Source organism: Equus przewalskii, chromosome 1, assembly GCF_037783145.1.
Source record: "Equus przewalskii isolate Varuska chromosome 1, EquPr2, whole genome shotgun sequence".
NCBI classification, from domain to species: Eukaryota; Metazoa; Chordata; class Mammalia; order Perissodactyla; family Equidae; genus Equus; species Equus przewalskii.
This window is the reverse complement of record NC_091831.1, coordinates 122,635,840-122,780,018: the sequence shown is the minus strand read 5'-3', so window position 1 is coordinate 122,780,018 and position 144,179 is coordinate 122,635,840. Positions and strand designations below refer to the sequence as shown.

General features: G+C 40.2%; 1 protein-coding gene and 1 long non-coding RNA gene across 5 annotated transcripts; one reads left to right on the top strand and one right to left on the bottom strand.

Annotated features, from left to right (window-relative positions):
- The first annotated feature begins 6,515 nt into the window (after positions 1-6,515).
- LOC139083644 (uncharacterized) lies at positions 6,516-13,079 on the top strand. The gene is made up of 3 exons (XR_011540528.1): positions 6,516-6,763; positions 8,152-8,390; positions 12,792-13,079. It is a non-coding gene; the product is annotated as an uncharacterized lncRNA (long non-coding RNA).
- Positions 13,080-59,849: 46,770 nt separating this feature from the next.
- Positions 59,850-142,131, bottom strand: UACA (uveal autoantigen with coiled-coil domains and ankyrin repeats). 4 transcript variants are annotated; one of them, XM_070621937.1, is made up of 19 exons: positions 142,059-142,131; positions 98,178-98,311; positions 93,789-93,877; positions 90,355-90,419; positions 89,507-89,564; positions 85,016-85,086; positions 84,806-84,912; positions 83,944-84,125; positions 82,476-82,513; positions 79,356-79,424; positions 78,203-78,310; positions 77,628-77,660; positions 77,009-77,107; positions 73,134-73,170; positions 72,193-72,245; positions 68,303-71,041; positions 66,143-66,295; positions 63,966-64,031; positions 59,850-61,549 (listed from the first exon to the last, which is right to left on the bottom strand). In XM_070621937.1, exons 2-19 carry the CDS (start codon positions 98,273-98,275, stop codon positions 61,478-61,480), a joined length of 4,137 nt encoding a protein of 1,378 aa, XP_070478038.1. In that variant the 5' UTR covers positions 98,276-98,311; positions 142,059-142,131; the 3' UTR covers positions 59,850-61,477. The 4 variants fall into 4 exon arrangements, with proteins under 4 accessions (XP_070478038.1, XP_008522125.2, XP_070478027.1 ...); XM_008523903.2 differs by lacking the exon at positions 142,059-142,131 and adding an exon at positions 141,572-141,860; XM_070621926.1 differs by lacking the exon at positions 142,059-142,131 and adding an exon at positions 100,454-101,075.
- Between the last annotated feature and the right edge of the window lie 2,048 nt (positions 142,132-144,179).

Below are 144,179 nucleotides of genomic sequence, written 5' to 3'. Positions count from 1 at the left end.
TTGTGAGCAGTGGGAACACTCCTACATCAGAGTCTCCTGGAGAGAAGGAGCCAAGCGTGCTCACTCACATCTGAGACCCACCAGCTCCACTTTTCTCAAATCTGGGCACCAAATGTTTCAAACTTTTGATCCTGAGGGGATAACAGAACTGTGAGGCATGGAGAGCAGGGGAGGAAACCACAGAGAGGGGCTGAGTCCCTGGTCATGTTTTCCGGGGAGGGGTGGGGGGAGATTGAGGGAGTAGAGATGGCATCAGCTACCTCCAGTCCCTCCCCCATCACGGGCTGTGTAGTTAAAGAGCTGTTGAAGGCCATCAGAGAAGCCACTTGCACAACAACACTTACTCACTGGGCTCACCCGTTCCATTGTTCAGATCCAGGCTTCTGAACCTGGGCACTCACGACATTTGGGGCCTAATACTTCTCAGTTGGGGTTGGTCGGGGGGCCTGTCCTATGCATTGTAGGGTGTTTAGTGGCATCCCTGGTCTCTACCCACCAGATGCCATTAGCACTCCTCACTCCCAATTGTGACAACTAAAAATGTCTCCAGATATTGTCAAATGTTCCCTGAGGATCAAAATTATCCTGGTTGAAAAACCACTGATTTAAATCATCAGCAGAAACCCTACTTTGGACAGAATAAAATAAATTCAAGGCCCATGAGATTGTTTCTCTCCCCATCAATCTCCCTATGGTAAGTGCAGTTTTCAGGTCTCACTGGCTCTCTGCTAACCTGAAACTCCCAAGATGGCTCTTTCCAGACCTGGTCCTGGGGGCCTCCAGCCCTCCCCAGCCCCATCTTATCAAATCCCATGGGCCACGTGGCCCAGCCGAGCCCAGCAGACAGCCACAGTGGTGCTGCCTGGCTAGAGAGTCTTCAGATTGTCTTACTCGCGTATGCCAGTGGTTTCTGGTGTGGATCAATAGCATAGCTCTGCTTCCCCTCACTGCATTTAAAGGGAACTAATCCAAGCAGGGATTACATCTGCTGCCATTCACCGAACATCTCTTGATTTATGTATTCATTCAACAAATAGTTATTGAGTTCCTTCTAGATGACAGGCAATGTGTTAGGAGCTAACGACATAATCATGAGTCAGAGAGATACAGCCCTGCCATTCCTGGTGAGGGAAGGTACGGGCTCTGAACTCAGACTCCTGGGTTTGAATCCTGGTTCCACCATCGACCAGCTCTGTGACTTTGGCACCTTTTTGACCTCTCTAAGGCTCAATTCCTCATCTTAAGATGGAGATAAGGGGAGGTGAGAATTAGACGGTGGAAGGTGTAAAAATGCTTAGTGCGATGACTGGCATGTGTTGAGGTAAGAAAGAGCTCACCCTGTTGTGGAGGTTGTCATTATTATTATTCAAGACATTACAGTCTAGTGGGAGAGCCAGACAAATTTAACATGCAATTATATAAAGTATGACACGTGATCTGAGAGACGGACACACAGAACTCATCTGGGTGTGGGGGTGGAAGGATAAAGTTCAGGGATGCTTCTGCCAGGAAGAAATGCTGCCTAAATTAAGACCTGAAGCTTAAGTAGGAATTAGCCAGAAAAAATGAGGCAGTGGGGAGAGGGTTGCAGGTAGAGGGAATGGCACGTGTTAAGGCTCACAGAGCAGATCGTCGGGGTGGGGAAGCAGAGAGTGCTCAGTGTGGCTGGAGCACGGCTGCTGGAGATGAGAGCAGGGATCACACCAATCAGTCCTGTAAGCCATAGCATGGCGTCTGACCTGACCCTGGAGCAGTGGGAGGCCACTGAGAGTTTTCAGCAAAGGAGACTGTGTGATCAGATTTGATTTAGAAAGCTCGCTCCAGCTGGAGAGAGGAGAAATGATTGGAGGGACAAAGCTGGATGCTGCTGCAGCTCCCAGTGAGAGCTGACAGCTCCTGGCCTAAGGAGTGACAGCAGGACCCAGAAGAGGTAGGGGGGCTCCAAGTCCACAGAGCCATAGACATTGTGGTTAACATGGCTCCGAGCACACAGCAGACGACCCGTAGATATCCGAAGAACAAGAAAGTTGGTGCAACAATCAGGACTTTGGAGGGATCATTTAGAGACTCAGAAGGGCTCCCAGCAAATTCCTGTAGCATCCAGGCCAGGGGCAGCTTCAGGAAGCTGATTAGAAACAAAATAGAAAAAGCCTTCCTCCCTACCTCGTCCTCCCGCTTTGGCAGTCATGACCTGTGCTGACAGAGAGAATGAATGTCGGAGCAGTCAGAGAACAATCAAACACGCCGGGCTGGAGGGGCTGCCATCTGTGGAGAGGCTAAAGAAATTAGGTCCAGAGTCTGGAGGGGCACAAGCTGAGCGGGACCACATCAAAGGCTGCAAAGTCAGGCAGCAGGCACCTACGGCCGGCGGATGACAAATGAGCTCAGGCCTGAGTGCCTGGTCTGTAAGATGTTGTGCACATGTCTGGGTCTCCGGAGCACAGGCACATGCCCACAGTGCAGAATGCCAGCTCGGGGCTTCACACAGGTGGCCTGGGGCAACTACAAGGGAGAGCAAACTTGTCTAAATATTAATTTTTAATTAGACAACTAATTTTCATAAAACATTAAAACATTACAGATAAGGCTAAGGTCCCTCTGCACCAACCTCAGTTCTAGTTCCTTCCTCTCCTGTCCCCAGAGATGACTACTCTCCAGGTTCTCGGGGGTGCTTCCCAGCCGCTTTCTGTCTATTTACATGTGCATACAGTGTGCCCAAAGAAAGGGCATCACCTTGTTTTGTGGGGAGCTGTGCTTGCTTGCTTATTGCCGTGGCTGTGAAGAGCTGTGTCCTCCATCTACAATTTGCTTGTCTGATTCACAACATGTCTGGAGTTCTGCCCATGTGAGTCCACAGGGATCCGCCTCACCCTTCCTAACTGCAGCTCGGTAGATACATTTACGACAGTGAAGTCGGCCATTCCCCCATCATAGACACCTTATACAATGAGTAGAAAATCCGAAACACCTTACTCTTTAAGGATAGTATGGGCCAAAAAATAGAACTATCTTCAAAAGGCTCAGGATAAGGTCCAGAATGGTAGAGTCAGGAGGGATCTTAAAGTTTAGAGGGAACTGGGGCAAGTGTCCACCCTCAACAGTGAGGACCACATTTGGGGGACGGTAAATGGATGACTGAAAAGAGCGGTGATGGCCGAGAGTCTGGGCAGAGAAATTGCTTCCAGCTTTGTTCACACTTGGTCTAACCGACACCACACACAGCTGAGGTGGTAAAAGAGGATTCTCTTAGGCAAAAATATCCAAAACCAAGAGTGACAAATGTTGGAGAGGCTGTGGAGAAAAGGGAACCCTCATACACTGTTAGTGGGAATGCAAACTGGTGCAGCCACTATGGAAAACAGGATGGAGATTCCTCAAAAAGTTAAGAATAGAAATACCTTATGACCCAGCCATCCCACTACTGGGTATCTATCCTAAGAACCTGAAATCAGCAATTCCAAAAGTTCCATGCACCCCTATGTTCATCACAGCATTATTCACAATAGCCAAATCGTGGAACCAACCTAAGTGCCCAGCAACTGATGATTGGATAAAGAAGATGTGGTATATCTATACAACGGAATATTACTCAGCCATAAAAAAGGACAAAGTTGTCCCATTCACAACAACATGGATAGACCTTGAGGGTATTATGTTGAGTGAAATAAGCCAGACAGAGAAAGACGAACTCTGTATGACTCCACTCATAGGTGGTAGTTAACATATAGACAAAGAGAACTGATCGGTGGTTACCAGGGGAAAGGGGGGTGGGGGGAGGGCACTAGGGGTGAAGTGGTATACCTACAACATGACTAATAATGATGTACAACTGTAATTTCACAAGGATGTTAACTTTCATAACCTTAATTAAAAAAAAAAAAAAAAAAAGAGGATTCTCTTAGCCTTCCTGTGGGGTGGAATTTCAACCCTACACTGGGGCCCAACCTGATTTGTGAGCTCAAGCAGGGAGACCTCCTTCTAACATGCTGGCAGGAGGGAAGATGGAGTCAGTCGTCTCTGTAAACGTCTTCATCAAGACTCTGCTGATCTGTCTCCCCACCCATCAACACACATCCCACTCGCTTCTTGGAGAGAGAGGGGGCTTGTCCAATTGTTGTGGCCTCTATAGTGGGTCCTTTCAGCTCACATCTGAGTTTGGATGACTAAGCCCAGGCTAGATTCTTGCAGACATCCAGGTCAGAGGGTAAAAACCAATGCAAGGCCAAGAATGCTGGGGGAGTGGGGGCAGCCAGGGCTCTTGACTGGCCCTGTCCGTAGGTGGGGGAGTGGGTCACCACACTCTCACCCCTAATGATGCTGAAGTTCCACACTGCAGTTCCAGTGCTTGCTCAAGGCCCTCTCCTTCATCCTTTCAAAACTAAACTACCCTCCAACCCTGCTAGCCTGAAATTCAGCCACCTGGTAGGACTAAGCCATATAGTGCCCAACACCCCTGCATGGTTGAGCCAGACAGCACCACGGTTATTGCAGGGGAGGGTGAAGGCCCACAGAGGGAGGCCCAAGGAGATGCCTGGGCAGGGCTGCCACTCGTCTCCAGGTCAAGTCCTGGCTTTGATCCTCACAGTGGGTCGCAGGCAACTGCCCCACCCTCTCAGGACCACACTCTCCCCATTACATGAATGGGAGCCCAGCCGTGCCTTGTCTACTTCCCAGGGCTACTGTCAGCTCAACACGGCCAGGGGGTGCTGCTCAGATGGGCACAGGGCAGGGCAGCCAGTAAGGTAACTCTACACTAAGCCTCAGTTTACAAGATGGAATAACAACAGCCCCTGACTCATAGATTGTTATGAAGGTTGATGTAGACGCTGCAGGAAGGACCCAAAAAAAGCAGGTGCTGGGGCCAGCCCGGTGGCACAGTGGTGAAGTTTGCCCACTCTGCTTCCATGGCCCAGGGTTCGCAGGTTCAGATCCCAGGTGTGGACCTACACACCACTCCTCAAGCCATGCTGTGGCAGCATCCCACATACAAAATAGAAGAAGATTGGCACAGACGTTAGCTCAGGGACAACATTCCTCACCAAAAAAAAAAAGAGAGAGGTGCTAATAATCATAATTGCGATAATTACGTACAACGAAGACGCTGAGCGTTAGTCTGGGATCTGTCCCTAGGGTCTCAGTGAGGATTTAGCCTTCAGCAGACTGAAGCTCAGCTGACCCTCACCCAGACTCCAGGTTCCTGACTCAGCTTTTCTGATAAGAGGTATCCCCGCCTCCCCCAACACAGCTAGCTCTCCAAGCCATCACCCCAACTGTACCTCAGTCCTCCCAACTCTCCTGACCTTGTGTGACCTGGACGCTGCCATGACCAAGCTCGGCTGGTCCTCAGCAGAGGTGAGCAAGGAACCACAGGAAGGAGAGTGAGGGACAGGCTGGGCCACCTCACAGGTCACTCCTCAGGTTAGTGCCCACAACTGCATAACAACGGGGTGACACTCTGAGTGGCTCAGGGGCTGGCAGCTGGGAGTTCCAAGGAAACCTCAGGATGGTGGGCCAAGCAAGAGAGTGGAGCCCTTGTGGTCCCTCCTTTGGTGGTTTTAATTCTGCTGGTCCTGAGCCAGCACCCTGTGAGCCATAATCCCCCCTCCTCCCCCATGTGGCCTCACACCATATGGATGTCTGAATTTTGTGTTGCCCCCACGAAAGCCTGACATCAGAGCCTTCTCTACCCCCTTACACTAGACCGGAATAATCTCCAGAACAATTCAGAAGCGGCTCCAATCTCCTGCTGAAACAACTGGCCTCAGCTCAACGGTGTGGCGAGCAGGATTGTGATCAAGGCACTCCCAGAATGTCAGAAGGTCAGAGCTCAAAGGCTGGGCCCTAACGCCATCACTTCACTTAGATGAGGAAGCTGAGTCCCAAGAGAGGAGCAATGAGCCCAAGTCACAAGCTAGCAAGGGACTAAGAGCCTCTTGACCCTCGCTCCCCAAGCAAAATAAATAAACTCCACCTGGACACCTGCGCTCATGCTTTTCAGCAAAACATGGTAATAAACCCGTTCGCAATTCTTTCCTCAGTGGAACCCCTTGAGGCTGTGGCCTTTGATGAGAATCCTCCGGGCAGATTCCGTGTGAGACGCGGGCTTGACTAGCGAGGACTTGGGGGGCGGCTTGGGTCAAAGGGAGGCAGCGCTGGCAGAGCCCTGCGCCACCCCCCTCCCGCCCCCATCACAGACCCGGGGAAAGCCAGGGAAGAGCGCCCTGCAGGTCCCCATGTGTCTCCACTCGCCCACGCCGCACGCCCCGGGCTGCCCCTTTTCCTGCCGAGGCGCCCGGGCCCCTGCTCTGGCCCTGAAAACACACGCTCGCCGGTCCTGGCCCCTCCCGAAATTCTGGGAATTTCCTTTGAAGTCTGCAAGCTCCTTCGTTCCGGCACTTTCAGGGTAACTCCTGCCGCAGCGCCACGGCTCGGCGAGCGGGCGGGGGCCGAGCAGAGAGTCCGCCCCCAGCCCTGCGGCCCGTGCCGCCTTTGCTCGGGGGCGCAGCGCCACCTGCGGGCCGACCGTGGGCCCTGCTCCCGCGGAGGGTCGGGTCCATCAGCCGCACGGACGCAGGAGGCTCGATATGGCGATTGAAGACCCCGACAGCAGCAGGTCCGAAGAGCGCAGGGTTCAGCGTCAAGGAGTCCTGGGTTCCAGGCCAGCCTGGACTACTTGAACCTGGGTCACCTGTAAGCGCCACTCTGTCCACAGATGGAGGACCCTCAACATCCCTAGCTGCTGTGAGGACCACAGGCAATTGAGGTAACGTCTTTGGCAGTGCCTCCGCATCTCCCCGCATCTCTCCACTCTCCCTCTGATGCCTAGATGGCCCCTCCCCTTCCCCTCCGGAGCCTCCTCTGCCCGCCTCCCAGCACCCTGCCCCGAACCGTGACCTTTGCAACCAAGTTTAATTGCTAAGCCTCCAAGCCTCTCTGAATGCATCTCCCCAGGACAAGGACCCTTCTTCCTAAGGTGACAGTCGGCCAACACGACAGACAGAAAGGCACAATGAGCTGTATGATCACAGATCTGGGAGTCAGGAGAGTGGACTCCAGTCCGCTTAGCCAACAGTCTTGTGACTTTAGACAATTCCCTTGCCCCGCTCAGGGAAATTTCCTCAAGTTTAAAAAAGGAGAAGATCTGCTTAGATCTGACACTCCTTGATTAAAGTGCTCTTTCCAAAAGCAGTACATCCTGTGAGGAGCTCATCTCGATTCCCCCACCCCCAGGGATGGCTCCTCCTCCCTGCCCCTCCTCCTGAGTTGAATTAGTACAGAGCACCACCACAAACTCATCATCCAGACTACAGACTTCGGGAAGAGGCAGCACAGACTCTGCCCCATACATCTGAGAGTCTTCAGAGACCGCCTCTTCTCCATCCCTCCCCCACTGCAGCCTTCGCCTCCTCTGCATCCTCCCGCCCTGTCTCCTGCTTGAGCAAAGCCACTCCCCACGTGGCTGCCAGGATGGCCATCCAAAACACAGTTCTGATCAGGTCACACCCCTGCTTAACACTCTCCAGTGGCTCCCCAGAGCCTTTAAGATGAGGGCCAAGATCCATCCCCTAGGAGAGAGAGCCCTTGGCAATCTGTTCCTGCTGATGTCTCCAACATCACATCCTGTCCCTTCCCACCTTTGACCTGAGTGTCCCCATATATGAACCGTCTGGTGCCACCACACCGATTCGCATCCCTGCACGTCACTTACAGGGTCCCCTTTGCCAAGGAGGCCCCCACCTCACCACACCCTCAGACACATGGGACTCACTTCTGCTCTGGTGTCCCTTCCCCTCTCCAGCCAGGCTGTCTTCCCTCTGTGCTTCAGAGCCCCGGTGCTTACTTCTCTTGCCCCCCCCCCCCAACCACATTATATTAAAACATAATTCAGTGTTCTTCTTGTTCCAATTAGGTGTCTGTCTTCTCTAAATTGTGAACTCCTCGAGGGCTGTCTTATTCATCTCCACATAACTCAGATGGCTCCTGGGATCTCCCAGCCCACTTAGCTCTAGCTTAGATGAGCTTTGTAGCAGACACGGCTAATTGCCTACCCAATCACCATTCTCTGAGTCCTCCTTAATGATAGAACTGAGATTTTGTTCAGGGAAGCAATATGCTCAGCTAAAATTGTCTTCTTTCCCAACTCTCTTGCAGCTAAGTGTAACCATGTGATCCACACCTGGTAGAAGTCACTGGATGGAGCTTCTGGGAAAGCTTTTCAAAAGAGGATGGATTCATGCAGCTGGCCTTTTTTCTCCCCATTTTCCTTTCCTGGAACATGGGCAAGATGTCTGCAGGAGCAGTAGCTTTCATGCAACCATGAGGACAGAAGCCACACACTGAGAGCAGCAAGATAGAAGGAAGCTGGGTCCCCATGACAGCCTTGAGACACGGTACTAGCTCCTAGCTTATTTATCCCCCTCTGGGGTTTGCTCTTCCTGGCAGCTGAATGCAATCCTAACTGATACAAACACAATTTCCTCACCTCAATAAGGAGAAGTTCAGGGTCCTCCCCTACAAGATAGTCTGCCAATTCCCAGTGGGCTCACGTTCCCACAGTCACCACTGACATTAAGTTCCTTTCCATTTTTCTTTCTTCCTGGAGCCAGAAGTCACAGACCACTGACCTTCCATTTTCTCAATTTCACAGTGGGAAGTGGTTAACTGAAAATATTTTACAGTGAAGACATGGACATGCTACATTGCAGCATCTCACATTTAGTCAGACTAAAGAGTAGTAAGCCTCATTCTTAGAAGTCCTTCAGCCACTCCACCCGCCAGGAGAATATATTCTGACCACATCAATCCATGTGGTCCTGGCCTCACACCCTCTTGCCTCCTCTCTCCTCTTACCCTCTCCTCTGATCTTCCCTCCCCAGCCCTTGAAGGAGAAAAAAACAAATTCTTCTCATGTTCTCACTCATTGCAACTTAACCATCACTTGTGACTTGGACTCCCATGAGCACCCTCACCATCTGTCCCAGTGGCTTACCAAGCTATTATTCCAAAGCTATGATTCCTCTCTAACAGGAATTCTGTAATTAGAGGTTAAGATCATTAATTTTTCACTCTCACTGCATTCATCTTTCCACCATGTCCACACAACATACAGGCTCCGTGAAGGTGGGTTGAATTTACTGGGCTAAAAGGGAACCCTGAGATACACACATCCTCAGTACTCACCCACCTATTTTAAGAGGTACCATGGCCTCTGATTCAAAGGAAGAATTCTCTTGCAAGAGGTGTCAGGCCAAGTAAAAGGAAAGATTGGTGCTAAGGTCAGATGAGTGCAAGATGGGTGGCAGATAGGCCCTCAACTCTCTGTCTCTGTGCAAGCCACATTCAGTCTCCAGTCTCAGGTTTCCCATGAGGAACTCAGACTGAAGTTAGAAGGAATTTTAACTCTCATCTTAAAAAGCTAAGAATGACATGAGATCTCTTTGTAAATGGAAGATATTTTTGTATTTCTTACACCGTGCCTTTTTTTCTTCTCAAGCTGGCAAATGTTTATTTTATTAATCTTTTTAAAACACTGACTTTTGGGTGTTTTTATTACCTCTACTGTATGTTTCTTTTCTCTTTCTTCACTTATCTCTATTATCACTTTCCTTCATTTCTGCATTTATTCTAACTTCCTAAGTTTGATGCTTGGCTCATTAATTTTTAAGCTTTCTTCAAATATAAGTATTTAAGACTATACACTTGCCTATATATACTGCTTTGGCTGCATCATAATGTTTTGATGTATAATATTTTCATTAGGATTCAATTCTAAATATTTTCTAATTTCTGTTCTCATTTCTTTAACACAAGAGTTGTTGAGAAGTGGTTGTTTTTTAAATTTCCACAATAACTGAGGGTTTGTAGTTTCTTGCTGGTATGGTTGTTGATTTCTAACTTAAGTGCATTGAGATTACATCATGTAGTCTATGTGACAATAATGCTTTTGAAAATTTTGAGGCTTACTTCACAGCCTTTCTCATGATCAATTTTCGTAAATGTTCTCTGTGTGCTTGAAAAGAATATGTGTTCTATTTGAGTGCAAAAGTCAGTAAATTTCCATTAGGTCAAACTTTGTGTTGTTCAAATATTCTATATCTTTGTTAATTTTTTATCTCTTAGAAAAATCAGTTGAAAGATGAAGGTTAAAAATCTACTTTGGGGGCCGGCCCTGTGGCCAAGTGGTTAAGTTCATGTGCTCTGCTGTGGTGGCCCAGGTTTTTGCTGGTTTGGATCCTGGGTGCGGACATGGCACCACTCATCAGGCCACGCTGAGGTGGTGTCCCACACAGCACAACCAGAAGGACGTACAACTAGAATATACAGCTATGTACTGGGGGCATTTTGAGAGAAAAAGCAGAAAGCAAAAAAAAAAAAGAAGAAGATTGGCAACAGTTGTTAGCTCAGATGCCAATCTTTAAAAAAAGAAAATTTGCTTTGATTGTGAATTTGTTGATTTCTCCTCATAGTTCTGTCAATGTTTGCTTTATATATTTTAAGGCTTTTTCTTTTTAGGTTCATGTCACTTAGAATTGTTACATCTTTCTGGTAAAGAATGTTCTATCATGTAGATACTCTGCCTCTGTAGTTATGCTTTTTTCCTTAAATACTATTTTGTCTAATATTAATATCACCACACCATTTCTTTTCTTTGGCTTAGTATTTGCCTGGTATATATTTTTCCACAGTTTTACATTCAGCTTTTGTGTCATGTTTTAGGTATGTCTCTAGTAAACAGTGTATAAACTGAATTTTGCTTATTTAAAAAATAATCAACTCTGAAAATCTTAGTCTTTTACTGAGAGAGTTTAGCCACTTTATATTTTTTATGATTATTGGCATATTTTGCCTTATTTTTTCTATCTTATTTTGTACTATACTTTCATCCCACTTCTTTTCTTTCTCTTATTTAGTTTTTCTTTACTTGTCATTTTTAGGAGAGGGTTGATTTTTTTCTCATTCAGTTTTTTATCTTTATTATTTTAGTAGTTACTCCAGAAAGTTTAATGTGCATATTTAACAATCTCTAAAGCTAATCAATATCCTTACTCTTCCTCTGAATAATCTGTGGACTTTAAAATATTTAACTTGATTACTCCTCGTACTTGCAAATTATTGGGGTTTATTTTTTATCCTATTTTTCCTTTAATCAAAAAATAGGCATTATTCTTCTTTTATACAGTCAATATTTATTTATATATACACACATATTCACCACTTTCTTGGCTCCTAATTCCTTTTTGTGTGTCTTATCTGGAATCTGGGATCACAACTGAGATCACACTGCTTCTGTGGCAAGTATAGGATTTTAGAATTTCCCTTAATGAAGATTTGTTGGTTTCAACTCCCTCATTTTTTGTTTGTCTAAAAATGACTTTAATTTTCCCTTTAATTTAAAAGATACTTTTGTTGTGTGTATAATTTTAGGCTAATGATATTTTCTCTCAGCACATTTTTCTGTCTTCTGGCTTCTATTCTGCTCATAAATGTAATTACTTTGTAGGTAATCTACTTTCTGGCTGCTTTTGTAATCTTTTCTTTGTCTTTGGTGTTTTGTATTTTCACCATGATGTGTCTAGGAGTGAATTTCTTATACTGCTTGAAATTCAGAGCATCTTAGTTCTAAGGTTTGTATCTTTCAACAATTCTGGAATATTCTCAGGCACAATTTCTCTGTCTTCTCATCCTCAACTCTGAATAGAGACCACTCTCTCCTCCATGTTGCTTAACTTTTCTTTCATACTGTCCATTGCTTTTTCTCTCTGGTGTACATTCTAGTTAATTCCCTCATACCTATCTTCTAGTTCATGATTCTCTCTTCAACTGCTTCTAATCTGCTGAATCCCCCTCTGCTGAGATTTTAAGTTTCCATTGCTATCTTTCTTGTTCCTAGATGTTTTGTTTGGTTCTTTTATCATTCCTCTGGGTCTTTTTGTTTAAATCCTCTCCTTTTCCTTGCTATTTTCAAGTCTCTCTTTAATTTCTATAAATGTATTAAACATACTTTAATATTCTGTATTCATTCATTCTAATATTAAAGTCTTTTTGGGTCTGATTCTACTCTCTGTTGTTTTCTGCTGGTTCTTGCTCACCACATTTTTTCATGTCTATTTTGTGACTTCTAACTATGAGCACAAATAAAATTTTATCCATGGGAATTTTTTGAGTCTAAGGATGAAATTGTGCTTCTCCAAATAATTTATGTTTGTTTCTGTCATTGTCTGAGGTACTATAAACCTAAGACTACTTTAAACTAAATTCTCTATTTAAAAATTTTAGAGTATATAAGCAGAATGATTTTGGGCTGGAGACCTACATTAGGGCAAGCCAGTAATTATGATTTCTCAAAGAATGTTTTTTCTCTCCACTCAGTGACAAGTCTTGTCAGGCAAGGTCAAGTTTACTTATTGTCCCCTCCTGCCTGGTGGGTTTATTTCTCACTCACCTTTTCACTAGAGTCCCAGCTCTATATAAGAGTCTCTATTACACTTACCAGGCTAGGTGGGCACGAGATTTTATCTCCCACACCACATCTAGCTTTCAAAAACTGAAGCTCAAGGCTGTCTGTTCTTGGCAAATACTTTTAGGGTGAACTGGCATCTGTGGTAGCTTAACTACCTGGCTTCCCTGTTATTGTTATCATCGTTGTTATTCCTCCTTTTTCTTTTTTTTTTTTTTTTTTTTTTTTTTGGTTTCTTGATATTCCTTATTTTCTTTTCAGCTCAGGTCTTCATTTAAAAATTTTTTTTTTCAAAATTATTTATCCAGGTTTTTTTTTCATTGTTTTCTTCTAGAACCAAATTCAGGGTGTCCAGCCCACCAGAATCCCTGAAACAAAGTCTAAAAACATTTTTGGATTGTGATGGTTACCCCTAAATGAATCTGTGGTTCGTGTTATCTTCACCATCTGGATCCCACGAATACTGCAGTGATTTCATTGTCTTGCATTCATGCGCCCTTCACCTTTACCAACACAAGACCTTGTGGATGACAACAAATGACTTTTGTTTTGTCTATGTGGATCCAAGAACAGGACTAAGCTTACGGAAATAAAGGATGTTCTTCAGGTCTTCTTCTAATAGTAATAACAATGACAGCTAACTTCTACTGGGCACGTAGAACGTGCAGGCCATTATGCTAAATGCTTTTTGTGCATTCTCCCATTTAATCCCCACAACAGCCCTATGAAGTAACACAGTCATTATCATACCCATTTAAAACATAAAGAAGTCCAAGTGGTTAGGTGCATTACCCAAAGCTACCAGCCAGGCGAGGCTGAAGTTTGACCCCAGATTGTATCTAACTCAGGACCAGAGCTCTTCACCACTGTGCTGCACTATACAAGTAATGGCTCTTTGGCCGTGATGACCAACAGCCACAGAGAGCATGACAATGGTACAGGCAGGGAGGGGTGGCTGAAGGGGCCCAAAGCCTGTCCATCACAGAGCACTTTCAGTCTTCAGAAGCCCTTAAAACTAGAGATTCATGCCTGTAGGTGAAGGCATTGTATCTTTAACCCTTTACTTCTAGGAATAGCAGTGCATAATGGCTGATAATGGAAGAAGGAAAGAAAACAGTCGGGTGTTTAGCATTTACTATGTGCCAAACACTAGCCAGGTACTTCCACATCAACCCTGTGAAATGGATATTCTCACCTCATTTTGCAGATGGAGCAACTGAAGATCTAAGAGGTTAAGTGACTTACCCTGAGTGGGCCTGGGGTTCAGACCCAGAACTGTCTGATTTCAATCTCATGATCTGTCTTCTACATAGTACTGAAGATGGTCAGGCAGTGGAGTGAGGCATTAGCCCTGAAGTTGTGTGGCAGAAGAGAGAATCAGAGAGCAGGCAACTCAGTCAGAGAAGGCCAGCCGATGCCCCCAGTGCACAGATTAATGGGGAAAAGAAAGGTACTTTTGCAAAGACTGGCCTCACCTGGTCCAGTCTGTTCAACCCTGCTGTCCCTGGTGCTAAGACAGTTGGCACTCAGACCCCAGAATGGGGTTTTAGAGCTGGATCCCTTGCCAGTCCTACAGCAATAGGGACTCAGTGCTAGTGGTAAGCGGTGTGTCGATAACCCCTGGGAAGCAGCTATTTCACAGTTTCTAAGGCTCTCACTGAAGTGGACAGTAAAGTGCTGGGTTATGTAGTAGCTCTGGCACTTGAACAGTACGGGAACAGTGGTAATTATCAAGATTGTGTTAGTTGTATGGCTTTTGTTAACTGCTTTGGAAGCTTTAAAGACAATGATCTACAAAACTCTAGTTAAAGATATCAAAGAACTAAATAAATGGAGAGATATTCCATATTCATGGATAGGAAGATTCAATATTCTCAAGATGTCAGTTCTTCCCAATTTGATCTATAGATTCAATGCATTCCTAACCAAAATCCCAGCAACTTATTTTGTGCATGTCAACAAACTGATTCTAAAGTTTATATGGAGAGGCAAAGACCCATAATAGCCAATTCAATATCAAAGGATAAAAACAAAATCAGAGGACTGACATTATCTGACTTTAAAACATAATATAAAGCTGTAATAATCAATAATGGACAAATAAACCAATGGAACAGAAAAGAAAGCCCAGAAATAGACCCACATGAAGATAGTCAAATGATCCTTGACAATGGAGCCAAGATAGTCTTTTCAACAAATGGTGCCAGAACAACTTGACATCCACATGTAAAAAACCAAATCTAGATACAGACCTTACACCTTTAACAAAAATTAATTCAAAATGAATCATAAGCCTAAATGTAAAATGTAAGACTCTCAAACTCCTAGAAGACAACATAGGGGAAAACCTAGATGACCTTGGGTACAGTGATGACCTTTTAGATACAACACCAAAGATACAATCCTTGAAAGAATTGATAAGCTGCACTTCATTAAAATTAATTTCTATTCTGCAAAAGACACTGTCAAGAAAATGAGGAGACAAGCCATAGACTGGGAGAAAATATTTCCAAAAGACATATCTGATAAAAGACTGTTTTCCAAAATATGCAAACAACTTTTAAAACTCCACAATAAGAAAAGGAACAACTCAATTAAAATATAGAACAAAGACCTTAACAGACACCTCACCAGAGAAGATATACAGATGGCAAATAAGCACATGAAAAGATGCTCCACGTCAAATGTCATCAGGGAAATGCACCTTGAAACAATGAGGTCCTACTACACACCTAGTAGAATGGCCAAAATCCGGAACACTGACAACACGAAATGCTGGTGAGGATGTGGAGCGACAGGAGGTCTCATTCACTGCTGGTGGGGATGCAAAACGGGACAGCCACTGTGGAAGGCAGTTTGGTGGTTTCTTATAAAACTAAACATACTTTTACCATATGATCTATTAATCATACTTCTTGGTATTTTCCCAAAGAAGTTGAAAACTTATGTCCACACAAAAACCTGCCCATGGATGTTTATAGCAGCTTTATTCACAATTGCCAAACTTGGACGCAGCCAAGATGTCCTTCGGTAGGTGAATGGATAAATAAACTGCGGTACATCCAGACAATGGGATATTATTCAGCACTAAAAAGAAATGAGCTACCAAGCCGTGAAAAGGCATGGAGGAACCTTAAATATATATTACTCAGTGGAAGAAGCCAACCTGAAAAGGCTATGTATTGTATGACTCCAACTAATATGACATTCTTGAAAAGGCAAAACTATGGAGACAGTAAAAATGATTGTTGATTGCCAGGGGTTAGAGAAGAGAGAGGGGTGAACAGGCTGAGCACAGATGATTTTGGGGCAGGAAAACTACTCTGTATGATGTTAAAATGGTAGACACTTGACATTATGCATTGGACAACACTAAGAGTGAACACTAATGTAAACTGTGGACTTTGGGTGACAACAATGTGTCAACGTGGATTCATTGATTATACCAAATGTACCTCTCTGGTGCTGTATGTTGATGGTGACGGAGACTGTGGGAGGGGGCGGGGGAGATGTAGAGTGTCTCTGGGAACTCTCCATACTTTCTGCTCAATTTTGTTGTAACTCTAAAACTGCTCTAAAAATTTAAAGTCTATTTGAAAAAAAGGAAAGGAAAGGAAATGACAGGCCTAGATGAGGTAGTGATAACTCAAGGTTCACTGTGAAAGCCAGAAGGCCTCTGTGGAGACTCTCATCTCTTGTACCCACAGGCACTCCTGGGGTAAAACTCAGGCCCCAGACCTAATTGTAAAGGTGGCAATGCTAATAAGAGGACAAGTCTCCCATGTCAAAGTCAAAGTCTTCACAGGAAGAGTGGGGCCCTGAGATATGGAACAGGGACATTGAGTGAAAAAACCTGAGAATTTTGAATCCCTGGATGCCCTGAGTTCTCAGAGCTAGAAGAAGCTCCCTCCTCTTTGCCAGAGAAGTGTGGCCTCCCCAGCCCTGGAGATCATGCATAAACTTCACCTATGACAAGCACATCCCAAAATGATTCTTGACCTTCTCGAGATCTTCCCCCACCATTGCTTGTTGTCTTGGGCCAATAATCAGGGCCAGGATTCAACACCACCCAAGCAGAGAAACTTAGTTCCTCCTTGGCGGGGAAGCAGCTTACACATCAAAGGCACGGCAGCACTTGGCTGGTGAACACCTGCAAGAACCATGGGAACATGTGTGGGAGTGGATCTTGAGAGTTTGGGCTCACTATAGTTTGTTAAAGATAAAGTTGAATATCTTTTATATTTATTGACATGGGAGCACGTCATAACTCAGGCTCCAGTGTCTCGTCAAGGACCTCTGGAACCAGCCCTGAGACACTGCTGATGCCTTCTTCAAGGCTGGACTCAGTGATGGCTTATGGCCCAGGAGGTGGAGATACTGGAATATTTGTCATGATATTGAGGAAGCGGTAGAATGTTCAAGAAGGTGGGAATGTTAGAATGGATGGATTATATGAAAGCACAGAACTCACTGTTTCCTCAAAGCAACCAGAACCTACACATTATAAGGCAGTAAGGATGGCACTGGAAAGGGGGCCGCGAGCATCTTTTAGAAGCTCAGTGGCGGCGGTAGCTGTTCTCTGCAGGACAGGGTTGAAAGTAGTAGACGCTGCCATGGAACTGGGGTCCCCAGAATCCTAGTGGGGATGATGAGCTTCCAGAGAGCCTGATGCCAAGGAGAGAATTTAATCAGCAGCAGCAAGGTGGACATAATTCCTGTAAGAGGCAGCAAGACTGGAGTGGCAGTCAGGCTGCCCTGACCTGCAGGGACCTTGGTGATTGCTAACTGATCGTGCTGTTCTGAGAGGCTTGATAGATAGCTGACTAGAGTGTCATTCAACTTGTATAACAGAAAGAAAAAGCAAAGCCATTGAGAGCTAGCAAGCAGAAGCTGCCATCAGCTGCCACACTAGAATGCAATGGTTCTGCATGCAGTTTCCAGATCCAAGTCCGTTCACAGACCTGGGGCCCATGATTGAAGAGGAGGCCAGATCTCCTTGAGAAAGGACCTGTAAGGCCATCACAAGTACACATGATTAACCATTTCCTGGTCCCTTCCCAAAGAGTCATGCTGCCAGTTACTATGGCAACTGTGTGCTGGGAAAGGAGAATGCAGACTTTTCAGGCGATTCTGGACACGGGTATGAGCTGACACTGATACCAAGCGAGCTGAAATGCCACTGTGTCATCCAGGTAGAGTTGGGGCTTATGGAGGGCAGGAATGGGCGGAAGTAGGAGTGGACCCTCTCAGATCTCGCCCTTGGTCTCCTGCAAAGTGACGATCGTGATGGCACCAGCCTCAGGATTGTGAGAACTAAATGCCATGAGCATGAGAAAAGACCACATAACCACCTTGGCCAGCTTTATAAGATTTTATAAATTTATATAACTTACAAATTTATAAATGTATAATTTTATAAAAAGCTTTATAAAATTAAGCTTTATTTTATAGCTTAATAATAATAAAAGTGATCCCTAAACCAGTAATTGAAAAGCTAGAAAAATAAAACTAAAATATTTTATAAAAAATCTAGTCATCTCACCTGACTAGTCTTGGGCAACCACCCCCACATGCCAAGTTCCCCTGGGACCTTCTCCTCAGCCTTTCCCAGCATCTCCCTGCTTCTTCCCAGCCAGCTACGTGGCCTTGGGCAAGTTCTTCACCCTGTCCAGGTTCCTAGTGTAAAATAAGCAGGTGGATTGGATGCCCAGCATCATCTCCAGGACCCAGAGACTTACCAAGACCAAACCCCAGTGATTATATCTTTGGGGCCTCAGCAGTTCGGAGAAACTAAACCTAGTTAGAATTGTCTCCTCACAGAGACCTTCAGAGTGACTGTATCTAACACAAATGGTCAACTTGTTTCCGCTGGTAGGTACCCTTCCAGGTTCCCAGGTACACACAGCGCAGAGCTAAGGGCCCTACATGACTTCGCCTTGGGACTATCCATGGACAATCATTTTCCCCCAGGCAGACTACCTTTCTCGGTGGTGTCCCCAAACGTGCCCTCAGTGCCCTGTTTGTGATGTGGGCCGTCAGGAGGAGAGATGGGAGGGAATCAGGAAGCAGGTGGAGGCCCCTCAAGTTAGGTTTTCAGTCCAGGCGGGGGCTCCATTTACTCAGACCAGGACCCCGTTAGCCCAAGAACACACGCCTTAGGTGGATGGCTGCTGCCTGGAAACTTCTGCAGCAGCCACTTCCTCCCCTCAGACTTTTGGCAGAGCCTTCACCATTTCTTCATATTAATAATGAAAAGAGAAAAACCCTCAATGAATGTGCAGTGAAATGAATCTGCAATTAATTTTAAATAAGCTTAAAATCCCATCGAAATGCCCTCCCTTGGTATTTTTATGGGAAATGGTTTTCACTAGATATGCACACCATAAAGATCCTGAAACCTACGATAGACGAAATCCTCTTAGGCATGCTAAAGGATAATTTGGTTTTTCTCAAAGCTACATTAAAAAAAATAATAAGGGATAGAAATAAGCCAGCTTTTAAGGAAATATTAACTGCTAACCTATAAACTATCCCGAAAAGCAATCTCCCTGCTCAGGAAATTCAGTATATGGTTCTCCGAGCTTAACCCTTTTGCTTTTTCACATCTGCATGCATCTCTCACTCAAGCCAAATCACTTAACATCCCTTATCACAAGGGGCCTAGGAAGGCCTCTTCTCATGGGTCTAAAATCAGCAACGACCCCAAGGCCAGAGGCTCCATCCTTCACCATAGGCCTGGCTGCATGTCAGCCCCGCGCCAGCCAGGAGGGGCAGCCATTCCAAGGCTCCGGGAAGCCTTTCTCTTCCCCGGCCTCTGGGACGGTTTCCAGCTCCAGTTCCCAGTCACTCCCCCCTCACAGCCCCCGCCTCCCCGACTGATCCCAGGCCAAACCTTGGCTCCAATAATAACAAAGAGGCCCAGAAGATGAAAAGCTGATGTCCTTTCCCTTCCAGCTGAAACCAGGTGTGATGTCAGCTGGGGAGAGGCTCCAAGCTCCAGCCAGCCAGATGAAGGCCCAAAAGCAATAACCCTCAGACGAGCCCCACGCGGGGCCAGATGCCCAGACCTTTCGCTTATTTTGCTATAAATGAATTTCCTGGGGCAAAATAATTTCTTCCTTCAAAGAAAATCACAAAGGCCAGAGAAGAGAAGGATGGGGAGAGGGAGGAAGAGCAAGGGGAGGGGAGAGAGGTACCGAGGAAGGGTCTCTTGGTGGATATTCCAGGGCTTCCCAGAGAGTTCAGCCTGGCCCAGAAGGAACTCGCTGCTTATAAACTGCCACTTTGATGTTCATGATGGGGAGCAGCCCCAGAGGCTTTGCCCAGCCTTTGGGCTGATGCTGCATTCCTCAGCAGGGAGACAAGCCATTGGGGTGGTTTGCTGGCCTCCCAGAAGGCTGGACCTTCTGGTGCGCTGGCGACTGCAGACTCCCAAGGGAGGTGTCCAATCCCAGAGTAAGGCCTGGGGGGCCGGTGCAGGCTGCAGGCTGAATTAGAAGGGTGCTCCTACTTCCTTCTGCCTTAGTGGGCACACAGATGCAGGAGTGTAAGCAGGCAGCCTTCAGCCCTGCCTACCAGGAAACCCTTAATCCCATATATTCGGAGCTTCTGGACTCAACCTCAAAATGAAAGCCAGACATGCTGCCAAGCTGCTTCTGCCTGGTCATTTAGAGTGGACGGCGCTACAGATCAAGCCAGAGCTGGTGGCCTTCAGCCCGGAAAAGGGTGTTTTCTGCAGTAACCAGAAATGGAGAAACGGAAGATGGCAAAGGATTTTTCTTCCTTGCCTTTGGTAACAGCTCATTCAGGTAGGGAAAGGTGGTCTGGCTGGTGGCTGCCACGCTTCCCAAGGCCTCAGCAGTCTCCCGCATCTTGAGTCACTGTCGGGAACCCAGCACGTGCAGCACCAGGCCAACCACCCTGTCTCTCTGGTCAGTGTTTCCTTTAACTGCAACTTGGAGAAGCCTGAATTCTCAATCCATCACATCCACTATACCAAGATGAAGGTGGGGTTGAGGGATTCATTTGCTCAACCGGTATTTATTAGGCACCTACTGTGTGCCTAGAACTGTTGCAAGTACTGGGGAGACAGCCGAGAAAGAAGAGGTTCTTTTCTCCAAGGAGCTGCTGCTTGGAGTCCCAGGGTGTAAATCTGCAGATCTGCAGAAATCAGCCAACCCGACAGCCCCTTTGACCAGGGGCCCCAGAGAGCGGCGGTGTCGGCCGAGAGCTGCCCGAGGCGTGAACTGGTCCCCTGCCCTCTGGACCAGTGTTCTTTCTGCCACGCCACCCTCTCACTCATCAGTCTCACGAGACTTTCTTGATCGTCTGCTGTGTACCCAACCTGGAGCATCCAGAAGATCCAAAGATAAGGCAGGAGACGGGCTTCAGAGCTCGAATCTCAGACCTGCCATTTAATGTGTGACCCTGGGTCAATCATTTCACTTCCTGAGCCACCTCTGTCAAGTGGGGTCTGAAATAAACTAGCAGGTACTAATGAAATTACTTTGAGAATTTTTGTAGGGAGAATGCTGTCTAGTTCCTGTTGCTCAACAGCAGGTCTGTAAACGCTGGCTGCTGTCCCTAAATTGCGGCAACTGCCCTGTGCTCAAGGAGTAGACTCTGGCTGAAAAGATTAGACGTGGGCAAAGTGGTTCGAATTCTGACACCCAAACATGTGACATGTGTGAAATGATTGGTGCAGAGGAGGGAAAGAGCGTCCTGTCCTTGACTTCTGAAGGTGGTGGGGCCTTGGCCTGAGCACTGATAAACAGGTAGGATTTGGATAATTCTGAGCAGGCTGAGATTTTCAGACTGGAAGGGGCCTTAGTGACCATGTAGTCAATCATTTATTCTTTCATTTGTTCCTTCAACAAATACTTTTTGAGTATCAATTGTGTGCCAGGCCCTGCCCTAAGCTTTGGAGAGACAATGGGGAACAAGATAGATGATGTCCCTGCCTCCATGAAGCTTATATTCTAGAAAGGGAGACAGTCAACAAATTAGTGAACATAAGTTAACAAGAGAACTTAAGAAGCAGGTTGATATGACAGAGAAAAATGCGTAGGGACGGAACCTTCCTTAGATAGTGAGGCCAGGGGAAGTCTCTCTGATGCAGTGATTTTTTTGAAGGATGGAATGACAGCACTTGCTCAGGATCAGCCACAGAGAGGAACAGAAAACAAGGAATCAGGACGTCTCCTGGATTTTTGATTGAAGCAGTCGGACGATGATACTGCCTTTTACTGAGGTGGCGAAGATTTGTGGTGAAATGGTGGGTTCTGTTTGGGGCATGCTGCACGCTTCATAGACATTCAGATAAGCAGTTGAGCTTGCAGTCTAGAGCCCAAGAGAGAAACAGGGCTGGAGACACAAAATGGGACTCATCAAAATGGAGATTAAAAGCCCAGGGACTGGGAGAGAGCACTAGGGAGAGGAGAGAGAAGGAGCAGAGGACCCAGCATCAAGCTCTGGGCCCTTTGACATTTAGAGGTCAGTTGAGCAGAGAGACTGAGAAGAACTGGACTCTGAGGAAGGACAAAGATCAGAAGGTGGTATCAGAGAAGCTGTGGCTCACTCAGTTCCGTTCCCACCTCCCTGCAGTGAGCCGTGCTGCCCACTAGAGACTGGGAAACTGAAGAATATCTTACCCATGCTCCCCTCCAGCTGGGGTCTGCATGTGACCTAGCTTTCCCCAAGCAGGTGCGCTAACTCAGGATTTGGAAGATGGGGCATAGCATCATCTGGGGCACCTCCTGGCAAGCACAGCCATGGAGGCATTTGGTTGGGGGCAGCAGTTGTAACAGAGGGTCCCAGGACTTCCTAGCTTTGTGAGTGTTGAGAAGCAGGCATGGAACATTCCTTCAGTCAGTGTGGACTGCAGCAAGGGCAGCGCAAACAGGTGCAGCATCCCGGCCATGGCAGAGGCAGCCACTCCTGTGGCAGGCCAGTTCTTCTGTGTTGTCCTAGGAGGTGTTTCTGCTGGATCAGATGTGGGGGGCTGACAGCCTCCCGCTGCCACTCTGACCTTTCCAATGCTTTTATAAGCACTGGACTCCCTCTGTTAAATCTCTTTCTGTCTAAGCTAGCTAGCGTGGATTCTGTCATTTGCAATTGATCCTCAGATGAATCAGAAATGAAGAGAAGAATTTAATAAGGAAGGGAGTAGTCCACTATGTCAAACACTGCAGAGAGTTTAAAATGAGAATAGGAAAGCATCTGGATTTGGCAGCATGAAAGTTACAGGTGACCTTGATGCGAGCAATTCCAGTAGGAGGCAGGAGAATGAATGGGAAGTGAGCGGGATGAGACAGCTATGGGAGAAAACTCTTTTGAGAAGTTTGGCTGATATGAGGAATAGAGACATGATGCAATGTCTGGAGGGAAATGCAGGCTCAAGGAGACGTCTTTTAAGTTGGGAGACTTTAGAGCATTTCATCTGCTGAAAGGATGCTGTAGAAAGAGAGGGAGAGTAATCATACAGAGAAAGAAGACGTTAAGTGAGGGAGAAAAGTCCTTGAATATAAGGAAATAGGATCCAGAGTGGGTGGAGGGCTGGCCTTGGAAAGGGTGAAAGAGACCTCCTCCATTATGACAATGTCCTTGCATTCAAAAGATAGAGGGCAGACCACTCGGGCCCCAGGGGAGCTGTGAGGGATAAAATAAGAGGAAGGCAAACTACGAAGAGCCTCGAATGCCAACCCAAAGAATTTAAACCTCCTCCTGCAGGCTCTGGTTTTTGGGGCCAAATGCCTCCAGCCAGAGAATTACACAAGAGTAAATATCTGAGAGAGACCCAAATTGGGTCCTCAGGAAGGAAAACCATTACCAGGATAACTAACCCCATGTGTCGCCAGTTGTTGGGCTGGTGTCAGGACTGTGGCGGAGTTTTGGACTAAGGAAAGAGCAGTATGATAGAGAGAGCACCAGCTCCGGATTCAGATGGATCTGGGTTAGAATCTTACAGCTTAATGGCTGTGAGTCTCGAGGGGATTATTCAACTTTTTTGAGCCTCCTCTGCAAAGTGGGAAGAATAATCGTCCCCTTGGAATGGATGGTGCAGAGATTAAATGATTTCCTAGTATACAGTAAATTCTTCATGAATAGTAGCTACTGATTCAGAATTCCTGGAAGAGGAGCCTGGGATCCACGTTTTCAATAAGTCCTGGGAGGTGATTCAAGGCTTGGTTCCTAAGTCCTGCAAAAAGGCTTGTCCTGGGCTTTTCCCATGAGCTGGCAGAGAGTAGGTGTTCAATAACTATTTGTTGAATGATAGATTGGCAGATAGATAGATAGATAGATAAAGTAGGAGACAGAGGAGTGAGGGGAAAAAGGAAAAGAAGAAGATAGTGTCTGACAAATAAAAACGGCAAGCAGTAGGATATATTGGAGTATGAGGAAGCCATTTGGTATAAACCTAATTCCGCCTGACTTTGTTTTTCCAAAAGGGCCCGACTGTGGCATTGAGCATGCATTGCATATCTGCTTAGACATTTTGAGATAAAGGTGCAACTTCCCTCCCCCTCCCAATGCTGGCATCTCCTTAAAGATTAAGCATCTTTCTTTAGGCTGGGAACTGATTGCAGTGCCTCATCTGTGACCGCCCAGCTCAAGGCAATGGACCTGCCACCCTGCAGGGTTCACTGAGACAGCAGGCCTATCTGCTGTTTCCATCAGTCGCTGTGCTGACAGAGCAGCCTCGTGACTATTGTAAAAGGGATATTTCAATCATATATGAAACATACTCTTTGAGGGTATATAACCATCCTGTATACCCCCACTTCTTTGGAGTGCTCTGTTCCTTTGTGGAAAGACTCTCCCGGGTTATAATCCTCAGATTTAAGCTCAGAATAAACTCACCCAAATTTTCATTTATGGATTGGTTATGGATTATTTTCATCGACATGTCCTAGTCGGCTTGGGCCACCATATCAAAATACCACAGACTGAGTAGCTTATAAACAACAGAAATTTAGTTCTCACAGTTCTGGAGGCTAGGAAGTCCAAGATCAAGGTGCCAGCGTGGTCAGGTGAGGGCCCTCTTGGTTCAGAGCCCTTACCTTTCACTGTGTCCTCCCATGGTGAAAGGGGCTAGGGAGCTCTCTGGAGCCTCCTTTATAAGGCACTGATTCCTTTCATGAGAGCTCCACTCTCATGAGTTGAGCACCCCCCCAAAAGCCCCCCCTCCTAATACCTTTGGGGGCTCAGGATTTCAACAGAGGAATTTGGTGGGACACAAACATTTAGACCATGATAGATAGACAGACAGACAGACAGATAGATAGATAGATACACAGACAGATAGATAGATAGATAGATAAACAGAACTGGCTATAAAAATTTACAGTCAATTTGGAACATTAAAATTTAGAACTTCTTTATGAGCCCTCGCCACCCTCCTGTAAATAACAAGGCCGTAGCACATGAGTCATTTCCCTCTCTGGAGAAAAAACCCCGGGAAGGGCCCCTTAATCACACAGATTCTACCACCAGGCAAAGCCAAATGAGCCACAGTTTAACTGCATACAGACTTGTTATTTCCTAATAGAACAGTCGGGGTTTTCAGCAATGTCCTTGCAAAGCTGATCTGTCTGAAACAAACATTTCATCTGGAAGCAAAACAATTCTTTTGGCCCTAATTACCTTGAATTCACGTCAGGATCAAATTTCGCCTCCCTGACCTAAGATATGCCAGAACTCAGAGCACATCCCCCAAGAGATTTTCTACCCCCATCCCAAACCCCACCGAAGGCAGTGCATGCTGACGCAGACAGAAGAATCACTTTAAAATTGGCCCCTAGCAGGTTTTCACCAGTGCCTTATCATCCACTAATTTATTAGTGTCTGAAAACCAAGGCTGTGGAACTGTCCTAATTTCACTTCTTCCTGCCTGGTTGGCAACTCTTCTGAAGTTTAAATAAGCCAAAATTTAAGTGTGTGTGGGTGGATGGGGAGATGATGAGGGAAGAAAGTCCAAGAAAAAAAAAATAGCCTGCCTGACATTTTCTTTCAGGAGAATCGTTTGTTATGCTATTAAAGGTCCCTCCCTCCTCATTCTTGGTGAATGTCAGTTTGAATATTCAACTTTTCATCAACTGTGATCTCCAGTTGACGCCTCTTCCTCCCTGCAGAGCAGGAATTTTGAAAGGTTAGAAACAAACAGCCTTAAAATCCCAGCCTCTTAAGGGCTCGGCAGCCAGACTGCCTCTCATCTCGCTTCACCCCCTCTCTGGGTAGTCGGTAAGCGTCTGTCCCCTGGCAGCTGAGCCCGCTCGCTGAGGGCCCCAATGCCTACAGGGGACTTTTTTTTCCCCATTTTTCAGTGAACATGACATTTTGAACCCAAAGCTGGAGTATTAATAAAGTCTGCATACGGAATGGAGATCTTGAATGACCTGGAATCTACAGACTCAATTTGCAGCAGTAATTGTTCCTGTTGCTATTTTCTGCTGACATCAGGGTGCAAGGCATCTTAAGAAGGCCGGGGGCCGCCTTGAAGATGAGTTCAGACAGACTAGCTTGAGCCCTATGGAGGCCTGGTCTAAAGCTGCAAAATATTTTTCAGGTTTTGTTTGAGTGAGGCAGCCCCGTGTGGCAGCGATTCCACCTGGGGCTTCAGTCCCAGCATGCCCACGAACTAGCTGTGTGACCTTGAGCCAGCTGCCTTAACCCCTCTGGACCTCGGTGTTCTCGTCTGTGAGCTGGGTGGAGGATGCCTGCTTCATGAAGGGCAGCGCAGGAAATACAAACCAGACCATTTCGGCTGCCTAGCCCGGCCCCCCACACGCGGTAGCCCCTCCGTCCGGGTTCCTGCCTCCCGCTCTTCTAGGAGCCTAGAGGGGTCAGAACAGGTTCTTCTCAGAAGCCACTCACTGCTCAGAATTCTCTTCCCAAGGTTTTGTCCCTGCATGAATTCTTCAAGCAGAGACAGCTCTGATGCTCAACAGAGAGAACTCTGCATCCCCACCCTTGGTTATAGCAAGTTCAATATCAGCCCCTTGCTTTCCATCAAGAGAGACAAAGGCTTTGGAATTTAAGTTCCTTTGAGAAATAAACGATAACAATCTACACCTGCAAAAAGAAGAACTGATACATTAATCTTTAAAAAACTTGAGGGATTATTTTCTATACAGTAAATGAACACAGATTTATTTTTTCTTCCCTGAAAAGACTTCCACACACACTGCTCAGACCTTGCTTGCATCTATCTAAACAGTGGGAATTTATTTTTAGGGCACGGTTAAACTTTTCTCTTAAGAAAAAGAAGTTCCAGGATTTCTGAAAATCTTTTTCAGGCCATGCATAAAATCTCATATATGCCACACCATGGCCTTCCCACCTGCCACCCTTCGCTAAAATTCCTTCATTATGGATCCAATCCTTTGGGCTAAGCATTATCTTTCATTTGCCTCCTGGGGAGTTAGGAAGCCTAACAGCTGCTAATGACAATACAGCAGGAGTAAATCTCTACTCATAAATTCAAACACACAATACATATAATTGGATTTATTTTCTTCAACTCAAACTAATTTCAGATCCCCGAGTCCTCAATCTGGAGGTTCTCCCCGCTCTGTGGGGCCTTGCGGGAGCCCTGGCTTCTTATTCTCATAAGGCTTTCGTAGGAGGTTGACCACACCCGGGAGGGCTCTACCTCATTTGCCTGATTCAATCCACTGGCAACAGGCCCAAGGTGGCCTCACGTCCTCCCTGAGACGACCATTTCAGTACGTGCCCCAGGGAGGCTTTCTGGCATTTAACTGTGGATGGCCAGGTCCTAGAGTACAAGTCTGTCCACTTTCACCCTGCCCAGCCAGATGGCTTCCTAAGACCTATGGACTAGCATAATCATGGGTCCCGGGTCCCCACGGACTCCCTAACACTTGGCATTATCCGGCTTTCCCATTCTTGTCAACCTGATGGGTGGAATATGTATCTCATTTGCCTTTAGTTTTTCCTTTCTACGATTCCCAGTGACGTGGAGCATTTCTTCATGGACTTATTACAATCAGGTTCCGCTTTCTGTGAATTGCCTGTTCCTGTCCTTTGCCCATTTTTCTAAATTGCTCTTGATCTCTTTGTTGTTAATTTTCAAGAGTTCCTTGTAAATTCTGAATGTTACTTTAGTGCTATTTTCTCCAACTTTTTGTTTTGAAAAATTTCAAACTGACAAGTTCCCTGAATATCATAATAGATTGACCAATTGTTGATATTATTCCACATCTGTTTTATTTATCTCTCTCTTCCTATCATATACGTATAGATATAAATACGTAATTATATTTTGATGAAACATTTGAAAGTAAGTTGCTGAAATTCAGACACTTCAACACTAAATATTTCAGTGTAGATCCCTTAAGAACAAGGACATTCTCCTACATAAACCATAATATAATTCCCCCACTCAATAAACTTAACATTTATACATCACTAATGTCTAATTTAGGGCTCATGTTCAATATTCCCCATTTGTCCCAATAATTTTTGATGTTATGAAAAACACCTCCCAATCTGTCATCTATTTATTAGCATCACCTGTGAAGATCATTTAACAAAATCTTTAATTTTGATATCACCAAATGCACTAATTTTTCTCCCTAAGGAAAGAGGTCATGAGGGTCCCATTTAAGAAGTTTTTGGCTATCCCCAAATAGTAAATATATCTTCCAACAATTTATCTTGTTACCTTTATAGTTCCAACTTTCAAATTTAGGTCTTAAATCTAAGTGGGGTTCACCTTTGTACAGGGTAAAAAGTAGGGATTCACCATTTTTTCCTGGAGTGAGCGAGTTTCTCCAGTGCCGCCTAATGAACCATCTGCTCTTTCCCCAGCTGTTTGCAGCTCTGTTACAGCCCAGGTCCCCAGGCACAGGGGTCTGTTTGCAGCTCTGTTACAGCCCAGGTCCCCAGGCACAGGGGTCTGTTTGCAGGCTCCCTCCTCTTCCCGTGCACCGATTCGCCCATTCCTGCACAGGAACCACTAGTGGCTTTGCCACATGTTTCCATATCTTTTTGTCTGATAAATCAAGTTCTCTCTTTTTGCTCTTATTTTTAAAACTTGATAGCTATTTGGGGACTTTTATTCTTCTATATCAATTTTAGATTATATTTTTTAAGTTCCTCAAACATTGTGTCCGTAGCTAGCCACTGGCACAACAAGAGACTTTAATATAGGGAATTGGCTGGACAGGTGTCAAAGGACTGAAAAGGCAGAAAAGGACCCCAGATGCCATGTTAACATGTAACTGCAGGACCCAGCTCCCACTCCCAGGACAAGAGGGACAGGGGAAGAAGCTGGGATCATCAGAACCCAGGACCTGGAGGAGGGGTCTCAAAGCGCAGGAATTCACATCTCTGAGGGGGGCGTGGCTAAGTGCTCTGGTACCGCAGCAGCTGACGGGGAAGTTCTCTCTGTTACCTCCGACGGCGTGATGGGCCGATTGTGGGAATGCAGAGAAATGCCAGAAACTGGAGCCAAGGCTGCTGCCAGGGTGGTGCTGACAGCAACAGCAAGCACACAGGAGTGAGGATGACCCTTCTCCATCCTCCTGTCTTCCGGTCTCCTTTTAGCACCCCCTGCTGGCAGGACCTAATGGGCAACCACTGGCAAAGAGGACGTTGAGTTGCAAAGTTACAGCCTCCCCATGGTGGAGCGGAGTAGGCAAGAGTTGTTAGGAGCTGAGAGATGATAGCCTTATAACACCACATCTCCCAGCTCTCTCTGCTTAAACCCAGCCCAGGGGGAAAAATCCTTATCTGGAGGTTGGGAGACAGGGATGGCAGTAGTCTTGCTCTTACCCATGATGCTTTCTTCCAAATCATTTGTCTCTGTTGCAAGTACTTTTGTAATGTGTTCTCTGCCTGCTCCTAGGGTCTGTTAGCGTGATTCCCAGAGACCCCCGGGCGTGGAGATGGGGCTGTTGTGGTGTAGGGAGGCACAGGATGGCTAAAGAGGATTTGTTTGTGCCTGAGTGGACTGAATTGTGCTGTATGCCCTTTGGTCCACATTACATATAGTGCAAGCTTGAGACTGATGAGGGCCTCTGGCTCAGATGACATGGCCCCTGTTGCATCATCACACTCACATGCAGAACTGCCCAGTTTAAACCTGGAAGTACCTTCCTCCATTAAGTAGATAAAGACAACAGCACCAGTCTTAGTAGACAGAACTGCGTTCATCTTCAGTACATAAAGCTGGCACAAATGGGGGCAGTCAAGCTTTAAAGGTCTGGTGTGACCCTCGCTCAGACATTATCACTCAGAAGTGTGAGCCAATTGCGTGGGCCCCTCTACTTGGCCCAGATAATGTTGCTCATCTCTCCGCCCTGTGTCCTGACAGCATGGCCTCCATCTGTTTACTTTAGATAAGTAAACAGTGTTTGATTTACCCAGGTAATGTCTGTGCCTGGGTTTTCCTTTAATCCGAGTCCACTATTGACATTTGTTTATACACTATAATGGTCATACAATTTTCCATTACCTGAGGGCTTAAGTTTTGAAATGCAGAAAGCCAGGGGGGAAATCCTTATTTTCTTTTCATTTTTGCTATCATCTCCTCCCCAGAAAGAATCAGCACAGAATGGCCTAGTGGCTTCAACATAGAAGGTAGAGTGGGGAAGAGAAAAGTCACAGTTGCCTGTTTTAAAAAACATTTTGATTTGTAATATTACATACATTCAGTTCACAAAGCAAAGATGTGCAGCTGCAAAGTGAGCATCCACGTAGCCAGGACCCAGGGCAAGAAGCAGAATGTCGCCAGCCCCCCAGAATCCCTGTGTGCCCCCTCGATGTCACTAATGTCACCCTGCTCTGCAGATGTCACTGCTCTGCTGACTGTGGGTTTTGGACTCTGCCAACTTGGCTAAGCAGGAATTAGCCTTCCCAGGATCCTCGAGTTAGCTATATGTAGAGTAACTGAGAGTTGTCCCTTCCAAATTTCTTTTTCTTGTGCAAGATTTGGAAGGTAGAAGCGAAGGAGAAGCCACTACTTTCTGAAGGTCGTCATGGTTAGATGTGGTGGCAGACAGATGCAGAGGTCCCTCTGGATCCCAGCTTGTCCTCATTTTCCCCTGCCTGCTGATCCACCAGCGACCCCAGCTCACAACCAGACCCTCAGCTGCAGACTCTCAGATATGGCGGCTATGCAGAGGCACCAGGCTTCTAGAGACTTCTTCCCTCCACCAGTTCAAGTCCAGCAGCTGCTGGTGATGGGTTTCTGGATCCCCTGGAAAGCTCTGAGTGTCCACCCTGTGCCAAACAGTGCTTCAGGGGGTTGGTTAGTAGCTTTTCTCTTTCCTTCAACTCCGCTGTCCGAGCCTCTACTCTGCCAGCTTCTCCCACAACTTAGACAACATAGGATCTAGTTCCTCTAGTCGATCCTGCGTTCCCCAATATTCATAGAGTTCCACTTCCCTCACGGAGTTCTGACTGACACGCAGACTTCCGTGGTAATCACTTCCTTGCTTTTCTTTACTGTGTTAGTACCACTGAGCTGCATCCCTGAACACTGCTAATATATGAGTGGGATCATTCAGTGTTTTATTTTGTGTCCAGCTTTATTTACTCAGCATTATGTCTGCAAGACCCATCCACATTGTTGTGTCAAGCTGTACCTTATTCGTTTTCTTTAATGTGAGAATTTCTTTGTATGGATAGTTCACACTTAATTTATTTGTTCTGTTTTTGATGAACATTCGGGTTGTCCGTTTGGACTATTATGAATAATGCTGCTGTAAACATTCTTACATATGTCTCGTGGTGCACATGTGTATGCGTTTTTGTTGTGTACATATCTAAGAGCAGAATTGCTGAGTCATTGAGTATGTGTGTCTTCAAGTTTAGCAAATAAAATAAAATTATTTTTCAAAGTGGTTTACCAGTTTACATTCCCACGAACATCACACTTGGTATTATCAATCTTTTCATTTTAGCCATTCTAGTGGAAGTGTAAGGGAAGCTGATTTGGGTTTTAAACCTCATTTCCCTGATAATAAGGTTGAGCACATCTGCATATATTTATTAGCCATTTTTTAAGTGTCTGTTCTAGTCTCCTGCTCATTTTTCCATTAGGTGCTATTTTTTTGTTTATTTTTTCTCATTGCTTTGTAAGAATTTTTTGACTATAAGAACTCACTTTAAGTATATTGTTTGGTGAATGTATACAGCAGTTGTTGAAAAGACTACCCTTCCTCTATTCAATGATCTTCGTAGCTTTGTCGAAAAGCAATTACTCATAATGTGTGGGTCCATTTCTAGACTCTTCTGTCCCTCTGATCTGCATCTATAGACCACACTGTCTCATTTCTTGTAGCTTTATAGTAAGTCTTGAAGTCAGATAGTTTAAGTCCTCCAACTTTTTTCTTCTTTTTGAAAATTGTATTAGCTATTCACGGTTCTTTGCAATTTCAAATTTAAAAATCACTTTGTCAATTCCTGGTTTTAAAAAGTCTGCTTGGATTTAGATTGACCTATAGATGCAATATCCCAATTTGGAGCGAACTGACATCTTAACAATGTTGAGTCTTATTATCCACGAACATGGTATATATGTCTATTTATTCTATGTTAAATTTCTCTCAGCAATGTTCTTTAATTTTCATGTACAAGTTTTTTATTATATTTATTTCTAAGTGTTTCATGTCTTTGACATGGTATTAAATGGATCTTTGTATTTCATTTTCCAATTGCTTGCTGCTAGTATATAAAATTACAATCAATTTTTGTGTGTTATACTTGTATCCTGCAGCTTTGCTAAATTCACTTTTTAGTTCTAGTAGCTCATTTGTGTATTCCTTGGAATTTTCTATATAAACAATCAGGTTACCTGCAAATAGAAACAGCTTACTTCTTACTTTTCAAATTGCATACTTTTTATTTCTCTTCCTTACCTTATTGCAATGGCTAGGACCTCCAGTACAACGTTGAATAGTAGCAGTGGGAGTTGCATCCTTACCTCGTTCTCAGTCTTAGGGGTAAAGCATTCACTATTTCACCATTAAGGATGATGTTAGCTGTAGGTTTTTCATAGATGCCCTATAGCCGTTTGAGGTTCTTTTCTTTCCTAGTTGCTAAGAGATTTTACTATAAATGGATAGTAAAGTTTTTCAAATGCATTTTCTGCATCTGTTGAAATTATATTTTTTTTCTCCTTTATTCTGTTTATGTGATGGATCACATTGATTCTCATATGTTAAACCAGCCTCGCATTTCTGGGTAAATCCTATGTGGTTGTAGTGTATTATCTTTTTAATACACTGTTGGATTCAATTTGCTAAAATTTCGTTAAGAACTCTTGTGTCTATGTTTATGAGGGATATTGATCTGTAATTTTATTTTATTTTGTTTTCGGAATATCTTGCACAGATTTTGGTATTAGTGCTATGCTGACTTCAGAAAATTAGCTTAATAGTGGTGCCACCTTTATTTTCTAACAGATTTTATATATAAGATTGGTATTATTTTATTTCATCCTTAAATTTTTTGTGGAATTTACTAATAAAGCTGTTAGAGCTTGGAGTTTTCTTTGTGGGAAGTTTTGTGTATGTGTTTGTCTTTTTCAAGTAACAAGGTAAATTTATGTAATAGATATCAGGCTGTTCTGAGTTTCTGTTCCATTTTGTGACAGTTTTTATAAATTATATTTTTTATGTGTCCATTTCATCTTTGGTGTTGAATTTGTTGGTATTAGGTTATTTACAATACTCTCTTACTAAACTTTTAATGTCTGTAGTATCTGTAGTAATAATCCTTCATTTATTCTTTTTTTTCCCTGCTTTTTTCTCCCCAAATCCCCGCAGTATATAGTTGCATATTTTAGTTGTGGGTCCTTCTAGTTGTGGCATGTGGGACGCCGCCTCAGCGTGGCCTGATGAGCAGTGCCATGTCCGCGCCCAGGATTTCAACCAGCGAAACCCTGGGCCGCAGAAGCAGAGCGTGTGAACTTAACCACTCGGCCACGGGGCCGGCCCTCATTTATTCTTGATATTGGTCATTTGTCTTCTCTCTGTATTTTCATGATCAGTCTAGCTGGGGATTGACCAATTTTGTTCATCTTTTTAAGGAAGCGATTTTTGACCTTGCTATTTTTTTGTATTATTTTATCTTTTCTATATTGATTTGTGCTTTTTCTTTATTATTTTTTTCATTCTACTTACTTTGGGTTTACTTTGCTTTCTCTCTTTTTGTTTTCCTCTAGCTTTTTTTCTTTTCTCTTTAGTTCCCCTAGCTTTTTGAAGGTTAACCTTGGGCATTTATTTTGGACTTTTCATCTTTTCTAATATAAGCATTTAAAGCTATACATTCCCCTAGAAACACTGGTTTGGCTAAATCCACAAATTTAGATATTGTATTTTCATTATCATGCAGTCTGAAACATTTTCTAATTTCTTTTGGATTTCTTCTTTGACCCATGGATTATATAGAACTGTATTGTTTAATTTTGAATATATAGGTTTTTTCTCAATGTCCTATTTTTGATTTCTCATTTAATTCAATTTTGGTCAGAGAACATACTCAGAAAGCCTCAAATTCTGAATTTACCTCTCTGGGTTTCTGTTCTCCAATGCTCTTCACTATTATATCACCTGACTAGAATCTTCAAACAGATTTTTTAAAATAATATTTTATCTGGTTTTTCTTACAAGTGGGAGAGTTACTCCAAACTACTAAGTCCTTCATTTTCAGAAGTCACTATATTTGCTTTTACAAACCTGTAATATTCAGAGAAAATCAATCATTTAACATAAAAGCTATGCCATAAATGCTTTCGCTGGAATTTTTCTGTATGGAATGCACTGGCTCACTTCTTGAAACATGAGTCAAATGAAGTTTGGGCCAAAGGTGTTTTCTCCCTCTCCTAATACAACCTTCGGAATCAAGCCTAGGCATTCTTTTTACAAGGGCTTCCAAGAGGTGCTCAAAATTGGGATCCTCTGTCTCAACCATTTCTCATTGCCTATTCAGTTGCAAGGATGTCTTTGACGTTGGTAATTTCTGAGGAAGGAGAAATTTCATTTCTTCCTCTTCTCCTATTCCTTGATCTTTGATTTATCAACCTGAAAGATTCATTTTGGACTGTCTTCCTCTTCAACAATTAAATATAATATTTTCTAGAAAATTCTACAATGCTTTAGCTAGCTTACAGTTTTCCTCAAACTCCAACATCATTTTTCAGAGAGAAAGCTTATTCCCTACTCTTGTCTTACTCTATGTGGAGGGGCACATTCTTTGTTACACTTTGGCCTCACTCAGATTGGTGAGTTAGAAAAGAGAAACTGGGCATGTGCAGTCCAGCCTCTTCTGCCCTTTCTCTTGTGAACAGGTTGTCCTGCGGCAGCACACCTTCTGTTATGCTCCTCCAAGAGCAAAAATTCCCAAGTCAATTCTTCTGGGTGGGCACATCTATCAAAATCTGAAGTTCATGATTAGAAAGCCCAAATATCAAGTTCACCATTAAGAAAGGAGATATTTTTGTGTTTATCTGCCTTATTCTTTTGTCTTATTTCTCAGTACGTTCAGAAACTAGGATAGGCTAGGAGGGTGCTACTTGCTAGGTTCCCCTGAATCCAGCAGATATGGCAACCAATTCTCTTCCTGAAGTGATCAATCCATTTGATACTGGCCCTGATATCAGTTTCCTTACATTAAACCCAGCATATATATGGGGTTAAAACCAAAACACTCATTCCCTGCTTACTCCCTGGCTTCCTGGCTCCAGAATCCACTATCCTCCATGGAGACAGACACGCCAAGGACAAGCACCTGAATTCATTGTCTCCTCCCAGCAAGGAGATATAGGCTGGTGGGACAGCTGCTGACCAGCAAGGTCATGGGCTCTCTCCTCTCTGCAAGCAGTCTCAAGGCCAAAGACAGGCTGGTGGGAAAGCTCCAACTAGCAAGGCCATATGCTCCCCCTCTCCTATCTAAAACCCCAAATAAAAACCCTTCCTTTTAGCTTTTTGGGGAGTTTGAGATTTCAGTGTTAGCTGCCCTCTCTCCTTGTTCAGTGCTGTGTAATAATAAAATTCCTACTTCCACTGTGCCTGGTGTCAGAGATTGGCTTGCTGTGCGACGGGTGAGCAAACTCACTTCAGGTTCAATATCACATTCTTTGTTTAAAAAGAAAAATTCTCATGTTCTCAGACATTCCCTAGAGAGACTGTGTCTCTGCTGAAGTGATTCCTTAGTGTAGAGGCACACGGATATAATGCATTCATCAGAAAGCTTTTCCACCTCATTAATCAGCTCATTTTTTTTTTTGTCACCATTGATTGCTTGGACCATCAACAAGTTCATATGATACTTGACTCCATAAATGAATTTTAACTAAAGAAGTCTTAATTGTGATAGGAAAGGTCAAAAATGAGGAGAGGCAGTGAAAACGTGGGTAAGTTGAAGGCACCCATAATGAAAGATAAGCAGAGGTCTGGAGTCCGCCGTGTGGTGTAATAGGACAGAACTGAGCTCACATCCAGCTCTGTGACTTTAAGCAGAGAGGCCATGTGTCTTGTGAAAACAGAAACAATTGACGTCCGTCTTCAAGGGTTGTTCAATGAAGTAACATATTGGAAAGCCTGAAATATAGTCAGGACTCAATAATGGTCATTTCTTTTTCCTTCCAAGAAAACTAACTGGCCCAAATTTTCTTGATTATCTTAGGAAGTCTTGGGAAAGACTCTCAATAGTGTTGAAAACCAGAGAAATAGGAAGATTGGCAAAAATGAATCAAAACAAAAATAACAGAGATTAGAGAAGGAATGAATTGGTGAAGCATCTCACATTTGTACAACTTAATGCTTTGCCAAAGGGTTCTCCAACTATTATTTGATTTGAGCCTCACAATAGCTCTATGAAATTGATGGGGCAAATACTACGGGGTCCATTTGAAACACAAGGAAACAGAAGTTAAGAAATCATATGTGATTACCCACGGCACTTCAGTGTCCACTTTAGTCCCTCTCTCCCATGACACCCTCTACATGTTACGGTTACTCTGAAATAATGACCATGATGATGCCACCCACCTGCATATATGTCACTTTTCGGTGTGCAAATCTCATATCCATTTTCTCATTTAGTTCTCCCAACAAGGATTTCTGGACATTTCACAGAAGAGGAGCGCAAAGCTTCAGAGAGGCAAGCAGCCAGCCAGATATCACCCAGCTAATGCGGAGACTGAACTCAGGCCTTCTGACATGTCCAGGGCTCCTGTGCTCATGGATTTTATTTTATTTTATTTTTTAAGGTAGGCTTTTATTGCTAAGGAAGATTGGCCCTGAGCTAACATCTGTTGCCAATATTCCTCTTTTTTTTTCCTCCCCAATCTCCAGTACATAGTTACGTATCCTAGTTACAAGTCATTCTAGTTCTTCTATGTGGGATGCTGCCACAGCATGGCTTGATAAGCAGTGCATAGGTTCACTCCCAAGGTCTGAACCAGCGAACCCCGGGCCGCTGAAGTGGAGCACAGGAACTTAACCACTCAGCTACGGGGCCGGCCCCCAGATCATGGATTTTAATCACACTAGGGATCTCAAGGGCTATGGGGAGGTGGATCCATGCCTAAGGTGAGAGCAGGGCATGCATTCTTCAGCCCTGGAGGAGTGCGGTACATGAGTGGCCCTGGCCCTCGTGGTCACTGTGACTGGCACAGCCAGCACTCTGCCCAGGTCATTTAGTATACTCTGCAGCAACTCTGTGATTTATTGATGGCTTTTATTCCCCACTGGGATGGCATGAAAATAATCAGATGAATAATGAGCTTGTGGAGCTGGATGCACTCTGAGCCAGCTACCGCAGAAGGGAATTATACACTGGGCTTCTGCCTGGAGCAGCCCAGGACGATGGATGTTTCTGCAGAAAGCTGGGCCTCATTTGCTCCTTTGGCAGCGAGTTGCTTCTCTCTACAGACACAGAGAAGCTTAAGAGGCAATAGTGCTGGCATCTCCCTGTTCCAGGAGCAGAGATGAGATGAGTACTGATGGGCTCAGGGATGACGGAACAGAACCTCATCCTGGGGGACAAGAGCTGCATTTAACCCTGAGATAGCTGGCAGGAAGGCCACCCTTCCAAGCTTTCCCAAGCATGAGTAGCCACCCTCCTTGCTCACAAGCCATGACACTTTCCTGGTGGTGCAGCCACGCTGTTTTACGTATTTATTGCTGAATCACAAACTAACCTCAAACTTAGGGGCTTCAAACAAAAATTATTTTATTAGCCACAATTCTATGAGTCAGAATTTTGGTGGCTCAGTAGGGAAACTGTTTCTCTGCTCCACATTGTGTTGGCTGGGGTAGCCCAACTGAGGTTGGAAGATCTAAGGTGGCCTCCCTCACACGTCTGGTGTCATTGTGCTGGCTGTTGGCTGGGGGCCTCGTTTCTCCTCCACACAACCTTCCTCCAGCAGGACAGCTGGACTTGTTTACGTGGCAGCTGAGTTCCAAGAGCAAAAGTGACACTACAAGTCCACTGGGGCCTGGACTCAGAAGTGCCAGGAAGTTGTTCTACACATTCTCTTGGTGAAAGCAAGACAAGACGTGAGGTCAGCTCAGACTCAAGGGGTGGAGAAATAGACTGCACTTCTTTATGTCACTGCAAAGGCGTATGGACACAAGGGGTGTGTTTCATTGGGGACCTTTGGGGAACAAACTCTGAGATGGAGTTTAGTGAGCAGGACATTTATTAAGGAGGATCCAAACCAGTGGAAGGGAGGGGGAGGAAGCACGAGGGGGCAGAGGGAGATGTCAAGCTGTTATCAGGTCCAAAGGGAGCCTCAGCCCACGCCACAGGAGCACTAACGCCTGAACGGTCCTTTAGACTGCCCTGAGGCGGGCCAAGATGGCCGGGACCTCACACACCTGAATCAGGGGATGTGGGCACCACAGAAAGGGGCATGACCTTGGGCGAGGCAGTCCCTGAAAGGGCTCAACCCTGAAGGCTGCCTGCCCACAGCATTCCCTGCAGCTGGAAACAGGCCGTGCACTGAAGGGTGGCCCTCACGGTGGCCACTAACCTTCTATCACCCTTGCCTTCCCTGAGAATCTAGTTTCTCCAGAACTCCCCATCACCAAGAAGAAACAGCAAGACACCTCAGATTCCCTGGCCACCTCCCTCTCCGGGTCTACCTCCTCCACATTCCCTCCACACCTGTCCAGCCTCTCCCTCCCTGCCCCACCCTGGTGCAGCTCCTACCTGGATGACCAAGACAGCCCCCTGACCAGGTTTCCTCCCTTCCGCCCTTTCCCCTTCAAAACCAATCTTTCTGCAACAGCCCCAGCTGTCTTTCTAAAACAGAGATCCGGCCGGGCAGTGCCCTTCCTTGGCCCCCACCATCTAAAGACCAAACCCCAGCTTCTTGACATGGGTTCCCAGGCCAGGCACAGCTTTGTCCTAGCACACGGCCCAGCCACTTATTCCTTCACTTTCCTCCCTGAGCCTCGGGAGCTTTGTGCACTTTCTTGCCTCTGGGCTGCCACACAGTTGTTCCCTCTGCCTGCACACTCTGGCCTGTGTATTTCTCTTTCCTGCCTCTCTCACTCCCCTCTACTTACTCTTCAGCTAACCCAGGAATCTTCCAGAGCCCCCGAGCCCACTCCCAGTGGACAAACGTCCTCCCTCACGTTTCCCTGGCACCTCCGCTCCCCGTCCCAGCGCTCTGCACACTGTCCCATGACAGGGCCTCTGCAGAGGTGCCCACAAGGTCACTCTGTCTCCCACTAAACAAGGCCCTCACTCGCTGCACCCCGGTGAGGCAGGCACAGCATCACACAGAGCCACTTGCTCAGCACATCACAGCGGCTCAGTGACATGTTCTCTGAGCTATGTTGCTGAACTGACAGCTGGAGGGGTGACAAGAGGAAGGAAAAAGAGGGCTGCAGCCTGAGGTCCTGAATGAGATAAGCCTCAGGAAATGAATGTTCTCAACAGGGAGCAACAGCTGCTCTGGAAAGTGGGCCTGGCACACAGACTGTGCCCGGCCACAGCACAGCGTGGTGAGTGCCCCACTTCAGATGTGAGGTTGATCAAGGCAATGGGAGCCTGAAGGACACCCAGCAGGAGCGCTTGGGCTGTAGTGGGCACCCCTTCCCTTTGAGACAACATCCAGATCTCTACTCCTTACTGGGTTTTTCCACATTGGCAAAGCCCTCAACATTTCCCGCCATGGGATAAAATGCACAGTCTGTCTTCCTCTCACCCCAGAAAAACACTGCCAACCCACAGCGCAAGAGAATTGCCCATCATTTCGTGAGCTCTTACTATGAGCCAAGGCCTGTCCAACACACTTTGCAAGGATTATTACCTTAATTTCTCAGGTCAAACGACATCACTTGGGCCCAGAGAACTTAAGTGGTTTGCCCAAGGTCCCTGCAATTACCAAATGGCAAATCTGGGATTTGAAACCAAGTCCTGTCTCCTGCGAACACCCGAGACTTGGCAAGGGGCCCAGGCAGGGCAACCTGGGAGAGCCAGTGCTAACAGCTCCAGAAACAGCCCACACCAAAGGAGGATGGGGGCTTGGCAAGCAGATCACCAAGTTCGTATTTCTAACCTCTGCGCTTCACACAGCCTTCTACAAAACCCAGGGCTGAAAAGGCACTGGGAGACTACACTTCTGATCACCTCCGTTTGTATGCAATTTTATTTTGTGGGCCCTGAGGGCTCTGGATTTAAGATGCATCCACGTCCTAAGTGAACATCTGGCATGTTGTTTTGAAATGCTTCTAACGCTGCATGGGCCCCAGTTTACTGCCCACTGCTGCAGGGCTGGGCATCCACTCCACAGACTACACTGAGGTCACCCACAGTCACGGCTCTGTTTTTAAAGGGGAGAAAACAAGGGCCAGGAGTGGGGAGAGGCTGGCGGCCACACTTGTCCATCATAGGCATCTCCAGTTAGCTCTTAACAACCCAGGGGAAAGACATTTCTCTCTCTCCTACCTTCTGCAAGTCCATTCAGAAAGCACTCTGAGAGGCCTTGCTTGGGTGTTCACAGCCATGACCAATCCCGGGGCTCGGCCATTCTGATAGGCTGAGCGTGGTCATGTGACCACCCCTGGTTTGGGGTGGGTGGAGCTCTTCTTTACCTCCATTCGGGGGACAGATGGAATGAGTAAGGGACACTGAGTTCTTCAAAGAAGAGTCTTGACAGAGAGAAACAGCAGGTGTCCACATAGGGCCTCGTAGTCACTCCCAGGCTTGGCCACCAGTGCTGGTCACAGGGCAGGGCCCTTCCTTGGGGTGCAGCAGCAGAACTCCTTTCAAGAAGCAAAGGAGTGAGCACATGTGGCCAAGGCCACCCGTCTGGAGGCCTGCGTTCCAGTGGTGCGCTGCCACGCAGGACAGAGGAGCCTGGTCTGCCTCTCCGGTCCCTCTGAAGTGCTCAGCAGGGAGCAGCGGGACCTGCTTGTGCACCACGCACCCCTCCCCCCACCTCAGCCCAGGCCTGAGGGCAGAGACGGTGAGACTGCCGACGAACATCACCACGTTTGCACAGAAGCAGGCACAGGCCAAGGAGAAGGTCCAGACACGTAAGGGAGCTCCATTCTCTATTCTGCTAAGAGCAGAGTCCAATCCTTTGACAATTTAATCTCTCAGAAAATGGAGGAATGAGAACAACTGCTTCCATGGACTTAATGCTGGTCAACAAAGAACTGGCTGTTGAAATGGATGAGAAAGGAAACTGAGACCATAACGATGAACTCAGAATGTGGATGAAGACCAGGTATGTGCCCATACCTGCCGCACTCGCCTCCTGTCTCCTGTGAACACCTGAGACTTCACACAGGCCCAGGCAAGGCCACCTGGAGAGGCAGATCCAGTGCCTCCAGAGCGGCCCACAACCACCGAGGGCAGGATTTGGGGAGTCAACACCCCCGCTTCCTTGCCCTTCTGAGCTGTGCTCTCCAGGTCTCCAGGGCTCTCCACTGGGTTAAGCTTTCGTTGCCCACAGTGGCAACCAGAATAACACACACTTGATGAGCTTCATTCCCTCTTGCCTCACTTCTCCGCTCTCTCACCCACGTTTACTGGGGTCACTTTCCAAAAACACGACTTAGACCTATATCCTTCTCTCAGGGTCTATGTCTGGAGGGACTCAAACTAAGACAATGCAATAACCAAGAAGGTAAATCTGGAAACCTGGAGACATGGTAGCAGAGTGGATGGATCCTGTGGGCTTTGCAGTCAGCCAGTCTGTGTTTGAATTTGCCTCTACTAGCATGTAAATATTTTATACGAAAATGAGTGTTTTTCATAGACTTTAGGAAGTAGATTTTCAGGGCAAGCAGAGCTGGAACCTCTAGAAACAGGAAGATGGCTCAAGAAGGAAGGGCGGCTTCTACAAATTCTGAGAATACACAAATAATTCCTTCCTCAGAGGCGACTACAGAAGCTGTGGTTTCAGGATGCTCTCCAGTGGGCGGTCAGGTGTTGAAAAGGACAGGGCCGAAGGAGCAGCTGTGGCAAGGTGGAGAACAAAGGCTCCCACCCCCAGCCTCTAAGACAGCACTGGGAGGCCAAACCCCAGAATGCACTGCGGCGTGCAACTATCCCAAGGACAATAGAAAGGGCTTTGTTAAAGTATGTTCCAGAGGAATGAATGGAGAAGGAGGAAGGGACAAGCTGGTGCTTGTGCAGAGTGGGCTACTCATGGGTGACAGGGAGAAAGCAGAACTGCTAAACCCCTTTACTCCTGTCTTTCCCATCAAGGTGAAGGTTTTAAACCATAAAAGGCAAAGACAAACATAGTGAAGAGAAATCAACACTCAGTGAAATGGTGGCAGGTTTGGGGACACTGAGGTGGTAGACGCCAGTGAGCCAGAGAGGCTGGCCGCCCAGCAGGCTCAGTCATGACGGCAGCTGGGCAAGTAGCAACTGGGAGTGGGCTGCAGGGCTCTGTCCTTAGTCCCAGCAAGTTTTCCAAGAAACATGAGGAAGACCCTAAGCACAGTACGTGTCACAGAGAAGGCTCCAAACAAGTGGGTCTCTGCCCAGGACATTTGGCAATGTCGGGAGACCACATTAGCTTATCACAACTGGCAGTGGGGAGGGAGGGTGCTATTGACATCTAGTGGACAGAGGCCAGGGATGCTGCTTCACTTCCTACAGTGCACAGGACAGACTCCCAAGACAACGAATTATCTGTTTCAACATGTCAATAGTGCCGAGGTTGAGAAACCTGGCTCTAAATGGATGACTATTGAATGAATGAAGGAGTGAGCTACTGAGCACCCACCATGTGCCCTGAGAATGCACAGATTAATAAGACACAGTCTCTCCCTTTAAGAGTTCATACTCTAGTATGAGAGACCAAGGAAGTGGCTGTATTACAGTATGAAACGTGCTGTAATGGAGGGGATATGAGAACAGAGAGGAAAGAAACACAAATCCCACTAAGAAAAGATGCCATGTGAGCTGGGCTTTGAAAGGTGAATGGAAGTTTGGCCAGGACACTAGGTGGAGATAAAGGGTAGACGGAGGCATTAAACCTGCCTGTGTGCTGGGGACACCCCAAGCAATCCACTGAGACTGGAGTGTATGGTGGGAGGGCAGAATGCATGGTAAGGCCCCTTGACTCTGATATATTATCAAGGGATCAAGAACGTTGTTAAGCAGATGGTAATATGGTCAGATTGATCTCTTTAAAATAAGAACATATTTATTATCTCTTTGGTTAAAAAATTCTTCCTTCATGTAAAGAATTAGTATAACATTAATCTCATTCATAGATCCACCATGATGACCTCACATTAACATACAGTGGAATATACTGAAATCTTCTACAGCAAACCAACATTGTGCCCCATCCAGCCTCATCAACCTCTCCCTTTGCCCTGTATATGTGGCAATTTTTTTAGGTGTACAATTCAATAATTTTTAGCAAATTTACAGAATTGCATAATCATGACAATAATCTGGCTTTAGAACATTTCTATCACTTCAAAGAATCCCATGCATGCATTTGTAGTCAATCCCCATTCCTACCTCCAGCACCAGGCAACCACTAACCTGCTTTATGTCTCTATATATTCACCATTTCTAGACATTTCATATAAATGGAATCACACAACATGTGGTCTTTTGTCTCCAGCTTCTTTCACTCAGCGCCATGTTTTGAGGTTCATCATGTGGAAGCATGACTCAGTGGTCTGTTCCTTTTTATTGCTGAATGACATTCCAGTCGGGTGTCTATTTATAAACAGATGATGCTGGTCCTAGAATGAAAGATGGGTAGAAAGAGGAAGAAACTAGAAGCCAGGGGACCAGCTAGGAGACAATGGTGGTTGTTCAGGCGGGAGAAAAAGAAGGCCTGACCTGGTAGAGTGGCAGTGGGCATGGAGAGAGCGAAGGGATCCGAAGGTTGCAGGGCCTGGAGGCAATTAGCTTACATGGTAAAATCAGCTAGGGGCTCTCTGGGAAGGTGAGAAGTCTGGAGGAGATCTGGGTTCCCACAGGGCTAAGGAAAGGCAAGGTGAGCTTTGCGGGCAGACTCACCCCTGGCTGATGGGGCGGAATGTTTTCAGATCCAGTCAGCCCTGAGGACCCTCCTGGTGGCCTGCTGAGAGGCTGCCTCCTTGGGCTGTTGGGGTGAAGACACTGAGAGCATGTCTGTTAATTGTGCGGTTGACACAAAGCTCTGAGGGACAGTAAATTTGGAATGACAAAATTCAAAACAATCTTGGCAAGTTCAAATGCTGAGCCACGGCAGAATCCGGGCAGCTCTGTGGTGGTGAGACCGAAAAATGCCAGTGGACTGGTTTTTTGGATACTTATCTGTCTTCCTAGGATGCTGGGGGCTTTATGAGAACAAGGACGGTGTATACAGGGATGCAAGGAAATGTCAAATGACCCCAGCAGCTTGCTCTGGGTTGTTGGGGCCTCATCTTCTCAGATTCCTATGGGGCCAGAAGCTCCTTTGCTCCAGCAAGAGGGTCTGTGACTGTGTGAAACTCCCACAGTGCTCCAAGGACCCCACGTGTAAGGTGACCGCTTTCCTGGACCACTCCTCTAAAGAGTGTCCCTCTAGGGGACAATGAGCCCAGCATGCCTCTCCATAGGATGTTGAAGAGGCGGGGACCTCATGTCTCTTCTTGCTGACCTTTACTCTGTGGGTTTCTAGTCTGTTCCTTAACCCTTACTCTGTGATATGCAGGAATTTACCCCAAGCCCTGGTATACAACAGGTAGCCATCATAGTAGCAACTAACAGCACAATAGTGATTTCTTCCCTTTTGTATCCATCAGCGCCATCAGGGTGCCAGTCCACGCTGAGTGTCTGATAAACAGCTGGTGATACATGAGCCTACAGACTGCTTGGATGATGGATACCTGCCTTAAGAGGAGTCCGTTCAGATTTCCAAGAACTTAGCAGGGTTTCTATGACTGCATTCTGCTCACTGCGCCCTAACTCCTGGAAACTGGGCATTCTGATAACATTTACTGTAATTTCTAATTATAGAATTAGCATATGCTCTCTGAGGCAGATTTGGAAACTAAGCAGTGTTAACTGTTTGATTAATTTCTCTCTCTCTCATACAGAATGTATGCTCAGAATATTCACTCATTCATATATATATACACACGCCACAGATTTTGCTACATAATTGGGATCAACAGCATGAATTTCAGTTTCAACTGAAAAACATTTTTCTCTCATTAAAACTCTTCATAAATGCCCTTTGTAACGAGGGCAGAATATTCCGTCACATGTAGGTCACGTGATTTTCTTGCTCATCCCCTCTCGCTGCCCTTTTAGGTTGTTTCTGGGTCTGGGGACTGCCTTTGGTGATCCCTGGATCTGTATTTCCCACGTGGGAAATTCCCCAGCTACCTGATTCTGCTTCCCCCTTAGCCCACCTCCACTCAGTACCTGCAAACTCTCCTCTTCTGGTCACCTCCCTCTCTGCTCCTCACCCCAAGGGCCCGTTCTGCCCCAGTTCCCTGTTTTCTCCCCACCAGCTCATTTCTAGGACTCCACATTTCCACAGCCCTGCTGAGGCCACCAAGGTACTTCCTGGCTCTCTCCTGCCATCTCCTGCCCACTTGCAACATGTCTAGCACCCTGGCTTAACCCTTATAACGCTGGGACAAATTGGGAAAGGAGCACAGGCCTAAACCAACGTGACATTTAATAGGTTTAATTGTAAAGTCTCATCTTGCTTTGTTGAGTTATCAGAATATTAATACTATGAGAGGTCTGATTTAATTGTATCTGAAAATAGACCTAAAGGCTTTAATTGGTAGTAAGTTCCTTAAGAATCAGTAATGGAAGGTGGCTGTCAAAAAAAAAGCTAACGCCATTTCCAGCCACTTTTATGTACTGTTTTCAGGCTCAGGACCAAAAGGGGAAAGTCACAGGAAGGCAGATTTCAGGTCAAAATAAAGACAAAGCTTTGTCACAGGAGCTGTCCTCCAATGAAATGGACTGGCACCACTGCCCACCACAGGCGATGTTCAAGGAAGATGGGATCCCTTACGCCTCCAAGTTTTATGCTACCCACACTTCCTAACAAGTGACTAGAGGGAGAATGCACAAACCATCTATGGGAACATGAGCTCTGGGCTTACAAGTGAACCTCCGTTATGCAGCCTGCTCCTTAGAGTCACTCAGGCCCAGATGCCTTCGAAGGCCAAGTGAGGTCCTGAACAGGCCCCCCAGGCAGGCTTTTCATTAGCTGCTGAGTCTTGGCAGAGTGAGGCAGCATTCGGTCTCAGGAACTAGGACAATGTGGCACAGTGTCCTCTGCTATCCCTGACCCTGGCAGGCAGAGCCCACAGGCCCAACCCCTCCTCCCCATTAGCCCCATGATGCTTTGCTGCTGTCACTGCACTGAAATAAGCCACAGCAACTCCAGCAGACGCTTGCCTGTTATTCATGCGACACACATTTCCTCCCTCTAGGCCTGTTGTATAGAACGGTCTGCAAGGGTGGTACAGGAGTGCCTGAGACGAAGTCTCCACTTCCCTTGCAGAGACGATCAGAGGGCAAAGTCTTAATGAGTAAAAGCCCAGGAGGCTGGGGGTGCGGGGCGGTGATGGCAGGGACAGGGGCTTGGGGAAGAAAGCGTTCAGTGTGGTGAGTAGCTTAGTCTACTTCTGAGGTGCTGCAAAAAAGGATGTGTGAGGTGTGAAGGTGGAGACACAGACGGAGCTCCGAATGAGAACAGCCACATTAAGGAACTTGGATTTCAGTCTGAAGGCCATGAGGAGCTGCTGTCAGAGAGTAGTATGAAAAGCCTGATGAATTCACGGACTATGGGGTGGGTGGTTCCTTTTAAGGGCGATGACCAGCTGAAAGAAAGAATGGCAAGTTCTGATCACTAAATTCTTGACCTCATAGGCTCAACTTGCCAGCCGTTACCAACCCGAGGCTTCACGCAGCACTGCATGGGTGGGTGGCGCTTTGTTCTCACTGAAGCACATTTGGGTTTGCTTTCCATGCCCATCACGCTTCTGTCAGCATAGCCAGCTGTGGACTCACCTTCAACACAGACTTGATATCAGAGACAACCTTGCTTCCAAGGATCCCATTTTTCTGCAGAATTAGAAAATTGATTGATGGTCTTTTTCTTTCATTTTACCATGTACCAAATCACCCAGAGGCAATTGGCCTTACAGAAGGGTGTAATTGTCTCTCGAAGGCTCAAGATACAGCACCAAAGGAAAGACAACACCTTTGAGGTCAGGGTGATCTACAGCATGCAATACATGCCTTGAACCAGCAACCTGTACATGGAGCCAGAAACCAATGGGCGGACATGGAAGTGCTGCTTGTCACTATCATATGTAACAACCCACTCATAAAGTTTTTGCGTCCCATCCCTATAACTCAGGGCTTTTTTGGTTTAAAGATTTTAGTCTTGAGAGAAGAATGCTTCTATCAGGAGATGCAATGGTTTCAAATACTTGGTCCTTTTCGCTCCTTGTGCGATGTGGTGGTATAACATAGCTTTTATGTGATGCAGGAAGAGAAGAGCACAGGTGGACCTAGAAGAATCCCTGAGACTTCTCTTGACCCCACCATGGTCAGTGGTGAAAACGAATGGCAACTATAGCCAGTGGTACTGAATTGTAGCGTTAGTCAATTTCCTTAGAGTAGAAACTCCTACCACGGGCAATTTCAAGTGATCAATACGACATTACAGCATTGGGGATAAGATGAACAGAAGCACACCATTATATGGTATTTCTGCCATACATACAAAAATTACAAATAATCTCAAAAGGATAGATAACAGTAAAATAATCAGGCAGTGATGAGTTTAGGGTAGTTCTTAAATTGTTTTTAACATAATTATTTAATTATGAGTTTATATAATTTAATTTTTTAATAATGGCTGTTTTAATAAATGGCCCAAAACATTGCTGAAAATTTACTCATTTACTCTCACAAGCCAGGACAAGATAGATCCAGCACACCACTGATCAGAAATTCCATAGAAAAAGGGTTGTCAAGGGCTCAAATCCCTCAGAAATGAAGGTTTGGGTCACCTTCTCTTGTTAAATGATCCAGGTGAGGCTCTGGCTGAAGGCAAAGGGAATCTCAAATATTGTGGAGGAGAAAAGTCACAAACACCCAGTTCTGGCCTTGGTCCAGCTGAAAAACTAAGTCTAAAGCAGCTACCCATACTTTCTTCCATTCCATGTATATATGTGTGGGTTTTAACTAATTGTCCCTGTCTTTCCTGTCATTATCCCCCACTCGTGGGGTCATTAACTTTACAATTTAGTCTCTAGGTCAGATCACAGAATCCTGAGAAAGAACGTGACAAAACTAGAAGAGGAAGACATCCCCAGAGACCCTGGATGTGCACTTGGAACTGGTTACAGTTCTTACGAGACTTTGGGTTGTCTCTTCTTGAGAAACGGATGAGTGCATTTTTATTGCATGAGGGTTAAGATGGAAGCAGTTTTGTTTTGTCGTATTTTATTTTTGAAGCAAAAATGTGGAAAGAAGAAACACTGATACGGGAAACTCTCACAATAATGTACCACCTCATAATGCAAACCTGGATATAGTACAATCAGTAATTGCCTCTGTCCTCTGCCCTACCTGTGTTCTCAAAGGAGGGCGGGCTTAATATGTTATCTTCTGCTTCGGCAGCATGACTGAGGAATATAGAAGGAGTATAATGCCGAGCAGGGAAACAGCAGGCAACCCGCATGGTAAAGTAGAGGGATGGAAGGTATCTTCCTACATCACTGGTATTCATTCTCCCCAGATCAGGAAATGAAATGGGAACCAACCAAGTAGGAGAATTTTAGAACCACTGCAGCTGCTCTGAAATCCCTTCTTGCCGCAGAATCCAGAGTCATTCTCCTGATATTTAGGCTGGAGCTGACAGCTGCCCCCAAATGGCACCATACAGCAATGGGGACCTGGACTCAATTGAATCATGCAGTGGGACTCTCAGATCTGCCATCCAGCTAGCTGTGCTGTCTCACCCAGTTATTTACTTTGTTTCACAATAATATATCCCACATTTTACAAGACTTCAATTTTTTGGAACTTACTTATAGCATTAAAACAGGATTTTATGGCATTGGACACCAAAGGGAAGTTAGTGGATATTTGTATTTTTTTTTTTTTTTATTTTTGGCTTCCCAGAATTTGAGCCCATTTCTTTAATTCAGAAATTCTCACCCTGTAAGTCTTAGTATGAGGTAGTGCTGCTGATGCCCAATACTTACCTTCCCAGCCTTCCTAACGATTGGCACAATTAGGTGCAGCCAGGATGCAAAGCTGCCAGGGATCTGGCACTGGTGATAATAATGGTGGCATCTTCACTGAACCAATTCTGCAACATGGTTTGACTGCATAGTCTTCAAACTTTCTCTTTCTGTCTTTCCAGTGATTCCATGAGCTGCCCAATATTTTTTTCAATAAATTACTTTTCTTCTTAAATCAGACAACTATTCTTGTAATTCAAATCCTTGGTTGATACTATGTAAAAAATTTCTAAGGGGAAGTAGTGAAATCTCACTCTAACTTTTGGACTAGTAACCCAGGAAGTCGGGCCACCACTAACAGAGCTCTGGGCACACAGTGGTTTGAAGTGAACTGATGAACCACATTGAGCAACTATGGAGTCCTTTTTTAATGAGTCTGCTTCCAGCATCAATTTGCTACTTCCCTGGTGAGCTCTTTGAACTCTCTGCCTTTAATCTCTCCTTCTTTCATATGGCTCATCTTCCAGACACTACGGTAGAGGCAGGAGACGAGTGCTTATATCCATTAGTGGCTTGATTCTCCCCTGTATTTTCCCCTCTCTTTGTAAATGCACATAAGCAAGGTTTGACTGCATAACAACGGTGAAGGGTTCATCGGCACAAATGCAAGCACACGTACATCTCAACCAAACTTAGTTTCAGAAAAAGCAACAGTGAAATTCATAATTCAGAGAAAAAGTAAGAACATGATTGGCCCAAATGCTAAGACAAACCAACAAGCACGCCACGAAGAGACTCTCACAAAACTTTTGTGCTAAGAAGTAATGTTGTAAGAATCAAGGCATCTCTTTCCATTCAGGTCTAGATACTGGAGTTAAGCTATTTATCCAAGGGCACACCAGTAATCAGGAGCATACCCAGGAGCCAGAACCAAATCTTGCTTACATCCATACATTTCACAAAACTTTATAAATTCTCATCCTTAAATATGTCCTGGGAGGGTCCATAGATATCATGTAATATGATTACACATATACATACACACACACACAAATACACAGCGTCCAGTAAGACAAAGAGACTTGCCACAGAAAGGCAAGTCCAGACTTCCACCTGAGCCCACTAATCTCTAGAAGACAGCCCTCAGCTGACTTAAAGTTAATTTCTCCCCCCATGACATTAACATCTTCTTCTCCACAGGGCCTTTTTAGAAGGATCTCAGCAAGCTTTGCACTTTGGAAATTCCGCTGTGCTAGTTTTCCCATCATGGACCCTTGGCTTTTCCTGCTGACCATCATAGCCAAGGCAAGAATTGGGCAGACCAAGCTCTCAAATACACCCGGATACAAATGCAGAAAAGAGAGGACTGATATGGGCCGCTGCTCAACGTTTCCACTGTAATAATACAGAATAACAGAAAAAGGTCCTTGATTCACTCAGGTCCTAAAGGTGCTGTCCTCTGTCTTAGAGGAGTAGCACAGGCCGGGAACAGGAAACCCTATCAGACTTGAGCCTTTCTTGGGCCTTCAGGAAGCTCAGAGCTGACTTTGCAGTCCAAGTTTAGTTAGGGTATGGGGACTTCACCCCTATCTTTATCTTAACCCTCAACTGCCTAATGTAATTACTTTTACCTTGTCATAGATATTTCTGTAAGTCATTGCTTATTTTTCTGAAGAACGAGGTGAATTTATTTTTACCATCTTTAAATTTTGAAATAGAGTCACTGAAAGTTTTAAAGATATTACAGAGAGGTCCTACATACCATTTACCTAGTTTCCTCCAATGGTTACACTTTAGATAAATATAGTAAAGTATCAAACCAGGAACCTGATATTGTACAATGTGTGTGTATAGTTTAGGTCACATTATCACTTGCGTAGATTCATGTAACTATGTAACCTCCACTGCAATCAAGATACAGATGACAGATTGCAAGATCAAGATCTCCTTCCTGCTATCCTTTTACAGTCACATCCACTCCCCTCCCCCTACTATCCCTAACCCCAGGTAGCCACTAATCTGTTCTCCATCGCTATAATTTTGCCGTTTTGAGAATGTTATATAAAGGAGTTCACATTGTATGTGAAGGTGAATATATTTTTGAAGTACATTTATTCGTTCGCTCGTCTTTTTCTCTAGATGATTTTCATTTGCTATTTTCCGCATACATTCACTTACTCAGGTGGAAGACTCTGGGCTGGCAGCCACTGCTGGAGAGATTCAAAATTTTCTAGGCACCTCTGTTGCCCAGTAGTTTATAATTTGCTTTAGGAGACAAACACCAGCAAAACTGATTTTGGACTTCTGGCTTCCACACTGTGAGATGGTAAATCTGCTGTTTTCAGCCAACAAGTTTGTGGTGGTTTGTTACAACAGCCATAGGAATCTAGTATCAACTGGGACACTGCCTTTCTGATACATGGCAAGTACTCAAGAAATGTTTTATGCCCTTCTTTGAGTTCAGAATAAGAGGAAAACTCTTCCAAAAGGGAATTCCTGGACGGCTTCAGGGAAGTCAGATTTGAGTTCTTCCTTCAAGAACTATGTGAAGTATAATAGGAAAAAATGGATGAGAGATCATTTCAAGTGATGGGCATAAGATGGGCAAAGCAAGGTGGCAGGAAAGCCTAGGACTACGAATGCAATGACGTTGGCCCGGTTTGGCTGGGATAGCAGAGGGTCCTCCTCAGGGCAGCGGGGAAGCGCTGCAGACAAATGCCCCAGCTCCCTTATTTTTCAGTCCATGCATGAGTTTTCATTGGTTTTCCTCCAAAACAACCAATCCTACCAATGTGGGAAACTTTTACGGATTCTTCTTCTAAGACCTGAGCATAAGCAGTGGTCTTGTGTGGTGTGCTGTAGAAATCCAAGTGAGTCCTCTTGGGCCCCCTGGAAGAAAGCTATGTGGAGCCCAGTAGGATAGAAAGAACCTTTTCCTTCCTCTGGGGAATGGCTCCATGAACTACTGACTAGCTGTTTATCAGTCTTAGTTACCATTCTGTAATAGTTCTAACTCACAAAGTCCATTCATCAGCTTAGTGAGCATGTGGTGACTCACATAGCAAACTGGTGGTCTTGCCATCTGTCTCCAAGGACCTCACTTCACTCCCAGCATCCAAAAAGAAAACACAGTCATCCAGTATTCTGCGCAGGCCCTGTTACTGAGCACATCAGCACATCTACAGCATAATGACAGTTTGTGTTTGTGGTCTTGCTGCTGATCCTGAGATACTGTAAGGTCTTGACAGGACTTGTGAATTCTCAAAATTAATTTCTTCAAAATTGAAGTAAATTACTTCAATGTGATTTCTTATTATACCAGAAATCGGTGTTAACAAGAACATTCCATTCCTAGCCCACATGAAAGAAGAATTTTCCATAATGGTAAACCCTAACTGACAGGTTCCCCAAAATCCCTGCCTATTTATCCAAGATTGTCTTTTATTTTTTCAAGAGCAATTGGGGAAAGATTTGGAACTTGAAAGCATATATAGATTTTGAAGTGGAGGTAAGAGATAGACCAAGAGAACAGAAGGCAGAGTCAAAAAGTAGCCCCAGATACATACAGAGATTTAATATGTTCTCAAGGTGGCATTACAAATCAATGGAGAAAATAAAGATTACTGAATGGAAGATAAAAGATAATGGAATTAATCAGACAGACTGGACGGCAATATGGACAAAAATTAAACAGAATCTGTACCTCACGTGATACCATAAAACAAATTCCAAATGGATTTGTTTAATATAAATAATAATACCATAAAATTACTAGATAAAATATAGATACATATGTTGGGAAAGGACGTTTAAGATATGACACCAATGCCAGAAACCATAAAAGATGGTCAAATTTGACTGTATACAAATTTTAAACTTCTAAATAAGAGAAAAAACAGTTAAAAGACAAATACAAAGTCAGAGGAAAAGATTGCAACCTATATGGCAAAGAGTTAACACCCTTTTACAGGGGATTCTTAAACTAGCTACAGGAGTTAGAAGTAATTCTTGCCCAATTCGGTTAAGCACTCTTAACCCCAGGCTCTTAAAACAAGGGTAGGTATCCTGTTGACTGGGTACCCTGGACGGAGAAGGAAGTGGCCCAAAATCCTGTACCATTATTCTTCCACAGAATCGTCTTCCTTGGAATGGATGCATACAACAGTATTGGAAAAGATACCCCAAAGCATTAACAATGGTTATCTATAGGTTTGGGGTGAATTATTTTTTCCTTTTTCCTGTCTATATTTTCCAAAATTTTCTAGATTGAACATACTTTGCTTTGGGAATAAGGGCAAAAAATTTATATCAGCCTAGGTTCTTAATTGGAAGCAATAGAAACCAATTCTGGCTGTTTTAAGCAAATAGGGGATTTATTAAGAATGTACTAGGTAGCTCACTGAATTACAGAGAAGGCAGAAAACCAGGCTTGGGCCCAAGCAGACAGAAAAAGCTTCCAAAGTCTGTCCAGGCAGAAAAACAGCAGTTGTCTCATCAAGTATTAGATGCTAATCTTTGGGCCACCTACATCTCTGCACCAGCTCCTTGATCTTGCAGCAAACCCAACTGTCCCTGCTATCAGAAAGAGAGACCAGAACCACCTCTCTCTCTCACTGTCACTTAGTCCTCTAGTCAAAGTCAAAGTCAAGGGCACAACTGGCAAAATGACCTGCCCTGGGTCATATGCCTGCATCCGAGGATGTCAGGGAAAAGCAAACATTTGGCATTTTCAGCCTCTATAGTGGGCAGATGTCTTAATCTCATTAAGACTCACAAGGCAGAGAATTCCCTATACACAGAAAGGTGGTTCAGACGCTGGTGGTCAAGAGAACAGTAAATGTCCTCCACATAAAACACTTTAAAAAAGGGATTTTCATCAAAAATACAGAGGGAAGAGGAATCTGAAAAGCAGCAATAGTTTCGAGGGAACTGTGAAGATGGGTGAGCATAATTCAGACAGGGATGATGCCTCTGCTTGTGGCAAATTATCTTCCTCTCCCCTTAAAATATGATTTTTCCCCTTAGTTTTATTATTCTCCCTAAGGTTCTCTGCTAATTAATACATTACCAGGGGTTAAATATGCTTTTTAAAAATAAAAATTCATTTATATTAGTTAACATTATCTATAATTTACAACCGGTGTGAATTAATTTGGTCACACTGCTTTTTACCTCCTGCCTCAGCCAGCTACACCGTTTCCTATCTCAGAATGGAGGTGAGGGGGATGAAGAACAGGAGCACATGGCAGGCCTGAATAAGCGGGTGCAAAATGGAGGATTTCGGCTATGGCGAGAGCATAGGAGGCCTGAAGGGAAAAGGTAATGAACGCAAAAAGAGAGCCGAAAGGAAGGCTAATATACCACAGACAGACATCTGTGGATCAAGAAAAAGATGAGAGAGAAAAATTATAAACTTTTCCTCATGGACCCAAATGGATCCAAAATGTGGACTATTATTACTCTGATTCAACCATCTCATAGGCTACAAATTATTCCAAAATAAAAAGGATATTAAAAAATAGCTTTTGGGGCAGGCCCAGTGGCGTAGTGGTTGAGTTCACATGCTCCACTTCAGTGGCCTGGGGTTCGCACGTTCGGATCTCCGGTGTGGACATACACACCTCTCATCAAGCCATGCTGTGGTGGCATTGCACATATAAAACAAAGGAAGTTGGCCCAGATGTTAGCTCAGGAACAATCTTCCTCACACACACACAAAAAGCCTAAGTTTCTTACCATGAAGTCAGATAGAAGCACTTAGGAAGATGGACCCTGTTTAAACCACAGCATGTGCCCTGGAGGGACTGCTTACTCGTTTGTGAAGTATACCAATTGATGTATTTGACCCACGGGGGAAACCGTGGCGGGCTTCAGAACCCAGAATAGCTGTGTTCTTCCTAAAGGATGCTGTGCCTCACGTACATGATATTCTCTTCCTTGCTTTGGCTGCTAGGAAGTTGAGTCAAATTGAGGTCAGCTGCAGAAAAGCGGGCTATTATGGTCTTTATGGCATGTTTTCTGGATCTCAAGCTGCTGCTTGTTTTTCCTGTCCTTTTAATATTTACCATCCCCCTTCTCCTCTCCCATATTAAGGAAAAATTTGTAAGCCGTCTTAAAATCCTTTTGGTAATGAGGTAGGGCAAAAATAATAAATATGCATATTGACATTTGCTTGGAAACCTAGAATGTAAATTCAAGGCACTAGCTCTTTATTCTGGTTAGACTTCAGATCACAATTAAATCATCCTCATATTCTTGTTGTCCTGGTAACTGCTCTCTACTTAGAGAACGTGGAGGGCGAGATTGCCCAAAAGGGTCTGGAAGGAGAGCAAGAGCTTATTAAGGAATTCTTTCTGATGTTCAAAAGCACACAAGCTGTGCCAGAATGGTAGCACGGAGTTGGAGAAAAGCCCTCCTTCAGGTTATCCCAATGGCTGCGATGTATTCGAGCTCTGCTGCCGTTAAGTGGCTGTGTACATTCTAAGAAGATTGGCTATGGCACACCAAAAATATTGACAATGAATAGTATTTCGGATATTCACAGATTGCAAATCCTCTTAAACGCATTCAATTCTAACAGATAAATTTAGACTTAGATGAACAGTAGCTAGAGGAATTTCTTAAAGTGTCAATTGGTGTGAATGAATAAAGATGGTTTTAAAGGAGCTATATTGCTTAGGGATTAAGGCCAACTGGAACAATTCGCTCAAAAAAAAGCAAGCCTGCAAGCTCAAGAGAGCAGCTCCCCTTTATTTGATTGAGGCACATACACTTCAATCCTTAGGACTCGTGTTGGCAGTCCTGATAGTTCGTCTCTCTCCATTTGTACAAAGAAGGTTTTTTAATTGTGCATAAATGGGAACTTGCAATTCCTGTAAGTGAGACAATGTTTGTAGCAATAACAAAGAGGAAAAAAATTTAAGTAGCAGTCATTTTTATTTTGGCTTAACAGATTTTAGCAGGAAGACTCTGAATATGAATAGGATTCATTTTTAAATCCTAAAGAGAATTTCTGCAGCAGCCCATAAGGTGCCACTTTAGTCAGAGGCAATTAAAAAGAGCCTAGAATAGCAAGAAAGAAAATCACAAAATTTGTTTGGACATTGTAGGAAAAAAAGTTACATTCCCACATCCTCCATGAGTCCATTTGCTTTTATACTCCTACATAAACCTCTTCCCAGTTCTCGGAGGTGAGAATGGGACAGGAGGTATGGTGTAAACAGGAAGAAAAGTCTATATTAAGATATTGCTTGTCATGTTTTAATTGGGACAATGTAAAGTGTGTTACAAGCACTTAACAAAAAGGATGGTGCCGACTTTCTTCCCTTAGGTGATTCTTCTCAAGAGTCGAATTCCAGTCCTTCCCTGATAATTTGGGCATCACTAGAAAAAAGTAGACACTTATTAGAAGTAACTTCTCGTTTTCTTTTTTTTTTATAGTCCTTAAGGATCACTGGAGAAGGCATTTTCAAACTTAAATTCTTTACAATACAGAGCAACCTGGAAACTACTAGAAATATGGTTTCTTTTTTTTTTTTTTTTGGAGGAAGATTAGCCCTCAGCTAACTACTGCCAGTCCTCCTCTTTTTGCTGAGGAACCCTGGCTCTGAGCTAACATCCGTGCCCATCTTCCTCTAGTTTATACGTGGGACGCCTACCACAGCATGGCTGCCAAGCAGTGCCATGTCCGCACCCGGGATCCGAACCAGCGAACCCTGGGCCGCAGAGAAGCGGAATGTGCGAACTTAACCGCTACGCCACTAGGCCAGCCCCTAGAAATATGGTTTCTTGAAGAGAGATATCAACAACAGAGGGTACCCAGCTACTTGGATTTCCTGCAGGTACCACTTTTAAAGTGGCCTTCACCATGTTCTTCTAGCCTGTAACAAAGCTACTTAATGATGCATAAAACTAATTATTATAAAATAAGACTGAATCTGTATGGTAGCTGTTCACAATGTGGAAAATCACACTTTTTTATGGCCTATTTTCGTTGAAAATGTATGCCCTTTCCCCATCCTTAAAGCGTTCTGTATATGTAAAATAAATACTCTTCGCAGCAGGACACAGGATCGGAGGCCTTAAAACCCAATAAAAGATTCCTGTAGTTTAATGGTCCTTAAATGCTCGACATCTTTTTCACTTAATGTAAAATCCATCTGATCTAATAGCCGTGACTGAATTATAGATACATAATTTTTTTCTATTAAATGTTAATCTTCTGACTTGGCAGAGCAATAGAAGCTCTAAATTATTAAGAAGGCAATAACCTCTCTAAACTCTTTCCTGAATTCAGAATATTCCCAGGACTACTATCTTGAAAAAAAAATTGCAAACCTGTTTAAAATGTAAAATAAAAATCAGGCCCATTAAGTACAATTTGATGCCAAATATCAATTATAAGGAGCATTATTTTTATTGATATCTCCTGTATTATTTCACTGAATAGAATGTATATGTATGTATGTGTATACACACACACATATAAAACTGGGGAAGCAACCCTCACAAGTCTTGGCTCTTTTTCATTTACATATGACATTTTTGTAACCTTCCCTTTTTGGTTGAATTCATTCATCATCAATGTTTGTTCATGCAGGCATAAATAATGAAAATGGCCTCTAATGCATAAATGATGCCACATGCCCAATTATGCTAAACACAAGCACTCTCACTGCCCAGGGAGTCTTAACGGATTACCATCTCTGCTGCAGCTTTATCTTTTTTTTTCTAAATCTCTGCATTCATGACTCTTGTGAGCCAAAGGCCCATATACACAGTAAGAAACAGAAGCCAGGCTAAGAAGCAGGTTAATATTTACCTGGAGAGGCTGGTCTAGACAATCTTGTTTCAAACAGCCAAGGCCAAAACATGGGAAAGAACTTCCAACAACAAAGTCTCAGACCCAGTTTAGTGGGGAACATCACCGAATGAAACAAGGGCTGGAATGCCTATTTTCCATTTTGTATTTTGTGCATGATGTATTTTATGGTGCCATTTTTTTCTTTCTGAAAATTATTCATAATAATTGTTTTTTCCTCTCTCTGAAAATTATTCACAACATTTAGCAGCCTGGAGTAAGGTCCAGGTTCTTTTTCCCCTGCCAGTTGTATGCAGCCATATTTTTTGCACGCTCATCACAGACAATCCTCTTTCGATCCTTATTTTGGTGCCAGAGGTACTGCCATTACTTTGATGCATAGAACTTGCAAGAAGGAAGCAGCTCACCAAGAGGCTGCAGAATCCAGTGACGAGGAAAACAGAGAGGCGGTGAGAAGCAGTTTTCTTCCATCACGGTGGAGCAGATATCAAGAGAAGCTTGTAACCACTGTTACCTAATGGTTGGCATTAGTGTAAGCAGACACTAATATATCTAGTCATCATGGACACCAAAAACTAATTTAAAACTCTCTCCTTTTCTACTTTGAAACAAGTGAACTAAGAACATGAACCATTAGGCAGGTAAGAAGCATGTGTATGAAAACTGTTTTTAGGTCCTTGTTAGAAGAAAGGTGGTAACACTGGAGGAAAAGAAGTACTCATGTTCTAAAGTGCACGACTCTTAAAGATTTTAGTTTTTCCTTTTTCTCCCCAAATACATAGTTGTGTGTTTTTAGTTGTGGGGCCTTCTAGTTGTGGCATGTGGGATGCTGCCTCGACATGGCCTGATGAGCGGTGCCATGTCTGTGCCCAGGTTTCCAACCTGTGAAACCCTGGGCCATTGGAGCGGAGTGCATGAACTTAACCACATGGCCACGGGGCCAGACCCCCAAAGTGCAAGACTTTTAAAGCAGCAATGATCCAATGCATTTAGAAAAACAGAAAAATTTAAACAGTATAACATTTGGTTAGGGTCAAGAGAAAAGGTTTAAATAAAAAACAAGCCATAAGAGGGGCCAGCCCGGTGGCGTAGTGATCAAGCTGGCACAATCTGCTTTGGTGGCCCAGAGTTTGCAGGTTCTGATCTCAGGTGTGGACCTGCACACCGCTCATCAAGCCATGCTGTGGTAGCATCCCACACACAAAACAGAGGAAGACTGGCACAGATGTTAGCTCAGGGCCAGTCTTCCTTGCAAAAAAAAAAAAAATCCATAAGAAAGTTTAAGCTAAATTCATCTGGAATTTTATAACAGCACAGGTATAGCTAGTGATTAGAATCACTGTAATATTAAAATTTCAGATGTTCACTGCATGAATATTTGATTTTATTTTAATAGTTCTCTATAATACTGACCCTCTGTCAAAAGGAATGAGCTTTTCTGATGAAGCAGGAGTGATAAGAAAAAAACTAAACAATAGAATAGTAATAAAGCTTTCAGCAAAGGACTGTACTCCAAGAGGAATTCAGTGATTCTTTCAGAGAGCACTCAGATCTTAGACAACAACTGATCTTCCTTTCTCTTAGCCGTAAGTTCAGCCCTCCTATCTTTCTGAATATAGAACAGCAGAGAGACCAGCATCGCCCGTTATATGTGTTCCACTTGCTTACCATCTAAAAAGCTTTAGCCTTCACTGTTGTAAATGCAATCTTGCCTTTGACATCAAAAGGTGAGTGAAGGAGACAATGGGATTAACACAAGGAAGTTACTTGGTATTTCCCTCTACACAGCAAACTGAAAATGGCTATCATTATCTGTACTTTGGACCCTATCGATCTCTCTACCAAACTCTCCAAAGACAGCACATGGACTAGTTTACCTTGTAAATTTTTTACAAGGATGTTCAAAACAGTATTCCACTGAAAACATTTTATTGATGGTTGAAGACAAAATAAAATACACATAAGGTTCCCTTCCCACCCCTAATAAGGAAAATACCACACTGAGATGTGAGTATTCAGTTAAGAACTTTCTCTACTCTAGAGCTTCTACAGGTGACCTAATACTCATGAAACAGAACTCATGCTGAAGAAAAACATTAAATATAAAAATTAAAGAATCCAAATACTGCTTATGTAAACTGTGTCTATCTACCTAAAGAATTAAAAATAAATCCGATTCTGACTTTTCCCTGTTACACTGAAGAAATACAATGGCGTATTCTTTGCTGGGAAAAGCCACTTTGATGGTTCTCTGTCCTTGTTATCATACCAAGATGGGATCAAAAATTTGGTTCAGGATGCTCAAAGATTATCGTTAAGGCACATTTCGGAATTTAAAAAAACTTGGCTCAAATGACTCATTTGTTCAGTTTATTTGCTAACAGTCAAATTAGTAATTTTAATCTGAATGGTAACACAAAATGTTAATAAAAATAAAAAAACATATAAACTTTCCTTAATGAGATATAATTAATAAAAATGGTTGGTTACGATAGAGTATTTACTATAAACATGTCCAATTTTATTATTTTCTTGCTAACTATATTCTTACAGTTTACTACATTATTGCACGTTCGTCTAAAACCTTATAGAGGTTTTCTAAAATCAATTCTCTAATGCTAATTTTGCAAGAAAACTGCTTTTCACATTATTAATCTCATTAGTGCAATTTTCCTATAAATAAGCACAAAACATTTGGAGGACGCAAGTCTAACGAGTGCTTGGTTACTATAGTAGCAAATGTCAACATAATTGCTTTAAAAAGTCTAAAATTTTTGAGACTTTGAAAAACTTAGTATACCATTTATCACAGTTCTCTAAATACTGTGGCAACAAAAGTCACCACAAGTGAAAATTAAGATACTGTTGTGGAGATTATGAAGCAATTTTATTATAAACTCCTGGTATATACCACCCTTAACTTTCCTTAATTTAAGTTAGCACTGCAAACCCTTTATGAAAAGAAATATATTTAAATAGGCATAAAAGTTACTAGTGTAAGAAGAAAAAAGTCTGTACCTCCAAAAGAAGTCAAAGGCACTCATTAAGTTACTTCAATAAAAATGCACCTTGGCCAGCCAAGTCACAATGCACTCCTTGAACTGCAGCAGGTCTCACGGCTCAGCTGAAGATCTGAAAGATCTTTTGATCCACTTAAAAGTGGCTGCCAACCAAATTAATTTCTCTAAAAGAAATGTTTAAACAATTATTTCAGCTTAACCCCTCTTCATATGGACCCACGCAGATGGCTCATGTTTAATCAAGGACTCAATGGTTTAAAAATATGCAGCCAATCCAAGGCAAAGTGTTTGGTAGGCCTCACTGTAAAATTAACTAACATATGTATATAGAATATAAGATTTGAATTGATACTGAAAAACTCAGTAACAGGCTCATCTAATTAAAAAAACCTACTGATGGAACAAAATATATTTTATTTTAATTATACTAGCACAGCAAGACCCAGAAAGGCCATGGAGGTGCACACAGAATGCTCAGCCCCAGTAGGGAAAGCAGACGCTGGCTGGTCAGCGCTGACCGCTAGCACACAAGCCCCTGCCGCATCTGTATGATCTGGAGTAAGGCCGCCTGCACGTCTTCATCCATGTGACCCTAGAGAGAAAGAAGAAAAGAGGAGAAATATTTTATGTAGTCTTCATCTACACGAGAATCCAAAAGACAAAGGCTTTTTAACAGGGCCTAACTGGTTGTGACTCACCAAATGCCAAATCCTCACCACCCTGGCCATATTCTAAAGGATTTACTAGAAAAGGGAGTTGAGCTGTCTCATGGAAATAAAGAAGATCAATTTAAAAGGAGTGCACACTAGTTGCTCCTAACATCTACTATCAGAAAACAGATGAACAAACTTCTCTCTTTTTAAATAACAGCTCAGATGACAGGGGCAGCATAAGTTACAGATAACAAAGTAAACTACAAGGAAAATTTGCTTTGGCTCCCGCTTTTTTTTTTAATTAGAAAAGTTATTAATGGAAAAAAATCCCCATATTTATTAAATAGGATCATATATATTACTTTGCAACTTGCCTTTTCACCTGTCATAAAAATTTTTTCCAAATTATTTCCTTAATTATTTAAAATTACTGTATAATATCCCACTGTACAGATGTATCATAATTTCTTTACTCATCACCCCAGTGATGGGCATTTAAGGTGTTTCAGTCTTTCTGGGCAGATTCCTAGGGCTAGGTCAAAAAGCAGGCTCGATTTTTCATCTTGCTAAGGACTACGAAATTTCCCTCTACAGAGATTATAACAATTTCACTCCCACCAACAGGGTATAAATGCCCATTTCCCACAACACCCTGGTCAGTGCTGTAGGCTAGCATCTTGTTTAATATCTACCAATCCCAGAAGTCAGAATGGTACCTCCTTATTTACTTGCATGTCCCCCTTTACTAGTGAGGTTGAGATCTTGTTACACGAATGTTAGCCATTTATATTCAGAAAGAAACACTTTGAACTTAAAAAGATGGCAAGAGGTTGATTAAATGCAAGTCAATATGATGGGCTTACAACACCCGCTTCCCTTGTGTCTTTGCTTGAGCACTTCCCCTCTGTCTTTGCATGAGCATAACACTTCCTATTAATACAAGAAGTTTTGCTTCCAAAATCTGTTTCTATAACAGCAGGATGTTTAAATTCCAAACATTAGCCATAGGTGACTAAACTGAATTTCTTAGTCAACTTCATGATGCCAGAAGGCAAGACCATTTCACATGTCAATTGCTTTTGTTATGTTTCATTGGAGTCAGCAGAAAATAATTTCAAATTTTGGAAGCATACCTTATACGAAGTTGACAGCCTTGTTAGTCTGCAGCATCTTTCAGCAGGGGTACGCTCTTCCTCCCACAGCCAATATCAGACCCCAGTGAATCCCCCACCCTCTCTAACGCAGGTCTGCACTTTTCTACTATTTCTCCACCTAAACCTCCTGTCCTGCTGTCCATCAATAAGCTTCTCTAACAATTGCAATATACTTTCAATCCCAACTTATCTTCTATCTACTCAAAAGAAAGTATCCTTGGCTACTTTCTTTTATCACACCATTCATTCTTTTCCATTGGTTTCCCCTGCACCTCCTATAGAAAAGGCAGGCTTTTCAATTTTAAGAATTCAAGGTCATAAAGTTCCTTCCTTTTTATTATTTTACCTAGTTTTTTTTTTTTTAAATGATCTTCTCTCCTTCTCTGAAGCTTTCTCTTAACACCTGTCTTTTTTTTTTTTTTTTTTTTTTTTTACAGTGTGGCCTGACACTTCAAATCCTAAACAATTCTCATTATATCTCACCTGCCATTCTAACATTTCTCTTTTAGTATGTCTTCCTGAAAAATCTATTCTGAGAATTTTGGAGATGCTGATCATAGGGTTTCTACAGAGCATTAAGTATAGCATCCTTCGTATGTTAAACATTTCCTTAATATGATTTATTTTTTTAAAAAAGAGCTTTCTCATTACAACCCCACAGATGGGAATTCTTAATCTTATGCTTCATTGAGTTTAAGGTTCAATAAATAAATATTACTGATAATCCAAGAGAACCATTTTTTTCTTAAAGTATTACAATTCTGTGCACACCTTACTTGTCATTTTTGCACTTTTATAGTATTCTCTACATTTCAAAGAAATACTCCTGAGCTACCAAGAAACAATGAATTCCTTTGCACTCTCCTCTTTTAGCTGACAGCCACATGTGGGTGTCAAGGCATTATCTCCAGCTAATGATACCATTAATGTGTGCTGCCATCATATGTCGCCAAACTGTCTATAAAATGAGTGACAAGCAGATGGAGATAACACTAAATTTAAGATGCTGTGTTGTCATATAGCTTTGTAAATTTCTCTGGGAGATATGCAAGCCATGATGAAAAGAAACATAATCATTTTTAAATAAGCATATGGGGTATAACTACTTGAAACATCAATTACTTTCATATATATTTACTTAAAAATGAAGAATTATTTTCTCTGAAACAATATCCTTTCCAAAGGAGAAACAGTTCTTTACCTGTGCAGCACTAAGAAGGTGTGTCCGATAAATTGCAATTACTTCTTGGTGCTGTCTGTCGGCATCCTAGAAACGTGGAAAGATGGACAGATGAGGATATCAGCACTCACATTTTCAAACACCCAGAGGCTTGTGACAATGTTGCTTGATACTACAAAACAGGAGTATAATTAAACTGCTCCTGCTACTCCTTGGACTCACCAGATCCAAAATTCCATAGCATAACAATAGTATAAACTTTTCTAATAAATGTGTGGGAACATTCACAGTGAGAGCAATGCCACTTAATCCTAGGTAACATGAAATCATCGCCTTAGTTCACATCTAATGCCACAAAATTATCCAGACACATATCAACTTGTGCTTTGGATTATTGCAAACTTCCCATCTTGTCTCCCTGTCTCTAGACTTTATTTCCTCCCATGCTTCCGAGATTAAGGCAGCTCTTTCCTCATATCACCTTGACTCAATAACCTCGGGTGACACGTTGTTACGTATAAGAGAGAATCTAAATTCATCCGCTTCATTCCCAACAGCCTTCACAATTTGGCCTCAAATATAGCTCCCAGACTAGCCAGGCTGACTGGCCTTTTACGGCCCCTGGGGCATGCCACTTGCAGTCCACCTCCAAGCCTTCCTCACACGATTTCCGTTGCCTGAGAGTCTCTGTTTTCCTTCCACCTACCAAAACACCATCTATCCAAAAAGTTCACGGTAGGTGCTCCCTTCTTCCTTGAAACTAGCTACCACCACACCAGTAATCTTTCCTTCCTGGGAACTCACATCACTATGAATTCATATCATATTCAACTTTGACTCTGGGACTATATTCTCAATTCTGTATTTGATATTTTTTGTCTTGTTATTTTACTTTTCATGGATCTATATATTTTCCCTGTCTAACTACTCAGAACTCCTCGGGGACAGGAACTGTATACTCTCTATAACCCTGACAGTGCTTAGCATAGCATCACAAACATGACAAACAATAAAGAAATATTTCCAATTTTTGAAGAGACTACCATATCCTTTTGATAAGATCCAGATCAGCAATTTGTCATCATTAATCTGTAGGTCAACAGTGTTACAAGATCAACACTTTAAAAAATAACTTTCCAGGGCTGGCCTGGTGACATAGTGGTTAAGTTCATACACTCTGCTTTGGCAGGTCCAGGGTTCACAGGTTCAGATCTGGGGCCTGGACTTAGCATCGCTCACCAAGCCACGCTGTGGAGGCATCCCACATAAAAAATAGAGGAAGACTGGCAGAGATGTTAGCTCAGGGCCAATCCTCCTCATAACAAAACAAAAATAACTTTCTTCTATTCAAAAACAATTCATAACCAATTCCTACAGAATAGGAAAATTTTAGCAACAATTTACATTTGATTGGGCTATGTTTTACTTAGCATTTCCATGTATATTACCTCATTCAATTACAAAAGCAAACAAACAAACAAGAAATCAATTCTTATCCTCTTTTGTGGATGAGGAAGCTAAAAGTTAAGGGGAATGTTCCATGTCACTGGCTTTTAAGTGGCGGGGCTTAGAATTGAGCTCTCATCTCAGCTTCCAAATCCAGATGCTTTCTTTTAATATATAAAGGAGACATATATCCATATAGGTAACTATGGATATGGATATGGGGTAACTATACAGATATATACATCCAAATGTTTTCTTTTAATATATAAGGATATAAGGTATAAAACCACAGAAATGCCTATCTTTATTCATAAGGATAAGAGATTATTAAAAACCTCCTTTAGTTTAGTGGACCAATATTTTAGAGAGTGTGCTGCAGTTGAAAAGACACCAGATGCGGAGTCAGCCAATCCCAGGATTAAATCCTAACTGTACAACCCCAGGCATCAAGTATTTTCATCTTTGTTTCCTTAAGAATTAAATGGGGGGGGGGGGGGGATTAAAATCTTGTAGGATTGTGATGAAGATAAAATTTAAAGATGAAGTATGTAAAATGTTCACAGTAGTGCCTGCCATATAATAAGCACCAAATAAATGATATTATATGACTAGTATAAGTAACTTTTAGCAAAAATGATTACATTCTTGGATCTGCACAGTCACAAATCAACTTGGCTTCTAAATAAGCCTCTACAACAGCCAAACTCGAGCCCGCGCTTATCGGCACGGAGCCCTGCAGGCCTGGTACTCACAGCCAGCTGCTGCTGCAGGGTCTGCACCTGGTGCTGCAGAGCATCAATGAGCTGGCTCTGTCTCTTGCTGGGACTCCCACTCGTGTAGGTGAGTTGTGAAAGGCCATTGAGAGCCTGTTTTAGTCTTTCCACATCATTAAGCAGTTCGGTTATCTTACAAAAAAAGAAAACAGTTGTGGGAGAAAAATATATATTATTCACTTATAATAAACATCTTTACACAGAAATCATTCCTTGAGACATAAAATTTATATTTATATACCAGGAAATTGAGGAATGAATATTGTCAAGATTGTTATCAATAGTATGTACATTACAGTCATGTGCTACATAGTGACATTTGGGTGGACAACAGACCACATATATGATGGTGCTCCCATAAGACTAGTACTATAGAGCCTAGCTGTGTAGTAGGCTTTACCATCTAGGTTTGTGTAAGTGCACTCTATGATGTTCACACAACGACGAAATCACCTAATGATGCATTTCTCAGAATGTATCCACGTCATTAAGCAACACATGACTATATAATTTAACTAAATTTCTCTCCGTAAATTCCTTAGAAAAGCATTACCAAATTAATAATAAATACGATATATATCCTAAAATATGAGTGTGACTTCATTCTTCTTATTTTTAGATAATATATAAGTACGTATGAAGGTATATAGACTACCTTCCAGGAAGTTTGAAACATAGGAAGGTAGAAGGGATTCCTTCCAACAAAGTTTGAAAAGTAAAAGAGCATGGCTCATGTAAGCCTAGAATTAACTTACGTGCCTTGTTCTTTTCAAGAATGTATAACTATAGACTATTTTGTAATAAAGAGAAAAATATACGGAGGCTGGTTAGAGTAGTGGAAAAAGCACAGGCTTTAAAGCCAGACAGGTTTGATTCTTATTAGCTGTGTAAGCTTGGCTAATTTCCTTTATTTTTCTGAGCCTTAGTTTCCTTATCAGTGAAAGGGGAAATTCTTTCATAGTGAAGAAAATCAAATGCACTCATAAATATACGCTTGGAATGTAGTAGATGCTCAATAAATGGCAACAATTATAAGTAGATATTAATAAATTGCTACTATAAGTATATATTATTATATTCATAATCACTTTCCAAACAAGGTGACAGCATTTAAATTCTGGGTCATATGAGTAGATGTGTCAGAAGGTTAGTCTTGCACCTTTCCACTGAGGAAGGCTGGGGCTGTGTCTGCTTTTATTCACCTCTGTATCCTCAGCCCTAAGCATAGCACCTGGCACGTAGAAGGTATTTTATATTTGTTGAGTGGATAAAACCGCACTCAATCTCCCTGACGGGTCATCTTCATAGTATGCACTTTATGCAACCACTAGTTTCAAAAATATTGTTGAGCACCTATTGTGTAAATTGTACCATGAGAATGAATAAGAAGGAAAGATAAGTTATGAGCCCTCTCTTAAAGACTGGTTGGGAAGATCAACCACATAATTCTGGCACGGTGATATACATATTTAAACGGATGGCAAAGCCAAAACAAAACATGCATTTTAGAAGAGGGACAGTTTACTGTAGGCTAGACTGGACAATGAAGGCTCTAGGAAGGAGGATAAGTGATGAAGTGGGCATTATGGACCGTATAGGACTTTACTCAGTAGAGACCAGGGGCAGGACATTCTGGGTGAGAGGACCAGTCTGTAGGAAGATATGGGGACAGAACGTACTGTGAATTGGAGGGCTCAGTTTACTGGTATGGGTGAGTGCCATGACCAAGTATGGGGTGCTCGCCCGTGCCCTTAGTTTCTTGTAGCCCAAACACTTGGCTTTTTTCCTCCTCTCCCTCACCATTCTTTAGGTACCCTAAATCCCACTGCATTTTGACCATTCATTTATGAGGCAAATGAACCTTGAGTCTCCCATCTTTCCTCAATTCTTGGCTGGATCAGCTAAGGAAAGAAAAGGAAAAATCCTTTTGATTTTTGCTTGTGTGACTTGACTTTTTTTAAAACTCTGAAATTATTTTACACACCAGTAGCCCACCTGGAAAGGTGGCATTTAAGGGTCACTTTGTTAATGCCTTGTGAACCTGTCTTGAAGGATGCTATGGTAAGGAGCCCTAGTCTACTCCAGCAGCTGTGCTCTGGGGTTTCTAGAGCACAGTCAGACAGACTCCTCGGCGCTCACCTTATTATCTTTATCTTCAATTTGTCTAGCAGATTCCTGTATCCTTCTCTGTAACTCTGTGATTGTTGTTAGGGACTTATCACATCGTTCCTGCTGATCCTTGATTTCTTGCTCAATGCTAAAATGTAGTAATTCCTTCTCATCTTTTGCAGATAGTTCCTTCTTTTTGGCATGCAAAACCTCCTCACATACTTCTTCGTACTTTCTATTCAGATTGGCCAATTTTTCGTTTAAGTTGGAAACCTGGGTCTCCAAGTCACTTTTTGTTGCTTTATATTTAGACAAATCAACTACCTCCCTAGTCTCTAATTTTTTTAATGCCTGCTTAGTATTTTGGACCTCAGACTGCAGTTTGGAGACTTCTTCAGTTTTGTTTTGGCTTTCTTCCTCCTTTTCTCGCAAGCTAGCTTTTATGACTCCAACTTCTTTCTCAAATGCTTCCTTAATCTGCAAATGCTCTGACAGCGGCACAGAAGAGTTCTTCTGATTCTCCAACATCTGCTGCAGTTTGGTCACAGTCTGCTGCTCCTTCTCATAACACCTTTGCTTATTCTTCAGTTCTTCCTTTAGAGTCTCAATTGTGCCATTAAGAGATTTTTCCAGGGCCTCAACCTGTTCCAGTGGAACATGCTGTTTTTGCAAAAGAGTTTGTGCTGCAAGGATCTCAGAAGTCTGTTTGGCATTTTCTTCTACTAGCTTCTCTCTCTCGTTCTTTACCTCTGTGTATTTCTGTAACAGGTCTTTTAACTGTTTGTTTAGCTCTTCTGTTTTTCTGCTTAATGCTCTTTCCATTTCATGAGAATTCTCAATGAGAGCACTCTTATCCTTTAAATCCTTCTGAAGAGTGGAAATCTCCTTCTTTAACTTGTCATTCTCCTGCTTGCACTTCCTGGCCTCTTCTTCCCTGACATTACACTTCTGTGTCTGCTCTGATAATTGCTCTTTTAGTTCTTTCTCTGTTGCTTTAAATTTTCTCTCACATTCTTCAAAGCTGACAATTGGAGCATATTTTAGCTTAATGCATTCGTGTATTGTGTCAAGCTCCTTTTTCTGGGCTTCGATTTCAGCATGCAGCGTCACAATCTCTTCCTGGCCTTTTTGGTAGTTAGCCAACATTTCAGCACTATTCGCCTGCACTTTTTTCAGGCTCTCACCCACAGTGCTCATCTTTTCCTCATGCTCTTTTAGGCTGATGTACTCAGCTTTTATTTGGTTCTGAGTGTTTTCCAGGTTTCTTTTTAATATTTCATTCTCATCTTTTATTTTTACAAATTCTCGATTTATATCTTCAAATTTTTTTTTCACATCTAATAATTCTCTGTTAGTTTTATCTAATGTGCTACTCAATGTAGTTTTCATCTCTTCATGAGTCTTAACTGGCACATGCTGATGACTCATAGTCTTTTTCAAGTTGGTGTTTTCAGACATGAGCGAATCTATCTTCTCCTGGTCTTCCCCACATTTTTTATTAAGTTCAGAGAGCTGTTTTTTAAGTTCAACGATATTGGATTTCAGAGCCATTATCTCTTTTTCATGCTTCTCAGGAGGTACGAACACAGTTTCCAGGTGGCTCACATTCTTACTTAAGCTGTCATTTTCCACTAGCAATTTCTCCATCCCCAACTTCTTTTCTGTATATTTTTGTGTGACATCTAAAAGCTTTTTGTTCAAATCATCAACAATTGCATCATGTGACTTTTTCATTTCTTCACTGACTTTTAAAGGAACATAATGATTTTTCATTTCCATTGTTAAGTTATGTACTTGCTGGGTAAGGAGCTTATTATCCAGATACACCTTTTCAATTTCCTTTTGTAACTCCTGATTTTTTGATGTTAAGTCAGTGATCTTCTTCCCAAGTTCTCCAGATTTTTGCTCTAATCTACTCTTGAGTTGTTCGTGTTCTTCTGGTTTGACATGCTGAGCAAACTTGGCCTTAGAATTCTCAAGTTCTCTCTTTAACTGTCTAATTTCACCATGTGATTTTTCATATTCTCTTTCCATCTCTACTAATTTTTTTGCCTTCTCATTCACTTCATTCGATAATAAGCTCTTCATGTTTTCAAATTTTTCTGTCGGAATGGAAAGGGCCAACTTTGCTAACAATTCTTTTAACTGGCCTTCCATTTCTGCGACCTTTCTTCCTTTCTTCTCTCGCTCCATTTCACACATACTAAATTCCTTCTGCAATCGCTTATTTTCCTCTATCAGCTTGCCTTCATCCCTCTTAAACTCTTCTACCAGCATCTCGTTTTGTTTGATCTGGTTTCTTAATTTTCCTACTTCCGCTGAAGCACCTTCATACTTCGCTTTCATGTCTCTCAGCTGATCCTTCAGTTCCTCCGTTAACCTGTGGCTCCCTGTTGCTGCTTCACTTGTGAGATGCTCTTTAAGGGCAAGAAAATGCGTCTGCATTTGCTTCACTTTACCTTCTGACTCGTACATTCTCTTCTGCACATCTTTTAATGCATCTTCTAATTGCTTTATCTGTTCATCTGAATCCTCCTTGACCCTTTCACATTCTAAGGCTAAAGCTTTGCACTCTGCCACCTTGTGAGCCAGTTCATTTTGGAGCTTGAGTCGGTCTTGTTTTGCTGAATCGCAGAAAGTTCTCATTGCTTCTAACTCTTTCTTTAAAATTTCATTTTCGGAATATGAGGTTTGATTGGGGAAGGACAGCTCCAGCGGCCTTAACATGGATCTGCTTTGCATATGGGCTGGCATACCAGGGGAAGTACACTGAAAAGCAAAAAAATATATACACAAATCAATCACAAAAGCCTCAAGAAAACACTTACTTACCTGCCAAATTTACAGCAAGTTTCTATATCATCAGTAGTCGAACAGTTTTCAGACTAGTTATGCTGGAAACATATAGTCCTGATTTTTGAAGTAAGAAAACCAGTTCTGAGTATGATTTCCTTAATATGCCCTTAAGCACTGCCATTTTGAAAGTCTGTTCATTTAAGTGCATTTCTGGCAGAACAAAGAAGGAAAATAGTTGTGGCCCCTGGGTACTATTTTCTCTTTCTTTCCTCATTCATAATACCTACGTGCACATGAATATCAACTTTATCAAAACACATCTACTATTTCTATTTGATGGCACATAATGTGCTCAGAACATCAAATTCTAAAGAAAGCCTTAAATAAAAGAAAGCCAGAACCCTTAAATAAAAACAAGGATTGCAATTTTAAATCTGTAAATAATTTCATAGAAACTATTATTAATATTTCATAGAAATTATTTTTGCAAGTACTAATTCATTGATAAAAGCTATATGCTACGAGTACATCCCACTATCTTAATAGGCAGGTTTTACTGTTGTAAAAAGAAAAGAAAACCCAAATATTTATCGGGTCTGCAGTTGCGAGGAGGTGCTAGAAATGCAAACGTTGTACCTACTGGAAAACAAAAGTGAGGAGCAGATAAACAAGTAACCAAATTAGACAACACTCCCTCTCGGAAGCTTTCTTTATTTTGAGGTGAATTTCCAAAACATAGAATATATATTTCAATGCAAGGAAAAATACATTTCAAAGCCCAAACAAATGACCCTTGACTTGAATTACTCACACCTGTCTTCCTCTTGATAAGGGCAAATATGAAGAGTTAATGTTGTTAATGAATAGAGGCTTACTATCAAACACAATGAAATTTTATTTCAAATCTCTTATTTAAGCCACTGTGATCAAAAACACTCTGGAGGGCACCAGAAACAGCAGTATCACTGCTTTTATTAAACTCAACAACGCAACACCAACTTTTGTTTGATAATGAAAACCTTATTCAATGTAAATACACTTGATATACAATGCTATTTTCCTCTTTTTATAAAGGCACAAATATTTTTTCTAAATATTTTTTAAAATTAAAAAAACAGTATTACCTGTGTGTCTGTCACATACATTTGACCTTGTTTAAGAAGCATATCTTCTTTTCCTAAGTAAATCCAAATAAATGATAACTTAAATATCCATACCAAAGTAGGCTACATATTAATCTGGTGTTATTCTCTTTCCTTTATTATTCAAACAAAAGAGAAGCATGAGTTACAACATAAAATTATCCTTGTTCTAAAATATTCATGTTTTTCCTTAGTATTTCTACATACATAAGGAAAGTATTCTTCTGAATACAGACTAAGTTGGTTTTAAAAAATACACAAGATTGTTAGACTAAATAAGTTACATGATTATTATAAAATACATATCTTACTATCAGTTAAAACAAAAATGGTATTCTTTTGCAACTTGTAGGATAAATATTACTATTGTGATGAGCTAGAGGGTAATTTAATATTCACTGGGAAGCAAAAAATAGGTTTTTCTAGAGAAACTGTTTAAAATTAGTGAACAATAAACAGAAGTGAAGCTTAATTACGTACAGTCTTAAAATAACTAATAAATATGCATTTATGGAACTTCGAACTAACTTTAAAATGCCTACTTGCATTGAGACTATATCCAAAGATTTCTCCAAATCAGAAAACTGTATTTAAGTTTCTTTCTATATAAAACAAGCCCCAAATATCACAAGATAAATGTCCACTAATCGACAAGGCAAATTTGGTAATTCATACAATATACAATTTAAAAATATAAGCGGCTAAGGAAAATCGGAGCCACGGTGATTACCAGATTTTGTTAGAGGCTACAGTAGTCATCTTAACCTCTTCCTGGTTCCACAAGGTGAGTAGAACACACAAGTAGTTGGATGAAGTTTAGCAGCAGGAGTATCATATACAGTTAGACAAAATAAATACACATAAATATTCTTCTTTGCTTGAACTGGATAAACTGTAATGATAATCTATACTTTTATACTTACGGTTACTGAAATGACTTCCTGATCCTAAATGATCACTCTGAAATTAGAAGTATAATTAAAACATTTTAGGTGAATATTGCTTCATTTGGTTAAATTCTGTATCTATTTTAGCTCTAAATAATCCAGTCATTAAAACCACATTTTCAACATTCCTTGTTTCTCCCGAGTATTATTCTACTGGAACCTGCAAAAAGACATAGCACTAGCAACAATTAGAGAGGTGAGTTGCGAATAAACTACTTCACGAAGCATTTTAATAAAACCATCCAAGTGTATCAAGGAAAAACTTTATTGCTCAAAATAAAAAAAGTGAGCTCCAAATGAACTGAAACAACTTTCAATCCATACTCTTTTCTGCTTCTTTACCTCAAAAGGAAGGAAAAGCCACATTCCCATCAAGTACTCATTTTACTTTGCCACTGTTGGGAAACCCTACTTCATTAACTGTGAAATAGCCACGTGATGCCTTCTTTCAGAATTTATAGAATACTGACTACTTCTTTTTTTTTTTCGGTTTTTGGCCCTGAGCTAATATCTGTTGCCTATCCTCCTCTTTTTTGCTTGAGGAAGATTGTCTCTGAGCTAACATCGTGGCAATTGTCCTCTATTTTATATGTGGGATGCCACAACAGCATGGCTTGATGAGTGGTATGTAGGTCCATGTCTGGGATCCAAACCCATGAACCCCAGGCCACAGAAGCGGAGCACGTGAACTTAACCACTACACCACTGGGCCATCCCTGAATACCGATTACTTTTGAAGGCAAAAGGAGACAGAGAGGAGGAAACGAAACTGAGACAAAGACCTACACACAGCAATAAATAAATTGATGCATCAGTTACGAAAAAGAGAATACTGAAGAAAATCTAGATACTCTGAATCGAAATATACTTGGATTGCTCATTTTTCCAAGTTAGTCAAATACAAAGAATCTAATATATCAACTAAAATATTATAACTTCAAGAGTAAAGATATGCAGATGTAGCTCATGTCTGTGTATCTGTGTGTACTGGTACTAACAGCCATGTGTCAAACTCTGATATAGATGACCACGGTGAAAATAGTCCACAGTCCTATAAATAAATTGTTGCCTCCTACACTAATTCTTAGTGCCCCAAGGATGTCGGTAAACATAGTTAAGCTCTTTGTTCTATGTAATATTTAATACTAGAGTTTACCATAGCTACTCAATGGACTTATACATGTATGGTTGGCGTGGCCTACGCACATAAGGAGTTCAAAAAACTTAGTTTGGGTTTATTACCTTTCCTTGATTACTCACATGAAAATAAATGCATAAGTTATAACATAAAATTAGCCTCGTTCTAAAATATCCATATTTTCCCATATTTTTTCTATTATCAGAAGGGAAATGCCTACATATTAAGTATTACACACACCAGCAAACCTGTTGGCAGTTTATGAAGATTTTTAGGCATGTGAGATGATACAGTGGATATGCAATATTTTTAAATGACGAATTCTTAGTTTTGTTTTTTTGCTTGTTTTCTGCATTTTTCTCCCCAAATCCCCCTGCATAGTTGTATATATTTTTTTAGTTGTGGGTCCTTCCAGTTGTGGCATGTGGGACGCTGCCCCAGCATGGCCTGATGAACGGTGCCACGTCCGTGCCCAGGATCCGAACCAGCAAAACCCTGGGCCACCAAAGCGGAGCACGCAAACTTAACCACTCAGCCACAAGGCCAGCCCCTGAATGCTTAGTTTTTAACGGCTGCTTTCATAAATACTGGGTCACATATAAAATGGGCCCTGTAATTTCTTTTTGAAAGTAAAAAACCATTTCTAGTAGAAAAATTTATCACAATGAATATGCACTCACTGGGGAAAATGTCACTATGTTGAGTGAAAGAAGTTACAAAATAGGATGTACCCATTCCCACAAGTTACGCACAAAGAAAGGTCGGGAAGACGTGAGTCAGGTGCTAGGAGAGCTGGGAATATAGTTGTACTTATTTTCTGCTTTTAGTTTAATTATATTCTCTAATCTTTCTGAAATAAATATATATTACTTTAAATGAAAAGAATTATGTAGAATAACAATAAAGTTACTTTCCTATAGTTTATTATAACCTCATTGAAAGTTACAGACTTGACTCTAACTCTGTCTAAAGCTACTGAAAAATATCTTATTCTTGACATGAGAGTCTACTCTTAGACTCTTAGTACCCAATTATAGGTGTCAAACTTTGATGAGTGCTTCAAAGGGCCCACATACGCCTCTAGATTTTCTCATTCAAGTCATTCTGAGTGTAAAACTAGTATTGTAGTACAGAGCACAAAGGAGCCAGACAGCCTGGGTTCAAGTTCCGGCTCTTTCGCTTAATATTTATAAAAACCCTCACAGGTAAATGCTCTGTGCCTCAGTCTCTTCACTTATAAATGAAGATAATAATAAAACCTGCCATATGGAGTTGATATGTTTATTAAATGCACGTAAAGTGTACAGAGCAGTTTCTGGTACATGGCTGGTACTATGAAAATGTTAGCTATTACTAGTTTCATTATCAACCTTAAAAAAGAGTCAAATGTGAAAAAGATAGAAGGCACTATACCAGATTATTCTTTAGCTTATAAAGCTGTTTCTGAATAATCTTCAGAATTCAGTCACACAAATTCAAACACACTTTTTTTCTTTTTTAAAAATGTATCAAGGCATAACTCACGTGCAATAAAGCACCTTGTTAAGTGTACAGTACAATGAATTTTTGCAGACGCACACCTTGTATTATCACAACCAAGATCAAGATATAGAACATTTCCAGCACCCTCAGAAGCTTCTTCATGCCCCATCCTAGTCAGTAATCCCTCCCCAAAGGTGGCCTCTATTCTCTCCTCTATCACCATAGATTAGTTTTGTCTGACTCTAAACTTATAAAAATGGAATCATGCATTAGCTACTCTTTGTGTCTGATTTCTTTCACACAACATTGTCTGTGAGATTCATCCATGTCTTGACATTCTTTTTCATAGCTGACCACAAATTTTTTTATTTATAAAAGAAAAAAATTACTTTCATTAGGTACTTTGGAGTTATATTCCCTAATAAAGATAAAAGATTCATATTGAAACAGCACCCTCTTCAGTGACCCCTCAGTGATGAACAACATTTATAAATATGTATTACGGCCTTTCAAACAAATCTACACAGTTAGAAGTCAGGAAAATGGTCACCCCTGATGCAGGGAGTGTGGGTAGTGACAGGAAGCAAACATGAGGAGGCTTCTGGGTACTAGTAATGTTCTGATTCTTGATCTGGGTGTGTTCGATTTGTGAAAATTCTTCAACTTATATGCTTTAACGTGTACTTTTTAACATATATTGTATTTCAATAAAAAGTTTAAAAAATCCACTGTCTTGGAAAGACTAAGAGCTAACTGACCCAACCAAAGAAGAGTATACGATCTGGGCCTTATTGACACTCTACTCTCACTAAACCAAGTGTTCTAACTAATCCAGATAGGCACAAAATCCTTTCTGAGATAATCCTGGAAATACCACTATTCATTTCTATATCACCATCATAATCATTGAAAATTTACAGATAAAAGCATCAAGTTTTGAAAAGGTAAAGATGAACAAAGATGAAAGCTGGGGAAGAGAAAGCAGAATTGAACTAAATGTCAATCATATGCTAGTCAATTTCAATTATCTCGTTTAACCTTTACAACAACTCCGTGGAGAAAGGGACAACCACCCCAATTCTGTCAAAGCAGCAACACACTCAGAGACTTTAAATAAACTGCCCGAGGTCACACTATGAAGAAGAGAGTGATAATTCAAATTCAACTCTGCGTCCAAGCCCCTAACTATTGCCTATTATGAGTTACAGGAGATAATTTAAGCTTTGTATACCTCAAAATATTTAAATCTATTTTTCAGAGCCTCAATAGTTCTTAGGCTTTCTTCATGTTGCTTTTCTTTAGCTGCCAAAAGGGACTTCAGCTTTTCTTTCTGAAATGGAAAGAAAGAAAGAAAGAGCAAAGTCACTCCGTGCTTGAAATTGGGTTAGAAATGTGTTTTAGAAAATGTGATTAGAATTACTTTGAGGACTGCAGTTAATGAATTATCTAAGCTGGTGGATTTTTATCTATTAGTAGAGTTGAAAATTCTACAAATACACTAATAAAATATACAATATATACAAAAAAATTACAAAAAATTCAAATTTTTATTGTTTGTTTTAAATCATTATCTTCAGATATTTACTTTATAATGTTTTGAATTTTACATCTTTTTATGAAAAGTTTCACAGAAAATGAGACATTCAGAGGCAATAACAAAATGCCTACAATAACCCATGCCACTATACTCAAAACATACTTTTACATTCACATGTAGGTTTTGTTTTTCCCTTTGAGCAATAAGCAGAAATAGAATCCTGGTCTCCATCTCAATTCAGGACTTACACACCTTCTGCAATATCATTTTCAATTTACATTTTACAGCTTTAAAGAAAAATTTATCATCCTACCTCACTTTCCAGATCATCAGCAACCATTACTTCCTAAATTTAAAAAGAAGAAATGTATTTTCAGTCTTGAAAGTTTGTTTTAAAAGGCAGGAGCTTGGCAAATATCTTTTGAAAAGACAGGCACATGTCTTTAAGAATGGGGACAAGGATAGGAGAAGAAAATGTCTATGTACTCCCAGTTCTCTTGTCTGAATTGTCATCCCTTCTTCTCACCAACCAGGTTCAGAAGCACTTTTGATTCTTCTGAGAAGCCCTCAGTTGTCAACTCCTACTTGCTCTTCCTCCTCACATCTTCTGTCTCCTCCTTCCTCTCCAATCCCATAGCACCAGCTCCAGTTCAGTCCTTTGTTGTTACCACACATCTACAGTATTCTCTGTTCTTGGATTCGACATTAAAGATTTCATGTAAAGGTCCTAGTAAGATACAACTTTCCCCAAGGGCCATGACCTGATTTTACCTCTGTTAGCACCCAGCACCATGACTTCACGTGATAGGCGAGCATTAACAATTTGTTATCGATGATGATGACTGGGAGTAAAAGTTTGGATTTTTTTGTATTATGTAGATTATTTACCTCATTCAGCTGCAGTTGTAAGCCATTGACTTTATCCAATAATATTCTCTGTTCTTGCTGAATTTTTCTCAACCTCTCTTTCAAATCTTCATTTTCAATCTCCAGATCCTTAAATAGTAAAGATAACAGGGACTACACCAACCTTAAAAGAGCAATTCTTACAGAAGAGATTTTTAAAAGCAGTTCGCTCTTATCTACAGATATATACCTATATAAAACAGCTTTAAGTACAAAGATGCAATAATTTCAATGACATTCAAATGATTTAAAAATCTATAGACCAGAAATAATATAGAAAATTATGGTCCTGTGGTATCTAATGAATACAAATATATACAAGACAGCAAACCATCATGATTCTAATAAAAAATAAAACCATCATCTGGAAATAGAAAATAGAAGAAGAATATGCCATTTTAACTTTTGCTTAACACCTCTCAAGTTTATGAGTCTACTCGCATGCTTTTCTTAAACTAATCATCATTTCAGTGCTCTGATAAAGTACTTAAGGCTCCGATCTAAGGCTAGCATCACTTTCTTAACAGTACATAGTAAACTATGAAGACCCAAAGAAAATGCTTCTGTTTTATCACATGGAAAACATACTCAATTTATATTCTAATGGTATTTGAGTCATAAAATAAACCATTTAATTATGGGATCTTCCTCCAACATAATCCATATAATAATTATTTTTCGAACATTTTGACAAACATAAAAGGTAAAAAGTGCTGTGTGGTTAACAAAATTATTTTTCTTAATCAAAATAAAAAATAATTTAAGAAAAAGTTGGGCTTTTATTTTATTTACATTAATAATCATTTTTATCACTATAATAATTTTCCAACATGAATAGAGATTTATGACCCAAAACACATATATTTAAATCAACAAAAAGTTACATAAAGTTGTTAAATTATTTGCTTCCTAATATATAGTAAAACAATACTTTCTGTAAGATAATACTGACCCAAACATTCATATCAAGAGTCAATTCTTTTGGAATGGATTGGGCAAGAAAATTGAATTACAAAACAGAACTAGCTGCCCCTCCTTCCCCCACATTTTCGCTCCCTGTCTTCTCCCCTACCCCACTACAAACAACACTGGAATTCTCTGCAAAGGAAGATACCAAATTTTGTTTTCTTTTTACCTGAATGTTTTGATGCTCCCTCTGATTTGGCTTCATATTTACTTCATCTAGCATGTGTGTCAAATTTCGCTTTGGTAAAACATAAGAAAACACAGGTTAGCAAGAATGAGAATATAGACCACATTTTCCTCAATAAGCAATATATCCAAGTGGTGATTTTCAGCTTACCCAACATTAAATTTTGCTGTCATAACACAAGGTGGCAGTGTTTCCACTGAGAACTCCAAATGGAAAGCATCTTTAAGGATATAGGTTTCAAATAAATCAAGTATAATTTATTTTAAAATACTAAAAAATAAAATTTAAAATCCTTATTGTTAAGGATTTATTTTAGCTAGAGTCACAAAATTTTAAAAAGGAGAATTTGTACTAGACACAAAACTAAACTTGTGCCATAAGCATTATCAACCATTCCCAAAGGAAGAATTTAGTCTTTAAAAAAAGGAGGAGGGCAAGTTACATTAATGTTGGAAGAAAATATGAAAATTATTTATTTCTTTGAGTACTGATGAAATAAAATATCAAGGGGTGTGGTAAGACAGAGACAGAAAATCCTCTGACCAGAGCTTTATAAAAGATCTCTAAATGACCTAGTTGGGTACATCTCGTTTTTGTACACTCACTGCTTTGAACCCTTATTCAAGCTTAGAGATTTGCTTTAATAAAAACACAAAACAATTATTAAACAAGAGAGAAAATAACCTTTTTTTGCCCAAGTTGACCTTTAAATCTACAAAATAATTTAGAAAGCTCTTTCCTCCTTTCTAAGAACTTAAGAAAAAAAAAAGCTAATGCTTTAATTCTCCAAGATAATTTTTTTATGTTCTGTATTATTTGTGGAGTTTGTTTAATCAAGTGTTTAAACTATCATTCTAGTGAGTTTGGATTTAGAATTAGGGGGAGAAAGTCCCATTAAGAAGATATCCTGTACCCACAATTTGCCCAAACTACATTTCCAGCCTCATTCTTTCTACCAAAGGACTGTTCACGTGGAATCTGACCAGCCTCATTGTACCAATTTTTTTTTTTTTGAGGAAGATTAGCCCTGAGCTAACATCTGATGCCAATCCTCTTCTTTTTTTTTGCTGAGGAAGACTGGTCCTGAGCTAATATCCGTGCCCATCTTCTTCTGCTGTATATGTGGGATGCCTACCACAGCATGGCTTCCCAAGCAGTGCTATGTCCACACCTGGGATCCGAACCAGCGAACCTCCGGCTGCCAAAGCAGAACGTGCGCACTTAACTGCTGCACCACCGGGCCAGCCCCTTATCGTACCACTTTTACCCCCTGGCTTCCCTTCAGAGGGTCCTTCATAATCTGGCACCTAGTTACCTCGCTCATCTCTTCCCTTCAGCTAGGTCATGTGCATGTCACTCCTGCCACTCTGGCCTTCTACTACCCCATAGATGTGCTGAACATGCTCCCTCGTCAGGGACTTGGTACTTGCCCGACCCTCCGCCCGTGGGGCTTCTCCCACAGAGCCACACAGCTCCCTCCTCACTTCCTTCAGACCTCTGCTCAAATGTCACTTCCTGAGAGAGCCCCTTCCTGACCACACAATCTAAAACAGCTTCCTGTGCTCTCCTTCTTCATCCGCTAATCCTGTTCCACTTTTCTTCGAAGTATCTGCTATGATACTACTTTGCTTACTGCTCATCTCTCTCACTAGGCTGGAGCTCCCTGAGGGCAGGGACTTTGAACACCGTGATATCCCAGCACTAAGAACAGTAACTGGCAGATAGTACGTGCTCTACAGACATCTGTTAAGCAAATAACTCAGTCTTATTTTTTCATCTATACAGTAATCTTCTTGATAACAGGGATTATATGTTCCTTAGTACAAGAACAAATCCTATTTACAGCACACAGTTTTAAATGTATTCAATAATTAATGGAAACAAATGAGTTTTGCTGTTCCTAGCAGAATATTAACTCCCCAAATTCATTTAGATAACTCCTAGAGCACTAAGCAGAATACCATTCCCATATCAATATTCAGTAATTCCTTATTCTCAATATCTGTATATTCCAGGAATCATTTTCTCGGGTTCTGGGTGAGACAGCTGGTACAGTCATAACAGTGCACATTTCATTATACCCCTACTTAGGTTACCTGAGGAATGGGAGAGAGGGTTGAAACAGGTGCTCCAGATGGAAAAGAAAAGTGACAGTAGACAAGACCCATGCATGAACCTACTACTTAATTGTGATGGATTAAAAACGAAAACATGCTTTAATAAAGCTTTCAGATTCAGGTGAGAGGTAGAGGAATGATGCAGAATGATGATCAGAATTGCTCCAAGGTACCTGATTACTTTCTCTTCAGGGTTTGGAAGTGCCCAGGTTCCTCTCATTAGAGAAAAGCTGAAAGCCTGGAAGGGAACTGCCAGCAGAAGAGGAGAGCTGCCCATACTAGCTTTTGAGCAGACGGTGAGAGTGCAGTAAACCAACCCCTCTTACTTCACTCGAAGAGATTAGGGGAAATGACAAGACATTTACTGAGACGGGGACACAAAACCAGGGTTAAACAGTGATTTGATAATAAAATTAGTGCAAGGTAGGAATTATTTCATGTATTGCAGGTTTTTTTTAAGTGAAGTCTTCATTAATTAAATACACAGCAAAAAAAGATGAAAAGAAACCAAAATGTTAACAGTGGTATTGAAAAGACTATATAATCAGTTTTGAATTCTGTTTTCTTCATTTCTTATTGCACTGTAATTTTCCAATAACAGTAAATATTTGGCTCTGTTATTAAGGGAGGACAGGTGAAAACTATCTACAATCTGCCAGGCTGAAACTAATCTTCTAAGAGTCTCAGCGAGGTGTGCTATCTCATACTTCGCAGGGCTGGATGTTTAAGGCCAGCAATCAGCAGGCTATTTATTTCCCATTGGATACATTCATTGTAATAAGATCCACTGTCTCAAGCTGAGAGACAGCACCCAGAGCAAGCCTCAGGATCTTAATACCCAGCTTCTCCAAGGGCATGATGAACTGAGGCGAGAGAACAGCATGCATTTAAACCCAAAACAGTTATGTACAATCATTAACCAGTCTGAGTAAGCACTTATATTGCACAATACATATAATTTTTTAAAATTAAAATTAAGATCTACCTGTTGTAAAGATGGTCCTTTCTTCCAAAGTTCTTTCCCTGAATATTGAAAGAGAGAAAGAGAGGAGAAAGAAGGACAGTGAAACAGCAGGTTAACTTGGGTAGATACGCATTCCCTAACTATACAACCGAGTTAATATTAAAGAAATGCATTTTAAAGTTTCCTTTAAAGGAACTTCACAGTTAAAACAAAAGTGAAATATCATTTTTGCCTATCAAGTTGGCAAGGTGTTTTTTTGCTATAACAACATCCAGGTAGGTAATAGTCAATACTAGGGAAGAGAGACAGGTAAAAAATGTAAAATTTGAAACACTCCTAAATTGGAAAGCAATTTGTCAATATAGATCAAGAGCTTAAAGAAGTGTACATATCCTGGAACCCCATGATTCAATGTCTAGGAAATAATCCTAAGGTTATAATAAAAACATGCTAAAATATTTATGCATAAGGACAGATCACTAAATTGTTATTAATATTAGTAAAAACTGTAAACAACTTCAATGACACCTATAGAAAATTGCTTAAATTAAATAGATGCAATTTTATGCATCAATAAAAATCATACTGTAGAAAAACATATTTACTTATGAGGGAAAAGACTTCAAAATATATTACACAAAAAGTAACCTACAGCTCACTAAAGTGACCTCAATTTTACACAAACGGAAAAGACTGGAAGGATAGTCCTCAAAATGTGAACAGAAGTTCCTCAAGTGGTAGGATGAGTGACTAATTTTATTTGTTGTGCTTTTCTGTATTTCCCAATTTTTCTTTAACAGAGAAAAATACTTGGCACAGGTAGTCAATAAATATTGGTTGAATATTTTATATACACATTTAATTAATGACTCTTTAAAACTTTGTAAGTATAACAGAGCTTAAGACCTTTACACCTCCTCACAAAAAAAAAATATATAGATATATATATATTAGTAAAACACTTGATTTGACTCTTTCTCCTCAGTTCTTTTTTTTTTTTTGAGGAAGATTAGACCTGAGCTAACTACTACGAATCCTCCTCTTTTTGCTGAGGAAGACTGGCCCTGAGCTAACATCCATGCCCATCTTCCTCTACTTTATACGTGGAACACCTACCACAGCATGGTGTGCCAAGCGGTGCCATGTCCGCACCAGGGATCCGAATCAGCAAACCCCGGGCCACCAAGAAGCCAAACGTGCAAATTTAACTGCTGTGCCACCAGGCTGGCCCCTCTCCTCAGTTCTTAAATGACTCCACAGTATAGCAGAGTTTACTGGATAAACTAGACAATATATGCAACAGATACTGCCTCAAAACAAGTGACTTACAATGTGAATACGCAAAGCCATGGTATAGAGGGAGGCAAACCAATACTGTTAATTAGTAAGAAATGTTTTGCTTCTTGTAAATTTTAGCTCTACCACCTAACTCTTTAAAAGCTGCTCTTTGTTAACCTGGACTTTTCTAGTTACAGAAAAATGCTGGTACCTTTGTTGGTATTTTCCGATGCAGTCTTCAACAAGGTAAGAATGTCCAGATTGTCACCAATTCTTGCATAGTAAGAACTATCATGACCAAGGGCATCCAGCAAGCTTACATCAGCACCATTTTTAATTAAGATTTCTACTGCATCTTTGCAACCATACTCGCAGCCTAGCATGAGAGCAGTTCTAAAAGAAAAGATAGAAGAATAAGAGACCTTGAGGAAGACCCAAGAAAATATTTCAGAAATCTTCTTTCAGAGGCCCCCTTCTTAGAATAGATCTCGAGAAGGGGAAAGGGAGAATTACAGATAGAAATCATTGGTGTATTCCAAGTAAAATAACATCAATTACAGAAGTAAAATAAACTAAGGGAATCTTGGGGTACAGAGATGTCCTCAGTTTCTCAGAAGGAAGTGGGGGTGTGCCCAGGCGCAGTATGAGAGAAAACACCTTCACAACATCTCTGCTGAAACATGCCAACCTCCAGGACACCAAGAAGCGCCTTCTTCTAAAAGAATCACTAATGAAGAAGCAGACTGCAGATGTCATTTTTTATTCTTCTCTCTTACATCTTATTTGAGCCCACTTCACTAAAGACTTTTTTAAAGCTTAAAATAACTGGGATATAATTCCTCTTTCTTCAGGTTTTTGACCCAAACACAGGCCTTAATCACTGCTTGTATTCCACTTACCCTGTCATCTTCCCCCTCCTTCCTTCTGCAGTAGACTCCGAAGGAAAATAAGAAGTGGGTATAATTCCAAGGAAGAGGAGGACCAAAGGGGTTGGAAAGGCCAAGTCACAAAGGCAGAGTTTCAGAATCACTGTGCATCCAGCTGGTTCTGGGGAGCCGTGATAAAAGAATTACCTGTTTTGTTTGTCTCTGGAGTTAATATCCGCCCCTCTATCTATCAGCAGTTGACATATTGTTGGCCTACACATCTGAGTAGCCAGAACAAGTGGTGTCCGCCCATCCTAAGCAACAAGAAAAATGAAACAGCATTAAGACAACAAACGTCCCAAAGTATCAAAGTTAGAATACATGAATTGAAATGAGAATAAACATAAACTGACTTACTACATCTTTGGCATTCACCAAGGCCCCATGGTCACAAAGCAGCTGTATGCTAGAAGGACAGTCTGCCATAGCTTTGAGGAACAAAGGAAAGTGATAAATGGTGAACATCTGTCGGTAAGACATGTGGTGTTTTACTAGGTCCATATAAGGCATGCATTCTTCAATTTCTAAACTACCAAGCATCACATCCTTTACTCTCAGTTTAGCATTATAAGCATCAATTTTCTATCTGAAAATGGATTAGACAAGATCATTTTATAAGTTTTGTACAATTAGGACCAAGGAATATTGTCATCCTTACAGAAGAATATACTGCTATTCTAAAGGTAAACACAGATAATAAAATCATGAATCTTCTATTTGCAGTATATTTCTAAACATGGCTATAAGTGACTTGATCCTTGAAGCGTTTTTTTTTTTTTTTTCAAGAATCAGACCCTTGGGGCTGGCCCCGTGGCGGAGTGGTTAAGTTTGCGTGCTCTACTTCAGCAGCCTGGGGTTTCGCTGGTTCGGATCCTGGGCACAGACATGGCACCACTCGTCAGGCCACACTGAGGTGGCATCCCACATGCCACAACTAGAAGGACCCACAACTAAAATATACAACTATGTACTGGGGGGATTTGGGGAGAAAAAGTAGAAAAAAAAAAGAAGATTCACAACAGGTGTTAGCTCAGGTGCCAATCTTTAAAAAAAAAAAAAAAGAATCAGAGTCTCTTTTTTTTTTTTGGTGAGGAAGATTGGCCCTGAGCTAACAACTGTTGCCAATCTTACTCTTTTTGCTTGAGGAAGATTGTCACTGAGCGAACATCTGTGTCAATCTTCCTCTATTTTATATGTGGGACGCCACCACAGCATGACTTGACAAGTGGTATGTAGGTCTGTGCCCGGGATGCAAACCTGTGAACCCCGGGCAACCAAAAGGGAGTGTGCAAACTTACCCACTAGGCTGCCAGACCGGCCCCAATAATCATTTTTTAATAGAAGAGCCACAGTAAATAAAATATGACTCATACAATTCATATTTCCTTTTAAAAGCAGAGATTTTAATGTCTGCCTTTAATGATCCAAAGCAGGGTCATTTTGCTAAAAATTATATTATAAAATCACACAATTCTTCTTCTCTAACACTAGAGTTCATATTTGTATTAGGAAAAAAATTATTGTGAAATTCATAAAATAGGATTGTGTTTACACCCCCCATGAGTTTTTTTTAAAGCCCTATGAGTTGACACTAGTTTACTAGCACAAAAAGTACTGACAAAGTCAGCTTTTTTCTTTTTTGTTAAAATTCTTTTGTTAAAATTCAATAGAATAAAACCAAACATACATAAGAAAATTAATTTTCATTTCTTACGTCTTTAATTCAGCCAATCCTTTATATAAAATACATAATCAATCCTAAAAAGATGATAAACAAACTGAATACATTAATTCAGGAATTGTAAAATTAACAACCATTGAGGCCCAATAAAAATAAGAATGAAAAAATGTAAAGCATAATAAATTCCAGAGTTGTAATATATTGAAAAGTAACGTAAGTATTAAAGGTGCTATGATGGAGAGTACTAGCTGCTCACCCAACTCCGATCGCCCTTTCTTCCATGGTAATAAAGTGTGCTGGGCACATGGTGGCTCACCTAGAGACCACAGTTCCCAGTCTCCCTTGCATGTAGGCATGACCCATGTGGGTTAGATCATGCCAATGGAACCTGACAGGAGTGATGCGTACTACCTTCTGAGTCTAGGACTTAATAGAGTGGTTATACACTCCTCCATAATCTTCCCCTTCCTATTAGCAGAAAAACAGGTGTCTGCTATCAGCTTCAGCCTTAAAGACGAAGACAGCACCCTAGGCGCTGGTAGAACTGCAAAATGGAAGAAATCTGGATCCCTGAACGACCATATGGAGCAGAGACACAAGCCAATCTGAACATTAGGACTGTGATATGAAAGAAATAAATTCTGTGGGTTTTTTAAAGCCAACATTATTTTATAGTGTTTGTCACGGCAGCCTAGCCTATCCCTAAGACAAAAATTGCTATCAGGAGTCAGGTACTGCTATAACAAATACCTACATTATATGGTACTGGTTTAGTGGTTGGGTTCTAAGTGGTGAATAAACATATTTCAGGCTAGAAACTTTATGATTTTTCTAATGCGGTGGCAAACCATTGGATAGAGCTATCATCTGTGATGATTTAGGAGCTATACCACGTGACTTTGGAGCAATAGGGAAGAGCCAAAGTTTTAGTGCATACTGGCAGCTACTTACTGCTTTTGTAAGGTATTATAAGAAAGAGATGAGGTCAAGCAAGAATTAGCCAATTTATGAACAGAGATGGAAGGGAAAAGAGAGTGTCTAGACATTTGGGACCTCGCAGGTGTGGAGAAGCCAATTGTTTCTCTATATTAAACAGCAAGATACAAACCTTTTCTCAAAGACCTCCCAATAAGGAAAAAAGAAAGAAAAAGATTCAGTCCTGGAATAAAGATCAGATTGAGGATATTATATTCCCATCCAAGACTATTATTTCAGATGGCTTTGAGGTAGCAGCATTAAAATGAGGTAGAGAATCATGAGTCTAGAAATAAAGGAAGGTTAAGAACTTTATGTCCAGAAAATAACCTTGGAGATGGTTCCTGACATATGGCAGTGGCTGGCAACAAACAGACCAGAAATCTACCAAGGTTCGGAGGGAACTGCACTACCCAAGACCCCAAAAGCGCAGTCAGCTAAAACTCCTAATTGTTCCTGCCCTTAAGCTGCCTCTACAGAGGGCATACCCTCAAACATCCAATTTATCTGTGACCTTGGAGGATAACGGACAAGGAAGAATCTCCCAGAAGGCAGAGCTTGGGCCCACAGAGGACAATGGACAAGGGATTTTTCCCAGAAAACAGAACCAGGGCAGCATCCAGAGGAGCTAATCGTGAAATTTACTCCAAGACCTCAGCAGGAAGCCTTTGCAAGTTTTGCTCAGCAGCATTTGATACCTGCTACTGACCAGTGACTCCTGGGTTTCCTGATTCTCCCTTTTCTGAAAGTAAGTCTTTATTTCACTTATCCCATTCTTGTTCCATCTCTATATATTGTGAGGAGCAGATCTCTTCTCTTTGAGTTTACAGATTGCTGGACCATGAAGGGCCACATCAGAGCCAAAAAGAGAAAACTGCACATCACCCTGAAATCCCAGACTTTAAGGTAGCTTCAGGAACTAAATTGGCTGTGTATCCTCCCCTTTGGGGAGGGAATAAAGGGTTCATGTGTGGGAAGTAGGGGCTGTGGGAATATCTGGAAGGCCAGAGGATTGGACTGTGGCAGAAAATGCAATTTGTTACCAAAATCTGTTTTCCCCTTCCTCTACAGTGGAGCAGCTGGGCCATGACTAGTCACCTAGAGATAATATTTCTGGGCCCCCCTTGTAGATAAACAGAACCAATTGACTTTGTTCTTGTCAATGCAATAAGACCAGAGAGCTATCTATCACTTCCAAACCTGGGCCTTAGAGTTTGGGCATGTGTTCCTCCATGCTCTCTTTCCCCTTCCTGCCAGCTGGAACATGAATATGATTGCCACCCTGCTTCAACCATACAGCTGAGGAAGGTAAGAGAGGAAAGTAGAACAAGATTGAAAGAATTCAGTTCACGAATGACCTCAAGTCACATGCCAACCTATACCACTCAACAATTTTTTTATAAGCAGCTGTTATTGGAGTTCTTTTATTACATCAACTTGGTTTTCATTCTAACTTCATCTGTACATCTACTGAATAAATTTTAAGATTTCAATTGACTAAGTTGTACCAGTTTTAAATACAGGGATAATAAAACCTATAGTATACAAAAACTTACACATATTTAATGTATACATTTTCATGAGTTTGGACATATGCATACATCATGATATCATCATCACAATCAAAGTGCTAAACATATGTGTCACCTCCAAAAGTTACATTACAGTGATATGAAATTCGGCACTGACACCTCCAAATCAAGGCAACCACCACCACCATTAATTAAGAAATGATTAAATGCCAGGCACTATTTATGAGTCAGTTATAACCACTCACTGCAGTAGTATTATTAATTTCATTCTGCAGATGAGGAAAATGAGGTTCAGACATGTTAACGAGGTAAATGTAGCCTTTAAGGAAGAGAAATGTTGTCTTCCTTCCTATTTCTCCTACCAGTTCCCAAACACACACACACACATACACACACAGTGCTCAGAGCTCCTTGAGAACAGAACTGTGGTTTATTTATCTTTGGACTTTCAGTATCTAGCAAACTGGCCTGTAAATAATGGCCGAATGAATCTTTAAGCTGTACAGTCTAATAAATTTCAAATTCAAGTAAACAAAAACTTCATAATATTGTTTCTCCATGAATTATACAAATACACGCATGTTAAAACTCTGAAACTCATTTAAATGCCTAGTCATTTTAACAAAGACTTGTTGATGGCCCAGTGAAACCTTGGCTCACCTGCATCGTGAAGTGCCGTCCTTCCCTGCAGGTCTACATGTTCAGTGGGACAATTGTACTGTTAAAACATAAAAACTTAGTAGTCTAGGAGAGTTTTATTTTAAAATTAAATATCAAAACTCAAATAACAGCTGTTATCTAATCTTAAAATATTCCATTTATCAGAAACTCTAAAGGCTACTAGACAAGCCACTAAATATTTTGACATGAAACAAATATCATAACATTATACCGCAACTTTAATGGTACTTCACTAAACAGGAAAACATATGGTACATTACAATAGAATGAGATATAGAAACTATGCTATTGTTTGGGGGTTTTTTTTCCAGCAAGAGTTAAAACTTGAACAATTGAATCAGAAAAAACAAGAGTTCCGCTGTGAAACTTCATGGCAAAAAATACATCCTCTATCTGAAAACTTAATTCAGCCCACTAGTTCATAGAATTTTGTGGTTGCCTGATTACAAGTTTAACTAATAGTGTTACTATTATGTAGTCTAAGTTATTGACGTTTATATAGAAATATATGGATCCTATGCTGTTACCACTTTATCTTAAGTCATATATTGGACAACAGAAAATTCCAATCTCCAGCTAATGCCAACAGGAAGGTCAAGTCTTTGTTATTTATTTTTAATACACTGAGTTATGCAATTCACTTCCCTCAGAGTTTCTGCTCTTTATTGTTCACATTCTTTCACAAACGATGGAAAAAATATTATGCAAGCTAAGAGGCAAAGTTAGCCTACTATTTTCTTTGATCTCAAATTCCAAAAACACATTAAAAACACATCTACTGTTTGCAGTCAAAATAATAAAGCCCAAGTATTAACCACTTTTACTACCTGTAGAAGTTTTTGTAGACACAATGCATGTCCATACTTTGCAGCCAGGTGAAGAGCATTTCTCCCTATAAAAAAAATATTTAAAAATATATGATAAGGGTTATTTTCTTCACATGTGAATTTTCCATAGAAATATGACTCATTTTTCCAAAATAAGTTGACAGAATACTTAATTTGTAAGCATGCCTTCAGTTTCTAAAATGTTTCACCCAGTTTCAATTTTTTTTTTTTTTTTTTTTTTTAAAGATTTTATTTATTTTTTTTTTTCCTTTTTCTCCCCAAAGCCCCCGGTACATAGTTGCGTATTCTTCGTTGTGGGTTCCTCTAGTTGTGGCATGTGGGACGCTGCCTCAGCGTGGTCTGACGAGCAGTGCCATGTCCGCGCCCAGGATTCGAACCGACGAAACACTGGGCCGCCTGCAGCGGAGCGCACGAACTTAACCACTCGGCCACGGGGCCAGCCCCCACCCAGTTTCAAATTTTAATAAGAGATATACACACCAAAACAATGAAGGTGGGAAGAAAAATTAAACATGAAAACCCATAAAGAGCAAGAACTTTGCCTTATTCACCAGTGTATCTCCAATACCTAGAACAGTGCTTGAGACAGAATAAATAATTAAATATTGGCCTAGGAAAGAAAGGAGGGAGGGAGGGAGAGAAAGAGAAAGACAAAAAGAGAACAGGGAAAGGAAGGAGAGAAAAATACCTAGATTTCACATAACATTTCCAAAAAGGCAGTGTGGATACAAAAAGGGAGGAAGTTAAGAGATGTATGTCAAAGAAAGGGTATTTCCTTACTAATTTTTATGCTTCAACTAAAATTCAAAGTTCATTAAGAGATCTTGTCTCTGAAAATCAGACAACTTGTTCAAATAAAATGTGTATTAAAATCTGCAAATTTAAAGGAAATTACAGACAAGAGGAGCAGGGAAGAAGTTACCAGATAATCTGAAAGGTGAACGCTGAATATTGAAAAAAGGTAAATTTGAAGAGAACATTCTACCTCCAAACACTATTCCTCCTAATTGTATTTCTTTACACATACATCGCTCTTGGATGGTGAAAATATAAGGGCTTCATCAGGCTATTCTAGTTTCTAATCTTAAATGTTCTTAATTTCCCTCTAAATTCACAAACTTCTTACAACATAACTTGACTTCACAAGTAGATCTTTCTGCTAGAAAAGAAGTAATTTACGTTCTGTTCATCCTTGATGAATGAATAAATTGACTTTCAATTATCATTCAATTTTATATGAGTTTAGATAAGTGAATAATTTTTCCTGTGTCTGATTGCTTCTCTGTAGCTGACTAACCAGGTTCTAGAATAAAAAGCAGTGAATCCAGATTTTTAAACAGGTACAGATACAACATATTCAACCACTCCTAATCATCGATCATCCGATTACAAATAAGTCAGATGTGATGATTTCAAATTTCAATTTGCTACTATTAATGGACAAGTTTCCTAGAGACATTTCACACTGTGAAAAGTGACTATATTAACTGGCATTCACATGAGAAGTAGGAGAGTATGGCGTGGGATGGTGGGGATAGGCACAGTGGTGACAGTCCCTGGTGTTCAATAAAATGCCACAGAAACTTGGTCACATAAAAATGTCAGGGCTAAGGAAATACCAACTCCAGCCACTTGAGATAGGACAGCAAAAAATTAACAGAACATCACACCTAACACATACCTTGATCAATTACACCAAAGGTGCATTGTGACCTGGGTCACAAATACCTCAAAACTGCAATAACTAGAAATCTGGTTATTTTCAACACACTTTCGTATTGCTAGCAAATAAAGGAGTTAAGATAAAACACAAAGTTTTTCTAAACAAATTTTTATCAACTATTTACATCTGGATTATAACAAACAATACAACAGTAAATGAGACAAGGTCCTTGTCCTTAGGAAAGGACAACTCTAAGGACAAACATAATAAAACAAATCAAATAAAAATATGACTAAACAACAGCAAAAACCAAAACCAAAAAGAGTTAAGCAGGGTATGTCAGAACGCAGCGTATGAAACGATGTCTGCTGAGCTTCGGAAAGCATTTGAGCTTGGTCTGCACTGGAGGAGGGCGGGCAAAAGTCACTAGATTGGCCACTAGGCAAAAATGTCCATAGCAGAATGAACACAGACAAAAACAAGAAAGACACTAGTTTGAATTGGAATTAGCATAATAAATAAAGTCTTCAGAGTTCTGAAGAGGTATGGTTAGCCCAAAATTTCCAAAAATAAATATTCCTCTGCATCAATGGAAAGCATATTTATAAGTAATAAACAGTTTCTTGTTGGTTCAAAGGTGGCAGATACAGTGAGTTTAGTCTTCAATTAAGAATCTGAGGTATCTTTAGGCAAAGATTTTCCTTACTAACTCAGTTGTGATCTCTCTCTCTCTCCCTCTCCTTCTCTTCCATTTCTAAACACAATGCTGGTTAACAGTAACGTATTTATTTGTCCACACTTGGAGTCATAGAACGAAACATTAAAGTTGTTAAGAAAATTCTCTGCTTGACATCAACTCCCATATTTAATTGAATAACAAAGTAGAACTGCAGAGAAATAGTTGTCAAGAGTCTCAGAGAACTGAGAATGATTAACTGAAGAATGGAAAACTAACATGTTCCTTGAAGAAAAGCAATAGCTTCATTCAGATACTTAAAAGTCTATCTGGCGCTGTGCAAACTTACGCTGGAAGATTTTAAAAGATAGACAGATATGATAAGTTTAAGCAGGAGACCCAGTAAGAGACAGACTTAAACTGTCTACAAGAAAGCATTTTTTACAAATATAGCTAACACAGAACAGGTTTCCTCATGAGGCATAATGGTTAAGAACACAGACTCTGACCGAAGGACCCTGCACGACGAGCTGCTGGATGCTCAGTGCCTCAAGCCTCACTGGGTTGACGTGAGGATAAAATGAGTTGTACATGTCAAGTGCTTAGCAGAGTAGCTACATAGACGTTATATAAGTGTCAGCTATTCTTGTTATCATCATTATTGGTGATAATGTTATTGTTCTGAGGCAGTTGGTTCTCCATCAGAAGAAAAGTCCGACCAAATTCCAAATGCTCACAACAGTGAGGAGTCATATACTGAATGTATGAGTATAAACTAAACGGCCCCTAACGGTTCTTCAAAATCTGAGATTTAGGATCCTGTAACACTACCAAGACTGGCACTAGACTTCGGGTCTCCAACTGTTCATCAGTTTAGTAATCCTTTCTCCTAAATTCCCTGTACTTGCCCTCTCCCCGACAAAGATGCCTCAGAAGTAAACCTTTTCTTGACTAATTAAAAACAGAAAATTAAGGACTTCTCTTTGTCAATCACATTTAGGTCTGATTAAGAACATTCGCAATGGACAATGCTTGTCTTCCCTGTTTTGTAATTGACTATGGAGGCACACATACCTGCAGTGTCACTGGTTGTAATATCAACTCCATGCACAAGGATGGCATTCAAACACTCCAGATTCCCCTTTGAGGCCACAACATGAAGGCTAAAACAAAAAGAAAATATTTGCTATGTCATGGAAACTATCAAAGGCCAACTTAAAAGTTACGTTAACGTCACCTTTTATTCAACACACACACACACACACGCATGCACACACATTTTAAAGACTGCATTAGAACATCTATACATTTCATAGAAGATAAAAAAAAACCTATCCCATATTACTGAAAAATTCATCTTAACCTGAATTTATAAGGGGGTTATAAATTTCTAGAAATACTTTCTACTTTCTAGAAATACCTCCTTAGAATCAACGGACTACTCCAATGTTCAATAGCTTTAACAACAAAAATTTATACTATAATACCATTAACTTCTATAGTTTATTACTTATAACAAAGGCACTGGTGTTTGGAGCTTAATAAATGCACTAAAAAATGCCTATCAGATTATTTTGCTTGGTTTCAAATATACTGAAACTGCCAAAACAAATAAAGTTACAGGAGAACGTTAAGGCCAAAGACAGATCAAAACACTTATCTCTTCTCTTTAAAATGATCAAATTAAACTTGAAATAGAAAAGCCTTCAAAACAACAAGCTAAGCTACACTTAAAAGCCATAAAAGAACTGGCATAGTCTTCTTCCCCAAAAGTACCAAGGACTACCATCTAATTCTTCCTTTTGCTCAAAGACCTGTGTGACTGGTTGAAGTTTCACACAGACAAGCACAATTGAACAAGTTTCCTCATAAGGCAAGTAAAGCCTGCTTACAAATCTAACTTTAGGCCATCACGTATTCAAGATACAACATAAAATGTCCCATTGTTTCTTTGATCACCTAACACTTCATTAGTCAACAAATATTTTGTGTGCAGTAAGAACTGACATTGACTATACTCTACCAAATCCAAACTGATAAGTAAATACAGTAGGACTTGTTGGCAAAAGATGTAGAACTCAGGCTGAAATAGAACTGAGGCCCTAAACAAGTACTACAATAACCACGGTGAAGATGCCAGAAGATAAAGGATGTGCAAGTGCTCGGCAAGGTGCCCAGATACAGGCACACACTGTATTACACCCTCAGCAGGATCTTCCCTGCCTTCAACATTTAAAAATTTTACATTTTCCCATTCCCTGAAACCTTAGTACTCCTAGTTCTCCCATCTCTGCTGTTATTATTCTATACAGAACTATACATATTCTAATATATAAATTCAAGATTTATTTTCTTTATAGTCTATTAATCTCTTCCTACTCAACTATAAACTCAATGAAAACAGGGATTTTTGTCCGTTGTGTTTCCTGTTACATCCCCAGAAACAATTACAGTACCAGACAGATGATGGGCCCTCAAATATTTAAATAACGGAATGCTTAGAGGCAAATCTGGAGACAGCTTGCAAATTCACTTCCAGATATTATAACAGTCAGTCATGTGTCTCTATTAGTATTATGACAAATATAAATGCAAACTAGAGACCAAGCACTACTAAGTAAAGCAGGCTCGTGTATGATTTGAATTAGAGAGAAAGAAATGTTTCTGATAAAAGGAATATAGTGTTCTTAAGAGTCACACACATTCTTCTTGTAGTAGAATTAAATTGCTATAAGACTGAGGGTATCAATTAATCTCTCTGCAACAACGAAGTAGGGAGTTATACCATGCAATGCATAGTTAGAACCTTTTGAGGAACGGCAATTTTCTTCAAGCAAAGGTTTTTAGCTTCCCAAGAATCTTGAAGATATTTTTTCATTTGCTTATTTTCATCTCCTAGGTCACAAAATTTGCAAGACTTCTTTCTTCAAAATCAATCAACATTATACTGATAATGTACCAAAGGGCAGAAATCACAACAAATCTATGATGCATTATTAATGCTGGGGGTGCTATAAACAGTAGACGTGCTTCAGAAAGAAGATATATCAATCACTAAAATGTATGCAAAGAGTTGTAAAGGAAATTGGAAAAGCTGTTTTATAGAAACAGTCTTTTGTAAAAAGTCAACTTTTAAGTTTTCTTTTTTTAAACAAGACATACTTCTGCTTTCATAACAGGAGATCCAGATAGTTTGGACAATCCCCACCTCTGAGGATGACTAGAAAAGTTGCATAAAAATAAGACATGCGGGGGCCAGCCCAGTGGGGTAGTGGTTAAGTTTGTGCGCTCTGCTTCAGGGGCCCTGGGTTCACAGGTCCAGATCCCAGATGCAGACCTACACACCAGTCATTAAGCCATGCTGTGGTGGCATCCCACATACAAAATAGAGGAAGATTGGCACAGATGTTAGCTCAGGGCGAACCTTCCTCGCCAAAAAACATAAAAAATAAGATGTGCTTAAAGGCATCTGGGAGCTAAAAGACAGTGAAAAATTACTAGGGTAGTATACAGGGAAGGACAGGCCCAGAAAGGTAAGCTTAGTATTTGAGGCCATTTTTGCCTAGGAGGCTTTGCTGACTCCAGAGAAAACAGCTGGGAGGCTGGAAGAGCACTTTTGACAGGCTGAGCGGATGGGGTGACAGGAATTGGAATCCCCGCCTCTCCAGGTGGCAGTGGAGATCTTTGGTGAATCTGCCTTATTTTGTGTTGGCAAGGGGCTGCATCCTAGGGGAGAGGTGAATGGGAAGAAAACAGACCCTTGCAGTGACTACGGCTGGGCTTCAAATATTTCATTTTCAAAACTGAGTTGAGGTCAAGAAGCATATGTTACTTTGGTCTTACTTTTCAAAACTAAAAACAAAATCATTCAAAATAAAATTGTTTTTACAATAACATGCAATACAGAAAATATATTTACAACATGGCCTATACCTGACTAAATATAAAATGCTTTAATTAAGGAATAATACAGTTTATGTGTGAGTAACAAAAGGAAAATATTTTATCCTATGAATACCAGAAAGAATTCTACCTTCTACAGTGAAAACCTAAAAAACTAATACCATTCAAATATTTCACAAACTAAAGTTCATAGTTCATCAAATTACACATGATTTTTATAACTCTGACCATTAATACAAATAATTTCACTCAACACTAAACCTTAGATGAAAAAAATCAGAACAAAAACTCAAGCAACCATTCATTCAAAGCATGCGTGGGCAAAACTGAAGAAATAGGTTTCACTGAAGAGTTTCATCCCATAGATTCCCTTCATCTTTTAACATTTTGGCATTTGGAAAAAAAGAAAAATGAAAAACAAAGTCACTTTTAGATATTACATTTTTACTATTTACACTGTGAACTCTATAAATAGCTTAAAATTTACCAAAAATAGGAACAGGACTCAAAATCACCAAGATTTCTATAGCCATCAAATTGGCTACTTGATAAAATTGAAACAGTATAAAAAAAGTGGAACTTTTCACACTGTATTGCTCTTAAAAATTACTTAATTTTTAAGTCACGATTTGCTATTTTTACTATATTTAAATATCTAAGCATTCTAAGGCAGTGACCCACATCAAACATTAACCATTCACTTCTTAATATTCATTGCTAGATTCAGTATCTGGTTTCCAGTTACTGTATAATATTCTAAATAAACTCATGCAAGTATCAGACTGAGAGGAATTTGAAGAAATGAGACTTCACCTGTACCTCTAGAAGGTTTCCCAGATAAGGTTTTACTGCTATATTCATAGAGGGCAGTGACAGAACCTAGATCTACCCTTTAGCTCCCATTGCTTCCCACCCCAACAGGACGGGAAGTGATGAAGACTGGGGAGGGGAGGGAAAAAAGATAAGCATATAAACAAAGCCAGGAGTCCTCCTCAGTGACAAAAACAAAAGGGCAGGATTGCTACCTGTGTCTCCCTAAGCCATACTACTTATTCTGCCTCCCTTTCTGTTCTAGAGGTTCTCATTTAAATTAATAACTCAAATATAAAAATGGATTGGGAAGCTGAGAGGAAAAGACAGTGTAACTTACAGAATTCTTCCAAGACAGAAAACAGGTTCACATCCCAGCTTTGTGACTTTTCATGAGATTAGGCCAAGTTTACTCTGTAAACTTTCTCCTATTACTTTTAGAGGACCTCTGAGAGGATCAAATATGATAAGGAATGTGAAAAAGCTTATAAACGAAAATGCACCAAATAACCCAGACTGTGGTTTGCCATAGGGCCTAAAAGACTGGGCAGTATTTTTTAGCATTCTCTCTCTAGCTTGAAAATCTTTCAAACTGAGATTTATTAGTCTATAGTGTTTGAAAGTTAAGTGTGAGAGATTTTATAATGTGGGTTTTGAAGAAGACTTCTTAAATTAAAAAGTTGATAACCATTTCATTTGTATCCCAAGCGTCTACCCAATCCCTCGTAGGCTAGTATCAGTAATACTTACGCAGATCTGCCTTCCACATCTAGTTTGCCTGGACTGACTCCCTTTTTAGCAAGAATTGAGGACACTTTTTCTACATCTCCCCTTTCTGCTGCTTTCATCAATCGGTCATCATATTTGTTCCAATCTGCTGCATGCTACAAAAAGGAAAAAAAAGTAAACATGGCATACTATATCTACTATATCAGTAAGACTTTCTAAAGAAGGAAGGCAAGGCGAAGGGAAAGCAGCACTGCATGATGCATCACTCGATTTCCAACCGCATCCCAAATTTCCTCTCCCTGCTGCGCTAACTTCACGAAAAGAACCTTTCCAAAACACATGATATACAAGAAAGATTTTAAAGTATACTTTTGAGAAAGACCATATCTCTCATGTTCTCTGCTCTGTTTTCTTTGCCTCAGAGCAAAGAAAGGAAATTAATAATTGCTGAACACCTACCCTGTGCCAGGCATGAATTACTAAAAGAACCCTAGTAAACTAAAATTATCATCCTCATTTAACAGACGAGAAAAGTTATGGCTCCAGGGTCATTAAATGACTTAAGTGGCAAGCCCAACCATGACTTCTCATGACATCCAAAATCAGTGTGCTTTTCCTATTCTCTAACTCATACTTTCAGATTTGGTTCTGGTTACATATCTCACAAGACCCCTAGATGCAGTGGAATTCTGTAAACGTTTTAAGACCTGCCCCCAACTTGTTTAAAAGGTACAGTTGGAAATGTATTTATGGAGGCAAATTACACACACTCAATAGAGAAAGCAATTCATTATGCTTAAATACTAGAATAAAGAGAAACTTCTACATAGAAAAAAACTAAAAAAAGACGAGTATTAACTATTTAAAAATTCTGAGATAGGATTACAGGTGACTTTCAGAATGTGTTTTTTTTACAGTCAACATTTTTGGTTTTGGTAAAAAGATTTTCTATTTTAACAAAAACTCAGTGCATATGTATTTAAAAGGAAGATCAAAGACAATGTTTCAAATAAAAGGATGTATTACGTGATATACATTTTAATTATATCAAAGTTATCTTCAGTTTTGATTGGAGAAAATATATTCACAACATTCTGAAGCCAATAACTTGGATCTTTTCTTAGAAAGCAGAAATGTAGAACCCAGAACGAAAATATACATTATTTAAACAAGTAGGTTTTAGCCTTTTAGAATATTATAAACTTATTGCTAAATTCTATGCTAAGTCAGTATTATTTCTAGAATAAAAAAAGATATGTACACGTTTTTCACTTAATTTACAAAGCAATTCCTATGCCCACAAATACAATAACAATCCTCTGGAGGAAAAAATGAATCACTTATATGAAGTATATCCTCTAAATGTTTGATCAGTATAATTATTTTATATCTACTAGCCCTTCCCAACCAAAAAAATCACCAATTTTATAGCTAAATCAGCAATGTATTCATTAAATACTTGAAGTGAAAAAATATGAAAACTGAAATTAAAAAAAAGATAAAGACATTAAAATTTTAACTCACTCCTGAAACATAACATTTCAATGGGATCTGGTTCAAGTACCTACACAGACTTCAGAACTGCTGTCTCTAAATTAGTCACATGTGGAGTGAACCCACTTCCTTCTAACTTCTAAAGTTCAAACTATCAACTATAAATAGAGACTAGCCCTCCTTATTGGCTCAAAGTCTAAACTACATTTTAGGCATCCCCTTTCTTCAGCTTTAAAACAAAACAGTTCACTGACTCTAAAGTGGGGAGTGGTAGCAGACGTAGGCTTACGAGACTTTGTGTTTTCAAATACCTAAGAGATTAAGTCACGTTTAGCACACAAATACTTGCTCTAAATTGATTAGTTTATCCTTGCAGTTAAAACCACCTCAACTTTATTTCCAAGTAAATTCACTGGTGGGGAAAGGAGCTATTTAAAACACTAAAAAATTATAAAATCCAAAAGTAAGACTTTTTAAAAGATAACTAAACATGATTAAAGTCTCATTATCATGTGATTTTCAGTTCTACTCCATCAAGCACTGTTTTCCATTTTGCTCTACTGTCAGTTAACAGAAATACTGCTCAATTATTAAGATTCTATTATGTGCTTTTTAAACCCAGAAAAAGAAACAAGAACATTTATTTTCCATCACTAACCCCAATCTGCTAATCAAATAAATCAGAAGGAATACAATAAGACATAGAAACCAAAATTAATAAAACAGTAACACATTTTAAAAGAATACAGTTCAGAAAGCCCAATCCAGAATCTTTTGTTACACTGGACTACAGGGATACCTACTCTGTTCTTAGGAGCACAAGAAAACCAACAGTTCATCATAGACAGGATTTAGTCTCTTGTTGCTAACAGCAAACCACTTCGCATTAAGTTACAAATCTCTGTAGCTCACAAAGCAAGCTCTCAGACCAACTCCTGACAAGTGAGTCCGTCCCTCTCTTTACAGCTCTTCCTGTTCTACAGTCTTCATGCTGTGCTACACTTAGCTTGGATCTCTAGCGATATTTTCTTCGTCTTCAGGATCCTTCTCCGCCTTCATACCGCTTGAAAATTATCTTCCTTGTTGTGCAGCACTTGATGAAGAGCAGCCCCAAATCAGGTACTGTAACTCCTCCTATTTCTTATTCTTTAGAAGCTATCTTTCAAAGCTGTCCCTTTCAGGGACTCCACTGGAAAACTTGAACAGCACTCTGCATCCTGCCGCCTCAACACTGCAACACAGACGCTGCAGCGCATGATAAAACTGTCCACATCCGAATCATCCCGTAAACAGTGTGGAGACTGTCTCCCATTGGTCAGGTTCTATTTTAGATTCCATAGGACTTGACAGCTGAGTGACAGAAAGGAGTAGCTAAGAATATACTGTAAATGCATGCTTCTCCTCTGAGTAATAAATTTCAGGTCTACTAGAGACAAATGACTCAAACATATTGTAAAAGATGCTTTTTATACCAAAACAACTTGTGTGACATTATGACAATTTTGTTAAGAGATAAATCTGGTTATTCCACAAAACAATATTTAATACCAGTTTCAGTTTTAGGATCATCTACCATGAAGTTATAATAGCCTTGATAAACAGAATATAAAATTCTATTTTAAGCAAACGTGTCACACTTTAATTTAAGGAAACACAAACACACAGAGCAACACTTCCAAATTTTCTCCATTTCCCTTCATACCCCATCAGCGTCATCCTGAATACAACTAGGTTTCAGTTTACAACTGCTGCCAGTCTGTCTCCTTACATGTTAAATGAGAAGAGCCAGAGGCACTGCCAAGACATTAAATAGACAGCATTATGATGAATACTTTTCAACAAATTTTAAATTTAACTCAGCATTCTTAATTTCCAAGTTTAGCACCCTGCCTGATATGACAAGCAAATATTTTACCATGGAAAATCAAATTACCTGGATTCAGGGATTAAAAAAACAAATAAACTAATTAAATACTAAACAAATAAATGCATATTAAACACTAAGTTAGACTGTAAATAAAACTCCATTTGGGGACAAAGCAGACAACTTCTCCACATTCTATGATGTTTAACATACTTGTATCAACATACTTTATATATTAAGGATGGTAACAAACATCCACAAGCTCCAGGGTGTTTTTACTTTCTAGTTACCACAATAGTATGAGAGCAATTTGTACTTCCCCCAAAAAGCAAGATTTGGGAAAACTGTTTCACGGGAATGCAAAACATCCCAACATAAGTGCTTACAGGAAGGTGGTAACTACTATACTACAGATCATGCTGCCAGTGAAAAATTCTGTTATGAATTTCATCAAGAAATCTGTTTCCTGCTTTTTAAATTTAAAATATTAGGCACACAGTCTAATTATAAAATATATAAGGTCATACACCATAATGTATTATTTTTGAAACAATTTTTTTCCCCAAATCACATTAGACATCACAATGGATTTTGGCTAGACCCAGAGACTCCACCCACTCTATCTCATCCTTCTTCAGAGGAAATCTGGGATAGAACTCAGGCCCTGTCCTTTGGTTAACAAAGCAAGCGCATTCTTTCTAGAAATAGGACAGCAAAAGCAAAGGAAATAAAAAGAAAGGGTGAAACCCGTAACAAGCAATAAAAGCCATATAAGGAGCTGTCTGTGCTAAGACTCAGAAGACAGGACTTATGTGCCCTCCTATAGTGCAGATATCCTGAGCCTCCCCAGCATCTGTAACTTAGTCTCCTGTTCCTGTTCTCACACCTCCCTTCCCAGGTATTTTCCAAGAGCTCCCAGCAAATTCTCACTTTTGCTCTCCCCTGTGCCTGTAAAGTTCTTCCGTTATCTGCATTCAGGTTCTTCTCAAATGTCACTTCCTCAGAGGCCTTTTAAAACCTTTGTATCTAAACAACTCCAGTCCCACTCTACCCCCACCACTCTATCTTCCTGCCCTATTTTACTTTTTTTCATAATACTTATCAGTATCTGCCATTATATCACATTTACCTGTTTATTAGCTTACTACCTATGTCTGGTATTTGCTTCAAAAATAATGAAAATAATCAGGAGAGCAGACTGAATTCAATAGCACATTAAAAGGATTATACACCATGACCAAGTGGAATTTATTCCTGGAATGCAAGGATGGTTCAACATAAGAAAATTATCAATGTAATACATCACATTAACAGAATTAAGAATGAAAATCACATGATCATCTCAATTGATGTATAAAAAGCATGAGACAAGATTCAACATCTTTCATGATAAAAACACTCAACAAACTAGAAATGGAAGGAAACCATGTCAACATAATAAAGGTCATATATGAAAAGCACACAGCTAATATTATATTCAAGGGTGAAAGACTGAAAACTTTTCCTCTAAGATCAGAACAAGATAATGACACCTGCTCTCACCATTTTTATTCAACAGAATATTGGAAGTCCTAGCCAGAGCAATTTGGCAAGAAAAGCAAATAAAAGGCAACCAAATTGGAAAGAAAGAAGTAAAATTATCTCTGTTTGCAGATGACATGATCTTATATTTAGAAAACCCTAAAAAATCGACAAGAAACAAAAAACAGAACTAATAAATGAATTCAGCAAAGTTGCAGGATACAAAATCAACACACAAAAATCAATTGTGTTTTTATACACAAACAATGAACAATCCAAAAAACAAAATTAAGAAAACAATTCCACTTACAATTGCATCAAAATAATACAATAATTAGAAATAAAACCTAACCAAGGAGGTGAAAGACTTATACACTGAAAACTAAAAAACATTGCTGAAAGAAATCAGAGAAGACACAAATAAATGGAAAGGTATCCTATGTTCATAGACTAGAAGACCTAATATTGTTAAGATGTCAATACTACCCAAAGCAATCTTCAAATTCAATACAATCCCTTTAAAAGTTCCAATGGCATTTTTTGCAGAAATAGAAAAATCCATCCTAAATTTCACACTGAATCTCAAGGGAACCCAAATAACCAAATAATCTTGAAAAAGAAAAACAAAATTGGAGGCCTCACACTTCCTGATTTCAAAACATATTACAAAGCTACAATAATCAAAAGAGTGTGACACTATCATAAAGACAAATATATAGACCAATGGAGAACCCAGAAATAAACCCTCAAATATATGATCAAATTTTCTTTGACAAAGGTGCCAGGATCACTCAATAGGGAAAGTACAGTCTCTTCAACAAATGGTGCTGGGGAAACTGGATATCCACATGCAAAAGAATGAAGTTGGACCCTTCTTTATCTTAGACTACATACAAAAGTTAATTCAGAGTGATTAAAGATCTAAATTTAAGATCCAACTACAAAACTTCTAAAAGAAAATATAGGGGGAAAGCTTCAGGCCATTGGATTTGACAATAATTTATTAGGTATGACACCAAAAGCACTAGCGACAAAAGCAAATATAGACAAATGGGACTACAACAAACTTAAAAACTTCTGTACATCAAAGGGCACAATCAACAGACTGAAAAGGCAACCTATGGAATGGGAAGAAATACTTGCAAAGCATATATCTGATAAAGGGCTAATATGCAGAATATATAAAGAACTCCTACAACTCAATAACAAAGAAACAACCCAATTAAAAAATGGGCAAAGGACTTGAATAAACATTTCTCAAAGATGATATACAAATGACCAAGAAGTAGATGTTCAACATCATTAATCACTAGAAAAATGCAAATCAAAATCATAATGAGATATCACTTCACACCCATTAGGATAGCTACTATTAAAAAACAGAAAAGAAAAGTGTCGGAAAGGGTATGGAGAAATCAGAACCCTTGTGCATTGTTGGTGGGAATGAAAAATGGTCCAACCACTATGGAAAATAAGATGGCGGTTCCCTAAAAAATTAGAAATAGAACTACCATGTATGCCAGCAATCCCTCTTCCGGGTATACATCTGAAAGAATTGAGAGCAAGGCCTCAACAAGGTATTTACACACCCATATTCATAGCAGCATTATTCACAATAGCTAAGAGATGGAAGCAATTTAAATGTCCACTGATGGATGGATAGGTAAACAAAATGTGGTAGAGACATGCAATGGAATATTATTCAGACATAAAAAGGAAGAAAATTCTGTCACATGCTACAACATGGATGAATCTTGAGGGCATTATGCTAAGTGAAATAAATCAGTCCCAAAAAGACAATACTGTATGATTCCACTTATATGATGTATCTAAAGTAGTCAAATTTATAGCAACAGAAAGTAGAATAGTGGTTACCAGGGGCTGGGGGAAGAGAGAAATGGGGAGTTGTTTTTTAAGGGGTAAAGCGTTACAAAGATCTGCAAGATGAAAAAACTCCAGTGATAAGTTGCACAACAATGTGAATATACTTAACACTAATGAACTGTACACTTAAAATGGTTAAGATGCTAAATTGCGTTTTTTTACCACAATTAAAAATAATAAAACAAAAGAAATGCAATCTCTCACAGTATCCTTAGCAATAATTAATACTAATTTTTTTAAACACAAGCAAGGGGGTGAGGGTGTAGATGAACCAAGAGTGGGCACAGGTTAATAATTGTTAAAGCTGAATTATAGGTTCATCAGGGTTCATTACACTAAACTATTCTCTCAACTTCTGTATATTTCATGCACTTCTGATACATAGACCAATAAATCTGGTTGACGTATAAATTTTTAACTATATTATATGCTTATAACCAAGGCCTTTCACTAACTCATTAATACGGCAGGAAACACAGCACATCCTTTCCACTCAATCCTCTCTGAACTAAAATGAAACTATTAACATTTCAACATATCTTGGTGAGTCCACAGTTATATACCTACAAGACAAGCCTTGTGATATCAAATGAAAGCATTCTAAAAAGAAGCAGTAAGTTTTTTGAGGAGCGTTAACGTTTACCATATATTATAGCAAATAAATTTCTATACTCGAGTACTGCATTGGTTTGAAAAGGAAATACTCATTAAACTCAGAATGCAGCAAGCCAAAGCAGTTATAGTAAAAGTCAAAATATAGCTGTTTCTAAAGAATAAATATAACATTCTAACACAAAGCAGTTATTTCACTAGGTAGACCTAACTGGATGATAACTTTAAACTCTAAATCAATACAAAGGAAATCACTTAAAAGTTTGACAGTGACTCCCTCATTTTAATATCAATTGCAAATTCATAACTTCTTTAGAAACTATATGACATTATAAAAAATTTTAAAAGCAATACATGTCCAGTGTAGAAAATCTGTAATACACTTATGTTTATATATGAAAATAGAGATGACATATAATTCCACCATATGGAAAAGACCACTATTAAAAATTTTTTATATTAACCTCTAATCTCTTTTCTGTTAAAAAGTCTAATCAAGATTTTTTTTTAAAACCTGAATGAGTCCAACAGCTGCATCATTTATTCAATATTTAGGATAGAAAGTCAGCTGAGAAGAAATTTATAGATGCAAATTAAACAAGTAGACTTTAAAATATATGCAAATCCATATAAAATATTTATATTTAAGGGAGAGACTTAACAGATCACAGATAAAATGATTTGCCGACCAGTTTTAGCCTAAAGGAAATTTATGATACATTATCCAAAAGAAAAATATACAAGACGACAGCAAAACTTTCATAGAAAACCACTTAAAACCAAGAGGAGTCATGCTGAACAAAAGCACCTATTTCACAGACCTTAACAATTTTGGTGTCATAGACCCCTTTAAGAATCTGATGAAAGCAATGGACCCTCTTTCAAAAATTACATGTAAGCACATATTCAGAAAAATTTACATTTATTTTCAGGGAGCTTCACTGATCTCTTCTTTACAAATACGGACTCCATGAACCCCAAGATTAAAAAAACCCTAAAATAAAGAGAAGCAGAAAGAGAGTTTTGCCTTGTACATAATGTTTATAAAATAAGTATTGAAGAACTGTCAGAAGATTGGATAATTTATTTAATAAAATTTACTGAGCAATGTCTAAAGGGATATAAATACTTCATTCAACATTCAGATACATACAATCATTTGATATGCGCCATGTCACATGTTGGGTACTGGATAGGGACCACAGGAAACAAAACAGACGTGAGACCTGGCCTCAGGCAGTTCATAAGAATAAAACGCAGTTACTTTCCTCAGTTGATCTTATAGTATAAAAAGACAGATATGTATGTAAACAAGCACATAATCATAATATGGGGCAATAATACCTCAATAATTACATATAAGGGATAGAAGTGGTTCAAAAGAGGAAAATACAGAAAAGTTTCGTAGAAAAAAATGACTAAACCATGTACTAAAAGAGGAATAAAAAATCACCAGGTTAGAAATAGCACTACAAATTAGGAAACTACAAACACAACCTGTAGCCCTTTATGGTTTCCTAAGCCCTTCGTATTCATGATATGTCAATTAAAATCTATACACAAATGACTCACATACATATCTGCAACCCATGCTTCTCTAAGCTCCAGGCCCATATATTTAAATATCTTCTGGACAATTCTTCTTCAATGTCTTAAAAGTATCTCTATGTCCCAAATTAAAAACATGTATTTCCTCCTAAAATCTGACCCTCTTCCAACTTTCACTAACACAGGAAATGATACCATTGGCCCATCTAGTTATACAAGACAGAAACCTAGAAATCAGTCTTGACACCTTACTCTCCTTGGTCCTCCATCACCATATCCTGGTGATTTCACTTCCCTATTATTACTCAAATCCATCTGCTAATCTCCATGACCATCAACATTACCCTACTACAAGTTAGCACCATCCCTCACCAGGATGACTGACTGCATTCATCCCCTAAACGGTCTGTCTATATTCATTCTGATCCCTTCCCTTGTGTTCTCCACAGTGTAGTCAGAGATTTTCCCAAAAGGGAAATCTAATCATACCACCACCACTACTACTCTCTTCCATATACCCTGTCCTACCATCACTTAAAATCCTTCAGTAGTTTTCTATTCTTCTAGGATAAAGACAAAATTCCTTAACAGAGTCTACATATGCCTAAACCTACTACCTCCTCAGCCTCATCACATGAAACATTAAGAGTTTCTAATGTTACACATGCAGAAATTGAGTCACTAGGAGAATATGGGATTTTGTTCCCTGTAAAGCAACTGCAGTTAGTTACAGAATGATTAGAGAATCCTGCTCTTAGGACTTCTTGTCCAGTGCTTTCCAATATTTCCACTTCTCTAATCATCTGAAAGTAAATCTTTGATGTAAAAATGCAAGTATCTTTAAAAAATTTAAACATGATAAACTTAGATGTCCTTTATAGCAAAAAAAGGATGAAAACGTCCACATTTCTGTATGTAAACTTTTTTTTTTTAAAGATTTTATTATTTCCTTTTTCTCCCCAAAGCCCCCCGGTACATAGTTATATATTCTTCGTTGTGGATTCTTCTAGTTGTGGCACGTGGGACGCTGCCTCAGCGTGGTTTAATGAGCAGCGCCATGTCCGCGCCCAGGATTCGAACCAACGAAACACTGGGCCGCCTGCAGCGGAGCGCACGAACTTAACCACTCGGCCACGGGGCCAGCCCCTCTGTATGTAAACTTTTATAAAGCACCTACTACCTGTCATGCACGGCAGCACTAGGGATATGGCAGTGGATAAGACAGCCAAAGTCTCTTTTTTTTAAACCACTTTATTGAGGCATGATTGACATGTAAAAAGCTGTACATATTTAGTGTAGACAACTCATTGAGTCTGGGGATAAGCATACACCCATGAAACTATCATGATCATCGAGGCCATAAACATATCAAAGTCTCTCATCCAATAGAATTCAATGTTCTAACAGGAAAAGACAATTAAGGAAAACAAGAAACTCAAGTGAGAATAGGAAAGGTGATGTGACAGGAATGCTGGGGATAGACTGTTAGGTTGGGCAACCTGGAAAGTTCTGAGCAGGTGATGCTTGCTGACAGGATCTGAATAAAAAAGAAGAGGCAGGCTGTGAGAATTTACATTTCAGGCAGAGGGAACAACTAGCGAAAGGAGCTTGGCATGTCTGAAAGAAGGCCTGTATACTGACACATAATGAGCAAGAAGGATCGCAGAACAAGATGAGGTAGAGGGGAAGACAGTCACCACCAGATCTAAAATGTGGGATTCCCCAGTTTTGTCGTAAACATTTTTCAAAAGGGACTTCTTCGGGGCCTAAGGCAACTGTTTTTCATAAGGTTCTTTTGATTACTTTAGAATCAAGTCTAAAAAAAATTCATCTTAACATACTATTTTTTTTTCACTTCCAAGAATTTATATTGAACAATAACCAGAGGAATCTCAATTTGCCTTGAAATGTTTATAAGATCAACCAGCTATCTTAACATAATAGATATTATAATCTACCTCACCCACCTCAGACCTAGAAACCTAAACAAACTGTGCAATGAACTACATAAAAAAAATCCACCATAAAAGAAAAATAGCACCCAAAAAACAGAATTTCACCATCACATCCTCAACATAAGGCTCCTCAAGAAAAAGAACATACACAACTAGAAGGACCCTCCACTAAAATATGCAACTATGTACTGGGGGGATTTGGGGAGAAAAAGCAGAAAAGAAAAAAAAAGAAGACTGGCAACCGTTGTCAGCTCAGGCGCCAATCTTAAAAAAATAAGAAAAGAAAAGAAAAAGAACATGGAGACAACTAAAGTCTTCTCTGAGGGGGAGAAAAACCCCTAAATAAAAACTAAACAACATGTACGTTTAGGCAAATTCCCCTAAATATCTAATTGAAATAAAGTACAACAGGCTTCTGTAGCACCCCACAATCATTAACATTCCCCATTACCCAAGACAAGCTCTACCACAACTGAAAACTGAGCAAACAGCAGAAAGCAGAGCTCACAAAGCATAAACATTCCGTGAAGATTAGGCTGCACAATTAAGAACTGTTCTACAGTTCATTAGATTGATTATAGTCAGAAATATTTCCCCCATTCCATCTAGTTCAAAGGTTATGTATTCCTCCCTCTTATATAAGAGCATATTAGAGCTTACATAATAGAAAAGGAAAGAAGAATGCTAAAATAACCTGGGAAAACAAAAGCATCCATCCAGCTCCTTTTCCCTGACTCTTGACTCTCTTTCCTTTCTGATTTTTTCTATCCTTATTTAATTATGCCCCATCCACTTCTTTTATCCTCTCAAATCCTCCACTGTATGATTTGAAATTATACAGTTAGGATTCAATGGAAAAACAGAGGAAAGGGAAAATTATACCCTATCAATCCTTTTTCTGACCAAGACAATAAAAGGCTAATCCTGCTTTATTGGATTTCTCTACATAAAAATGTCAAAGACAAAAGATAATAATAGTAATAATAATGATAATTTAAATAATAAATCTTCAGGACTAAAGGTGGCTATGAAATCTGAAAAAAACTTTAAAGAACTAGAGTGGCAAAGACTAAGAAAGCACTGCTTTGATAAGATTTCCTAACCACCCGGTTTGATTCTATTCTAGTCTGTTGTATAAATACCAGACTGTCTACCCGTCCCTATTGCAGGTATTTGTTCCTTTATTAGAACTGTCTAGGCACCCAAAAGAGTTTATTAAAAAGACAGACAGGAACTTGCCTCTCCAACTTTAATTAGTACTATTTGTTTTGTAATATTACTCATTTCACTCTTCCTCACTAGAAGAAGCATTAAATTTCAAAGTAAAAATATAGATCTTAAACACAACAGATTGTAATGTATATCGTACAAGAATAGAGCTCTCAGGATGGATAAGATTTTATTTAATAACTCCTTTAAAATGTTAAGCAATTGGTTATGCAGGAAAAATAAATATAAACTTTGTTCCTAGAAAATTTTATAGAAAAAAAAATTCAAATTAGAGTTCTTTAAGTGCCTAAGTGTCACGAGTGAAATTTTTAAAATATAAAGGTAAAAACCGAGGCGGGTCTATTATGCTTCCCAGACCCCCCTAAGCACACCAATGAACAGAGTACTATCTCTGGTGAGTTTTAACATTTTTTCACTGTCTGACCTGTATATATATATATCTGACTCACTAATATATCTGATATATGTATGTGTCAAAACAGGACAGATTTAGGAAGCATTCTGTGTTTATTTTTGACAAAGTAAAAAGGAAAATAGATACACTTATAAAAGAGCCTCTGAGTGGTTTAACCACAATGAAAAATAAGAGATATTTTTGTTCCTTTGGCTTTCTATGTTTTCTCAGCTTTGCAAAGAAACAATAGCTAAACAAAAATATGTTTGCTAGAACTCAAAAGACTCTTCAATATAACAAACCTTATACTACTAGCCAATATTTTTAAAATTTAAAATGGGAAATATAAAAATTATGTATATAAAAACAGAGAGTTATAGGAAAAATGTATGTTTTTGTAAGCACATTAAATTTAATTACTTTTCTTTTTATTTATTAAATGAATAATAGTTCTACACAAATGCACAACTCTTCCCACTCAGCTACTTTACACAAGGTCTCCTTCTAGCGAATCTTACTATATGTCCCCTATATCAAAAATACATGGCCTGGGGCTAGCCCAGTGGCGTCATGGTTAAGTTGGCACACTCCGCTTTGGTGGCCCGGGGTTCGCAGGTTTGGATCCTGGGTGCTAACCTAGCACCGCTCGTCAAACCACACTGTGCTGGCATCCCACACAAAACAGAGGAAGAGTGGCATAGATGTTAACTCAGGGCCAATCTTCCTCACACACACAAAAAATACATGTCCAAATTAACAATAAGAAAGAATGTATACTCTCATGATATTTAGGTCTATAATAAAAAAAATAGCATTTAAAATTAGGAATCAATTTCAAAATTGTTTAAGAAATACTTCTAAGTGTTTTTTATAGATAATTGTTAAATTTCATGACTTGAAGAGTTCTTCTTATTGTTATTTCTACTTTCCAAACAGGGTATAAAGAAACTAAGCAATTTACAGTGATGGATTGTGTGAACACTATTAACTCCTTTCACCCCTGTAAGCCCATCCCTTTGCAATGTGACTTTGCCATGCTTCCCATCAAGAGATGGCATTTGTTTCCTCATCCGTTAAATCTGGGCTGGACTTGTGACTTATTTTGACAAACAGAATGAGGCAGAAGTGACCTTCTATAACTTCTGAATCTAGGTCTCAAAAGAGCTTGCAGCTTCCCCTCTTGGGATGCAGCTGCCATAGAGTGAACAACCTAGCCTCCTAGAACATGAGACCTTGAGAGAGAAAAGAGCCCAGCCGCCAGCCGTGCCAGCCAACATGAAGTGCCAGACATATCAGTGTGGCCATCTTAGACCATCCAACCCTAGAAGAGCTACCAGATGACAGCAGCCACGTGAGTAACCCCAGACAAGACCAGCGGAACAACCATGCAGCAAAGCCCAGCCCAAATTGCTGAGCCATGGGAGTCAGCAGCAAATAAAATAGCTGTTGTTTTAAGGCACTAAATTTAAACCTAAGACTGAATCCAGGGCCTAGATTCTCTCCACTAACTCAAGCTGCAATTTACTCTTTCGTTTGGAAACAAATACATCTTGTAGTCTAATTCACTTTTATAGACATCATACAAGAGCAATCAAAGTAAGAAATAATACTTTCTTTAATCCATTATCTTAAAAAAAAACAAAGAAGAGCTGGGTATATACCTTTTTACCTTCTTAAAAGAGGAAAATAGATACATATGTTGAAATCTGTAATTGTAATGATACAAAGTTGATAAAATTTTTACAGAAAAAGTACTTTCTCTTCATTACTAAAGATACACAAGTATTCACTGAAAAACTAACAGCATTCATATGTATTTTATCCACAAAAGCTGAACTCAGCATGAGATCTAAAAGAAAATCTGAATGGTTATGCAGTAAAAAACTAAGGAATTATTAATTTTTATGAATCTAATAAAATTTGTAGCTTTAAACAATAAAACATTGCTACTGTAATGTTTAATCAGTATACCTTCACACCTGAATGGAAACACTGAACCAGGAGCAGACCACGGCAGAGCAAGAACTACAAGTGCCTTTTCTATGTATTCTTTAAGACTTGGCAAACATTTTCTGTAAAGGGCTAGATAGTAAATATTTTAGGATTTGCATGCCATATGGTCTCTTTTATAACTACTCAACTGTGCCATTGCAGAATGAAAGAAGTCATACACAATATATAAAGATTAAGCACGGCTGTGTTCCAACAAAGCTTTACTTATAAAAACAGGCAGTGGGCCATAGTTTGCCGCCCACTATTTTAGGTGCTCAATTATCTTCTGCCAAAATACACCTGGTTCATTAGCTGTGATCAATCTAATCTGTCTGCTGCCTTACCATGAAACCTATTAGAAAGTATTCTATGTATTCATATTCTACTATTTGCAAAATAGCACTATGTATATATGATAGTAAATTTTTGTGTCAACTTGGCTCAGCTATGGTGTCCAGTTGTTTGAGTCTAGATGTTGCTATGAAGGTATTTTGTAGATGTGATTAACGTTTAAAATCTGTTGACTTGAAGTAAAGGAGATTATCCTCAACAATGTGGGTAGGCTTCATCCAATCACTTGAATACCTTATGAGCAAAAAATGAAGATTCCCGGAGAAGAAGCAATTCTGCTTCCTAACTGTTTCAGTGAAATACTGACCAGTGCCCAGTCTGTCAGCTGGCTGGCCTGCCTAGGCCCCCACAGTCACGCAAGCCAATTCCTTAAGATAAATAAATATCTCTATAGATAGGTAAATAGACAGACCTAATAGGAGATATCTCCAGTTCTCTGGAGAACCCTGACTGGTGCAGCATATTAAGGTAATACATCCTTTATCCTTTTAGATTTTAAAAAGGATATATCTTATTTTTTGTGCATCATCCAAAACTAAGTGAGAAAGTTACAGTAGACTCTATTATTATTTGAGATTATTCACTGCCCTGCTTCCTTGCAAAATGATTATATATATCCAGACATGTGACTTGTGCCTGTCTCATACAGAAAGAACAGACATCCCTAGATTATTGATTCTGGGATCAGCCATGTGATATGTTTTGGCCAAGAGAATGTGAACAGATGTGATGTACATCACAGCTAAGCAAAAACTTTAAGCAGCAATCTGAGTTTGGGCCAGCCTTCTTGCTTTAGTACTTTGGGAAGAGACTGGCATATCTCATATAAGAGCTGTCTCTTCAGCCTTGGTTCTGGAGGGGAGCCACAAATTGGAGCAGAACGAGTGATCCACAGTCTATAACATAAAGTTAATAGGAAATCAAAGTTTCTTACTGTGAGAAGCCACTGAAATTCAGAGGTAATTACTATAACAAAGCTGAACAATGCAGAAAGTGGTACCAGAAGTGGGGTGCTACCTTAACCACTACCAGCAAAAATAATGAAAACATGTGATGTAGGCTTTGGAACTGGGTGGCAGACAGCAAGAAAACTGTTTTTGGAGATTGGAAAAATGGCAAACCACATAACATAGTGGTAAATAAGACCATTTCATATAAAAAATTAGATAACTTGGTGAAAAGACTGGACTTCTGATGGGTGTCCCAAGTGGGAGAGGGGCAGCTTTGTGGGACTGAGCCCTTAACCTGTGGGGTCTGAGCTAACTTTGGGTAGTTAGCGTTAGAATTACTGTGGGACACCCACAGAGTGCCCACAGAGAACTAGAGAATTGGTTAGTGTGGAAAAACCCACACACACTTGGAGTGTAGAAGTATTCAGTGAGTTCTGAGTAAAGGAAACAAATGTTTTCCTTTCACCCAGTAACCCTTTCAGTGGGACAAAATTAGCTCGGAGGGGCACTCTCCACAGGAAGAGACTAAGGATGTAGTCCCAGAGAAGCCCATTAAGCTCAAGGTAACTGTACTGAACTCTAGAGAAAAACGTGTTTCTCGAAGAATTGAGGATATAGTTATTAGCACACAGATTTGACTCAAAACAAAGAGATAATAAGACAAAAGACAGGGGCCGGGCCAGTGGCACAGTGGTTGGGTGTGCACGTTCTGCTTCTCGGTGGCCCAGGGTTCGCCGGTTCGGATCCTGGGTGCAGACATGGCACCACTTGGCAAAAGCCATGCTGTGATAGGCGTCCCACGTGTAAAGTGGAGGAAGGTGGGCACGGATGTTAGCTGAGGGCCAGGCTTCCTCGGCAAGAAGAGGAGGACTAGCAGGAAATAGCTCACGGTTAATCTTCCTCCAAAAAAAAAAAAAGAAAAGACAACTTCCAAAACAACCCCAGCATGAGTTAAGGGTCTTTACTCTCCCTCATCTGTGGGCCCCCAAATTTCTACAGGCAACATGTAGGCCAGGAAAGCTGCTCAACTCTTACCTTATTCCCCAGCCAAGAAGGGCATACCCTCCAATAATCTGTTCCAATATGGACAGGAATGATATATTAAAGGAAACACCTCATGGAGGGCACAGCCAAGAGCCATGGAAAACAATGGACTGGAGAGCTACACCCAGAGCAAAACCAGGGCCTAATCAAGAAACATCCCCTAGTGCCAAGAAAAGGAGCCCTCATTACATTTACCCAACAAGATTTTCACAACTGTTAGGGACCAGCGATTGATGTGTGCCTCAATTCTTCCCCATCCTCAACAGCAATGTTTACTGTAGATATCCTATCCATGTTCCACCACTGCACGTTGGGGAGATGGAGGGTAGAAGATAACTGGTCTCTGGATTAAGAAAATCTACATACATAAACGATGTAGAAATTTTAAGGAGGTTCTAGACTTTAAGACTAATGTGACTGAAAAAATTCCTGAGGTATTTTCCTTGAGGAAGGGTAAATATATTTTGTATGTAAAAGGAAAGAAAGTTAACATTTGTGACCAAGAGGACAGATTGTGGTAGATTATATTACCATTTACCACTCCCACCTTTGGAAGAGGCTCATACATTCCTGCCCATTGATTTATACCTTGTCTGTGCTTCCTGTGGGAAGAATATTTGTCCCTGTGTCTCACTGACTTTGAGCCTAGTCATGTGACATGCTTTGGCAGTCATGAAGCACTCCACACCTGAGCAGAAGCTTTACAAGGTATCACAAGTTTCAGCCAGCCCTCTGAGTTCTCACTATCTTGCAAATGGCAGTCCAGATAGAGCCTGCACCTTCAGTCTAGGTCTTAGAATGAAAACACATGGAGTACAGCCATTCTGCATGGGCAGCCTAAAGTCTACATGTAATGTTATTATAAGCCACCAAGATTTGGAGGTTGTTTCTGACATAAAGTTGATTATACAGAAATCAAATTAAAAGGTAAAAAGAGAAGGAATTATGAGATGCACTGCTATTATTTTGATAGCTGAATATAGTGTGAGATGCCTATGGTTGTAGATGAGTATAGTTAGTGAAGGATCTATGTTTCTACAGCAGCTATGGATATGGGTAAATATAGATTCATAAAGGATAAATCAGTTCAGTTTACTTGCTGGAAGTAAGGCGGTGGCAAAAATAAAACTAAAGTTGCAAACCTGATAAATTAATATTTATTATTAATAATCAACACTTCACGCATACTTCACATAGTCCTTGACTATAATCAAAACAGACTTTTGGGGGCCAGCCCCGTGGCTAAGGGGTTAAGTTCTTGCACTCCACTTGGGCGGCCCAGGGTTTTGCCAGTTCGGATCCTGGGCGCTGACATGGCACCACTCATCTAAGCCATGCTGAGGCAGCATCCCATGTGCCAAAACTAGAAGGACCCACGACTAAAATATACAACTAAGTACCAGGGGCATTTTGGGGAGAAAGAGGAAAAATAAAATCTTAAAAAAAAAAGTGCTTAATATTAAAAAAAAAACAGACTTTTATTACCATCTTCATTTTCCATATGAAGAGAAAGTTCAGTAACTTGCCAAAATTAAATAGTTACCAAGTGACAGAGTTAAAATTCAAATTCAAGACTAATTCTTTTCTTTTTTTTCTGCTGAGGAAGATTCATCCTGAGCTAGCATCCACTGCCATTGCCAATCTTCCTCTTTTTTGTATGTGAGCCACTGCCACAGCATAGCCACTGACAGACAAGTGGTATAGGTCCGCACCTGGGAACCGAACCCGGGCCCCCAAAGCAGAGCATGCCAAACTTAACCACTAGGCCACCAGGGCTGGCCCAAGACTATCTAAATCTAAACTTCAATTTTTTTCTATACCATGCTGTCAAAAAAAACCTAGAGATTACTTAGTAATCATTCCATAAAAGTGATAACTTGATTTTATATTATTTACCAACTCTATAAGATAGATGCAAGAGAAAGCTGATACCATGAATTCAGCTCTAAGTCTGAATCCTGTTAAATATATTATTCATAGTGAATTTTTTCTTTTATACTCTAAAACATTATTAACGGGGCAACCAAGAATCTAAAACAATACATCTTTTATTTCTACTCAATAAATTTTCTTAAATTTAGACTATAGTAATTCAGAATTTTAAAGATTCAGATAAACGATGGCCCAAATTTACCTTGTCAATACGAAAAAGACTTCCCAAGCAAATTAACAATGCATTAAAATGATGCGTGATGCATTTTAAACTAAAAGAACAAACATTTTTAATACTTTATAAACCATTTAATAGCCCTTACATGGCTCATATAAACCAGAAATGAGTTATTTTTTATTATATAATACATATTCATAGTAGAAAAATTAGACAAGACTAATAAGTATTCAAAAAAAAGGAGGAAAAGACAATCTAGCAAAACCACCATTAAGAGATAACAATAATTTTCTATTTTATTATATGCCTTTCCAGATTTCTTTGCAATACCTGATGAAACACCATTTCAGACAAATTTACTTTTAAATCAAAATGAGAATATACTATATATATATTTCATTTAAACTATTAATCTTAATATGAGTTCATGAGAATTGCTTATGAATGAATATTCCTAACTCAGAGAATTCCAAAGCTTATTAAAATATCCATCTTTCTGGCTCCCTCTGCTGGCAATTAAGAGAAGCTTTTTTATTATTATTCAATTTGGTTTGAAAAACCAAACTCATAGAAGCACTAATTTATCATTACTGAAAACATCTTTAAGAATCTGTCTGAAGGTACAATTTGGCCAAAAGTTGTACAACGGACAATTTTTGAGTGAACTCCTATTAGCCAACAGGGATTTGGCACCAGAAAAACCTGGACCAAGTTCCCATCTTGATCATTTATTTGCTAATGACTTTGGTAGAATTACTTACTCCTTCTGGGCTTCAGTTTCCTCATCTGTAAAATGAGGCTATTATCAACTATCTCAATAATTATAAGAATTAGAGTTAATATATTTATACTTTGGGTATGCTCCAAAGTGCTGACACAGAATAAATACAAATAAACGTCAGTTAAGTATTACTGCTACTACCACCACCACCCCCACCACCACCAAGATTCTGAGTTGTGGCTGGACAGCACAACTACTGAAGAATTACTATATAGCTATCAAAGTCAAATAAAGTAACTTCTAAAATGTAAACTTACTGTACTTACACTCTTTTAATAACTTCCTATTGCTCTCAAGATCAAAATCCTTAACCTGACCTCTAAGACTCACAGGGTACCTGGGAAGAACATTCCCTTCCTCTGTATTACTTAATAATGACTCATTTTTTCAGATCTCAGCTCAACTTTTTCAGAGAAATTCTCTGACTTTCCAGACCATGTCAGGCCTTTCCTATTGTATATTCTGGTACAGCTCTCCTTCATAGAGTTTATTCCATAGAGCAGTCGCTTTATATTTAAATGTGTTGGCAGTGTTACATTGTCTCCCCCATGTGTCTGTCTACAGGTTCCTCAAGAGCAGGGAGTATACTGTATCCTCACAACCTAGCCACTCGTCTGCATGGAGCAGGCACTTAAATATCTGTTGAGTGACTGAATAATCTGAAATTCACAACTACTGAAATTAAAGAATTCTTTCTAAACCTGACTATTTCAGACAAAAGGTGGCCAAATAAATGTAAAATAACTACAAACATTTTGCTTTGTATTGCTTTTCAGGCTAGCTAGTGTTCATAAAGTCTGATACAAAATAATACACAGAAATATCATTAACACACACACTCACAGGAAAATCTGTGCCCTTCAAAGAGAAGAATCTTTAAGAGCACAGAAACCCAAATACATGATAGTCCTTTAACATCTGATTTAAATTTTAAAAAATTTTAATGTGTGTGTGGTTTGCTTTCTGTAACAAATATTCAACTGAAAATTTCTCTGAAACTGAGTGTTTGATACTGTACTAGAGAGTTTTGCTTTTCAAGCAAATCTGTGGTAAATGAATTAGAGCTAACAATAACCAGCTAAAAGGTGTGCTTCACGGTTTCTTTGGGAAGTAGCTATACCACACTGTTTCAAACCAAGGCATACCTACAACTGCCTTAAAGAGTGTGAACTTGTTATAAACTTATGCTTTACATAGTAAGCATTCCCAAACATATAGAAAATTTTGACCCCAAATGGCCTTTCCTCTATTCATTTACACCAAGCCAAAACAAAAGGAGATCTGGAAAGCCCCAAGCAAAGAAAGCAATAAGATTTGCAATGCATCTCTTAGTTTCCAATTTTTATTTGATAGAGTTACCTTTATTTAATAGATTTTTTTTAGCAAATCTTATGACTCCAAAATAGAAATTGTTATTTTTTCCCCATAAGCGGCATTATGATGTATAGAAAATCTAAAAATTAATTTCTTCCCTTGTTATGTTAAAGGAAATTTTAAAATATATCTCATATATATATAATAGAATCAAGCTCTTGGGGTCATCCAGCCCAAGAATGATAAATACTTAGCATTATAATGTGGCCACTCCCATGGCAAATAGGAATAAATCAATCTTAGTGCTCTTTCCTTTTGACCAAGAATGTCCACAGACCTCCCTGGTTCCTAAGGATAAAGCAGTAGTCAAAAATGGAAGAAAAGTGTAGTCATTTTAATTGCCACAGGGAACATTTGCTGTTAATGGTTATGAAAGGAGGTAGCCAACAATTTCTGGTAAACCTGTCTCCTCCCTGTTTGAAAAGGAAATCTTTCAACTTTCACAACTTCCTTCCAACTTTAGGAAGGACCTCTGGTGATAAATCTCTTAATTTGCCACATTCTCCATGGAGGTGGATGGACTGCGATCTGACTCAGCAATATATTTCCTACATTATCAGTCAACCAAGCAATAGAAACCAAGACTAGGGGCACAACTGAAGTACCTACGAATGTGCCCGATGAGAGCAGAGGTGCAGTAAGAGGGAAAGTTTTCAGGAATTCTGGCACTGACCATACAGGAACAATCCAAGGAAGATGACAGGTACACCAAGTCATCGAAACATCATGGCTTTAAACAGCTGAACTGTATCATTCCCTCCCATTCTTCCAATGCTACCGTCACCAAGCAAGCTTCTGATAAACTTGCTTCCTTATGGGGAAAGACTGGACTGAAGTATCCAGCCCACTAGTCAGCTATTTACTTCTCCTTATACATTATCAAGATGACACTTAATACCTCAGTGAACTTTCAGTGTAACTCAGCATCTTCAAATCTAATCAAGATTGAGTTTCTGCTTAAACAAGCCTGAGGTGCAATTATCAAGGTGACAAAGGCCTTCCCCCCACAACAAGGAATTGGGTCTCCCCTAACAAAACTTTTAATTCAAACAGTTACAAGATATATAATAGATGAGCGGCACAGAGGAAACTGGAAAAACTGTACACAGCATTGATTTTCTCATTAGCTTAGAAGCATACTCTTTGCTACTCTTTTTCTATTCTTTGCTACTCTGTCCTGCGCGCTGTAGGATGTTTAGCAGCACCCTGGCATCTACCCACTAGCAGGACCCCCTCAAGTTGTGACAATCAAAAAATGTCTCTAGACATTGCCAAATGTCCCCTAGGGAACCAAATCGCCCATAGTAGAGAGCCACTGCTATAAAAGTATGAATTAAGGTAAAAACAACTTGGTCTTATTCCAGCCAATATAAACTTTTACTTTAAAAAGGCTATTCAACTAATTCTAGAATGCAAACTTTACTTATAGATATGTAAGATGTATACCAAATTCTTAAGAGTTTACATACTTAAAATTCAAAATTCCATTGATAATACTTAGATTCCTGCTAACATATAATTTAATCAAAAATATTACCAGATTTTTGAAGTCAACATGAAAGAAGATAATTGCGTCTGAAGTTAAACTAAATTAATACTATTGGTTCAAGAATTTGATATGTGGTGCATATATAAGTCCCAGATTGATTTTTATTTATTTATTTAAAATAGACCAATCAATCATTGTGTTATTTCTCTCCCAATCTCCACATATAAAATTCTGTCTCAAAGCTACAGTTCATGTCCAATCCTCCTCTCTTCCCATTTCATGACAACAGCAATGTACCTCCCAATTCCACCTCTCACTCTAATACCAATTGCAAATGTGAAACACACCAAAGAAAGCCTCTGTAACCAATTACAGGAATAGAAAGTATTAATAAAAAAGGAGGGAAAAAATAAATCAGAATATTCCCTGGACAATTAAAAAAAAACCTAGCAGTCACAGTCATGAAGTATTTATTGATCTAAACTGTTTTCACAATACGTATGTTACTAACATGGATATATAATTCAAACCTTGTGATCTTTGTAAACAAAAATATTCTCTAACTCACTTCATATACAAATCTGTGATAGCACTGGCCAAGTGAAGTCATAGATACAAGAACCAATTTAAAGACCCTCATTCTGGATTCTCTGGGCAAAAATAAAGTTTCCCCTTCAGAGAAAAGAAAAGAAAATGGGGTAAGTCGCTAACCCAGTGATGCACCAATGAGCAGGGCTGGGACCAGGGCGAGGGGAGCGAAGTGCTTAGGGTACCAAATTTAAGGACAGACTGACTTCACTCTCAGGGCTGCAAATGAGCCAAACACCTGCTGTTTTAATATCATCTCCAATCCAGCAGGAATTGCACTCAACAACAAAAAGCACCCTAATTTCCACATCCCCAAGGTCTGCCTTGTACTAAGCCTCGGCACTTACACCCTTCTCATCTTCATCTCTGTGTCTGCTCAAAAAACCACTGGACCTGCCTAGTCTGCTAGAGTGATGGTACCAAACAGGGAACAAGGGAGGCCCAGCGGAAAGAAAGAGTCACCTACAAGCATACCATTGGAACTCTCGAAAGTTTTGAGACTGTTGAAGGTGGAAAAGAGGGGCATTCCAGGAAACTTCCAAAACTCTGTCCTTTACAAAATTGGCCTTGTGTTTAAAAGTGGTTTACAATTTTTAAGCATGTATATTCACATTTCAATGGAAATGTTATCATTTTAGTCATTTTTTCCAATTATTGCTAAATAACCAAATGAATGTTGCCACCCAGGAACATTGAAAAGCAACAGTATACTATGTGGTTAGGAATGTTAGTTTTAATAAATCAGTTTCATACAAAAGTAACTACAGGAGAGATTTCATCTTCACAACTCGATAGTATTCCTTCTCTAGTTATTGTCCTCTTTAAGGGGTATCTTCAGGAGCAGACACAGGAAAGTTTATCTTATAGGTTAGAACCAACAAAAAAAACGCCGACATGATAGCCTCCTTGCATTAAATGAGACACTTCATTTGTCTTACAAGTACACCCAAACACACCGCCACACCCAAAAGTCTTTATAATGGGTCCTAAGTGCAGTTCCTTCCTTCTTTGTGACTCACCCTTTCCCACGCCATCAAAACAGTTTAACAGCAGGAATGCGATTAGATCTCAGCAATTAGGAGACCTGCTGTCCTATTTCCTCACCGTGTGTATAGAAAAAGCTGATTAATAAAGCTTAACTTACAGGACCCCTTGCAAGAAAGTTCTTTAATAAGGCTAAATTACTTAAAGTGTCTTGAAGACAAGTAATAACAGGCACAAGTTCTTTCACATTTTTAAGGCCATAATAAGCAACTTTAAATCTACTTTTCCAACGGCCACTCCTAGACCTCTACACAGAATCTCTTTTCAAAAAATGTGCAGGCCTCTGCTTCTCCTCGTCAACACAGGACAGCAAAAGCTATTTCCTCAGCAAATTAGTGACATGGTGAATGTTAAGGAATATAGGGTTTTCAGTTTATTATCTACAGGTTGTTACTACCAGTTATCATAATGATAATATTGAGTATTTAAGAAAAATTAGGGAAAACATTCAGAAGTTTTTCACATGTAACACTTGCCAGCAAAAGTCTTTCAGGCCTATGAATTTGCATGTTCCCAGTAATAAATTCCCTAATAAAATTAAGTTCTTAGTTTACATAAATAAGTTTATTATAAATTATACTAATATAAATCTATTTTAATTATGAAAAGTAATACCATAACAAAGAAATGGAAAATAAAAATTTCATAATTCATAATTACTATCATCTTTGTATATCCCCTGCTGGTCTTTTCCCATGTTAATGTTTTCTATGACTATTATCAGGTTGTACCTATATTTTTTATTCAGATTTTTTCACTTAGAAGATTTCCATTTCTGGGGCCACCTCCATGGTTAAGTTCATGCACTCCACTTCAGCAACCCAGGATTTCGCTGGTTCAGATCTTGGGCGTGAACCTAGTACCGCTCATCAGGCCATGCTGAGGTGGGGTCCCACATAGCAGAACCAGAAGGACCTACAGCTAGAATATACAACTATGTACTGGGGGCTTTGGGGAGAAGAAGAAGGAAAAAAAAAGGATCAGCAACAGATGTTAGCTCACGCGCCAATCTTTAAAAAAAAAAAACAAACTCGGAATTCTGGTTGACCTTAAAACTCAGTTCAAATATCCCTTTGTGAAGCCCAGGCTGCCTGCCCTGCCCCTCCCCTTTAAAAAAAGAAAAAAAAAAAAAGATTTCCATTTCTTCCACAGAATTTCTCGATATGGTTGCAAAATAGTCTTGCATATTAGTTTTCTGCTGCTGTGTAAAAAATTACTACAAACTTAGAGGCTTAGTTCTTTAAGTCGGAAGTCCAGGTGGGGCCAACTGGGTTCTTTGCTTAGGGTCTCTCAAGGCCAAAATCAAGGTGCCAGCCAGGCTGTGCTCTTATGTGGGGAAGAATTTGCTCCCATGATCATTCAGGTTGTTGGCAGAATTCAGTTTCTTGCAGCTGTAGGACTGAGGTCCCTGTTTCCTTGGTGGCTGTCAGCCCAGAGCCTCTCTCTCAGTTCCTTAAGGGTACTCATATACCTTTGCACATGGCCCCATCCATCCTCAAGCCAGAAAAACATGACAAGTCCTTTTTGTCCTTCAAATCCCTCTGGCTTCCAATTCTGCTATGAGCCAGAGAAAAATCTGTTCTTAAAGGGCTCATGTAATCAGAATAGGTCCACCTGGATAATTCCCCTTTTGGCTAACTCAAAATCAAGTGATTAGTAACCTTAAGTTACATGTGTAAAATCTCATTTGCATATAACATAACATAATAATGGGCATATTATCTCATCACATTTACAGTCCAGGGGACTAGGGGAAGAAATCATGGGGGCCTATTTCTAGAATTCTGCCTACCACACCTCTGCATCACAATAGAAAAATGTATTTCTATCTGTGGGTTGTAGTTGAAAAGCTTAAAGGCCATCTAGCCATGGACTAGGTAAGGACCTTTCTGATCCTAAAATGTTAAAAATCTAACATTTAACCACATTAAGGAAACAAAATGTAAGGTTATTTTAAAACTCAGAAAGAAAATTATATGAATGTCAAAATTAGTTAATCAAAAAGGGAGCTGAAATTTCTCCTAGTTTAAAAAAAGACATGTTTTTGCAAAATTGTCACCTCTTTTGGGGTTGACTTTTTCTAGTCACAAAAAGAGGCTGGACATTTAGGGAAGAATGAAGCATTGAAAGTGGTCATAAAGGTTACTGCCATTTCAGTACCAAATCATAATGCTTGGGAAAACCAGAAGCAAAGAACTCTGAAATCAGTGACAATTTCCACAGCACAAAACTCCAGTTTGATTCTACATATAAAGATTAAAGGAGGAACATGGGTCAAATGAAAAACTAGCTTAAATACATATTATTCCACCCAAAGTTCATTGAGGAAAACTAGGACTAAGGATATAACCCCGGAATCAGGTTGGCAGGGCTTCCTAGAGAAATTCAGTAAGTGAATTTGGTATAAGATAGTCTCCATTTCCACCACACAAATCTAGCAAAAAAAAAAAAAAACAAAAACGAAGAAGAAAGAAAAGAAAAGAAAAGAACCTGGCACATGGTAAACACATAATATTTAAATAAATATTTGTTGAAAGTACAGTGAATAGACCATAAATATGTTTGTTATCCTATAGGAACCTCACTCTCCTAGACAGACAAGAGAACTCTTTCTAAATCTCAGCTACTTATGGGCTAAAAACTACCAATAGCCTGCCAATAGGTGATACTGGATCCAAGGTGGAGCAATCCACAAGGGGGCTGGATAACAGTTCCTAGGAGTTCCTAGGACAGAAGAAAATGAAGGAAGACAATAAAAGTGTTCAGACAAAAAAAAAAAGTCTGCCAAATATTAGTGGAACTGAATTTTGCTGATGTGTTTACTCTCAACGTATACTCTCTTATACGATGGAATATATACAAATAGATGGAGTCTCTGACAACAGAATTCCAAAGACGTGTTTCCAGCAAAAGAAGCCACGATTCTTCCTATTGGTACTAACCAGTAGAAAGAGTACATTAATAGCTATGAGCGATACCATGGAATGAGAAGCTCCTAACAGTCATAATATAAAATACTCACCATAGCTTCAACTCTTTATCAAATGCACAAGCGTAATGATTTCCACAGCTTGCAAAACACTAAATCTCAGATTCTCATTCACTGTGCTACGCCTTGATAACAAATTTAATGGGGAAAAAACATGTATTTTGTCACCTTACATAGGATTTTTCCATCTCAACTGCACTTTAATTAGGTAACCAACTCAAAACTCCTTTGTGCAAAAACAAAAGTTGTACTCTGCTTATTCTCCACTCATGCAATCAATACAAAAAGCAACTCAAATCAGAATTTCAGAAGACCTTGTCATTCTACGTATAAAAAATAAACTTTAGGGGCTGGCCCCGTGGCCGAGTGGTTAAGTTCGCGTGCTCCGCTGCAGGCGGCCCAGTGTTTCGTTGGTTCGAATCCTGGTCGCGGACATGGCACTGCTCGTCAGACCACGCTGAGGCAGCGTCCCACATGCCACAACTAGAAGAACCCACAACGAAGAATACACAACTATGTACCAGGGGGCTTTGGGGAGAAAAAGGAAAAAATAAAATCTTAAAAAAATAAATAAATAAACTTTACTCTTCACCTCATAAAGATGAAAGCAACATTTTCTGTATTTTCAGAACCTGACCAGTACAATTTTAGGCACACCTAACAAAAACTAATGTAACGGTTTAACTGATAAATAACAACAATTGCTTAAATTTCTATTTATATTGTTCTATAGCTTCCAAAATGTTTTCATTCTTTTTAGTACCTAAAATCTCCGGTAGGGTAGACAGGCAAGTGGTATTATCACCATTTTACAAGAGGAAGAATTGAAACTTACTGAGACGAAGTGATTTGCCCGAGATCACAGAGCTTTCAATAGCAGTGCCTGGACTCAAACCAAGATTTTCTGACATCTTGTCATTCCTGATCTTTTGTCTATAGAATATCTCTGCTTAAATGGTATTAACACTAAATGAAAGAAAATGCTTTTAAAATTGCATCACATTTTTCCTTCTACTTACACAGGAAAAAGTAAAATAATAGAACAATTAATGTTAAAGAAAAACATTGATTTTTATAAAAATCCTGATGAAATAAACCAATATAAGAAACAAAAACCCTAATACAGGAACATAAATGGCCATGTATCTAAATTCTAAACTAGAATACTTATTTAGTAGCCAAATAAAATACTGAACACAAATAATTTAATTTACACACTCATATAAGCTATTCTGAATATTTCAATAACCTATATACTATTCAAAAATGGTATTGTTATGTTCCTAAATATAATTTCAGGTGATTTTTAAATTTAGAGAAAAGAAACAGAAGAAAAATAAACTCAAAGAATCTTGAATATACATTGAATTTTTTTATGTTCTCTCGGCAACACAGTGCCTGGCATACAGTGAATACTTAAAGAATATTTGCTGACTTTTAAAAATGTGCATTCTCTAATTTAAATGACCAAATAATAATTAAGAACTTCAATAAATTATCATTCTTAACTATAAAGGAAAGTTAAAAAAAAAATCAATCCATACACAGGAAAGTATTCACTTAGTGGCAGAATACTGAAATTGAGCATCTCTCAAAGTGCGGTCTGTTAACCATTACGCAGGTGTTAGACCCCACTGGCACAAGGACAAATGTGGGTGACAGTTCCTTCTAAGGTTCCAGATCAGTCAATATCAGCCTGCAGCAGGTACAGGTGTAGCAGTGGGGCCTGGAACATGGAGTAAGAAAATAAAAGAAGCAAAAGGCTTCACAGGAGACAATACCAAAGCCCTGGTCCCTGACCCAACCTAGTGTCAGGACCAGCAGAGTGCAGGTACTCATTGCCTGCAGCCACCTGCTTGCACACCAACGTTCTCTTCCCACCTGCCCCACCCCTTTACTACTGCTCCTTTCCTAGAGATGCTCATCACAAAGAGATCATTTCTGTACCTCAGAGGACCACGAGAACCTCCTTTTCTTCCTGTCCTTCATACAGTTTCCCTTCTAAATAAATATACTGATATTTAAGTTTTTTAAGTGAGTCATTTTAAAAGAATATTAACAATTAGCAGGAGGGTTTCATGGATGTGACAAAAATCATCAAGATAATGGGTTAATATTACTTAAGTTTGAGACATAGTGTTATCATGTACAATGTAAATAAAGGAGTCTGATGAACTAGAAAACAGTATTTCTTGCAACTCTGCTTCATCCTTATAAGTCATATAATGCCTAAGTTTCCTCGTCTACAAATAAAAGTTAGAGTTTAAAATATCTCTATTATATTAAAGATAAGTAAGATGTCTTATTCTTAAGTGATGGATGCTACAGCATTTAAACATAAGATATAATGTCTGAAACTTACTTTCAAAAGTTCAGTGAAAAATGTGTATAATAAATACATATCTTTATATAAGCATACATATATAGATAAAGCAAATACAGCAGAATGTTAACTTTTGAATCTAAGTAGGAGCAGCTGGATCCCGCTTCATTGTGCTATTCTAATTTTATGTATGTTTCAATTTTTTTATAAAAAGTTGGAGAAAACATATTAGGTATCTGCTAAAAATCTATGCTTACAATGATTATTACTATAGTAAGTTAAACTTCCAAAAGTATTTTTGAAACAATATGATCAAAACATTGAGCTATCCATCCAAATTGATTACAGGCATACCTCGGAGATAGCACAGGTCCAGCTCCAGAACACCACAATAAAGCAAATATCGCAATAAAGTGAGTCACACGAACTTTTCGTTTTCGCTGCGTATATAAAAGTTACATTTACACTATACTGCAGTCTATTCAGTGTGCAATATAGCATTATGTCTAAAAACTCAATGTTCATAACTTAATTTAAAAATACTTTATTGCTAAAAAATGCTAACCATCATGTGAGCTTTCAGCGAGTTATAATTTTTTTGCTGGTAGAGGGTCTTACCTCAGTGTTGATGGCTGCTGACTGATCAGGGTGGTGGTTGCTAAAGGTGGCTGTGACAATTTCTTAAAATAAGACAACAATGAAGTTTGCCACATTGAGTTACTCCTTTTCACAAACGATTTCCCTAAAGCACGTGATGCTGTTTGATAATATTTTACCCGTAGATCTTTTTTCAAAATTGAGGTCGTCTCAAACCCTAACACTGTTATCAATGAAGTTTACATAATTTTCTATATCCTTTGTTGTCATTTCAACAGTCTTCACAGCATCTTCACCAGGAACAGATTCCAACCCAAGAAACCACTTTCTTTGCTCATTCATAAGCAACTCTTCATCCATTAAAGTTTTATCATGAAATTGCAGGAATTCAGTCACATCTTCAGGCTCCACTTCTAATTCTAGTTCTGTTCCTAATTCCACCACATCTGCAGTTACTTCCTCCACTGAAGTCTTGAACCCCTCAAAGCCATCCACAAGAGTTGGAATCAATTTCTTCCAATCTCCTGTTAATGTTAATATTTTGTTTTCTTCCCGTGAATCACAAATGTTCTTCTTGGCAACTAGAATGGTGAATCCTTTCCAGAAGGTTTTTGATTGACTTTGCCCAGATCCATCAGAGGAATTACTATCTACAGAGCCATAGCCTTACAAATGTATTTCTTAAATAACAGGACTCAAAAGTCGAAATTACTCTTGATCTGTGAGCTGCAGAATGGATGCTGTGTTAGCAGGCATGAAAACAATATTAATCTCATTCTACATCTCTATCAGAGCTCTCGGGTGACCAGGTGCATTGTCAATGGGCAGTAATATTATGAAAGGAATCTTTTTTTCTGAGCTGTGGGTCTCAAAAGTAGCTTTAAAATATTCAGTAAACCATGCTGTAAACAGATATGTTGTCTTCCAGGCTCTGTTGTTCCATTTACAGAGCACAGAGGAGATTTAGCATAATTCTTAAGGGCCCTACGATTTTTGGTATGGTAAACAAGCAATGACTTCACCTTAAAGTAGCCAGCTGCATTAGCCTCCAACAAGAGTGTCAGCCTGTCCTTTGAAGCCAGGCATTGACTTCTCCTCTCTTGCTATGAAAGTCCTAGACGGCATCTTCTTCCAACAGAAAGCTATTTCGTCTACACTGAAAATCTGTTGTTCAGTGTAGCCCCTTCATGAATGATCTCAGCTGGATCCTCTGGAGAACTTGCTGCAGCTTCTGTCAGCACCTGCTGCTCCCCCTGCACGTTTATGTCATGGAGACGGCTCCTTCCCTTAAACCTCGTGAACCAACCTCTGCTAGCTTCAGGCCTTTCTTCTGCAGCTTCCTCACCTCTCTCAGCCTTCATAGGATTGGAGAGAGTTAGGGCTTTGCTCTGGATTAGCCTTTGGCTTACGGGAATGTTGTGGCTGGTTTGATCTTCTATCCAGACCACTAAAACTTTCTATCAGCAATAAGGCTGTTTCACTTTCTTATCATTCATGCGTTCACTGGAGCAGTACTTTTAATTTCCTTCAAAAACTTTTCCTTTGCATTCACAACTTGGCTAATCGATGCAAGAGGCCTAGCTTTCAGCCTATCTCAGCTTTCAACAAGCTTTCCTCACTACGTTTAATCATTTCCAGCTTCTGATATAAAGTGAGAGATGTGCAACTCTTCCTTTCACTTGAACACTTGGAGGCCATTGTAGGGTTATTAATTTTCCTAATTTCAACATTGTGTTGTCTCAGGGAATTGGGAGGCCCCAGGAAAGAGACAGACCTGGGAATAGCTAGTCGATGGAGCAGTGAGAACATACAAAACCTTTATCTATTAGGTTCACTATCTTATTTGGGCGTGGTTTGTGGCATCCCAAAACAATTATAGTAGTGACATCAAAGATCACTGATAACAGACCACCATAACAAATACAATAATAATGAAAGAGTTTGAAATATTGCAAGAATTACAAAAATGTGACAGAGAGACACAAAGTGAGCAAATGCTGTCAGAAAAACTGCACGGACAGACTTGCTCAAAGCAGTGTTGCCACAAACCTTCAATTTGTAAAAAACACAGTATCTGTGAAGTGCAATAAAGCAACGTGCAATAAAACAAGGTATGCCTGAATAAATAAGTGCACTATAAAACAAAGTTAAGTTGCTAGCCTACAGAAGATGTAAACAGTGTTCTCTCATGCCCTTAGAATGTAATTACCTCCAGTGAGGGCCTGCACATTCTGCACTGTGCAACAAGCCCAGGGTCTTAATGGGACTAGGTCAGGGCTATCAGGCAGGGGCTCTGACCATTTGTCTGTTGACTGTGTGTGACTTCAACAAGTCACAACTTCTCTCCGTCTCAGGTGCCCTCCTCTCCATCCCGTCCAGCATTGTAATGATTCAGGCCTTCACTAATTCTTGCCCATATCATTGCAGCAGCCTCATAACCAATCTGCCTGCCTTGAGGCTAGACCCCCTCAAATCCACTGTGAACAGAGCTACCACAGTAACCCAGCTAAAACACATTTAATCATGTGATTCCCCACTTCTGAACACACAGAGCAAAGTCCACCACCCTTAAAACACAGTATATTTTAAGCCATTCCAAGATTTAGCCCCAAACCCCTCCTGCCTACCTCCCATTCAATCCCCTTGCCTATTATTCTAGGATCCACCAAAGCTGAGCTGACAATCCAACTGCCCCCTCCCCCAACTCTACGGCATTTCTCCTCTCCAGGTCTTTGCTCTTGCTGTTCCCTCTGAAAGGAATTTCATCCTTTCCTGGATCACTTCTACACACTTCTATTAAGCTTCAGATTAAGCAGCTCACTCTGTGGACCAGTTGTCAGGAGCAGGGGAAGGGGAGGTGGGAAGCAACTGGCTAATGGATAGAGGGTTTCCCTCCGGGGTGATGGAAATGTTTTGTAACTAGACAGAGATGGTGGTTACACAACATTGTGAAAATACTAAATGCCACTGATTTGTTCACATTAAGATGATTAATTTTATGTTATGTGAATCTCACCTCAATTGAGGAAAAAAAAAAAAAGGCGGCAGCAGCAGCTCATCCTGCAAAAAACCTACACTGACTCAGCCTCAGACTGGATCAGCACCTTGTATATTCCTCTATCCCAGGAGTTATTACTTTATATTACTATCTCTTTATAGAACTCCCACACACACTTTGAGCCTCATCTTCCTCTTTTCCGCTTTTTCTCATCCCCTACTACTAAGGCCAGGCCCTCAACAAATATTTTTTTAATAAATGAAAAATAGAGACACCACTTATCTCCCTTGGGCAGAAGGCTAGAGCACATGATCTTTTGAAGATCTAAGTTATATAAAAGCCTGCGAGGGCATGTAATTAATTGGAAAGGAAAAGATCAGGGAAGACTGCTGTTCATCTGGTTAAAAAGGACAAAAATGAAATGACCTCTGGTAGGATTTTTCAGTTAGTAATAACAAGAACTAACATTTACTGAGTTCTTAACTACAATTATTACCCCCATTTTCCAAATGAGGAAACAAATATATTTAAGTAACTTGCCTAAGGTCACAAAGCCAGTTACTGGGAGCAACACGATTCCAGCCCAAGTGGCCCAGGCCATGGAGCTTGACCCTGAGACATTAACACGTTACCCACCCTTCACACTGCACACTGCTCCAGGCACGCTTTCAGGAGCTATCAATGGAAATTGTTTGGCCCACATTTGCCTTTTCTAAGGCTGAGAAAACACTCCTTTTTCCACATTTATCTACTTATCCATTGCTATGAATGCTGTTTATATTTCATAAAGTACTTATTTAAAATATAAAATGTTAATTTTCAAAGAGTCTAATAGCCAAAAAAAATAGAGGTGCATCATCTATAAAAAAGATCTCCCATTAAAAAGACCTCTCACATGTCAATCAGCAAGTGTTTGTGGGCTATTCCTCACATCCACAGCTGAAAGGATCAGAGTGCGCTGGCCTCACTAGACCCACTGAGACGCATTTTCCAAGTATCCCAGCCTCTGCACAGGGTAAGTACCCTGCAGATGAGAAAACCATGGAATAGCAAAACAAGCTAGAAGAAAAATTTTACACTCAATTTTTTAGTTTAGAAAGCATGATACATATGTCCTTCCCCCTTTTCCTCTCTTTAATAATGTCACAATCTGGTAAGAAAAAAATTAACCAAAAGTCATTGAGATTTTTAAAAAATATCTGTGCATCTGAAAGGGAAAACTTTACTACTGAGGTAATGTCAAACCTTTATAACATATCAATAAGGTCAATATTAAAAACATATCATCCCCCCAAAAAGCGTATACCAACAATTTTTAGCTCTGCTGGATTCTCAGGACTTACTCCACCCAAACGTCTTCCTAAATATCTAGAATCAAAGATGATAGGATAATATATTGGTGAACATAAACACACACACAAAAGCAAAAAGGCAAAAGGGACAATATGACAAACAATGTAGAATTCAAGACAAAAGTTATAATGGGACAAATTAGTTACACTCTACAATGAATATAAAAGAGCCAAGAACCTTAACATATCAATGATCACAAAAGTACATAAAATAAAAACTGTCTGAACTATAAGGAAAGGTGACAGAAACACAACTACAGTGAGAGATACATTACTCGCAAAGCTACAATCAGCCAAGGAGCAAAAGTAAAGATATAAAGCTCTTAAAGATCAACACAACAAGGAGGCATTCACAGAAAAAATGGTCAAAAAGCACGAAGAGACAATTCCTAAAACAAGAATTAAAAGTGGCAATAAACACAGAAATATTTTCACACTCCCTAGAAATCAAGAATACAGATTAAAGCAATAATTTTTTTCTATTGGGTTGACAAATATGTTTTAAATAATAGTATCCATTATTGGAAAAGTGTAGGGAATGCAACAATTTTATATACTGCTGGAAGGGCTACAAATGGGTTTTGAGACTTACCATAAAAGGCTTTCCTTCCTCCTATATACCTCCCGCTCCAATTTTTTTGGTGTATGGCTTAAGATACAAATCCTATAGCTTCAGATTTGAAATTACATCAGTTCACAGTGGTTAAGGACATGGCTTCCACCACAGTCAGGCTACCTGGCTCTCTACTTACTAGGTAGGGCACCCTGGGCAGGTAAATTATTTAAGTTCATCTGTAAAATGATGGCAATACTGGTACCCACTTCTTAGGGTTGCTGTGAGGATTAAGTGAATTAAGTCCCAGAACAATGCCTATGACACATATGCTCAATAAATACCGGCTATTGGCATTTGGAGTCCTTATAAGTAATTTCTTTTTAAGTAAATCAGTAGCATTTACTGAGTATTCCTAATGGGACATTTATATCTGCTCAAATCATCTCAAACTACTTATCATTTTAAATACAAAGTTTATTAGAATCAAATATGATTCAAAAAATTATACATATATCATTACTGTGGCATCAAGGTAATTCAATGCTAACTGAATAACAAAGGAGCAGTACGGAATGTTTAAAAGAGCATAACCAGTTGTTTAAGGCATGGTACATAGCATTACGGGTGACTTGGTTTATTCTTTATCTTCAACTACATTTTGTTTTCTACAGTGAACATGTATGACTTTTATGGGGGGGAAAAAGATTTTTAAAACAATAGACTGGCATTTATCCTACCTAGTTCAGTCATACACCTACTCTCTCTCTCAAGGGCAAGTGCCAGGTCTGATGCGATTATACAATTACTGCTCATCACATCCCATCCTTTGCCAGAGCTTTAGTCACTCAACTATATCAGCTTACCTTTTTGCACATCATTTTGGAGACTATACCATTTGGAAATAAATTAGTCAATGTCAATAAGGATTCCCAAAAATGAAAAAAATCCAACCCAGAAAACTGTTTTTGTGACTACAAACAAGTGAATTTACTCTGTGTTTTTATGCTCTATTTTTAAGCCTAGAAGAGAAAAACTAAATAAAGTTCTCAATTGTTTTATGATTTAGGAAAATGAGGCAATATGCATATATTATCCTATCATTCTATGTGTAATTTCAGGAAGTGCATTTCAACTATCCATTTTTAGGCAAATTCCCTACAGAAATCAATTTGACTTCCCTTGCATGAATAAGCTCATGGAGGTGGAAATTTTCAACAATTTCTTACATCTCTTAGGTGTCAGGACAGACAAATGTTTGCCTAATCTATAACAGGACAGTAAAGGCTTCCATATGACAGAGACGAAACAGAGAATACATGCTATAATGCTTAAATCTAATATTCTGGGATCTAGATTTCTTCACCTGCAATACAACTATAAGTTAAACAGGGCTGATGAGAACGAAATTTTGCTGGCTATTAGCTAACTCTAGCGGAAAAGGGAAAAGAAGAAGGATAAACTTAATAACTCACTAATAGAATAATTTCTGAAGATGAAACTTTACCGCCTCCAGTCAGAGTTCTCTCTAAACAATGGTTTAAACTTGAATTGAATTTTCAATTTCTTGACAAGTTAAAAAAACAAAAGAAAAACTTTCCTTTGACTATATCTCCCTAACTACCACTGTCTGACTCCGTTCTTTCAGTGAAATTCTTGTCTATACCTCATCTGCGCCAGCCCCTACCGTAACACCAAACTTGTCTCCAGACCTGATGCTCCCTCAGTGCAGTATGAATATATATGTATATAATTTCACAGCTCAACACCATTGCACTCGCTGTTCTTTTCCTTGGAAAACCCTGCAAACTGTCGTTCTGACCCAGGCTCAAGCTTCATCTTTCTACCTTTTTCCCTGACTCTACCCCACACATCTGTGTTCCCAAAGTATTTTATTATATACTTCTATTATGGCTCTTAACATACTATATTAGCATTATTTTAGGTCTAGCTCTCTTAAAATTGTTTTTTAATTAAAACCTAATTTTACTTTTTTTTCAATTAAAACCTGATTGCGTGAGGTGATGAATATCAACTAATCTTAAAATTCTTGAAGGCTATGACTTGATCTTTCTTTATTAAAGAAATTTTCGAACATATACAAAATACAATAGTATCACAAAAGTAAATAAAATAGCATCATGACCTACCCAGCTACAACAATTATTAATTCATGACCAATCCTATATCAACTATACTCCCCACTTACTTCTCCCACCCACCTAACAACAGATAATTTAAGCAAATCCCAGACTTTTCATATCACTTCATCTGTAAATAGTATGCTTCTAAACATTTCTCTGAAAGATAAAAACTCTTTTTAAACATAACCACATTGCTACTATTGTCACATTTAAATCTTTTTAAATAATAATTGTATACTATCATCACATATTCAGTTGGTGTTTACTTTTCCTCAAATGTCTTATAAACTTTTACTTTTTTACAATTATTTAATCAGGGTCTAAATGAAGTCTACCTTTGTGACTGGTTAATGCATCTCCTAAATCTCCTTTAATCTCTAGATTTCTCCTCCATTTTTTCCTTCTTATAACTTATTTTTGAAGAACCAGGCCATTTGTTCTGGTTTCCCACGACAAGAATTTTGCTATTGCATCCCCACATTCCTCTTTCCTCTGTATTTTCTGTAAAACGGTGGTTAGATCTAGAAGCCTATCATATTCAGGTTTGCTTCCTTTGGCAAGACTATTAGTATGCAATAATGAATATATCCATCAAGAGACAAATTATGTCTGGCTGTCTTTCTTTCTGAGACATTAGTAGCCCCTGATCATCACTGTCTAGACTCTAGATCCATTAATTCATTAGGAACTGTAAAATTCTAATACACTAATTCTGTCGTCCTTTCTTTATCTATTAGCTGGGATAAAATACCTTCTATGAAAGAAACTTCCCCTTATCGAATATTTGATTACTCTGAGGAAAAGCATGTTTCATTCTTTCTCTTTATTTTCTGGATCTTAAAACAATACATCAGTTCCCCAGCATCCTCCAAAAGTGACAAGTTTCTTTTTGTTGTTGTTGCAATCATTATTATGAACTCATGGATTTAAAGATTTCAGTCCACTGGCAAATTATTATTGATGATCAAACTGTCCCATCACAGATCAAGTGCGAGCCTCTTAAAGTTGGCTCCCGAGTCTTAATCTTTGACATCCTCCTTGCTTTCTAGCATGATAAAGGATTCCAGGCTCACCTTGCACATTTTCTACTCCCAACCTGGAATTATCCATTTCTTCCAAAGGGACCTAATTATTTATTCATTCTTGAGCCTAACTATGAGTTCCATAAATATTTTCCAACCTAAATAAGGCAACTGTTGAGCAAGGTCCAATTCTTGAATAATTTTAAATTTGAAAAATGTGTATGATGCACAATAAAGATACACAATCATTACTTCACTCTTATTAAAAGAAGTAATTAAAATCCTTAACTACTCATCATTTAGGTTCTCGGACTCATTATGTACCAAAAGACATACCAAAGCAACTCAACCTTGCTGCTTTGGTAGCACAATAAAACTCACCAATTCAAATCAGCATGATGACCTGGGTTGAAATCCAAAAGTACAAAAAGAAGGCTTCTTTACTGTGATCTTTCTTCAAGAACCACAGGAAATACAACACAGGGATAACCCTAGAAAACTATCTGAATAAAGCTTTAATGAAGGTAAGCATTTTCAATTAAAGGTTGGCATCTTTAATGAAAATGAGTAAACAGTGCTCAATTAAGTATTCGGAGTTTAAACTAAACGTAACAATTTGTGATCTTAATTATTCACATTACCCCAAAATCATTGTAATAATAATAATAATAACATTAACATCTTTTCAAACACACCCAAATCCCTGAGTGGAAAACACAAAGCCCTCATTCTCAAAATCACAAATAAAACAAAATCATATTTAATCCTTTATGCTCTCTAAACATCTCAAATTTCTATTTTCATTGGGAACCAAAAGAAGTTTTTTGAAGATTTTTTTCAGTTGCTATATTTGTAACTCTAAATTCTTTTAGAAATACCAGTATTTTTTCAGGGTACTGAGACATTAACAAGATGCTTTAGGACATATTTGGTTACTGATTTACAAAATTCATTTCCCCATTCTAAGAGTAGCCAAGAGAAAGGGCAGCAAAAATAATCCCTGCAGAACTTCCCAGATTAGAGATTACTTTAACAATCAAGAATTTACTCCACGACAAACGTTGAGCATAGGTGCAATTTAAAGTGGAAACCCCTTCCAAAATGTCTGTTTACAATATTGGATGGCAGTACTACTACTAGTTCTGGAATTATGGTCCCTTAATATTACTTTATTTTATTTTATATTTTGCTGAGGAAGATTTGCCCTTAGCTAACATCTGTTGCAAATCTTCCTCTATTTTTTGTACATGAGCCACCATCACAGCACGGCTGCTGATGGACTAGTGGTAGGTCCACACCTGGGAACCTAACCAGCCACCGAAGCAGAGTGGGCCAAATGTAACCACTAGGCCACCAGGGCCGGCCCCAGTCCCCTAATTTTAATTACTCAAATTGTAGGCAATCTGAACTAGGTGAAAATGGAACAAACCTATTCTTTCCGTACTTATAAATGTACATATAATTAGGTGACTATACACATAATTGGCTAGATCTGAAATAGCATTTATAGTCACTTAGTTACTCCTTTCAGAAATCTGAAGCTTCAACTTAGTAATTAAAAATAAACGTAACAACAAAAATTATCTTATTTTATGATTAAAAGATGCAGCTATCTCCAGATTTAGCTAGTAAAGGACTCTTAAGTGTATTTTACCCCCAATTTATAAATGTGAACTACATTTATATGTGCATAAACACACCTCTGTTTAGTGAACTCTAAACTCAATGGCATATTTATAACTATGGTACTATTCAGAAAATTTTAAGTGACTTTTTTTCTGTACATAATCTGCATGTAATTATAATTTGCACGTTAAGCTAACATGTTATAGTTCACATATTATAAGACATTTACATACCTAAGTCTATTTCTAATGTGTCTCCAGATAAATAAGCTTAAGAGATACACTTCACGTATTTACATGAAGAAAAATATATATGAAATACACATTTGAAAAATTTTTTAGGGGGTCAGCCCGTGACCAAGTGCTTAAGTTCTCGCACTTCGCTTCGGCGGCCCAGGGTTCAGATCCTGGGTGCCGACATGGCACCGCTCATCAGGTCATGTTGAGGCAGCGTCCCACATGCCACAACTAGAAGGACCCACAACTGAAATATACCACTACGTACTGGGGGGATTTAGAGGGTGAAAAAAGCAGGGGAAATAAAGAAGATTGGCAACAGTTGTTAGCTCAGGTGCCAATCTTTAAAAAAAAAATTTTTTTTAATCAAAGTTGTGCAGAGCAAATTGTGATTACTTCCATGATAATTAAATGAATGCTTTAAGATTCAAATTAGGTAGTGATGAGGGGGGGGCAGAAAAAAATATTATTATTACACCATAATAAATTCTATACAGATCAAAGACTTAAATGTAAAATAATGAAACAAATAAAAAAGCTAGAAGAAACTAGGGGGATTTTTTTTTTGCTTAATATTGCAGAGTGGAAAGGCCAGGATGTAACGTAAACCTAAAAGCCACAAAAGAAAAAGTGGATAAACTCAATTGTATGAAAATAACCACTTTCTGCATAGCAAAAGCCACCATAAACAAAGTCATAAGACAAATAATCAGTTAAGAAAAAATACTATTCAAATTAAAAGGGCTAATATCCCTGACATAAAGTATATAAAGATGACTAGGAAAAAAATCAACAACTCAGAAAAATGGAAAGGATAAACTGTTCACAGAAAAGAAGATGCAAGGGACTCTTAAAAGTATGAAAAGAGGGGCCAGCTGGGTGGCAAAGTGGTTGAGTTCACATGCTCCACTTCAGGGCCCAGTTGGCAGGTTTGAACCCCAGGCTCTGGACCCAGGCACCGCTCCTCAAGCCATGCTGTGGCAGCCTCCCACATACAAAACAGAGGAAGATGGGCACAGATGTTAGCTCAGGGCCAATCTTCCTCACCAAATGTGTGTGTATATATATATATACATACACACACATGATGCACGGAAGGAAATTTAACAACATTCTTCAAAATGACAAACCCATGTATTCTTTAACCCAGCAATTCCACTGTTAGGAATTGATCCTACAAGTGTACACACATACACACACTTGAAATATATACAGACTTATTCATCACAGCACTGTATATTATAGCAAAAGATTTGAATGGGGATGCTCTGAATGGGTTATTTACAGTTAAAAAAAGATATGGAACAGCAAGTACAGTGTGCTATCATATCTATAAAGGGTGAATTTATATTCACATTTGCCTGTATAAGCTAAACTCTCTCTGGAGGGGCATGAAAGAAACTGACCCCACCAGTGACCTCTAAGGAGCGGGGGCAGGGTAGCTGAAGGACACAGGTGGGAGAGGGACTTCTGCTGTAAATATTTCTCTTCTTTTCAAATATTAAACCATGTGCTACATTATCTAATCAAAAGCAAATAAATAAAAATTTAAATATTTTTGAAGAAAAAAAAGATGCTCAATCATAACAATCCGTACACATGTGACCAACCATGACATGAGGGATTATGATTTATAGACTGAAAAGCAGAAGGAATCTCTTTCTCCTGTACATTGATTTTATTCTATCAATGCTTACTTTGGTTTTGTTAGTCATCACACTCATTTATTTTCATTTAAATATTTTACAAAACTTATTCCAATATTTAACTTAAACTGAGAGATGTTCACTTTTTCTAAGCAAATAGGTTCTATGTATTTTTCTCCATTTTTATGCCTTTATTTTAAGAAAAATAGACTGCTCAGTTTAGTGAGTGCTAAAGATTTAAGCTCAGAGACACACTTCATGTTCCAAATGCATAAAATGCAAACTGTCATCTGATAATACCATTAATAACTAAATGCTTTGCTTTTCTAGAAAACAGGATAAACTTAACATGTATAAACCTCCAAGAGCGACGTGAGTCCTTAGAGTAAACACAACGGGGGAAAACATAGCAAATAAACCTAGAAAAGTCTATCTTTAAAGCTGAAAAGCCAATCTGCACTAGAAAGAAGCTGATTCTTTAACTCAACTATAGCGACCTCTAACATCACTAAATGACATTTCTGCCAATTATTATTTTTAAAAATGTGAAACAAAGCAATCTCTCCTTCTATGAGCATATAAAAAATGTCATGCTTTATTAAACATCAAATCATTAAACATCATGCCACCTGAAGCTATCCCCCCGCTCTTTTTTTTAATTGGGTATTAAAGAGCCTAGTTTTGTCACAATTTCCTTTAAGTCCAAGTAAAATCCTCCTAGAAATAGTCAGGTGGAGAGAAAGGCACAATTCTGAATTAACTCAAAAGCAAAAGGAGATTAATTAGTATTCTCATAAACAGCATATAATCATTTGGTAAAATTATAAAGGTCCGTCTTAAGTACTCCAAATGGGCAACTGAGCGGTTTGAGCACTACATCTTCTTGACGTTTCTGACTCTTCAAGACTTTTTAAATAACGTTTATTTAATAATATAGAATCTTGATGATTGGTCATTCTTCTAACTTCCAAATTATCTAAATCCCAACGTTCGCAGTCAGGCTGCGTCTCCAGATTTCGGTCCTCCTGCCAACCAGAGCGCGGCCCGAGAGCTCCTCGGCGCGCACCCCGCGGCCGGGCTGCAGCTGAGCGCCGACGGCTCGCTGCCACAGGGGAGCCCTACACGGCCCAAGAGGACGACCACCTCCCCAGTTCCGCCAGCACTTCCAGGGTCACCACTCATCTGGGGCTTTGTCTCAGCTACACCCCATCTCAGAAATCAAACTTCCCCGGGGACACGGCGACATCGGCCGGCCCACGACGTGCACCCAGCCCGGCCGCGCTCAACGCTGCGAGGCTCGGACCCACAGAAGGTCGGGAGCCGGGCGGGGGCGCCGCGTCCGCTGCCCTGCGCACCGGGACGACGAGGCTCGGCCCCCGCTGCGGCCGCGCGGGCCGGGGGCGCGTGGGGGGCGGCGGCTGGCCCCGGGCGGGGAGCATACCCCCAGAAAGCCGGAAAGGAGAAGGCGAGCGAGTCAGCCCCGCAGCGCCAGGAGCCCGGAGACCTGCGGGTGAGCGGCGGGGAAGGGGCCGTCGAGGCCCTGGGGCGGCGCGGAGAGGGTCCCCAGGGTCTCGGGGCCGCCGCGGAGCCCCGGCCTGAAGTCGCCGCGGCCGGCGGAGCCGGACGGGCTGAGGGAAAGCCGAGGAGGACTCCGCGGCGCGCGGGAGGGGAGCGCCGGGGGCCCGGGACGCGCACAGGACTCACCGCGCTGGCGGCGGCGGCGCTGGACGACGCGGGCCCGGGCGCGTCCTGCCTCCTCAGGCGCGACTTGAGGCTCTTCATGGCCAAGCGCTGGCAGTCCCGCTCCCAGCAGGCGCGGCGCAGCGCGGCGCCACGGACCCGCGCGCGAACCTTAAAGTCTGCGGGCTGCGAGCGCGCGGAGGAGGGGGCGGCGGAGCGGGCGGTCCCGGCCCCACCTGCCACCTGGGGGCCCCGGGCCGCCGACGGCTGCGAGCCTGCGGCGGGGCTCCCCTCCCGCAGCCAATCCGCCCGCGGCCCTGGCGGGGGTGGGGCAGGCCCCGGCCAATCGGAATCCTGGAAGGGGGAGGGACTTCCCTTTCAAACTTAATAACACCCTTCCTCTCCCTGCTGGAGGAAAACTTTGGAACTTTTGCTGGGGAGCGGCGAAGGTGGGCGCGAGCGGCGTGAAAAGACGCGAGAGCCAGGCTCTAGGCCACCGGCGCCCGCCTACCTGGCTGATGGAGCCCCAGGTCTACAGAGAGCACGGGATCCAGCCTACGCCAGCTCTAGCTTCTCCGACTCCCCTCCTCTTCCCACCCACGTGCCTTTTCCCCAAGTAAAGTCCCCTTCCTTCCGTCTGGTTCCTGAAAGAATTTGTGGTTACCTGGACACACACTGGCTTTCAAGAGCAACTTCCCTTCCATCTGCTGACGTTTTACTATACAAATCCCAATACCTGGAAACTACTGTTCGCCTCAGAAACTCCAGAAACAAACAGCAGCAGCCTCTGTAAGGAATAAGGTGCTGGTTGTACAGAACATACAGTTAAGAACAGACTTTGAAAGACGTTATAGTAAATCAAAGCTCATGTTAGGTGCTCAATAATTATTTGTTGAGTGAAGAACCCACTGCTTTGGGAGGAAGGAGATGGAATGGGGGAGGCGGAGGGGACTTTTGCCATCAATAAAAAATGACCCACATAGCCAAAATGATTCAAAAAGTTGTAAAAGAAAAAAAATATCATGGAGCCAGCCCTGATGGCCTAGGTGTTAAAGTTCTGGGCACTCTGCTTCAGTGGCCCGATTTGGGTTTCCCAGCGCAGAACTACACCATTTGTCTGTCAGCATCCATGCTGTGGCCCGGTCTCACAGTGAAGAACCAGAAAAACTTACAATTATACACAACTATGTACTGGGGCTTTGGAGGGGGGAGGGAACACAACGTTTCAGGTAAAAATATGGGATGAGTTAATTAATTAACTCATGCTACCCAGAAATCTGGATTAATTAGAATCATTTAAAGGAAGCATGAAGAAACAGGCAGGTGAGCAGCACCCAATAATTTGTCATTAACAGACATCTTCAAAAGTCTTCCCTGGAGTCAGTTTTTCCCAGCAAAATGTTTATGCTAGCATGCACCCATTTGAAAAGACAAACAGTCCACGTCTCTTGGCTAACAAAGGATTCTTTTTGTGTGAAAGGTCAGTTGCTTTCTTTGGAATTTTCTTAGAGTAATTTAAGGTTTTCTTTAAATACTGTAAGAAAGTTTTCAGAACTCTCTTGGAGAAACAGCATTCAAAGACTGTGTTAACCCTTAATAGCAAAGTAAATAACAATGAACTACCTGAGAAAATTATTAATTTTTCTCTTGATTAGTCCTAAGGGTAGAAATTTTCTTTGACTCTTCCTCCTTCCTCAAGATCCACATCCATTCAGCTGTAGTTGGCTCTTTAGAGTGTCTGTGAATTGTCAGTCTCCGTCCTCACCTGACACTGCAGAGCCAAAATTACCTCATACGTGGATATTATGTAAGCTTCCCCACCAGCCACCAACCCCCAGTCTCACCTCTCCCATCACCAGTAAATTACCAACCATCAATAAAAAGTCATGCAAAATATTTCTCCCTTGCTCAAAAACCTTCAGAAGCTAATGAATAAAATCTAACTTCTTTACTTGGCATGTAAGGCCCCACAACATGGACCCAACCCTGGTCTCTAGCTAACACTAAGCAAGTTACTCTTCAGCCCATTCCTCAAACATGGGTCATGCCTTTCAATTTCCACATCTTTGTACTTGTTGATCCTCTCTCTAGTAATTTTCTCTCTGTCTACATTCAGCTAACAAAATCCTAGCCCACCCAAGAATGATTGGAAGGGGGGACAGGGGGGCTTCTGGAGTACTGTACTCCTCTACCTGGGTGCAGGTTACGTAACTAGAGTGTCCACTTTGTGCAAATTCAGTGAGGCTGTACTCTTTATGATATGTACTCTTTTATGTGTGTGTTATACTTTAATAAAATGTTTTTTAACTCATACATCCGTTCCAAATGCCCTCCTCTCTCACAGAGCCTTCCCTGATCACTCAGCTGAAGGTGATCTCTCATCCTCTGAATAATTGTACCTCTCATATGATACTGCCACATATGTTCTGAACAAGAGTTATTTTACCACTTGACTTCAAACTCCTTAAAACCAGGAAATAACTGATGTATTTTTGAATTTCCTAGAATGCTTGCATGTATTAGCTACTCGGTAAATCTTTCTGAATGGATTGATACATTCTTTTTGGTTATTAGACTAAATTATTGTTGTTTGTTCTGTGCATTCACGTAGCACAGGACTGGTACGCCCCCT

Bases quoted from the DNA above. Each gene is read 5' to 3' on its own strand.
- UACA (XM_008523903.2), bottom strand. From the start codon at position 141,649: ATGAAGAGCCTCAAGTCGCGCCTGAGGAGGCAGGACGCGCCCGGGCCC. The intron at 90,420-93,788 runs GTATGTGTGCCT...TTTTTTTTATAG, and splicing joins TACAACCAGTGACACTGCAG to GGAGAAATGCTCTTCACCTG. The intron at 77,661-78,202 runs GTAAATAATCTA...TTTTAAATTTAG, and splicing joins TACAACTGCAGCTGAATGAG to GAAGTAATGGTTGCTGATGA.